The sequence below is a fragment of the Heterodontus francisci genome, chromosome 29 (genome assembly GCF_036365525.1).
Source record: "Heterodontus francisci isolate sHetFra1 chromosome 29, sHetFra1.hap1, whole genome shotgun sequence".
NCBI classification, from domain to species: domain Eukaryota; kingdom Metazoa; phylum Chordata; class Chondrichthyes; order Heterodontiformes; family Heterodontidae; genus Heterodontus; species Heterodontus francisci.
Window position 1 is genome coordinate 52,695,105 of NC_090399.1, and position 144,179 is coordinate 52,839,283.

The window sequence follows — 144,179 nt, forward strand, 5'->3', positions numbered from 1 at the left end:
CAGTCACAGGGAGAACTTGCAAACTCTGCACAGGTAGTACCCAGAACTGAACCCGAGTTGCTGGAGCTATGAGGCCACGGTGCTAACCACTGTGCCACCCAATTTAACTGTGAAAACTAATATTTTTCTTTAGTTTCATTTTTCTTCAGTTTTATTACAGTCATTTGGAAGGAACCTGAAGAAAGAACAAGAAAAAATATGTAATGTATGAGCATGTTAAAATCTGATTTTATTTGTAATTATTAAGGTTAGCTAACATTTTACGTTGTGAAAACTCAAATCTCATTGAGGCTACAGTGAAATTCTGGTTATTGTGATAGAGGATGTGGGAGTCTTTAATTCCAGATAATAAGGCTCACACCTCTAAAGCTTGTCAGTTTTGAATTTGAAATGTTAATGGTGTGAATTGGAATTTGAGATATTCGAGGTGATTCTGATTGTTTAATCTTCTTGGTTGTACCAAAAATCTTGGGTTGGAAATATCTTAACAGAATAAGGTTGAAAGTTTGAAAACAATTGAAATTTAATCTAAAATGCTGCCTCCTCTGACAAGAATGTTTTCCTTGGAGATGATAATATCACTAATGATATTTGTTGATTTCAATTCCTAAGGATTAAAAAAAATGTTAGTTTTAAAAGGGCTCCAAGTCTTGGGAGAACAGTTTAAAATGATATTCACTTTGTCTTCGATCGCGAAGAAAAGAAAGTAAAGTAAAGTACAGCTGCGCGTATCTGAGCATGTTTTGCTGTGATCACTTGAAAATAAGTTGAAAAGTTCACCCTTTCTGCTGACAGTTTTTTCCCATTTAATTCATCACACAACTTTTGTATTGCTGAGTGTAAATTGATAGACTAGGCATTATTAAATTTTAACTTTCTAAATTGACATGTGTTTGGACAAATTAATTCATTGGACTCTTGAGGAGAGCCACAATGGATTATTTGTGGGGCTTTTTTTAACAGTTCACGATAATTTCCAGGGCCACATGAGTGCTAATATCACAGCAAAAGATTTAGCAGCTTTCAGAAGTTAAGAACTTATCTGCAAACATCAAATGTCACAGCATGATGATGATTTGAATTAAAGGCTTTGCCTTTTAAAGACGTTGCCTTTCCCTTTCAGGTCATTTTTTATCTTTCAAGACAAAGTGTTCAAGAAGGGGAAATATGGGAGCTACATCAAAACTGAATACGAGCACTATTGTCTCTGATGTAAAATAGGAGTTGATAAAACAAACTGAAATGAGTTGCTGTTTCAAGCACTCAAAGAGAAATTTACCTGAAGTTTAAGGGATAATCTTATTTTCATTTAAAAGAATTTTTTTTAAAACTAAAAGCAGTCTAAGTGGTTTCTGAGTATCAAGAAATAAAGTTTCTTTTGGGGACAAATAAACTGAGCATTGAAAATGCCTGTCAGCTCAACAACACTGTTATTTGAATTTGGGATAATTGTGAAATCATAAAATATCTGGCGCAATACAAACAAAATGTGTTAATGCCTGGAACCAAGTGGGAATGTTTGAGTTTTGTTTTCAAGATATAATAAGAATATTGCATTAGACAGTGAATTGCCTCCAAGGGTCATGAATGAGATAGAATGGTAATTAATGGGATGTGTAAAGTTGAATCAGAAGAAGTGATTTGGAATAGGAGATAGAGATCAGAAAGAACAAACCACCAAATGAGAACTGGAATAATCATCCTGGGCATATTTTAATGGAATATATCAATCTGGTATCCATGTACATTTTAGTAAGAGTTTGGAAAGTGTCGTTAAGAATTGTACATTGATAGCTTTGTCTTGGAGATATTTATATCCTTGCCTATACACTTTTTTTTAAAGAAAGGAAACCATATTTGATAGTCTGGCCTCTGGCCGAGGCATCAGGACCATGCAGGGGAGAATAGGAAAAGATCTTAAGACGGACATCCCCTGAGCTTTTCATAAGATCACCTGAAAATCCAGAAATGACTTGTTTCGGATGGCACCTGTGACATGATATTGGGATACTGATATAAGTGCGCAGATGCAAATTGTTACATGTGAAGCAACTATATGCAGAAATGAATAGTGAATTTGCACTGAAGAACGGATCTCAGACATGTTCAGTTACTTGACAACAGCATGATATGGAATGGTTAATGTGCACAGTAGAGTGAGGCAACATTTTTAACCATCAAGGCATTGACACATACTCCATACTACAGAATTATAGAAAAGCTACGGCATAGAAAGAGGCCATTCAGCCCATCATGTCTGTGCGGCCAAAAAAACTAGCTGCCCATTCGAATCCCACCTTCCTGTACCTGGTCCATAGCCTTGCAGGTTACAGCACTTCAGGTGCAGGTCCAGGTACCTTTTAAATGAGTTGAGGGTTTCTGCCTCCACCAACGATCTGGGCAGCAAATTCCAGACACCCACCATCCTCTAGGTGAAAAAGTTTTTCCTCATGTCCCCTCTAATCCTTCTACCAATCACTTAAATCTGTGCGCCCTGGTCATTGTATTATCCGGTATGGGATTCAAGTCTTTCCAGTCTATTCCTTTCCATAGAGGAATCGACTTTCAATAATTAAGATAGAACTAAATGCACTGGTAATGGCCAGAGGAAGTAAAATTAAAACAAAAGGAAGTTGGATCAGGACAATGAAAGGTTAGAAAGAAATAATACTTAGTAAGAACTATCCACAAAATGGATACAGGTGAAGGGAGAGCTGGGGAATCTTTTAAATCCATGCATGATCTGTTGCTTGAATTTTATGTATTTATGTGCTAAAATTTAGAATTAGCAGTACACCTCCAAAGGAGCAAGGAATATTAATTGAGGTGATCTGCAGGTGGGGAGTGTCAATTTATACACATGTTAGAAATAGCTAGGTTAGTCAGGAGCTCATTATAAGGATATTTCCTTCTCAGGTATATTCACTAGCTGCTTATTAGGATAGACACTTAATTAGAAAATGTCTCTGATAGAATACTGCTAATTCACATGAGCAAATAGATATCATTGCAGAGGATGAATTAAAAGAGCAGTTACATCAATATGTCACCAAATTTGGGTATGGGATACCACCTTTACCCGAACATTTGACAAAGTTAATGACATGTATTCATCAGCTTCAAAGACATGATCACACTTTGATCCAGAAGAACCAGGAGATAAAGAAGGAAATATCCAAAGTTGGGATTAGTTCATTCTGGTGGAATATCAGTATGAGAATCAAAATCTACCCATGGATAAGGATTATTTCTCATACATTGGTTATTATTTGGTTGGTGATTGTACTATACCAAAAGACAACATAAAAAGTTAATCAAGCTCCTAAAGGTAACACAGGGTGGAGATAACAACACCTCAATATAAATGCTAGTGTCCCAGAGAGTCTAGGTATATGGACACTTTAAGGTGAACAGTAGGATATGGAATCTCTAGAAAGAAGAACCGTAGCGTATGGTTGAGACTTGCTCAGGCTATCCAGCCATAATGATATATATAAAATGCTTGACTAAAAATCTTGCCCATAATGCTTTGAGATATTGGGAGCAAGGCTGCTTTTTTTCCTCAGAACTGTGAGATGTTATGTGAAGTAATTTTCTCACATAGAAGCCAGACAAAAGAGACTAAAGAAATGTTATTACAAAGGCTATTGTTCTTTTCCTCAATTTCTTAACCTGATTTTTTCACATTCAACTTCTTTAAACTGTCGCTAGTATTCCACAAGCCAAACAACCTTTGGCATACAAGCACAGCAGGCTGTACTTTGCATCCATTGTTCTTCTTCACAAACCACCGCCGTTTAGGATCATTCAAAAGAAAATTTGTAAGCCTTTTTGTTTTAACTCACTCAGAATTATAGTTTGTTTTGACCCGTGAATTACAAGAGAAGAAATTGGTGACGCACTCAGAAGGTTGTTATGTTTAATAGGGTTAGTTTATTTGTATCCACAATTACAGATTTAAAGTGGGCACAGATTTTAAATGATTACAGATTTAACAGGTTGAGAAAGAAAAGATGATGATAAAAAAGCTGCTATTTTGTTACTGTACTCACAGCAAATAAATGCTTCACCAATATCTAGCATCAGAATACTCAAACATATTTCCCATAAACTTAGTCATACAATTGCCCAAAGTGGCCAGCTCCTGTTGATTGCAGATAAGTTCTTTAATAAAAACAAGAAATGCTGGAAATACTCAACAGGTCTGGCAGCATCTGTGGAGAGAGAAGCAGAGTTAACGTTTCAGGTCAGTGACCCTTCTTCAGAACTGGCAAATATTAGAAATGTTAAAGGGTTTAGGCAAGTAAAGTGGGGGTGGAACAAGAGATAACAAAGGAGAAGGTGTAGATAGGACAAGGTCACAGAGAATAACTGACCAGAAGGTCTTGGAGCAAAGTTAAGTTCTTTAATGGTTTCTCTTTCCGACACTTGGTCGGGTTTCTCCTTCATGACTGCAAAGTTGGCGCCCGTGACTGCAGCAGGTCTTCGATGTGTTCAAACTCTCATATCTTTTTTCAAGGGATGAACCTGGGTTACAATATTGATAGGCCATACTATTCTATGAAGCTTTTCTTCAAGCATAATACCCAATTATATTTTGTGGCCTTTGTTTAAACCATAGGGGTTGAACCCACCCAGAAAGCTGTCCAACTTTCTTTCATTTTCTTCAGTAATTTTCCCAGAAAAAGATGTTTATATTTTGCTGGAACACTATGCTCTATTTTATCTAAGTTGTACAGTCTCCAAGGCCTATTCCTCATAAATCCAAATACCAATGTCTCTCTCTTGCCTGAACTATCTCTTGATAGCATTATTTTAGTTTCACAATTCAGCAGGTTTATTTTAGAAAGACTGAAATTTGAAGAAGAGACTCTGTTTTCAGTCCAGTTCTGTTTGTCGCAGATGATGGGTGATATGGTCAAGCTTTTTTCAGTGAATTTGTTTAAAAAGAGGTTCTTTTTTACTGTCCTACAATCTCAACAAACGTGAAGTAGATCATAGACCCGTAACTGTATAATAATTCTCCAAGCTCCCTTTAGTCTTGACTTTTTTTTTAAATAGTGCTACCATTTATAAAACTGCTCTTTAATTAAAAATAAACTTGCACATCTGCTCTCCATATTGGTTTATCTGGGTGGAGTTATTTCAATCAGTAATGTAGAATAAGATAGTAATTCTTTACCTGTGGGAAAATCTGTCCTCCAGTTTGGAAGCAGCTGGATCGAATTATTGAAATCAATGACAAAGAATGAAGAATCAATTGATCAAATGAGAGATTATCTGTTTCCTGCATTCAAAACAACTTGATAAAGTGATTTAAAACAATGAGAATTAGGGATTAGTTTATTAACTGAGGGAACATCTGCTCTTGATATTGGAAACAGCTGGATGGAGTAATTAGGATCAACACAAACATCCATTGATATCATAGAATGATAAAATTCAGAAAAGACTATTCGGCCTATCATACTTGTGCCAGCACTTTGATCGACCTTTCCAATTTGTCTCACTCCTCTGTTGTTCCCCCATCACCCTGTAATTTTTTTCCTTCAATTCTCTTTTGAATGTTACTATTGCTTCCACCAGCTTTTCAGACAGTGTATTCAAGATCACAAGAACTCGCTGTGTAAAAAAAGTTTCCTCATGTCACCATTGCCACTGGAAATAGTTTCTCCTCATTTACTCTACTCAAACTTTTCATGATTTTGCACACCTCTATCAAATCACCTCTTAACATTCTCTGCTCTCAGGAAAACAACCCCAGCTTCTCCAATCTCTCTGCCCTCAAGCCTGATACCATTCTGGTAAATCTCCTCTGCACCCTCTCCAAGGCCTTGACGTACTTCCTAAAGTGTGGCACCCAGAATTTAACACATTATTCTAGCTGCAGCTTAAGCAGTGTTTTCACATCACTGTTTCACATTCCTGCTTTCTTTCTGTACTCAATTCCTATATTAATAAAGCCAAAGATACTATATGCATTTTTCACAGCCTCTCAACTTGTCCTGCTACCTTCAAATATCTGTGAATTCAGCCCCAGATCTCTCTGTTCTTGTATCCTCTTAAAATTGTACCATTTAGTTCATATTACCTCTCCTCATACTTCCTTCCAAAATGTATAGCACCCTTAACATAGTAAAACATTCAAAGGCTCTTGACAATGTATCAACAGCAAACTGTGACACCAAGCCACACAAGGAGATATTAGGACAAACAGGCGAAATCTTCGGGATAGAGAACATTTTTAAGGAGCGTTTTAAAGGGAGAGACAGAGTTAGAGAGATAGAGAAGTTTAGGGAGAGAAATCCAGAGTTTAGGCCTAGGCAACTGAAGGCACAGCACCAATGGTGGAGTAATTATAATGGGGGGTATACTAAAGGCTGGAATTAGGAAACCGCAGATATCTCAGAGAGTTGCTGGGCTGTAGACAATTACAAGATAGGGACGGGTCAGGCCATGGTGGGATTTGGAAACAAAGATGAGAATTTTAAAATCGAGGTGTTGTTGAACTAGGAGCCAATGTAGTTCAGCGAGCCCAGGATGATGGGTGAATGGGACTTGGTACGAGTTAAGGTATGGATGAACTCAGGTTTACAGAGGGTGCAAGACAGGAGGCTGGCTAGTAGAGTATTGGAATAGATGAGTTTAGAGGTAACAATGGCATGGATGAGGGTTTCAGCAGCAGATGAGCTGAGGGAGGGGCAGAGAAAGGTATTGTTATCGAAGTGGAATGAGGCAGTCTTGGTGATGGAGTGGATATGGGATCAGAAGCTCATCTCAGGGTCAAATAGAATATCAAAGTTGAGAACGGTCTGATTGAGACTCAGACAGTGGCCAGGGAGAGGAATCGCGTTGATGGCTAGGGAAGACAATTTGTGGAAGGACCAAAACCAATGGTGCCAGTCTTCCCAATACTGTGAAAGGAAACTTTTCTAATCCAGGACTGGATGGTTGGACAAGTAGCATAACAAATCATAGACAGTGGAAGTGTCAAGCAAGGTGGCAATGAGATAGAATGGATGTTGTTAGTGTATGTGTGGAACATGATGTCGTGTATTTGGATGATGTTGCCAAGCAGCAGGTTGTATATGCCAAAAAGGAGGGGCCAAGGATCGATCCTTGGGGAACTCCAAATATAATGGAGATGTGCAGCAGGGGGAAGAGAGGCCATCGGTGGCGATTCCCTGGCTACAATTAGATAGATCAGAATGGAATCAGGCAAAGACAATCCCACCCAGTTGGACAATAGTGGAGAGGCATTGGAGGAGGATGGTGTGGGTAACTTTGTAAAAAGCTGCAAACCGGTTGAGATTATGAGAGGGATAGATCAGTGAATTAGAATGAGGCATTAATTTACCAACTGAGGAAAATATCTGCTGTTGGAAACAGCGAGATGATATTATTTGTCACTTGATTATTGTAAGCTACTGATCATTTAATCATTTTGGAAGGATAGGAAGAAAGGAAAAAGAGTTAGAGTAGCTCTTTTAATGAAGGATGAGATCAGTACATTAGTGAGAAAGGATCTTGCTTCGGAAGAGCAAGATGCAGAATCAGTTTGGATAGAGTTAAGAAATTGTAAAGGAAAGAAGTTACTTGTGGGAGTAGTTTACAGGCTACCTAACTAACTGCACTGTAGGATAGAGTATAAATCAAGAAATAATGGGAGCTTGTCAGAAATATTGTACCGTAATAATTGTGGACTATTTTAATCTTCATATAGATTGGGTGAATCAGTTGGCCAAGGTAACCATGAGGATGAGTGCATAGAGTATATTCAGGACAGTTTCCTAGAGCAATACACTCTGGAACCAACAGGGAGCAGGTTGTTTTAGATTTGGTAATGTGTAATCAGATAGTATTAATTAATGACCTCATAGTTAAGGATCCTGTTGACAAAAGTGATCATAACATGATGAATATCATATTCACTTTGAGGGTGTGACATTTGGGTCTGAAGCTAGTGCCTTAAAATTAAATAAAGGCAATTACAAGGGCATGAAGACAGAGTTGGCTAAAATGGACTGGGAAAATAGGTTAAATGTTAAGACGGTCAAGAAGCGGTGGAAGACATTTAAGGAGATATTTCATAACTCTCAACAAAGATATATTTCATTTCATCCTCTATAACTAACTAACAAAGTTAGTGGTAAACTAAAAGTTTGGAAAGTTTTAGAAACCAGCAAAGCCTGGCTGAAAAAATAGGGAAAAATTAGAGTAAAAGAGTAAACTAGCGAGAAATATAAAAACAAACAATATAAGCTTCTACAAGTATATAAAAAGAAATAGAGTAGCTAAAGTAAACATTGGTATCTTAGGGGATGTGACTGGGGAATTAATAATGGGAAACCAAGAAATGGCATTGAGTTTGAACAAGTATTTTGTTTCTGGCTTCAAAGTAGAAAACACAAAGAGCATCCCATGAATAGTAGAAAATTAAGAGGTAAAAAGGAGGGAGGAACTGAAAACAATCACTATCACTAGAGAAAATATATGAGGAAAACTGATGGAACTAAAGGCTGGCAAGTCCCCTGGACCTGATAGCCTGCAACCTAGAGTTGTAAAAGAAGTTGCTGCAGAGATAGTGGATACATTGATTGCAATCTTCCAAAATTCCCAAGATACTGGAAAGGTCACAGGGGATCAGAAAACCGCAAATGTAACACCTCTATTCAAGAAAGGAGGGAGACAGTAACAGGAAACTATAGGCTAGTTAGCCTAATACCTGACATTGAGAAAATGCTAGAATATGTTATTAAGGAAATAGCAGCAGGATATTTAGAAAATCACAGTACAATCAGGCTGAGTCAACATGGTTTTATGAAAGGGAAATCATGTTTGACAAACTTATTCGAGTTCTTTGAAGATATAGCAAGCAGGGTGGACAAAGGGAAATCAGTAGATGTAGTGTATTTGGATTTCCAAAAGGCATTTGATAAGCTGCCACATAAACGTTTACTACACAAGGTAAGAGGTCATGGTGTTGAGAGTAACATATTAGCACGGATAGAGGATTGAATAACTAACAGGAAACAGAGAGTCAGGATAAATGGGTCATTTTCAGATTGGCAAAGTGTAACTAGTGGAGTGCCACAGGGATCAGTGCTGGAGCCTCGACTATTTACAATACATTTTAATGACTTGGATGAAGGGGTCGAGTGTATTGTAGCCAAATTACTGACGGTACACAGATAGGTAAGAAAGCAAGTTGTGAGGAGGATACAAAGAGTCTGCAAAGAGATATAGGTAGGTTAATTAAGTGGCCAAAATTTGGGAGATGGAGTATAATGTGGGAAAGCGTGAGTCTGGCCACTTTGGCGAGAAGGATAGAAAAGAGGAATATTATTTAAATGGAGAGAGACTACAAAGAGATCTGGGTGTTCTTGTACCTGAATCACAAAAGGTTAGCATGCAGGTACAGCAAGTGATTAGAAAGGCAAACGGAATATTGGCTTTTATTGCAAGGGGGAGTGGAGTATAAAAGTAGGAAAGTCTTTCTACAGCTATCCGGGACATTTGTGAGAACGCACCGAGAGTTCTGTGTGCAGTATTAGTCTCCTTACTTAAGGAGGGATATACTTTCATTGGAAGCAGTTCAGAGAAGGTTCACTCGGCTGATTCCTGCGATGAGGGTGTTGTCTTATGAGGAAAGGCTGAGCAGATTGGAGCCTACACTCATTGGAATTGAGAGGAATGAGAGGTGATCTTATTGAAACATAAAGGATTCTGAGGGGGCTTGGCAGGGTAGAGAGGATGTTTCCCCTCACGGGGGAATCTAGGAATGGGGGCACAGTTTAAAAATATGGGGTCTCCAATTTAAGACTGAGATAAGGAGCAATTTCTTCTCTCAGTGTTGTTAGTCTTTAGAATTCTCTTCCCCAGAGAGCAGTGGAGGCTGGGTAATTGAATATATTCAAAGCTAAGTTAGACAGTTTTTTGATGCCCAAGGAAGTGATGATTTCTGGTGGTCAGGCAGGAAACTGCAGTTCAGGCCACAATCCGATCAGTCATCATCTTATTGAAAGGCAGAGCAGGCTAGCTCCTCTTATGATCTTATGATCCAATTGCACACCTTAGAAACCTTATCTTTAATTATTTTTCCGAAACTTTTCTTTTCCTGTACAGCTTGATATTGCTTCCATTCAAATGAAAGCAGCGGCTTATTCTCAGCAACTTTTGCTATAATCTCAGCCTGTTGTTTGACTACATTCAGTGACTGAATTCGCTCCTGGAACCCAGGCTTAGCTTCCTCTTTCTCAGACTGAATCAGCAGATTGATGTAATCTGGGGTTGATAACGGGTTTGGTCTGAGAGCGATTTCTTCAAGTCTTAAAATGCTCTGAGATGATTTTTCAATCAGCTCCAACACGACATCCTGAACATCAGCCAATTCCTGCTGAAGTTGTTCCATGATTTTCTGCTGTGACATCTTTTCACCAGATGCCTTCTCATACTTTTCTTTCAGCTGATTGTATGTCCTCTTCTCCTTTCTGGTTTTATACTCAAATCTGTACTTCTGGTTGTAATGAACAGACCAGATACATTTATTAGGACAGGCTGTGCAGTTCCCATTGCCATCCATTGATGCACATCCTCGTTTTTCAGCATCATTAGGAATGCCACAGGGATAATGACAGGTGAAGTGACATTTCTGACAGTTGGTTATGTAATGACCGGTCCCGCTGATATCTTCCTTTTCTGCAACTGTGACTTCAATTTCATATTCAAAATCTTTATTTGCATCCAGATCGACCTGGTGTTGGTGCAAAGCCTGTTGTGTTTTCCTGATCTCCTCCAGTTTTGTCAGACCCGCTTTGATCTGAGGCTGCAATCCCTCTACCGCAGCCTCCAGCTGCTGACGCTCCCTAAGCACCTCCTTTGTCAAGCGTAAACTCTTTGTTTCCATTTTGCTCAGAGCTACAAAAAATTTCTTCATACTGTTTGATCCCATCTTCCAGAACATTGCATCAAAGTTCTCACTGTCCTCCTCCTCTTCCTCCTCATTGCTATCATCAGGATTCCTCTTGTCAGCAGGGTTTTCAGCAGCTGAACTTTGAGCAAATATGGCTGAATTGTTGAACTTGAAGTGAACTGGAAAACCTTTTTTATCTTTGGGACACGGTACCTCAGCAACATTGATGGCCTCCAGAACAGGGGGAACCTGCCCATCAGCGAATGTCACCAGTATTCGGATGTTCTCTGCAATATCTTTACCAAAAATGGAAAGAATCGAATCAAAGACATATTTCTGTGAATGAGTCAGACGAGCCGAAGAGGCCTGAGTGACAAAACACACGGCATCGATCTGATTAATACCATCTGGGGAAGTAAATAAATCTCGGATCTGATCAGTGATAAGTTTATCTCGGGTTATCCCCCTGGTATCTCCGAATCCCGGCGTGTCTATAATAGTGAGAGAGTGATCAATCCGGAATCCTTCTCGATGGTGGAGTTCGTAGGCAGTGATTGAGGATGTCTGACTTTCAGCCTGGGATCTTCCTGTCCCTTCATCTATTAATTTGTATCTGAAGTTGTCCTTCCATTCCACACCCAGGATGTAGTTGATCATTCCATTAATGAGGGTTGTTTTTCCTGCTCCTGTTGCTCCAAGAACCATAATTGCCCTGACACTGTGTTTTGTGGTGGGCTTTCCGAAGGAGCATTTTACACGGTATCCGTCCTTGTCAAGTATCTTCTTCTTTAAGGGGATTGTGTAAATGGAAGGGTTCCCACTGGCTGTTAATGTACTTTCTCTGCGAAGTTTCTCTGCTAGTCTGTTTGGTTCATTTTCTGTTTCTATTAAAACCTCATCACTTGCTGCACTAGACCCTCCTTCTCCACAGTCAGCAGACACTCGCACTCTGTAGGATGTCTTGGGTTTCAATCCCTCTAAAGTATAATGACATCCGCTGACTGTTGTCTTTATTTCCTTCCAATGTACATTCTCCGTGCTAGAGGTAACTGCCTTTTCTTCTCTATATTCTATCCTGTACTGAACTATATTGACACCAGCTCCAATCTCAGTCGGCCTGTCCCAGGTGAGTATTGCAGAACACCAGTATAGCTGGAGTGTTAAAAGTTTAGCAGGTGGACTTGTTGGAAGTGTGGTGACACAGTAACTCTCACAGGCCATGCTGACCCCTGCCTTGATCTCTGCTCTGTATTGGAATTGATATTCCTGGTGTGTCTGTAACCCAGGTATTGTGAAGGAGTCGGATTGATGGGATGTATCCACAGTTGTCCATTCCTCCTGTTGGGTAGCTCGGTACTCCACCTTGTACCCAACAATCTCACTAGCACCGTATCTCGGTGGCTGTAATTGGAGTGTCACACTGTCATGTGTTGTTCCACTAACCACAGGTCTCTCCGGCTGTGATGGGGGTTTGAAGCACTGGGTCACCACAAACCCTCTCTCATACAGGTAAATCGATGCTCCTACATTACTGTCATCCTGCACAGAAGCAACAATGAACTTTGTTTTCCCTCGTGCTCTGTTGGCTGTGGCAAAATCCAGGAATAAGCGAGAGCACTCCCTCATCTTCTGGGATACAGACACTGAGTTAAACCACTGCTGGTTGTGATATTCTGCACTAACCCGGTTAGCAGGATTTGGTATCTGCATTTTCTCAGCTGTGTGAGATTGTAGGTAGCTGGCTGCTTCTGACAGATAGAAGTCCTCTTGATGTAGTGATGTAAATGTGAAGCAGACCACATAATCTGTCTCTGGATCCAACACTTCTCTATCCAACTCACTCCTTGATTTCACAGAATGAATATCTTTCAATATCATGAGGTAAGATCTCACCACATTCATTTCCCGCTCCTTGTCATCCAGCCATTTGATCAGTGACTGGTGTTTGAATGGTGACTGTTCCCTGTTCTTCAGAATATCCACCAGTGATCCTTCCTCTTTCCCACCTCCACGGATAGATGGTAACACACTGGCTAAAGTCTTCTGGAAAACCAGTTTATACTCCAGACACATCTCTCGGAATTTCACTATCCTGTCCCTGATCTCTGGAAATTGAATAGTGATACTGTCTCTCATCAGATCATTACATCTCATCACTGTCTCATTGAGCTGCTCCAGTACAGACTGAGAGTGATTGACCAGTCCGATGCTTATGTCTCGTACCAGCTGAGCAGCTTTGGAGTCCAGTTTGTTGAGTGGGTAAAGCCAGACTCTCATGGGCACTGCGTGCTCTCCATCTGCTCCCAGTAAATTTGGGAGGTTTCTGTAGATTTTGATGGCATCATGGAATGTGGTGGGATTGTTTTCCAGTGAGAAATCCCCATAAAAGGTGCAGCTGAATTTCTGGGCATTTGATTTTTCTTCATCTGTCATTTTTAGGGAGGCCTCACCCTCAATTGAAATCCCAGGAATAATTTTAATCATCACCTCCAGCTTACCCTGAATATCCTGTAGACTGTCTGCTGAAGAGACCTCTTGATCAAACACAAAGAAAGCCTGAGCCCCGTACAGCACTGCTGTAACCACGTGTGTTGCTGTCCCCTGATCAAACACATACGGGTAGGTTACATTCTGCCGACCTAAGTGACTCATTGTCAGCTGTTTAAACCTGGTTGTTGTTCGGTACTGAAGGGTCACTCGGGCCTGTTGCTTTGATTTCTTTGTGTCGTTGAGATATTTCGCTGATCCTTTCACCTCTATTAAACCACCCAAGAAACTTGCTTTCAATGATGCATCCACATTCAAAGCAGAGGCTTTCTTCTCAGTGGTGTCGGATGCAATGATGTGAAACTCTGTGTTAGGCTGAGATCGGACATCAAGGTCATTTTGCAGAGTCTCCAAGTCCCAAAGTGTGACCCCTGCAAAAAAATAATCAATAAAAATATTAATGTTGAGATTAATTGTGTTAATATGGCGTGAATGAAAGAACAACGACCAAAGGACAGTGAGCAGCAGCGAGAATGGGACAAGGCACGAGAGGTGAGGATAAGATGAGATGTGACCCATGGCGAGAGTAGGATCAGAGAGGAGAGGCGAGGGTAAAACGAGCTGTGATTCATGGTGAGCGTGGGATCAGAGAGGAGAGGCGGGAGTAAAAGGAGCTGTGATTCATGGTGAGAGTGGGATCATAGAGGAGAGGCGAGGGTAAAAGGAGCTGTGATTCATGGCGAGAGTGGGATCAGAGAGGAGAGGCGAGGGATAAAGGAGCTGTGATTCATGGTGAGAGTGGGAACAGAGAGGAGAGGCGGGAGTAAAAGGAGCTGTGATTCATGGTGAGAGTGGGATCAGAGTGGAGAGGCGGGAGTAAAAGGAGCTGTGATTCATGGTGAGACTGGGATCAGAGGGGAGAGGCGGGAGTAAAAGGAGCTGTGATTCATGGTGAGAGGCGGGAGTAAAAGGAGCTTTGATTCATGGTGAGAGTGGGATCAGAGAGGAGAGACGGGAGTAAAAGGAGCCGTGATTCATGGTGAGAATGGGATCAGAGGGGAGAGGCGGGAGTAAAAGGAGCTGTGATTCATGGTGAGAGGCAGGAGTAAAAGGAGCTGTGATTCATGGCGAGAGTGGGATCAGAGAGGAGAGGCGAGAGTAAAAGGAGCTGTGATACATGGTGAGAGTGGGATCAGTGAGGAGATGGGAGGGTAAAAGGAGCTGTGATTGATGACGAGAGTGGGATCAGAGAGGAGACGGGAGGGTAAAAGGAGCTCTGATTCATGGTGAGAGTGGGATCAGAGAGGAGAGGCGGGAGTAAAAGGAGCTGTGATTCATGGTGAGAGTGGGATCAGAGGGGAGAGGCGGGAGTAAAAGGAGCTGTGATTCATGGTGAGAGTGGGATCAGAGAGGAGAGGCGGGAGTAAAAGGAGCTGTGATTCATGGCGAGAGTGGGATCAGAGAGGAGACGGTGGGGGAAAAGGAGCTGTGATTCATCTCGAGAGTGGGATGAGAGAGGAGAGGCGGGAGTAAAAGGAGCTGTAATTCATGGTGAGAGTGGGATCAGAGAGGAAGGCGAGGGTAAAAGGAGCTGTGATTCATGGTGAGAGTGGGAACAGAGGGGAGAGGCGAGGGTAAAAGGAGCTGTGATTCATGGTGAGAGTGGGATCAGAGAGGAGAGGCGGGAGTAAAAGGAGCTCTGATTCATTGTGAGAGTGGGATCAGAGAGGAAGGCAAGGGTAAAAGGAGCTGTGATTCATGGTGAGAGTGGGATCAGAGAGGAGAGGCGAGGGTAAAAGGAGCTGTGATTCATGGTGAGAATGGGATCATCGAGGAGAGGTGAGGGTAAAAGGAGCTGTGATTCATGGCGAGAGTGGGATCAGAGAGGAGAGGCGGGAGTAAAAGGAGCTGTAATTCATGGCGAGAGTGGGATCAGAGAGGAGAGGCGAGGGGAAAAGGAGCTGTGATTCATGGTGAGAGTGGGATCAGAGAGGAGAGGCGAGGGCAAAAGGAGCTGTGATTCATCTCGAGAGTTGGATCAGAGAGGAAAGGCGAGGGTAAAAACAGCTGTGATTCATGGTGAGAGTGGGATAAGAGAGGAGAGGCGAGGGTAAATGGAGCTGTGATTCATGGCGAGAGTGAGATCAGAGAGGAGAGGCGGGAGTAAAAGGAGCTGTGATTCATGGCGAGAGTGGGAACAGAGGATAGAGTCGGGAGTTAAATTAGCTGTGATTCATGGTGAGAGTGGGATCAGAGAGGAGAGGCGGGAGTAAAAGGAGCTGTGATTCATAGTGAGAGTGGGAACAGAGGAGAGAGGCGAGAGTAAAAGCAGCTGTGATTCATGGCGAGAGTGGGAACAGGAGAGAGGCGAGAGTAAAAGCAGCTGTGATTCATGGCGAGAGTGGGAACAGAGGATAGAGTCGGGAGTTAAATTAGCTGTGATTCATGGTGAGAGTGGGATCAGAGAGGAGAGGCGGGAGTAAAAGGAGCTGTGATTCATCTCGAGAGTTGGATCAGAGAGGAGAGGCGAGGGTAAAAGGAGCTGTGATTCATGGTGAGAGTGGGATCAGAGAGGAGAGGCGAGGGTAAAAGGAGCTGTGATTCATGGTGAGAGTGGGATCAGAGAGGACAGGCGAGGGTAAAAGGAGCTGTGATTCATGGTGAGAGTGGGATCAGAGAGGAGAGACGGGAGTAAAAGGAGCTGTGATTCATGGTGAGAGTGGGATCAGAGAGGAGAGGCGGGAGTAAAAGGAGCTGTGATTCATCTCGAGAGTTGGATCAGAGAGGAGAGGCGGGAGTTAAATTAGCTGTGATTCATGGTGAGAGTGGGATCAGAGAGGAGAGGCGGGAGTAAAAGGAGCTGTTATTCATGGCGAGAGTGGGAACAGAGGATAGAGTCGGGAGTAAAAGGAGCTGTGATTCATGGCGAGAGTGGGATCAGAGAGGAGAGGCGGCAGTAAAAGGAGCTGTGATTCATGGCGAGAGTGCGAACAGAGGAGAGAGTCGGGAGTAAAAGGAGCTGTGATTCATGGCGAGAGTGGGATCAGAGAGGAGAGGCGAGGGTAAAAGGATCTGTGCTTCATGGCGAGAGTGGGAACAGAGGAGAGAGTCAGGAGTAAAAGGAGCTGTGATTTATGGTGAGAGTGGGATCAGCGAGGGGAGAGGCGAGGGGAAATGGAGCTGTGATTCATGGCGAGAGTGGGATCAGAGAGGAGAGGCGGGAGTAAAAGGAGCTGTGATTCATGGCGTGAGTGGGATCAGCGAGGGGAGAGGCGAGGGGAAATGGAGCTGTGATTCATGGCGAGAGTGCGAACAGAGGAGAAGAGACGGGAGTAAAAGGAGCTGTGATTCATGGCGAGAGTGGGATCAGAGAGGAGAGGCGAGGGTAAAAGGATCTGTGCTTCATGGCGAGAGTGGGAACAGAGGAGAGAGTCAGGAGTAAAAGGAGCTGTGATTCATGGTGAGAGTGGGATCAGAGAGGAGAGGCGGGAGTAAAAGGAGCTGTGATTCATGGCGAGAGTGGGATCAGAGAGGAGAGGCGGGAGCAAAAGGAGCTGTGATTCATAGTGAGAGTGGGATCAGCGAGGAGAGGCGGGAGTAAAAGGAGCTGTGATTCATCTCGAGAGTTGGATCAGAGAGGAAAGGCGAGGGTAAAAGGAGCTGTGATTCATGGCGAGAGTGCGAACAGAGGAGAGAGTCGGGAGTAAAAGGAGCTGTGATTCATGGCGAGAGTGAGATCAGAAAGGAGAGGAGAGGGTAAAAGGAGCTGTGATTCATGGTGAGAGTGCGAACAGAGGAGAGCGTCGGGAGTAAAAGGAGCTGTGATTCATGGCGAGAGTGGAATCAGAGAGGAGAGGCGGGAGGAAAAGGAGCTGTGATTCATGGCGAGAGTGGGATCAGACAGGGGGAGAGGCGAGAGTAAAAGGAGCTGTGATTCATGGTGAGAGTGTGATCAGAGAGGGGGAGAGGCGAGAGTAAAAGGAGCTGTGATTCATGGTGAGAGTGGGAACGGGGAGAGGCGAGTGTAAAAGGAGATGTGATTCATGGTGAGAGTGGGATCAGAGAGGAGAGGCGGGAGTAAAAGGAGCTGTGATTCATCTCGAGAGTTGGATCAGAGAGGAAAGGCGAGGGTAAAAGGAGCTGTGATCCATGGTGAGAGTGGGATCAGAGAGGAGAGGGGTGGTTAAAAGGAGCTGTGATTCATGGTGAGAGTGGGATCAGAGAGGAGAGGCGAGTGTAAAAGGATATGTGATTCATGGTGAGAGTGGGATCAGAGAGGAGAGGCGGGAGTAAAAGGAGCTGTGATTCATGGTGAGAGTGGGATGAGAGAGGAGAGGCGGGAGTAAAAGGAGCTGTGATTCATGGCGAGAGTGGGATCAGAGGGGACAGGCGGGAGTAAAAGGAGCTGTGATTCATGGCGAGAGTGGGATCAGAGAGGAGAGGCGGGAGTAAAAGGAGCTGTGATTCATGGTGAGAGTGGGATGAGAGAGGAGAGGCGGGAGTAAAAGGAGCTGTGATTCATGGCGAGAGTGGGATCAGAGAGGAGAGGCGGGAGGAAAAGGAGCTGTGATTCATGGTGAGAGTGGGATCAGAGAGGAGAGGAGGGAGGAAAAGGAGCTGCGATTCATAGTGAGAGTGGGATGAGAGAGGAGAGGCGGGAGTAAAAGGAGCTGTGATTCATCTCGAGAGTTGGATCAGAGAGGAGAGGCGAGGGTAAAAAGAGCTGTGATCCATGGTGAGAGTGGGATCAGAGAGGAGAGGCGGGAGTAAAAGGAGCTGTGATTCATGGTGAGAGTGGGATCAGAGAGGAGAGGCGGGAGTAAAAGGAGCTGAGATTCATGGTGAGAGTGGGATCAGAGAGGAGAGGCGAGTATAAAAGGAGCTGTGATTCACGGTGAGAGTGGGATCAGAGAGGAGAGGCGAGAGTAAAAGCAGCTGTGATTCATGGTGAGAGTGGGATCAGAGAGGAGAGGCGAGTATAAAAGGAGCTGTGATTCACGGTGAGAGTGGGATCAGAGAGGAGAGGCGAGAGTAAAAGCAGCTGTGATTCATGGTGAGAGTGGGATCAGAGAGGAGAGGCGGGAGTAAAAGGAGCTGAGATTCATGGTGAGAGTGGGATCAGAGAGGACAGGCGAGGGTAAAAGGAGCTGTGATTCATCTCGAGAGTTGGATCAGAGAGGAAAGGCGAGGGTAAAAGGAGCTGTGATTCATGGTGAGAGTGGGATCAGAGAGGAGAGGCGAGGGTAAAAGGAGCTGTGATCCATGGTGAGAGTGGGAACGGGGAGAGGCGAGTGTAAAAGGATATGTGATTCATGGTGAGAGTGGGATCAGAGAGGAGAGGCGAGGGTAAAAGGAGCTGTGATTCATGGCGGGAGTGGGATCAGAGGGGACAGGCGGGAGTAAAAGGAGCTGTGATTCATGGCGAGAGTGGGATCAGAGAGGAGAGGCGGGAGGAAAAGGAGCTGTGATTCATGGTGAGAGTGGGATCAGAGAGGAAAGGAGGGAGGAAAAGGAGCTGTGATTCATAGTGAGAGTGGGATGAGAGAGGAGAGGCGGGAGTAAAAGGAGCTGTGATTCATCTCGAGAGTGGGATCAGAGAGGAGAGGCGGTTGTAAAAGGAGCTGTGATTCATGGTGAGAGTGGGATCAGAGAGGAGAGGCGAGGATAAAAGGAGCTGTGATTCATGGTGAGAGTGGGATCAGAGAGGAGAGGCGGTTGTAAAAGGAGCTGTGATTCATGGTGAGAGTGGGATCAGAGAGGAGAGGCGAGGGTAAAAGGAGCTGTGATTCATGGCGAGAGTGGGATCAGAGAGGAGAGGCGAGGGTAAAAGGAGCTGTGATTCATGGCGAGAGTGGGATCAGAGAGGAGAGGCGGGAGTAAAAGGAGCTGTGATTCATAGTGAGAGTGGGATGAGAGAGGAGAGGCGGGAGTAAAAGGAGCTGTGATTCATAGTGAGAGTGGGATGAGAGAGGAGAGGCGGGAGTAAAAGGAGCTGTGATTCATCTCGACAGTTGGATCAGAGAGGAAAGGCGAGGGTAAAAAGAGCTGTCATTCATCCCGAGAGTTGGATCAGAGAGGAAAGGCGAGGGTAAAAAGAGCTGTGATCCATGGTGAGAGTGGGATCAGAGGGGACAGGCGGGAGTAAAAGGAGCTGTGATTCATGGCGAGAGTGGGATCAGAGAGGAGAGGCGGGAGTAAAAGGAGCTGTGATTCATGGCGAGAGTGGGATCAGAGAGGGGAGGCGGGAGGAAAAGGAGCTGTGATTCATGGTGAGAGTGGGATCAGAGAGGAGAGGAGGGAGGAAAAGGAGCTGTGATTCATAGTGAGAGTGGGATGAGAGAGGAGAGGCGGGAGTAAAAGGAGCTGTGATTCATGGTGAGAGTGGGATCAGGGAGGAGATGCGAAGGTAAAAGGAGCTGTGATTCATGGCGAGAGTGGGATCAGAGAGGAAAGGCGAGGGTAAAAAGAGCTGTGATCCATGGTGAGAGTGGGATCAGAGAGGAGAGGCGGGAGTAAAAGGAGCTGTGATTCATAGTGAGAGTGGGTTGAGAGAGGAGAGGCGGGAGTAAAAGGAGCTGTGATTCATCTCGACAGTTGGATCAGAGAGGAAAGGCGAGGGTAAAAAGAGCTGTGATCCATGGTGAGAGTGGGATCAGAGAGGAGTGGCGAGAGTAAAAGTAGCTGTGATTCATGGTGAGAGTGGGATCAGAGAGGAGAGGCGGGAGTAAAAGGATCTGTGATTCATGGTGAGAGTGGGATCAGAGAGGAGAGGCGAGAGTAAAAGTAGCTGTGATTCATGGTGAGAGTGGGATCAGAGAGGAGAGGCGGGAGTAAAAGGAGCTGAGATTCATGGTGAGAGTGGGATCAGAGAGGAGAGGCGAGGGGAAAAGGAGCTGTGATTCATCTCGAGAGTTGGATCAGAGAGGAGAGGCGAGGGGAAAAGGATCTGTGATTCATGGTGAGAGTGGGATCAGAGAGGAGAGGCGAGAGTAAAAGTAGCTGTGATTCATGGTGAGAGTGGGATCAGAGAGGAGAGGCGGGAGTAAAAGGAGCTGAGATTCATGGTGAGAGTGGGATCAGAGAGGACAGACGAGGGTAAAAGGAGCTGTGAGTCATGGTGAGAGTGGGATCAGAGGAGAGAGGCGAGGGTAAAAGGAGCTGTGATTCATCTCGAGAGTTGGATCAGAGAGGAAAGGCGAGGGTAAAAGGAGCTGTGATCCATGGTGAGAGTGGGATCAGAGAGGAGAGGCGAGGGGAAAAGGAGCTGTGATTCATGGTGAGAGTGGGATCAGAGAGGAGAGGCGAGGGTAAAAGGAGCTGTGAGTCATGGTGAGAGTGGGATCAGAGAGGAGAGGCGGGAGTAAAAGGAGCTGTGATTCAAGGCGAGAGTGGGATCAGAGGAGAGAGGCGAGGGTAAAAGGAGCTGTGATTCATCTCGAGAGTTGGATCAGAGAGGAAAGGCGAGGGTAAAAGGAGCTGTGATCCATGGTGAGAGTGGGATCAGAGAGGAGAGGCGAGGGGAAAAGGAGCTGTGATTCATCTCGAGATTTGGATCAGAGAGGAAAGGCGAGGGGAAAAGGAGCTGTGATTCATGGTGAGAGTGGGATCAGAGAGGAGAGGCGAGGGGAAAAGGAGCTGTGATTCATGGTGAGAGTGGGATCAGAGAGCAGAGGCGAGGGTAAAAGGATCTGTGATTCATGGTGAGAGTGGAATCATAGAGGAGAGGCGTGGGTAAAAGGAGCTGTGATTCACAGCGAGAGTGGGATCAGAGGAGAGATGCGAGGGTAAAAGGAGCTGTGATTCATGGTGAGAGTGGGAACAGAGGAGAGAGGCGAGGTTAAAAGGAGCTGTGATTCACAGCGAGAGTGGGATCAGAGGAGAGAGGCGTGAGTGAAAGGAGCTGTGATTCATGGTGAGAGTGGGAACAGAGGAGAGAGTCGGGAGTTAAATTAGCTGTGATTCATGGTGAGAGTGGGATCAGAGAGGAGAGGCGGGAGTAAAAGGAGCTGTGATTCATGGCGAGATTGGGATCAGAGAGGAGAGGGGTGGTTAAAAGGAGCTGTGATTCATGGTGAGAGTGGGAACGGGGAGAGGCGAGTGTAAAAGGAGATGTGATTCATGGTGAGAGTGGGATCAGAGGAGAGAGGCGAGGGTAAAAGGAGCTGTGATTCATGGCGAGAGTGGAATCAGAGGGGACAGGCGGGAATAAAAGGAGCTGTGATTCATGGCGAGAGTGGGATCAGAGAGGAGAGGCGGGAGTAAAAGGAGCTGTGATTCATGGCAAGAGTGGGAACAGAGAGGAGAGGCGGGAGGAAAAGGAGCTGTGATTCATGGTGAGAGTGGGATCAGAGAGGAGAGGAGGGAGGAAAAGGAGCTGTGATTCATAGTGAGAGTGGGATGAGAGAGGAGAGGCGGGAGTAAAAGGAGCTGTGATTCATCTCGAGAGTTGGATCAGAGAGGAGAGGCGAGGGCAAAAGGAGCTGTGATTCATCCCGAGAGTTGGATCAGAGAGGAAAGGCGATGGTAAAAAGAGCTGTGATCCATGGTGAGAGTGGGATCAGAGAGGAGAGGCGGGAGTAAAAGGAGCTGTGATTCATGGTGAGAGTGGGATCAGAGAGGAGAGGCGGGAGTAAAAGGAGCTGTGATCCATGGTGAGAGTGGGATCAGAGAGGAGAGGCGGGAGTAAAAGGAGCTGTGATTCATGGTGAGAGTGGGATCAGAGAGGAGAGGCGGGAGTAAAAGGAGCTGTGATTCATCTCGAGAGATGGATCAGAGAGGAAAGGCGATGGTAAAAAGAGCTGTGATCCATGGTGAGAGTGGGATCAGAGAGGAGAGGCGGGAGTAAAAGGAGCTGTGATTCATGGTGAGAGTGGGATCAGAGAGGAGAGGCGTGAGTGAAAGGAGCTGAGATTCATGGTGAGAGTGGGATCAGAGAGGAGAGGCGTGAGTGAAAGGAGCTGAGATTCATGGTGAGAGTGGGAGCAGAGAGGAGAGGCGTGAGTGAAAGGAGCTGAGATTCATGGTGAGAGTGGGAGCAGAGAGGAGAGGCGAGGGGAAAAGGAGCTGTGATTCATCTCGAGAGTTGGATCAGAGAGGAAAGGCGAGGGTAAAAGGAGCTGTGATTCATGGTGAGAGTGGGATCAGAGAGGACAGAGGAGGGTAAAAGGAGCTGTGATTCATGGTGAGAGTGGAATCAGAGAGGAGAGGCGGGAGTAAAAGGAGCTGTGATTCATCTCGAGATTTGGATCAGAGAGGAAAGGCGAGGGGAAAAGGAGCTGTGATTCATGGTGAGAGTGGGATCAGAGAGGAGAGGCGAGGGGAAAAGGAGCTGTGATTCATGGTGAGAGTGGGATCAGAGAGGAGAGGCGAGGGTAAAAGGATCTGTGATTCATGGTGAGAGTGGAATCATAGAGGAGAGGCGAGGGTAAAAGGAGCTGTGATTCACAGCGAGAGTGGGATCAGAGGAGAGAGGCGAGGGTAAAAGGAGCTGTGATTCATGGTGAGAGTGGGAACAGAGGAGAGAGGCGAGGTTAAAAGGAGCTGTGATTCATGGTGAGAGTGGGAACAGAGGAGAGAGGCGAGAGTAAAAGGAGCTGTGATTCATGGCGAGAGTGGGATCAGAGAGGAGAGGCGGGAGTAAAAGGAGCTGTGATTCATGGCGAGAGTGGGAACAGAGGAGAGAGTCGGGAGTTAAATTAGCTGTGATTCATGGTGAGAGTGGGATCAGAGAGGAGAGGCGGGAGTAAAAGGAGCTGTGATTCATGGCGAGATTGGGATCAGAGAGGAGAGGGGAGGGTAAAAGGAGATGTGATTCATGGTGAGAGTGGGATCAGAGAGCAGAGGCGAGGGTAAAAGGAGCTGTGATTCATGGCGAGAGTGGAATCAGAGGGGACAGGCGGGAGTAAAAGGAGCTGTGATTCATGGCGAGAGTGGGATCAGAGAGGAGAGGCGGAAGTAAAAGGAGCTGTGATTCATGGCGAGAGTGGGATCAGAGAGGAGAGGAGGGAGGAAAAGGAGCTCTGATTCATAGTGAGAGTGGGATGAGAGAGGAGAGGCGGGAGGAAAAGGAGCTCTGATTCATAGTGAGAGTGGGATGAGAGAGGAGAGGCGGGAGGAAAAGGAGCTGTGATCCATGGTGAGAGTGGGATCAGAGAGGAGAGGCGAGGGCAAAAGGAGCTGTGGTTCATCCCGAGAGTTGGATCAGAGAGGAAAGGCGAGGGTAAAAAGAGCTGTGATCCATGGTGAGAGTGGGATCAGAGAGGAGAGGCGAGGGCAAAAGGAGCTGGGATTCATGGTGAGAGTCGGATCAGAGAGGAGAGGCGGGAGTAAAAGGAGCTGAGATTCATGGTGAGAGTGGGATCAGAGAGGACAGACGAGGGTAAAAGGAGCTGTGATTTATGGTGAGAGTGGGATCAGAGAGGAGAGGCGGGAGTAAAAGGAGCTGTGATTCATCTCGAGATTTGGATCAGAGAGGAAAGGCGAGGGGAAAAGGAGCTGTGATTCATGGTGAGAGTGGAATCATAGAGGAGAGGCGAGGGTAAAAGGAGCTGTGATTCACAGCGAGAGTGGGATCAGAGAGGAGAGGCGGGAGTAAAAGGAGCTGTGATTCATGGCGAGATTGGGATCAGAGAGGAGAGGGGTGGTTAAAAGGAGCTGTGATTCATCTCGAGATTTGGATCAGAGAGGAAAGGCGAGGGTAAAAGGAGCTGTGATTCATGGTGAGAGTGGGATCAGAGAGGACAGAGGAGGGTAAAAGGAGCTGTGATTCATGGTGAGAGTGGAATCAGAGAGGAGAGGCGGGAGTAAAAGGAGCTGTGATTCATCTCGAGATTTGGATCAGAGAGGAAAGGCGAGGGGAAAAGGAGCTGTGATTCATGGTGAGAGTGGGATCAGAGAGGAGAGGCGAGGGGAAAAGGAGCTGTGATTCATGGTGAGAGTGGGATCAGAGAGGAGAGGCGAGGGTAAAAGGATCTGTGATTCATGGTGAGAGTGGAATCATAGAGGAGAGGCGAGGGTAAAAGGAGCTGTGATTCACAGCGAGAGTGGGATCAGAGGAGAGAGGCGAGGGTAAAAGGAGCTGTGATTCATGGTGAGAGTGGGAACAGAGGAGAGAGGCGAGGTTAAAAGGAGCTGTGATTCATGGTGAGAGTGGGAACAGAGGAGAGAGGCGAGAGTAAAAGGAGCTGTGATTCATGGCGAGAGTGGGATCAGAGAGGAGAGGCGGGAGTAAAAGGAGCTGTGATTCATGGCGAGAGTGGGAACAGAGGAGAGAGTCGGGAGTTAAATTAGCTGTGATTCATGGTGAGAGTGGGATCAGAGAGGAGAGGCGGGAGTAAAAGGAGCTGTGATTCATGGCGAGATTGGGATCAGAGAGGAGAGGGGAGGGTAAAAGGAGATGTGATTCATGGTGAGAGTGGGATCAGAGAGCAGAGGCGAGGGTAAAAGGAGCTGTGATTCATGGCGAGAGTGGAATCAGAGGGGACAGGCGGGAGTAAAAGGAGCTGTGATTCATGGCGAGAGTGGGATCAGAGAGGAGAGGCGGAAGTAAAAGGAGCTGTGATTCATGGCGAGAGTGGGATCAGAGAGGAGAGGAGGGAGGAAAAGGAGCTCTGATTCATAGTGAGAGTGGGATGAGAGAGGAGAGGCGGGAGGAAAAGGAGCTCTGATTCATAGTGAGAGTGGGATGAGAGAGGAGAGGCGGGAGGAAAAGGAGCTGTGATCCATGGTGAGAGTGGGATCAGAGAGGAGAGGCGAGGGCAAAAGGAGCTGTGGTTCATCCCGAGAGTTGGATCAGAGAGGAAAGGCGAGGGTAAAAAGAGCTGTGATCCATGGTGAGAGTGGGATCAGAGAGGAGAGGCGAGGGCAAAAGGAGCTGGGATTCATGGTGAGAGTCGGATCAGAGAGGAGAGGCGGGAGTAAAAGGAGCTGAGATTCATGGTGAGAGTGGGATCAGAGAGGACAGACGAGGGTAAAAGGAGCTGTGATTTATGGTGAGAGTGGGATCAGAGAGGAGAGGCGGGAGTAAAAGGAGCTGTGATTCATCTCGAGATTTGGATCAGAGAGGAAAGGCGAGGGGAAAAGGAGCTGTGATTCATGGTGAGAGTGGAATCATAGAGGAGAGGCGAGGGTAAAAGGAGCTGTGATTCACAGCGAGAGTGGGATCAGAGAGGAGAGGCGGGAGTAAAAGGAGCTGTGATTCATGGCGAGATTGGGATCAGAGAGGAGAGGGGTGGTTAAAAGGAGCTGTGATTCATCTCGAGATTTGGATCAGAGAGGAAAGGCGAGGGGAAAAGGAGCTGTGATTCATGGTGAGAGTGGAATCATAGAGGAGAGGCGAGGGTAAAAGGAGCTGTGATTCACAGCGAGAGTGGGATCAGAGAGGAGAGGCGGGAGTAAAAGGAGCTGTGATTCATGGCGAGAGTGGAATCAGAGGGGACAGGCGGGAGTAAAAGGAGCTGTGATTCATGGCGAGAGTGGGATCAGAGAGGAGAGGAGGGAGGAAAAGGAGCTGTGATTCATGGTGAGAGTGGAATCAGAGGGGACAGGCGGGAGTAAAAGGAGCTGTGATTCATGGCGAGAGTGGGATCAGAGAGGAGAGGAGGGAGGAAAAGGAGCTGTGATTCATGGCGAGAGTGGGATCAGAGAGGAGAGGCGGGAGTAAAAGGAGCTGTGATTCATGGCGAGAGTGGGATCAGAGAGGAGAGGCGAGGGTAAAAGGAGCTGTGATTCATGGCGAGAGTGGAATCAGAGGGGACAGGCGGGAGTAAAAGGAGCTGTGATTCATGGCGAGAGTGGGATCAGAGAGGAGAGGAGGGAGGAAAAGGAGCTGTGATTCATGGTGAGAGTGGGATCAGAGAGGAGAGGCGGGAGTAAAAGGAGCTGTGATTCATGGTGAGAGTGGGATCAGAGAGGAGAGGAGGGAGGAAAAGGAGCTGTGATTCATAGTGAGAGTGGGATGAGAGAGGAGAGGCGGGAGTAAAAGGAGCTGTGATTCATGGTGAGAGTGGGATCAGAGAGGAGAGGAGGGAGGAAAAGGAGCTGTGATTCATAGTGAGAGTGGGATGAGAGAGGAGAGGCGGGAGTAAAAGGAGCTGTGATTCATCTCGAGAGTTGGATCAGAGAGGAGAGGCGAGGGCAAAAGGAGCTGTGATTCATCCCGAGAGTTGGATCAGAGAGGAAAGGCGAGGGTAAAAAGAGCTGTGATCCATGGTGAGAGTGGGATCAGAGAGGAGAGGTGGGAGTAAAAGGAGCTGTGATTCATGGTGAGAGTGGAATCAGAGAGGAGAGGTGGGAGTAAAAGGAGCTGAGATTCATGGTGAGAGTGGGATCAGAGAGGAGAGGCGAGGGTAAAAGGAGCTGTGATTCATGGTGAGAGTGGGATCAGAGAGGAGATGCGAGAGTAAAAGCAGCTGTGATTCATGGTGAGAGTGGGATCAGAGAGGAGAGACGGGAGTAAAAGGAGCTGAGATTCATGGTGAGAGTGGGATCAGAGAGGAGAGGCGAGGGGAAAAGGAGCTGTGATTCATGGTGAGAGTGGGATCAGAGAGGAGAGGCGAGAGTAAAAGGAGCTGTGATTCATGGTGAGAGTGGGATCAGAGAGGACAGGCGAGGGTAAAAGGAGCTGTGATTCATGGTGAGAGTGGGATCAGAGAGGAGAGGCGGGAGTAAAAGGAGCTGTGATTCATCTCGAGATTTGGATCAGAGAGGAAAGGCGAGGGGAAAAGGAGCTGTGATTCATGGTGAGAGTGGGATCAGAGAGGAGAGGCGAGGGTAAAAGGAGCTGTGATTCATGGTGAGAGTGGGATCATCGAGGAGAGGCGAGGGTAAAAGGAGCTGTGATTCATGGTGAGAGTGGGAACAGAGGAGAGAGGCGGGAGTAAAAGGAGCTGTGATTCTTGGTGAGAGTGGGATCAGAGAGGAGAGGCGGGAGTAAAAGGAGCTGTGATTCATGGCGAGATTGGGAACAGAGATAGAGTCGGGAGTTAAATTAGCTGTGATTCATGGTGAGAGTGGGATCAGAGAGGAGAGGCGGGAGTAAAAGGAGCTGTGATTCATGGCGAGATTGGGATCAGAGAGGAGAGGCGGGAGTAAAAGGAGCTGTGATTCATGGTGAGAGTGGGATCAGAGAGGAGAGTCGAGGGTAAAAGGAGCTGTGATTCATGGTGAGAGTGGGATCAGAGAGGAGAGGCGAGGGGAAAAGGAGCTGTGATTCATGGTGAGAGTGGGATCAGAGAGGAGAGGCGAGGGGAAAAGGAGCTGTGATTCATCTCGAGAGTTGGATCAGAGAGGAGAGGCGAGGGTAAAAGGAGCTGTGATTCATGGTGAGAGTGGGATCAGAGAGGAGAGGCGAGGGTAAAAGGAGCTGTGATTCATGGTGAGAGTAGGATCAGAGAGGAGAGGGGTGGTTAAAAGGAGCTGTGATTCATGTTGAGAGTGGGAACGGGGAGAGGCGCAAGTAAAAGGAGCTGTGATTCATGGCGAGAGTGGGATCAGAGAGGAGAGGCGAGGGTAAAAGGAGCTGTGATTCATGGCGAGAGTGGGATCAGAGGGGACAGGCGCGAGTAAAAGGAGCTGTGATTCATGGCGAGAGTGGGATCAGAGAGGAGAGGCGGGAGTAAAAGGAGCTGTGATTCATGGCGAGAGTTGGATCAGAGAGGAGAGGCGGGAGGAAAAGGAGCTGTGATTCATGGTGAGAGTGGAATCATAGAGGAGAGGAGGGAGGAAAAGGAGCTGTGATTCATAGTGAGAGTGGGATGAGAAGGGAGAGGCGAGAGTAAAAGCAGCTGTGATTCATGGTGAGAGTGGGATCAGAGAGGAGAGGCGAGGGGAAAAGGAGCTGTGATTCATCTCGAGAGTTGGATCGGAGAGGGGAGGCGGGAGGAAAAGGAGCTGTGATTCATGGTGAGAGTGGGATCAGAGAGGAGAGGACGGAGGAAAAGGAGCTGTGATTCATAGTGAGAGTGGGATGAGAGAGGAGAGGCGGGAGTAAAAGGAGCTGTGGTTCATCTCGACAGTTGGATCAGAGAGGAAAGACGAGGGTAAAAAGAGCTGTGATCCATGGTGAGAGTGGGATCAGAGAGGAGAGGCGGGAGTAAAAGGAGCTGTGATTCATGGTGAGAGTGGGATCAGAGAGGAGAGGCGAGAGTAAAAGTAGCTGTGATTCATGGTGAGAGTGGGATCAGAGAGGAGAGGCGGGAGTAAAAGGAGCTGAGATTCATTGTGAGAGTGGGATCAGAGAGGAGAGGCGAGGGGAAAAGGAGCTGTGATTCATCTCGAGAGTTGGATCAGAGAGGAAAGGCGAGGGTAAAAGGAGCTGTGATTCATGGTGAGAGTGGGATCAGAGAGGACAGACGAGGGTAAAAGGAGCTGTGAGTCATGGTGAGAGTGGGATCAGAGAGGAGAGGCGGGAGTAAAAGCAGCTGTGATTCACAGCGAGAGTGGGATCAGAGGAGAGAGGCGAGGGTAAAAGGAGCTGTGATTCATGGTGAGAGTTGGATCAGAGAGGAAAGGCGAGGGTAAAAGGAGCTGTGATCCATGGTGAGAGTGGGATCAGAGAGGAGAGGCGGGAGTAAAAGGAGCTGTGATTCATAGTGAGAGTGGGATGAGAGAGGAGAGGCGGGAGTAAAAGGAGCTGTGATTCATGGTGAGAGTGGGATCAGAGAGGAGAGGAGGGAGGAAAAGGAGCTGTGATTCATAGTGAGAGTGGGATGAGAGAGGAGAGGCGGGAGTAAAAGGAGCTGTGATTCATCTCGAGAGTTGGATCAGAGTGGAGAGGCGAGGGCAAAAGGAGCTGTGATTCATCCCGAGAGTTGGATCAGAGAGGAAAGGCGAGGGTAAAAAGAGCTGTGATCCATGGTGAGAGTGGGATCAGAGAGGAGAGGTGGGAGTAAAAGGAGCTGTGATTCATGGTGAGAGTGGGATCAGAGAGGAGAGGTGGGAGTAAAAGGAGCTGAGATTCATGGTGAGAGTGGGATCAGAGAGGAGAGGCGAGGGTAAAAGGAGCTGTGATTCATGGTGAGAGTGGGATCAGAGAGGAGAGGCGAGAGTAAAAGCAGCTGTGATTCATGGTGAGAGTGGGATCAGAGAGGAGAGACGGGAGTAAAAGGAGCTGAGATTGATGGTGAGAGTGGGATCAGAGAGGAGAGGCGAGGGGAAAAGGAGCTGTGATTCATGGTGAGAGTGGGATCAGAGAGGTGAGGCGAGAGTAAAAGGAGCTGTGATTCATGGTGAGAGTGGGATCAGAGAGGACAGGCGAGGGTAAAAGGAGCTGTGATTCATGGTGAGAGTGGGATCAGAGAGGAGAGGCGGGAGTAAAAGGAGCTGTGATTCATCTCGAGATTTGGATCAGAGAGGAAAGGCGAGGGGAAAAGGAGCTGTGATTCATGGTGAGAGTGGGATCAGAGAGGAGAGGCGAGGGTAAAAGGAGCTGTGATTCATGGTGAGAGTGGGATCATCGAGGAGAGGCGAGGGTAAAAGGAGCTGTGATTCATGGTGAGAGTGGGAACAGAGGAGAGAGGCGGGAGTAAAAGGAGCTGTGATTCTTGGTGAGAGTGGGATCAGAGAGGAGAGGCGGGAGTAAAAGGAGCTGTGATTCATGGCGAGATTGGGAACAGAGATAGAGTCGGGAGTTAAATTAGCTGTGATTCATGGTGAGAGTGGGATCAGAGAGGAGAGGCGGGAGTAAAAGGAGCTGTGATTCATGGCGAGATTGGGATCAGAGAGGAGAGGCGGGAGTAAAAGGAGCTGTGATTCATGGTGAGAGTGGGATCAGAGAGGAGAGGCGAGGGGAAAAGGAGCTGTGATTCATGGTGAGAGTGGGATCATAGAGGAGAGGCGAGGGGAAAAGGAGCTGTGATTCATGGTGAGAGTGGGATCAGAGAGGAGAGGCGAGGGTAAAAGGAGCTGTGATTCATGGTGAGAGTGGGATCAGAGAGGAGAGGCGAGGGGAAAAGGAGCTGTGATTCATGGTGAGAGTGGGATCAGAGAGGAGAGGCGAGGGGAAAAGGAGCTGTGATTCATCTCGAGAGTTGGATCAGAGAGGAGAGGCGAGGGTAAAAGGAGCTGTGATTCATGGTGAGAGTGGGATCAGAGAGGAGAGGCGAGGGTAAAAGGAGCTGTGATTCATGGTGAGAGTGGGATCAGAGAGGAGAGGGGTGGTTAAAAGGAGCTGTGATTCATGGTGAGAGTGGGAACGGGGAGAGGCGCGAGTAAAAGGAGCTGTGATTCATGGCGAGAGTGGGATCAGAGAGGAGAGGCGAGGGTAAAAGGAGCTGTGATTCATGGCGAGAGTGGGATCAGAGGGGACAGGCGCGAGTAAAAGGAGCTGTGATTCATGGCGAGAGTGGGATCAGAGAGGAGAGGCGGGAGTAAAAGGAGCTGTGATTCATGGCGAGAGTTGGATCAGAGAGGAGAGGCGGGAGGAAAAGGAGCTGTGATTCATGGTGAGAGTGGAATCATAGAGGAGAGGAGGGAGGAAAAGGAGCTGTGATTCATAGTGAGAGTGGGATGAGAAGGGAGAGGCGAGAGTAAAAGCAGCTGTGATTCATGGTGAGAGTGGGATCAGAGAGGAGAGGCGAGGGGAAAAGGAGCTGTGATTCATCTCGAGAGTTGGATCGGAGAGGGGAGGCGGGAGGAAAAGGAGCTGTGATTCATGGTGAGAGTGGGATCAGAGAGGAGAGGACGGAGGAAACGGAGCTGTGATTCATAGTGAGAGTGGGATGAGAGAGGAGAGGCGGGAGTAAAAGGAGCTGAGATTCATTGTGAGAGTGGGATCAGAGAGGAGAGGCGAGGGGAAAAGGAGCTGTGATTCATCTCGAGAGTTGGATCAGAGAGGAAAGGCGAGGGTAAAAGGAGCTGTGATTCATGGTGAGAGTGGGATCAGAGAGGACAGACGAGGGTAAAAGGAGCTGTGAGTCATGGTGAGAGTGGGATCAGAGAGGAGAGGCGGGAGTAAAAGGAGCTGTGATTCACAGCGAGAGTGGGATCAGAGGAGAGAGGCGAGGGTAAAAGGAGCTGTGATTCATGGTGAGAGTTGGATCAGAGAGGAAAGGCGAGGGTAAAAGGAGCTGTGATCCATGGTGAGAGTGGGATCAGAGAGGAGAGGCGGGAGTAAAAGGAGCTGTGATTCATAGTGAGAGTGGGATGAGAGAGGAGAGGCGGGAGTAAAAGGAGCTGTGATTCATGGTGAGAGTGGGATCAGAGAGGAGAGGAGGGAGGAAAAGGAGCTGTGATTCATAGTGAGAGTGGGATGAGAGAGGAGAGGCGGGAGTAAAAGGAGCTGTGATTCATCTCGAGAGTTGGATCAGAGTGGAGAGGCGAGGGCAAAAGGAGCTGTGATTCATCCCGAGAGTTGGATCAGAGAGGAAAGGCGAGGGTAAAAAGAGCTGTGATCCATGGTGAGAGTGGGATCAGAGAGGAGAGGTGGGAGTAAAAGGAGCTGTGATTCATGGTGAGAGTGGGATCAGAGAGGAGAGGTGGGAGTAAAAGGAGCTGAGATTCATGGTGAGAGTGGGATCAGAGAGGAGAGGCGAGGGTAAAAGGAGCTGTGATTCATGGTGAGAGTGGGATCAGAGAGGAGAGGCGAGAGTAAAAGCAGCTGTGATTCATGGTGAGAGTGGGATCAGAGAGGAGAGACGGGAGTAAAAGGAGCTGAGATTCATGGTGAGAGTGGGATCAGAGAGGAGAGGCGAGAGTAAAAGGAGCTGTGATTCATGGTGAGAGTGGGATCAGAGAGGACAGGCGAGGGTAAAAGGAGCTGTGATTCATGGTGAGAGTGGGATCAGAGAGGAGAGGCGGGAGTAAAAGGAGCTGTGATTCATCTCGAGATTTGGATCAGAGAGGAAAGGCGAGGGGAAAAGGAGCTGTGATTCATGGTGAGAGTGGGATCAGAGAGGAGAGGCGAGGGTAAAAGGAGCTGTGATTCATGGTGAGAGTGGGATCATCGAGGAGAGGCGAGGGTAAAAGGAGCTGTGATTCATGGTGAGAGTGGGAACAGAGGAGAGAGGCGGGAGTAAAAGGAGCTGTGATTCTTGGTGAGAGTGGGATCAGAGAGGAGAGGCGGGAGTAAAAGGAGCTGTGATTCATGGCGAGATTGGGAACAGAGATAGAGTCGGGAGTTAAATTAGCTGTGATTCATGGTGAGAGTGGGATCAGAGAGGAGAGGCGGGAGTAAAAGGAGCTGTGATTCATGGCGAGATTGGGATCAGAGAGGAGAGGCGGGAGTAAAAGGAGCTGTGATTCATGGTGAGAGTGGGATCAGAGAGGAGAGGTGGGAGTAAAAGGAGCTGAGATTCATGGTGAGAGTGGGATCAGAGAGGAGAGGCGAGGGGAAAAGGAGCTGTGATTCATGGTGAGAGTGGGATCATAGAGGAGAGGCGAGGGGAAAAGGAGCTGTGATTCATGGTGAGAGTGGGATCAGAGAGGAGAGGCGAGGGTAAAAGGAGCTGTGATTCATGGTGAGAGTGGGATCAGAGAGGAGAGGCGAGGGGAAAAGGAGCTGTGATTCATGGTGAGAGTGGGATCAGGGAGGAGAGGCGAGGGGAAAAGGAGCTGTGATTCATCTCGAGAGTTGGATCAGAGAGGAGAGGCGAGGGTAAAAGGAGCTGTGATTCATGGTGAGAGTGGGATCAGAGAGGAGAGGCGAGGGTAAAAGGAGCTGTGATTCATGGTGAGAGTGGGATCAGAGAGGAGAGGGGTGGTTAAAAGGAGCTGTGATTCATGGTGAGAGTGGGAACGGGGAGAGGCGCGAGTAAAAGGAGCTGTGATTCATGGCGAGAGTGGGATCAGAGAGGAGAGGCGAGGGTAAAAGGAGCTGTGATTCATGGCGAGAGTGGGATCAGAGGGGACAGGCGCGAGTAAAAGGAGCTGTGATTCATGGCGAGAGTGGGATCAGAGAGGAGAGGCGGGAGTAAAAGGAGCTGTGATTCATGGCGAGAGTTGGATCAGAGAGGAGAGGCTGGAGGAAAAGGAGCTGTGATTCATGGTGAGAGTGGAATCATAGAGGAGAGGAGGGAGGAAAAGGAGCTGTGATTCATAGTGAGAGTGGGATGAGAAGGGAGAGGCGAGAGTAAAAGCAGCTGTGATTCATGGTGAGAGTGGGATCAGAGAGGAGAGGCGAGGGGAAAAGGAGCTGTGATTCATCTCGAGAGTTGGATCGGAGAGGGGAGGCGGGAGGAAAAGGAGCTGTGATTCATGGTGAGAGTGGGATCAGAGAGGAGAGGACGGAGGAAACGGAGCTGTGATTCATAGTGAGAGTGGGATGAGAGAGGAGAGGCGGGAGTAAAAGGAGCTGTGGTTCATCTCGACAGTTGGATCAGAGAGGAAAGGCGAGGGTAAAAAGAGCTGTGATCCATGGTGAGAGTGGGATCAGAGAGGAGAGGCGGGAGTAAAAGGAGCTGTGATTCATGGTGAGAGTGGGATCAGAGAGGAGAGGCGAGAGTAAAAGTAGCTGTGATTCATGGTGAGAGTGGGATCAGAGAGGAGAGGCGGGAGTAAAAGGAGCTGAGATTCATTGTGAGAGTGGGATCAGAGAGGAGAGGCGAGGGGAAAAGGAGCTGTGATTCATCTCGAGAGTTGGATCAGAGAGGAAAGGCGAGGGTAAAAGGAGCTGTGATTCATGGTGAGAGTGGGATCAGAGAGGACAGACGAGGGTAAAAGGAGCTGTGAGTCATGGTGAGAGTGGGATCAGAGAGGAGAGGCGGGAGTAAAAGGAGCTGTGATTCACAGCGAGAGTGGGATCAGAGGAGAGAGGCGAGGGTAAAAGGAGCTGTGATTCATGGTGAGAGTTGGATCAGAGAGGAAAGGCGAGGGTAAAAGGAGCTGTGATCCATGGTGAGAGTGGGATCAGAGAGGAGAGGCGAGGGGAAAAGGAGCTGTGATTCATCTCGAGATTTGGATCAGAGAGGAAAGGCGAGGGGAAAAGGAGCTGTGATTCATGGTGAGAGTGGGATCAGAGAGGAGAGGCGAGGGGAAAAGGAGCTGTGATTCATGGTGAGAGTGGGATCAGAGAGCAGAGGCGAGGGTAAAAGGATCTGTGATTCATGGTGAGAGTGGAATCATAGAGGAGAGGCGAGGGTAAAAGGAGCTGTGATTCACAGCGAGAGTGGGATCAGAGGAGAGAGGCGAGGGTAAAAGGAGCTGTGATTCATGGTGAGAGTGGGAACAGAGGAGAGAGGCGGGAGTAAAAGGAGCTGTGATTCATGGTGAGAGTGGGATCAGAGAGCAGAGGCGAGGGTAAAAGGATCTGTGATTCATGGTGAGAGTGGGAACAGAGGAGAGAGTCGGGAGTTAAATTAGCTGTGATTCATGGTGAGAGTGGGATCAGAGAGGAGAGGCGGGAGAAAAAGGAGCTGTGATTCATGGCGAGATTGGGATCAGAGAGGACAGACGAGGGTAAAAGGAGCTGTGATTCATGGCGAGATTGGGATCAGAGAGGAGAGGGGTGGTTAAAAGGAGCTGTGATTCATGGTGAGAGTGGGAACGGGGAGAGGCGAGTGTAAAAGGAGATGTGATTCATGGTGAGAGTGGGATCAGAGAGGAGAGGCGAGGGTAAAAGGAGCTGTGATTCATGGCGAGAGTGGAATCAGAGGGGACAGGCGGGAGTAAAAGGAGCTGTGATTCATGGCGAGAGTGGGATCAGAGAGGAGAGGCGGGAGTAAAAGGAGCTGTGATTCATCTCGAGAGTTGGATCAGAGAGGAGAGGCGAGGGCAAAAGGAGCTGTGATTCATCCCGAGAGTTGGATCAGAGAGGAAAGGCGAGGGTAAAAAGAGCTGTGATCCATGGTGAGAGTGGGATCAGAGAGGAGAGGTGGGAGTAAAAGGAGCTGTGATTCATGGTGAGAGTGGGATCAGAGAGGAGAGGTGGGAGTAAAAGGAGCTGAGATTCATGGTGAGAGTGGGATCAGAGAGGAGAGGCGAGGGTAAAAGGAGCTGTGATTCATGGTGAGAGTGGGATCAGAGAGGAGAGGCGAGAGTAAAAGCAGCTGTGATTCATGGTGAGAGTGGGATCAGAGAGGAGAGACGGGAGTAAAAGGAGCTGTGATTCATCTCGAGAGTTGGATCAGAGAGGAGAGGCGAGGGTAAAAGGAGCTGTGATTCATGGTGAGAGTGGGATCAGAGAGGACAGGCGAGGGTAAAAGGAGCTGTGATTCATGGTGAGAGTGGGATCAGAGAGGACAGGCGAGGGTAAAAGGAGCTGTGATTCATGGTGAGAGTGGGATCAGAGAGGACAGGCGAGGGTAAAAGGAGCTGTGATTCATGGCGAGAGTGGAATCAGAGGGGACAGGCGGGAGTAAAAGGAGCTGTGATTCATGGCGAGAGTGGGATCAGAGAGGAGAGGCGGGAGTAAAAGGAGCTGTGATTCATGGCAAGAGTGGGAACAGAGAGGAGAGGCGGGAGGAAAAGGAGCTGTGATTCATGGTGAGAGTGGGATCAGAGAGGAGAGGCGGGAGTAAAAGGAGGTGTGATTCATGGTGAGAGTGGGATCAGAGAGGAGAGGCGGGAGGAAAAGGAGCTGTGATTCATAGTGAGAGTGGGATGAGAGAGGAGAGGCGGGAGTAAAAGGAGCTGTGATTCATGGTGAGAGTGGGATCAGAGAGGAGAGGCGGGAGTAAAAGGAGCTGTGATTCATCTCGAGAGTTGGATCAGAGAGGAGAGGCGAGGGCAAAAGGAGCTGTGGTTCATCCCGAGAGTTGGATCAGAGAGGAAAGGCGATGGTAAAAAGAGCTGTGATCCATGGTGAGAGTGGGATCAGAGACGAGAGGCGGGAGTAAAAGGAGCTGTGATTCATGGTGAGAGTGGGATCAGAGAGGAGAGGCGTGAGTGAAAGCAGCTGAGATTCATGGTGAGAGTGGGAGCAGAGAGGAAAGGCGAGGGGAAAAGGAGCTGTGATTCATGGTGAGAGTGGGATCAGAGAGGACAGAGGAGGGTAAAAGGAGCTGTGATTCATGGTGAGAGTGGAATCAGAGAGGAGAGGCGGGAGTAAAAGGAGCTGTGATTCATCTCGAGATTTGGATCAGAGAGGAAAGGCGAGGGGAAAAGGAGCTGTGATTCATGGTGAGAGTGGGATCAGAGAGGAGAGGCGAGGGGAAAAGGAGCTGTGATTCATGGTGAGAGTGGGATCAGAGAGGAGAGGCGAGGGTAAAAGGATCTGTGATTCATGGTGAGAGTGGAATCATAGAGGAGAGGCGAGGGTAAAAGGAGCTGTGATTCACAGCGAGAGTGGGATCAGAGGAGAGAGGCGAGGGTAAAAGGAGCTGTGATTCATGGTGAGAGTGGGAACAGAGGAGAGAGGCGAGGTTAAAAGGAGCTGTGATTCATGGTGAGAGTGGGAACAGAGGAGAGAGGCGAGAGTAAAAGGAGCTGTGATTCATGGCGAGAGTGGGATCAGAGAGGAGAGGCGGGAGTAAAAGGAGCTGTGATTCATGGCGAGAGTGGGAACAGAGGAGAGAGTCGGGAGTTAAATTAGCTGTGATTCATGGTGAGAGTGGGATCAGAGAGGAGAGGCGGGAGTAAAAGGAGCTGTGATTCATGGCGAGATTGGGATCAGAGAGGAGAGGGGAGGGTAAAAGGAGATGTGATTCATGGTGAGATTGGGATCAGAGAGGAGAGGGGAGGGTAAAAGGAGCTGTGATTCATGGCGAGAGTGGAATCAGAGAGGAGAAGAGGGAGGAAAAGGAGCTCTGATTCATAGTGAGAGTGGGATGAGAGAGGAGAGGCGGAAGTAAAAGGAGCTGTGATTCATGGCGAGAGTGGGATCAGAGAGGAGAAGAGGGAGGAAAAGGAGCTCTGATTCATAGTGAGAGTGGGATGAGAGAGGAGAGGCGGGAGGAAAAGGAGCTCTGATTCATGGCGAGAGTGGGATCAGAGAGGAGAGGCGGAAGTAAAAGGAGCTGTGATTCATGGCGAGAGTGGGATCAGAGAGGAGAAGAGGGAGGAAAAGGAGCTCTGATTCATAGTGAGAGTGGGATGAGAGAGGAGAGGCGGGAGTAAAAGGAGCTGTGGTTCATCCCGAGAGTGGGATCAGAGAGGAAAGGCGAGGGTAAAAAGAGCTGTGATCCATGGTGAGAGTGGGATCAGAGAGGAGAGGCGGGAGTAAAAGGAGCTGGGATTCATGGTGAGAGTGGGATCAGAGAGGAGAGGGGAGGGTAAAAGGAGCTGTGATTCATGGCGAGAGTGGAATCAGAGGGGACAGGCGGGAGTAAAAGGAGCTGTGATTCATGGTGAGAGTGGGATCAGAGAGGAGAGGCGGGAGTAAAAGGAGCTGTGATTCATCTCGAGATTTGGATCAGAGAGGAAAGGCGAGGGGAAAAGGAGCTGTGATTCATGGTGAGAGTGGGATCAGAGAGGAGAGGCGAGGGTAAAAGGATCTGTGATTCATGGTGAGAGTGGAATCATAGAGGAGAGGCGAGGGTAAAAGGAGCTGTGATTCATGGCGAGAGTGGGAACAGAGGAGAGAGTCGGGAGTTAAATTAGCTGTGATTCATGGCGAGAGTGGGATCAGAGAGGAGAGGCGGAAGTAAAAGGAGCTGTGATTCATCTCGAGAGTTGGATCAGAGAGGAGAGGCGAGGGCAAAAGGAGCTGTGATTCATGGTGAGAGTGGGATCAGAGAGGAGAGGCGGGAGTAAAAGGAGCTGGGATTCATGGTGAGAGTCGGATCAGAGAGGAGAGGCGGGAGTAAAAGGAGCTGAGATTCATGGTGAGAGTGGGATCAGAGAGGAGAGGCGAGGGTAAAAGGAGCTGTGATTCATGGTGAGAGTGGGATCAGAGAGGACAGACGAGGGTAAAAGGAGCTGTGATTCATGGTGAGAGTGGGATCAGAGAGGAGAGGCGGGAGGGTAAAAGGAGCTGTGATTCATGGTGAGAGTGGGATCAGAGAGGACAGACGAGGGTAAAAGGAGTTGTGATTCATGGTGAGAGTGGGATCAGAGAGGAGAGGCGAGGGTAAAAGGAGCTGTGATTCATGGTGAGAGTGGGATCAGAGAGGAGAGGTGGGAGTAAAAGGAGCTGTGATTCATCTCGAGATTTGGATCAGAGAGGAAAGGCGAGGGGAAAAGGAGCTGTGATTCATGGTGAGAGTGGGATCAGAGAGGAGAGGCGAGGGTAAAAGGATCTGTGATTCATGGTGAGAGTGGAATCATAGAGGAGAGGCGAGGGTAAAAGGAGCTGTGATTCACAGCGAGAGTGGGATCAGAGGAGAGAGGCGAGGGTAAAAGGAGCTGTGATTCATGGTGAGAGTGGGAACAGAGGAGAGAGGCGAGGTTAAAAGGAGCTGTGATTCATGGTGAGAGTGGGAACAGAGGAGAGAGTCGGGAGTTAAATTAGCTGTGATTCATGGTGAGAGTGGGATCAGAGAGGAGAGGCGAGTGTAAAAGGAGCTGTGATTCATGGCGAGCTTGGGATCAGAGAGGAGAGGGGTGGTTAAAAGGAGCTGTGATTCATAGTGAGAGTGGGAACGGGGAGAGGCGACTGTAAAAGGAGATGTGATTCATGGTGAGAGTGGGATCAGAGGAGAGAGGCGGGAGTAAAAGGAGCTGTGATTCTTGGTGAGAGTGGGATCAGAGAGGAGAGGCGGGAGTAAAAGGAGCTGTGATTCATGGCGAGATTGGGAACAGAGATAGAGTCGGGAGTTAAATTAGCTGTGATTCATGGTGAGAGTGGGATCAGAGAGGAGAGGCGGGAGTAAAAGGAGCTGTGATTCATGGCGAGATTTGGATCAGAGAGGAGAGGCGGGAGTAAAAGGAGCTGTGATTCATGGTGAGAGTGGGATCAGAGAGGAGAGGCGAGGGTAAAAGGAGCTGTGATTCATGGTGAGAGTGGGAACAGAGAGGAGAGGCGAGGGTAAAAGGAGCTGTGATTCATGGTGAGAGTGGGAACAGAGAGGAGAGGCGAGGGTAAAAGGAGCTGTGATTCATGGTGAGAGTGGGATCAGAGAGGAGAGGCGAGGGTAAAAGGAGCTGTGATTCATGGTGAGAGTGGGATCAGAGAGGAGAGGCGAGGGTAAAAGGAGCTGTGATTCATGGTGAGAGTGGGAACAGAGAGGAGAGAGGCGGGAGTAAAAGGAGCTGTGATTCATGGTGAGAGTGGGAACAGAGGAGAGAGGCGGGAGTAAAAGGAGCTGTGATTCATGGTGAGAGTGGGAACAGAGGAGAGAGGCGGGAGTAAAAGGAGCTGTGATTCATGGTGAGAGTGGGAACAGAGGAGAGAGGCGGGAGTAAAAGGAGCTGTGATTCTTGGTGAGAGTGGGATCAGAGAGGAGAGGCGGGAGTAAAAGGAGCTGTGATTCATGGCGAGAGTGGAATCAGAGGGGACAGGCGGGAGTAAAAGGAGCTGTGATTCATGGTGAGAGTGGGATCAGAGAGGAGAGGCGGGAGTAAAAGGAGCTGTGATTCATGGCGAGATTTGGATCAGAGAGGAGAGGGGTGGTTAAAAGGAGCTGTGATTCATAGTGAGAGTGGGAACGGGGAGAGGCGACTGTAAAAGGAGCTGTGATTCATGGTGAGAGTGGGAACGGGGAGAGGCGAGCGTAAAAGGAGCTGTGATTCATGGCGAGAGTGGGATCAGAGGGGACAGGCGGGAGTAAAAGGAGCTGTGATTCATGGTGAGAGTGGGATCAGAAAGGAGAGGCGGGAGTAAAAGGAGCTGTGATTCATGGCGAGAGTGGGATCAGAGAGGAGAGGCGGGAGTAAAAGGAGCTGTGAGTCATGGTGAGAGTGGGATCAGAGAGTAGAGGCGGGAGTAAAAGGAGCTGAGATTCATGGTGAGAGTGGGATCAGAGAGGAGAGGCGAGGGTAAAAGGAGCTGAGATTCATGGTGAGAGTGGGATCATAGAGGAGAGGCGAGGGGAAAAGGAGCTGTGATTCATGGGGAGAGTGGGATCAGAGAGGAGAGGCGAGGGGAAAAGGAGCTGTGATTCATGGTGAGAGTGGGATCAGAGAGGAGAGGCGAGGGTAAAAGGAGCTGTGATTCATGGTGAGAGTGGGATCAGAGAGGACAGGCGAGGGTAAAAGGAGCTGTGATTCATGGTGAGAGTGGGATCAGAGAGGAGAGGCGAGGGTAAAAGGAGCTGTGATTCATGGTGAGAGTGGGATCAGAGAGGAGAGGCGAGAGTAAAAGCAGCTGTGATTCATGGTGAGAGTGGGATCAGAGAGGAGAGGCGGGAGTAAAAGGAGCTGAGATTCATGGTGAGAGTGGGATCATAGAGGAGAGGCGTGGGGAAAAGGAGCTGTGATTCATGGGGAGAGTGGGATCAGTGAGGAGAGGCGCGGGTAAAAGGAGCTGTGATTCATGGCGAGAGTGGAATCAGAGGGGACAGGCGGGAGTAAAAGGAGCTGTGATTCATGGCGAGAGTGGGATCAGAGAGGAGAGGCGGGATTAAAAGGAGCTGTGATTCATGGTGAGAGTGGGATGAGAGAGGAGAGGCGAGAGTAAAAGCAGCTGTGATTCATGGTGAGAGTGGGATCAGAGAGGAGAGGCGGGAGTAAAAGGAGCTGAGATTCATGGTGAGAGTGGGATCATAGAGGAGAGGCGTGGGGAAAAGGAGCTGTGATTCATGGGGAGAGTGGGATCAGAGAGGAGAGGCGAGGGTAAAAGGAGCTGTGATTCATGGCGAGAGTGGAATCAGAGGGGACAGGCGGGAGTAAAAGGAGCTGTGATTCATGGTGAGAGTGGGATCAGAGAGTAGAGGAGGGAGGAAAAGGAGCTGTGATTCATAGTGAGAGTGGGATGAGAGAGGAGAGGCGAGTGTAAAAGGAGCTGTGATTCATGGCGAGATTGGGATCAGAGAGGAGAGGCGGGAGTAAAAGGAGCTGTGATTCATGGCGAGATTGGGATCAGAGAGGAGAGGGGTGGTTAAAAGGAGCTGTGATTCATGGTGAGAGTGGGAACGGGGAGAGGCGAGTGTAAAAGGAGATGTGATTCATGGTGAGAGTGGGAACGGGGAGAGGCGAGTGTAAAAGGAGATGTGATTCATGGTGAGAGTGGGAACGGGGAGAGGCGAGTGTAAAAGGAGATGTGATTCATGGTGAGAGTGGGAACGGGGAGAGGCGAGTGTAAAAGGAGATGTGATTCATGGTGAGATTTGGATCAGAGAGGAAAGGCGAGGGGAAAAGGAGCTGTGATTCATGGTGAGAGTGGGATCAGAGAGGAGAGGCGAGGGGAAAAGGAGCTGTGATTCATGGTGAGAGTGGGATCATCGAGGAGAGGCGAGGGTAAAAGGAGCTGTGATTCATGGTGAGAGTGGGAACAGAGGAGAGAGGCGGGAGTAAAAGGAGCTGTGATTCTTGGTGAGAGTGGGATCAGAGAGGAGAGGCGGGAGTAAAAGGAGCTGTGATTCATAGCGAGATTGGGAACAGAGATAGAGTCGGGAGTTAAATTAGCTGTGATTCATGGTGAGAGTGGGATCAGAGAGGAGAGGCGGGAGTAAAAGGAGCTGTGATTCATGGCGAGATTTGGATCAGAGAGGAGAGGCGGGAGTAAAAGGAGCTGTGATTCATGGCGAGATTGGGATCAGAGAGGAGAGGCGGGAGTAAAAGGAGCTGTGATTCATGGCGAGATTTGGATCAGAGAGGAGAGGGGTGGTTAAAAGGAGCTGTGATTCATAGTGAGAGTGGGATCAGAGAGGAGAGGCGAGCGTAAAAGGAGCTGTGATTCATGGTGATATTGGGATCATCGAGGAGAGGCGAGGGTAAAAGGAGCTGTGATTCATGGTGAGAGTGGGAACAGAGGAGAGAGGCGGGAGTAAAAGGAGCTGTGATTCATGGTGAGAGTGGGATCAGAGAGGAGAGGCGAGCGTAAAAGGAGCTGTGATTCATGGTGAGAGTGGGATCATCGAGGAGAGGCGAGGGTAAAAGGAGCTGTGATTCATGGTGAGAGTGGGAACAGAGGAGAGAGGCGGGAGTAAAAGGAGCTGTGATTCATGGTGAGAGTGGGAACAGAGGAGAGAGGCGGGAGTAAAAGGAGCTGTGATTCTTGGTGAGAGTGGGATCAGAGAGGAGAGGCGGGAGTAAAAGGAGCTGTGATTCATGGCGAGATTGGGAACAGAGATAGAGTCGGGAGTTAAATTAGCTGTGATTCATGGTGAGAGTGGGATCAGAGAGGAGAGGCGGGAGTAAAAGGAGCTGTGATTCATGGCGAGATTTGGATCAGAGAGGAGAGGCGGGAGTAAAAGGAGCTGTGATTCATGGCGAGATTGGGATCAGAGAGGAGAGGGGTGGTTAAAAGGAGCTGTGATTCATAGTGAGAGTGGGAACGGGGAGAGGCGACTGTAAAAGGAGATGTGATTCATGGCGAGAGTGGGATCAGAGGGGAGAGGCGGGAGTAAAAGGAGCTGTGATTCATAGCGAGAGTGGGATCAGAAAGGAGAGGCGAGCGTAAAAGGAGCTGTGATTCATGGCGAGAGTGGGATCAGAGGGGACAGGCGGGAGTAAAAGGAGCTGTGATTCATGGCGAGAGTGGGATCAGAAAGGAGAGGCGGGCGTAAAAGGAGCTGTGATTCATGGCGAGAGTGGGATCAGAGAGGAGAGGCGGGAGTAAAAGGAGCTGTGAGTCATGGTGAGAGTGGGATCAGAGAGTAGAGGCGGGAGTAAAAGGAGCTGAGATTCATGGTGAGAGTGGGATCAGAGAGGAGAGGCGAGGGTAAAAGGAGCTGAGATTCATGGTGAGAGTGGGATCATAGAGGAGAGGCGAGGGGAAAAGGAGCTGTGATTCATGGGGAGAGTGGGATCAGAGAGGAGAGGCGAGGGGAAAAGGAGCTGTGATTCATGGTGAGAGTGGGATCAGAGAGGAGAGGCGAGGGTAAAAGGAGCTGTGATTCATGGTGAGAGTGGGATCAGAGAGGACAGGCGAGGGTAAAAGGAGCTGTGATTCATGGTGAGAGTGGGATCAGAGAGGAGAGGCGAGGGTAAAAGGAGCTGTGATTCATGGTGAGAGTGGGATCAGAGAGGAGAGGCGAGAGTAAAAGCAGCTGTGATTCATGGTGAGAGTGGGATCAGAGAGGAGAGGCGGGAGTAAAAGGAGCTGAGATTCATGGTGAGAGTGGGATCATAGAGGAGAGGCGAGGGGAAAAGGAGCTGTGATTCATGGGGAGAGTGGGATCAGAGAGGAGAGGCGAGGGTAAAAGGAGCTGTGATTCATGGTGAGAGTGGGATCATAAAGGAGAGGCGAGGGTAAAAGGAGCTGTGATTCATGGTAAGAGTGGGATCAGAGGAGAGAGGCGAGGGTAAAAGGAGCTGCGATTCATGGTGAGAGTGGGAACAGAGGAGAGAGGCGAGCGTAAAAGGAGCTGTGATTCATGGTGAGAGTGGGATCAGAGAGGAGAGGCGAGAGTGAAAGGAGCTGTGATTCATGGCGAGAGTGGGATCAGAGAGGAAAGGCGAGGGTAAAAGGAGCTGTGATTCATGGTGAGAGTGGGAACAGAGGAGAGAGGCGGGAGTAAAAGGAGCTGTGATTCATGGTGAGAGTGGGAACAGAGGAGAGAGGCGAGAGTAAAAGGATCTGTGATTCATGGTGAGAGAGGGATCAGAGAGGAAAGGCGGGAGTAAAAGGAGCTGTGATTCATGGGGAGAGTGGGATCAGAGAGGAGAGGCGAGGGTAAAAGGAGCTGTGATTCACGGTAAGAGTGGGATCAGAGGAGAGAGGCGAGGGTAAAAGGAGCTGTGATTCATGGTGAGAGTGGGAACAGAGGAGAGAGGCGAGAGTAAAAGGAGCTGTGATTCATGGTGAGCGTGGGATCAGAGAGGAGAGGCGTGAGTAAAAGGAGCTGTGATTCATGGTGAGAGTGGGATCAGAGAGGAAAGGCGGGAGTAAAAGGAGCTGTGATTCATGGCGAGAGTGGGATCAGAGAGGAGAGGCGGGAGTAAAAGGAGCTGTGATTCATGGTGAGAGTGGGATTAGAGTGGAGAGGCGGGAGTAAAAGGAGCTGTGATGCATGGTGAGAGTGGGATCAGAGAGGAGAGGCGAGGGTAAAAGGAGCTGTGATTCATGGTGAGAGTGGGATCAGAGAGGAGCGGCGTGAGTGAAAGGAGCTGTGATTCATGGCGAGAGTGGGAACAGAGGAGAGAGTCGGGAGTTAAATTAGCTGTGATTCATGGTGAGAGTGGGATCAGAGAGGAGAGGCGGGAGTAAAAGGAGCTGTGATTCATGGTGAGAGTGGGATCAGAGAGGAGAGGCGGGAGTAAAAGGAGCTGTGATTCATGGCGAGATTGGGATCAGAGAGGAGAGGGGTGGTTAAAAGGAGCTGTGATTCATGTTGAGAGTGGGATCAGAGAGGAGAGGCGAGGGTAAAAGGAGCTGTGATTCATGGCGAGAGTGGGATCAGAGGGGACAGGCGCGAGTAAAAGGAGCTGTGATTCATGGCGAGAGTGGGATCAGAGAGGAGAGGCGAGGGTAAAAGGAGCTGTGATTCATGGTGAGAGTGGGATCAGAGAGGAGAGGCGAGAGTAAAAGGAGCTGTGATTCATGGTGAGAGTGGGATCATAGAGGAGAGGCGAGGGTAAAAGGAGCTGATTCATAGCGAGAGTGGGATCAGAGGAGAGAGGCGAGGGTAAAAGGAGCTGTGATTCATGGTGAGAGTGGGAACAGAGGAGAGAGGCGGGAGTAAAAGGAGCTGTGGTTCAAGGTGAGAGTGGGATCAGACGAGAGAGGCAAGGGTAAAAGGAGCTGTGATTCATGGTGAGAGTGGGAACAGAGGAGAGAGGCGGGAGTAAAAGGAGCTGTGATTCATGGTGAGAGTGGGAACAGAGGAGAGAGGCGAGAGTAAAAGGATCTGTGATTCATGGTGAGAGAGGGATCAGAGAGGAAAGGCGAGGGTAAAAGGAGCTGTGATTTACGGTGAGAGTGGGATAATCGAGGAGAGGCGAGAGTAAAAGCAGCTGTGATTCATAGCGAGAGTGGGATCAGAGAGGAGAGGCGAGTGTGAAAGGAGCTGTGCTTCATCTCGAGAGTTGGATCAGAGAGGAGAGGCGGGAGTAAAAGGAGCTGTGATTCATGGTGAGAGTGGGATCAGAGAGGTGAGGCGAGGGTAAAAGGAGCTGTGATTCATCTCGAGATTTGGATCAGAGAGGAAAGGCGAGGGGAAAAGGAGCTGTGATTCATGGTGAGAGTGGGATCAGAGAGGAATAGCGAGATTAAAAGGAGCTGTGATTCATGGTGAGAGTGGGATCAGAGAGGAATAGCGAGATTAAAAGGAGCTGTGATTCATGGTGAGAGTGGGATCATAGAGGAGAGGCGAGGGTAAAAGGAGCTGTGATTCATGGCGAGAGTGGGATCAGAGAGGAATAGCGAGATTAAAAGGAGCTGTGATTCATGGTGAGAGTGGGATCACAGAGGAAAGGCGAGGGTAAAAGGAGCTGTGATTCATGGTAAGAGTGGGATCAGAGGAGAGAGGCGAGGGTAAAAGGAGCTGTGATTCATGGTGAGAGTGGGATCAGACGAGAGAGGCAAGGGTAAAAGGAGCTGTGATTCATGGTGAGAGTGGGAACAGAGGAGAGAGGCGGGAGTAAAAGGATCTGTGATTCATGGTGAGAGTGGGATCAGAGAGGAAAGGCGGGAGTAAAAGGAGCTGTAATTCATGGGGAGAGTTGGATCAGACAGGAGAGGCGAGGGGAAAAGCAGCTGTGATTCATGGTGAGAGTGGGATCAGAGAGGAGAGGCGAGGGTAAAAGGAGCTGTGATTCATGGCGAGAGTGGAATCAGAGGGGACAGGCGGGAGTAAAAGGAGCTGTGATTCATGGTGAGAGTGGGATCAGAGAGGAGAGGCGAGGGTAAAAGGAGCAGTGATTCATGGCGAGAGTGGAATCAGAGGGGACAGGCGGGAGTAAAAGGAGCTGTGATTCATGGCGAGAGTGGGATCAGAGAGGAGAGGCGGGAGTAAAAGCAGCTGTGATTCATGGCGAGAGTGGGATCAGGGAGGAGAGGCGGGAGGAAAAGGAGCTGTGATTCATAGTGAGAGTGGGATGAGAGAGGAGAGGCGGGAGTAAAAGGAGCTGTCATTCATCCCGAGAGTTGGATCAGAGAGGAAAGGCGAGGGTAAAAAGAGCTGTGATCCATGGTGAGAGTGGGATCAGAGAGGAGAGGCGGGAGTAAAAGGAGCTGAGATTCATGGTGAGAGTGGGATCAGAGAGGAGAGGCCAGGGTAAAAGGAGCTGTGATTCATGGTGAGAGTGGGATCAGAGAGGAGAGGCGAGAGTAAAAGCAGCTGTGATTCATGGTGAGAGTGGGATCAGAGAGGAGAGGCGGGAGTAAAAGGAGCTGAGATTCATGGTGAGAGTGGGATCAGAGAGGAGAGGCGGGGGTAAAAGGAGCTGTGATTCATCGTGAGAGTGGGATCAGAGAGGACAGGCGAGGGTAAAAGGAGCTGTGATTCATGGTGAGAGTGGGATCAGAGAGGAGAGGCGGGAGTAAAAGGAGCTGTGATTCATCTCGAGATTTGGATCAGAGAGGAAAGGCGAGGGGAAAAGGAGCTGTGATCCATGGTGAGAGTGGGATCAGAGAGGAGAGGCGGGAGTAAAAGGAGCTGAGATTCATGGTGAGAGTGGGATCAGAGAGGAGAGGCGAGGGTAAAAAGAGCTGTGATCCATGGTGAGAGTGGGATCAGAGAGGAGAGGCGGGAGGAAAAGGAGCTGTGATTCATGGTGAGAGTGGAATCATAGAGGAGAGGAGGGAGGAAAAGGAGCTGTGATTCATAGTGAGAGTGGGATGAGAAAGGAGAGGCGAGAGTAAAAGCAGCTGTGATTCATGGTGAGAGTGGGATGAGAGAGGAGAGGCGAGGGGAAAAGGAGCTGTGATTCATCTCGAGAGTTGGATCAGAGAGGAGAGGCGAGGGTAAAAGGAGCTGTGATTCATGGTGAGAGTGGGATCAGAGAGGAGAGGCGAGGGTAAAAGGAGCTGTGATTCATGGTGAGAGTGGGATCATAGAGGAGAGGCGAGGGTAAAAGGAGCTGATTCATAGCGAGAGTGGGATCAGAGGAGAGAGGCGAGGGTAAAAGGAGCTGTGATTCATGGTGAGAGTGGGAACAGAGGAGAGAGGCGGGAGTAAAAGGAGCTGTGGTTCAAGGTGAGAGTGGGATCAGACGAGAGAGGCAAGGGTAAAAGGAGCTGTGATTCATGGTGAGAGTGGGAACAGAGGAGAGAGGCGGGAGTAAAAGGAGCTGTGATTCATGGTGAGAGTGGGAACAGAGGAGAGAGGCGAGAGTAAAAGGATCTGTGATTCATGGTGAGAGAGGGATCAGAGAGGAAAGGCGAGGGTAAAAGGAGCTGTGATTTACGGTGAGAGTGGGATAATCGAGGAGAGGAGAGAGTAAAAGCAGCTGTGATTCATAGCGAGAGTGGGATCAGAGAGGAGAGGCGAGTGTGAAAGGAGCTGTGCTTCATCTCGAGAGTTGGATCAGAGAGGAGAGGCGGGAGTAAAAGGAGCTGTGATTCATGGTGAGAGTGGGATCAGAGAGGTGAGGCGAGGGTAAAAGGAGCTGTGATTCATCTCGAGATTTTGATCAGAGAGGATAGCGAGGGGAAAAGGAGCTGTGATTCATCTCGAGATTTGGATCAGAGAGGAAAGGCGAGGGGAAAAGGAGCTGTGATTCATGGTGAGAGTGGGATCAGAGAGGAATAGCGAGATTAAAAGGAGCTGTGATTCATGGCGAGAGTGGGATCAGAGAGGAATAGCGAGATTAAAAGGAGCTGTGATTCATGGTGAGAGTGGGATCATAGAGGAAAGGCGAGGGTTAAAGGAGCTGTGATTCATGGTAAGAGTGGGATCAGAGGAGAGAGGCGAGGGTAAAAGGAGCTGTGATTCATGGTGAGAGTGGGATCAGACGAGAGAGGCAAGGGTAAAAGGAGCTGTGATTCATGGTGAGAGTGGGAACAGAGGAGAGAGGCGGGAGTAAAAGGATCTGTGATTCATGGTGAGAGTGGGATCAGAGAGGAAAGGTGGGAGTAAAAGGAGCTGTAATTCATGGGGAGAGTTGGATCAGACAGGAGAGGCGAGGGGAAAAGCAGCTGTGATTCATGGTGAGAGTGGGATCAGAGAGGAGAGGCGAGGGTAAAAGGAGCTGTGATTCATGGCGAGAGTGGAATCAGAGGGGACAGGCGGGAGTAAAAGGAGCTGTGATTCATGGTGAGAGTGGGATCAGAGAGGAGAGGCGAGGGTAAAAGGAGCAGTGATTCATGGCGAGAGTGGAATCAGAGGGGACAGGCGGGAGTAAAAGGAGCTGTGATTCATGGCGAGAGTGGGATCAGAGAGGAGAGGCGGGAGTAAAAGCAGCTGTGATTCATGGCGAGAGTGGGATCAGGGAGGAGAGGCGGGAGGAAAAGGAGCTGTGATTCATAGTGAGAGTGGGATGAGAGAGGAGAGGCGGGAGTAAAAGGAGCTGTCATTCATCCCGAGAGTTGGATCAGAGAGGAAAGGCGAGGGTAAAAAGAGGTGTGATCCATGGTGAGAGTGGGATCAGAGAGGAGAGGCGGGAGTAAAAGGAGCTGAGATTCATGGTGAGAGTGGGATCAGAGAGGAGAGGCCAGGGTAAAAGGAGCTGTGATTCATGGTGAGAGTGGGATCAGAGAGGAGAGGCGAGAGTAAAAGCAGCTGTGATTCATGGTGAGAGTGGGATCAGAGAGGAGAGGCGGGAGTAAAAGGAGCTGAGATTCATGGTGAGAGTGGGATCAGAGAGGAGAGGCGGGGGTAAAAGGAGCTGTGATTCATGGTGAGAGTGGGATCAGAGAGGACAGGCGAGGGTAAAAGGAGCTGTGATTCATGGTGAGAGTGGGATCAGAGAGGAGAGGCGGGAGTAAAAGGAGCTGTGATTCATCTCGAGATTTGGATCAGAGAGGAAAGGCGAGGGGAAAAGGAGCTGTGATTCATGGTGAGAGTGGGATCAGAGAGGAGAGGCGAGGGTAAAAGGAGCTGTGATTCATGGTGAGAGTGGGATCAGAGGAGAGAGGCGGGAGTAAAAGGAGCTGTGATTCTTGGTGAGAGTGGGATCAGAGAGGAGAGGCGGGAGTAAAAGGAGCTGTGATTCATGGCGAGATTGGCAACAGAGGATAGAGTCGGGAGTTAAATTCGCTGTGATTCATGGTGAGAGTGGGATCAGAGAGGAGAGGCGGGAGTAAAAGGAGCTGTGATTCATGGCGAGATTGGGATCAGAGAGGAGAGGCGGGAGTAAAAGGAGCTGTGAGTCATGGTGAGAGTGGGATCAGAGAGGAGAGGCGGGAGTAAAAGGAGCTGTGATTCATGGTGAGATTTGGATCAGAGAGGAAAGGCGAGGGGAAAAGGAGCTGTGATTCATGATGAGAGTGGGATCAGAGAGGAGAGGCGAGGGGAAAAGGAGCTGTGATTCATGGTGAGAGTGGGATCAGAGAGGAGAGGCGAGGGGAAAAGGAGCTGTGATTCATGGTGAGAGTGGGATCATCGAGGAGAGGCGAGGGTAAAAGGAGCTGTGATTCATGGTGAGAGTGGGAACAGAGGAGAGAGGCGGGAGTAAAAGGAGCTGTGATTCTTGGTGAGAGTGGGATCAGACGAGAGAGGCAAGGGTAAAAGGAGCTGTGATTCATGGTGAGAGTGGGAACAGAGGAGAGAGGCGAGAGTAAAAGGAACTGTGATTCATGGTGAGAGTGGGATCAGAGAGGAAAGGCGGGAGGAAAAGGAGCTGTGATTCATGGGGAGAGTGGGATCAGAGAGGAGAGGCGAGGGTAAAAGGAGCTGTGATTCATGGTGAGAGTGGGATCATAAAGGAGAGGCGAGGGTAAAAGGAGCTGTGATTCATGGTGAGAGTGGGATCAGAGGAGAGAGGCGAGAGTAAAAGGAGCTGTGATTCATGGCGAGAGTGGGATCAGAGAGGAAAGGCGAGGGTAAAAGGAGCTGTGATTCATGGTGAGAGTGGGAACAGAGGAGAGAGGCGGGAGTAAAAGGAGCTGTGATTCATGGTGAGAGTGGGAACAGAGGAGAGAGGCGAGAGTAAAAGGATCTGTGATTCATGGTGAGAGAGGGATCAGAGAGGAAAGGCGGGAGTAAAAGGAGCTGTCATTCATGGGGAGAGTGGGATCAGAGAGGAGAGGCGAGGGTAAAAGGAGCTGTGATTCACGGTAAGCGTGGGATCAGAGGAGAGAGGCGAGGGTAAAAGGAGCTGTGATTCATGGTGAGAGTGGGAACAGAGGAGAGAGGCGAGAGTAAAAGGAGCTGGGATTCATGGTGAGCGTGGGATTAGAGAGGAGAGGCGTGAGTAAAAGGAGCTGTGATTCATGGTGAGAGTGGGATCAGAGAGGAGAGGCGTGAGTAAAAGGAGCTGTGATTCATGGCGAGAGTGGGATCAGAGAGGAGAGGCGGGAGTAAAAGGAGCTGTGATTCATGGCGAGAGTGGGATCAGAGAGGAGAGGCGGGAGTAAAAGGAGCTGTGATTCATGGTGAGAGTGGGATCAGAGAGGAGAGGCGGGAGTAAAAGGAGCTGTGATTCATGGTGAGAGTGGGATCAGAGAGGAGAGGCGAGGGTAAAAGGAGCTGTGATTCATGGTGAGAGTGGGATCAGAGAGGAGAGGGGTGGTTAAAAGGAGCTGTGATTCATGGTGAGAGTGGGAACAGAGAGGAGAGAGGCGTGAGTGAAAGGAGCTGTGATTCATGGCGAGAGTGGGAACAGAGGAGAGAGTCGGGAGTTAAATTAGCTGTGATTCATGGTGAGAGTGGGATCAGAGAGGAGAGGCGGGAGTAAAAGGAGCTGTGATTCATGGCGAGATTGGGATCAGAGAGGAGAGGGGTGGTTAAAAGGAGCTGTGATTCATGGCGAGAGTGGGAACGGGGAGAGGCGAGTGTAAAAGGAGATGTGATTCATGGTGAGAGTGGGAACGGGGAGAGGCGAGTGTAAAAGGAGATGTGATTCATGGTGAGAGTGGGATCAGAGAGGAGAGGGGTGGTTAAAAGGAGCTGTGATTCATGGCGAGATTGGGATCAGAGAGGAGAGGGGTGGTTAAAAGGAGCTGTGATTCATGGCGTGAGTGGGAACGGGGAGAGGCGAGTGTAAAAGGAGATGTGATTCATGGTGAGAGTGGGATCAGAGAGGAGAGGGGTGGTTAAAAGGAGCTGTGATTCATGGCGAGATTGGGATCAGAGAGAAGAGGGGTGGTTAAAAGGAGCTGTGATTCATGGCGTGAGTGGGAACGGGGAGAGGCGAGTGTAAAAGGAGCTGTGATTCATGGCGAGAGTGGGAACAGAGGAGAGAGTCGGGAGTTAAATTAGCTGTGATTCATGGTGAGAGTGGGATCAGAGAGGAGAGGCGGGAGTAAAAGGAGCTGTGATTCATGGCGAGATTGGGATCAGAGAGGAGAGGGGTGGTTAAAAGGAGCTGTGATTCATGGTGAGATTGGGAACGGGGAGAGGCGAGTGTAAAAGGAGCTGTGATTCATGGCGAGAGTGGGATCAGAGAGGACAGGCGAGGGTAAAAGGAGCTGTGATTCATGGCGAGATTGGGATCAGAGAGGAGAGGGGTGGTTAAAAGGAGCTGTGATTCATGGTGAGAGTGGGAACGGGGAGAGGCGAGTGTAAAAGGAGATGTGATTCATGGCGAGAGTGGGATCAGAGGGGACAGACGGGAGTAAAAGGAGCTGTGATTCATGGCGAGAGTGGGAACGGGGAGAGGCGAGTGTAAAAGGAGATGTGATTCATGGTGAGAGTGGGATCAGAGGGGACAGACGGGAGTAAAAGGAGCTGTGATTCATGGCGAGAGTGGGAACGGGGAGAGGCGAGTGTAAAAGGAGATGTGATTCATGGTGAGAGTGGGATCAGAGAGGACAGGCGAGGGTAAAAGGAGCTGTGATTCATGGTGAGAGTGGGAACAGAGGAGAGAGGCGGGAGTAAAAGGAGCTGTGATTCATGGTGAGAGTGGGAACAGAGGAGAGAGGCGAGAGTAAAAGGATCTGTGATTCATGGTGAGAGAGGGATCAGAGAGGAAAGGCGGGAGTAAAAGGAGCTGTGATTCACGGTAAGAGTGGGATCAGAGGAGAGAGGCGAGGGTAAAAGGAGCTGTGATTCATGGTGAGAGTGGGAACAGAGGAGAGAGGCGAGAGTAAAAGGAGCTGGGATTCATGGTGAGCGTGGGATTAGAGAGGAGAGGCGTGAGTAAAAGGAGCTGTGATTCATGGTGAGAGTGGGATCAGAGAGGAGAGGCGTGAGTAAAAGGAGCTGTGATTCATGGCGAGAGTGGGATCAGAGAGGAGAGGCGGGAGTAAAAGGAGCTGTGATTCATGGCGAGAGTGGGATCAGAGAGGAGAGGCGGGAGTAAAAGGAGCTGTGATTCATGGTGAGAGTGGGATCAGAGAGGAGAGGCGGGAGTAAAAGGAGCTGTGATTCATGGTGAGAGTGGGATCAGAGAGGAGAGGCGAGGGTAAAAGGAGCTGTGATTCATGGTGAGAGTGGGATCAGAGAGGAGAGGGGTGGTTAAAAGGAGCTGTGATTCATGGTGAGAGTGGGAACAGAGAGGAGAGAGGCGTGAGTGAAAGGAGCTGTGATTCATGGCGAGAGTGGGAACAGAGGAGAGAGTCGGGAGTTAAATTAGCTGTGATTCATGGTGAGAGTGGGATCAGAGAGGAGAGGCGGGAGTAAAAGGAGCTGTGATTCATGGCGAGATTGGGATCAGAGAGGAGAGGGGTGGTTAAAAGGAGCTGTGATTCATGGCGAGAGTGGGAACGGGGAGAGGCGAGTGTAAAAGGAGATGTGATTCATGGTGAGAGTGGGAACGGGGAGAGGCGAGTGTAAAAGGAGATGTGATTCATGGTGAGAGTGGGATCAGAGAGGAGAGGGGTGGTTAAAAGGAGCTGTGATTCATGGCGAGATTGGGATCAGAGAGGAGAGGGGTGGTTAAAAGGAGCTGTGATTCATGGCGTGAGTGGGAACGGGGAGAGGCGAGTGTAAAAGGAGATGTGATTCATGGTGAGAGTGGGATCAGAGAGGAGAGGGGTGGTTAAAAGGAGCTGTGATTCATGGCGAGATTGGGATCAGAGAGGAGAGGGGTGGTTAAAAGGAGCTGTGATTCATGGCGTGAGTGGGAACGGGGAGAGGCGAGTGTAAAAGGAGCTGTGATTCATGGCGAGAGTGGGAACAGAGGAGAGAGTCGGGAGTTAAATTAGCTGTGATTCATGGTGAGAGTGGGATCAGAGAGGAGAGGCGGGAGTAAAAGGAGCTGTGATTCATGGCGAGATTGGGATCAGAGAGGAGAGGGGTGGTTAAAAGGAGCTGTGATTCATGGTGAGAGTGGGAACGGGGAGAGGCGAGTGTAAAAGGAGCTGTGATTCATGGCGAGAGTGGGATCAGAGAGGACAGGCGAGGGTAAAAGGAGCTGTGATTCATGGCGAGATTGGGATCAGAGAGGAGAGGGGTGGTTAAAAGGAGCTGTGATTCATGGTGAGAGTGGGAACGGGGAGAGGCGAGTGTAAAAGGAGATGTGATTCATGGTGAGAGTGGGATCAGAGGGGACAGACGGGAGTAAAAGGAGCTGTGATTCATGGCGAGAGTGGGAACGGGGAGAGGCGAGTGTAAAAGGAGATGTGATTCATGGTGAGAGTGGGATCAGAGAGGACAGGCGAGGGTAAAAGGAGCTGTGATTCATGGTGAGAGTGGGAACAGAGGAGAGAGGCGGGAGTAAAAGGAGCTGTGATTCATGGTGAGAGTGGGAACAGAGGAGAGAGGCGAGAGTAAAAGGATCTGTGATTCATGGTGAGAGAGGGATCAGAGAGGAAAGGCGGGAGTAAAAGGAGCTGTGATTCACGGTAAGAGTGGGATCAGAGGAGAGAGGCGAGGGTAAAAGGAGCAGTGATTCATGGTGAGAGTGGGAACAGAGGAGAGAGGCGAGAGTAAAAGGATCTGTGATTCATGGTGAGAGAGGGATCAGAGAGGAAAGGCGGGAGTAAAAGGAGCTGTCATTCATGGGGAGAGTGGGATCAGAGAGGAGAGGCGAGGGTAAAAGGAGCTGTGATTCATGGTGAGAGTGGGAACAGAGGAGAGAGGCGAGGGTAAAAGGAGCTGTGATTCATGGTGAGAGTGGGAACAGAGGAGAGAGGCGAGAGTAAAAGGAGCTGTGATTCATGGTGAGCGTGGGATTAGAGAGGAGAGGCGAGGGTAAAAGGAGCTGTGATTCATGGCGAGAGTGGGAACAGAGGAGAGAGTCGGGAGTTAAATTAGCTGTGATTCATGGTGAGAGTGCGATCAGAGAGGAGAGGCGGGAGTAAAAGGAGCTGTGATTCATGGCGAGAGTTGGATCAGAGGGGACAGACGGGAGTAAAAGGAGCTGTGATTCATGGCGAGAGTGGGATCAGAGAGGAGAGGCGGGAGTAAAAGGAGCTGTGATTCATGGCGAGAGTTGGATCAGAGAGGAGAGGCGGGAGGAAAAGGAGCTGTGATTCATGGTGACAGTGGAATCAGAGAGGAGAGGAGGGAGGAAAAGGAGCTGTGATTCATAGTGAGAGTGGGATGAGAGAGGAGAGGCGGGAGTAAAAGGAGCTATGATTCATCTCGAGAGTTGGATCAGAGAGGAGAGGCGAGGGTAAAAAGAGCTGTGATCCATGGTGAGAGTGGGATCAGAGAGGAGAGGCGGGAGTAAATGGAGCTGTGATTCATGGTGAGAGTGGGATCAGAGAGGAGAGGCGGGAGTAAAAGGAGCTGAGATTCATGGTGAGAGTGGGATCAGAGAGGAGAGGCGGGAGTAAAAGGAGCTGAGATTTATGGTGAGGGTGGGATCAGAGAGGAGAGGCGGGAGTAAAAGGAGCTGAGATTCATGGTGAGAGTGGGATCAGAGAGGAGAGGTGGGAGTAAAAGGAGCTGAGATTCATGGTGAGAGTGGAATCAGAGAGGAGAGGCGGGAGTAAAAGGAGCTGAGATTCATGGTGAGAGTGGGATCAGAGAGGAGAGGCGGGAGTAAAAGGAGCTGAGATTTATGGTGAGGGTGGGATCAGAGAGGAGAGGCGAGGCGAAAAGGAGCTGTGATTCATCTCGAGAGTTGGATCAGAGAGGAAAGGCGAGGGTAAAAGGAGCTGTGATTCATGGTGAGAGTGGGATCAGAGAGGAGAGGCGAGGGTAAAAGGAGCTGTGATTCATGGTGAGAGTGGGATCAGAGAGGAGAGGCGGGAGTAAAAGGAGCTGTGATTCATGGTGAGAGTGGGATCAGAGAGGAGAGGCGAGGGTAAAAGGAGCTGTGATTCATGGTGAGAGTGGGATCATAGAGGAGAGGCGAGGGTAAAAGGAGCTGTGATTCATAGCGAGAGTGGGATCAGAGGAGAGAGGCGAGGGAAAAAGGAGCTGTGATTCATCTCGAGAGTTGGATCAGAGAGGAGAGGCGAGGGTAAAAGGAGCTGTGATTCATGGTGAGAGTGGGATCAGAGAGGACAGGCGAGGGTAAAAGGAGCTGTGATTCATGGTGAGAGTGGGATCAGAGAGGTGAGGCGAGGGTAAAAGGAGCTGTGATTCATCTCGAGATTTTGATCAGAGAGGAGAGGCGGGAGTAAAAGGAGCTGTGATTCATGGTGAGAGTGGGATCAGAGAGGAGAGGCGAGGGTAAAAGGAGCTGTGATTCATGGTGAGAGTGGGAACAGAGGAGAGAGGCGAGAGTAAAAGGATCTGTGATTCATGGTGAGAGTGGGATCAGAGAGGAAAGGCGGGAGTAAAAGGAGCTGTAATTCATGGGGAGAGTTGGATCAGAGAGGAGAGGCGAGGGTAAAAGGAGCTGTGATTCATGGTAAGAGTGGGATCAGAGGAGAGAGGCGAGGGTAAAAGGTGCTGTGATTCATGGTGAGAGTGGGATCAGACGAGAGAGGCAAGGGTAAAAGGAGCTGTGATTCATGGTGAGAGTGAGAACAGAGGAGAGAGGCGGGAGTAAAAGGATCTGTGATTCATGGTGAGAGTGGGATAAGAGAGGAAAGGCGGGAGTAAAAGGAGCTTTAATTCATGGGGAGAGTTGGATCAGAGAGGAGAGGCGAGGGGAAAAGGAGCTGTGATTCATGGTAAGAGTGGGATCAGAGGAGAGAGGCGAGGGTAAAAGGAGCTGTGATTCATGGTGAGAGTGGGAACAGAGGAGAGAGGCGAGAGCGAAAGGAGCTGTGATTCATGGTGAGAGTGGGATCAGAGAGGAGAGGCGTGAGTGAAAGGAGCTGTGATTCATGGCGAGAGTGGGATCAGAGAGGAAAGGCGGGAGTAAAAGGAGCTGTGATTCATGGTGAGAGTGGGATCAGAGAGGAGAGGCGGGAGTAAAAGGAGCTGTGATTCATGGTGAGAGTGGGATCAGAGAGGAGAGGCGAGGGTAAAAGCAGCTGTGATTCATGGCGAGAGGGGGATCAGAGAGGAGAGACGAGGGGAAAAGGAGCTGTGATTCATGGCGTGAGTGGGATCAGAGAGGAGAGGCGAGGGTAAAAGGAGCTGTGATTCATGGTGAGAGTGGGAACAGAGAGGAGAGGCGAGGGTAAAAGGAGCTGTGATTCATGGCGTGAGTGGGATCAGAGAGGAGAGGCGAGGGTAAAAGGAGCTGTGATTCATGGCGTGAGTGGGTGCAGAGAGGAGAGGCGGGAGTAAAAGGAGCTGTGATTCATGGCGAGAGTTGGATCAGAGAGGCAAGGCGAGGATTAAAGGAGCTGTGATTCATGGTGAGAGTGGGATCAGAGAGGAGAGGCGAGAGTAAAAGCAGCTGAGATTCATGGCGAGAGGGGGATCAGAGAGGAGAGGCGAGGGTAAAAGGAGCTGTGATTCATGGTAAGAGTGGGATCAGAGAAGAGAGGCGAGGGTAAAAGGAGCTGTGATTCATGGTAAGAGTGGGATCAGAGGAGAGAGGCGAGGGTAAAAGGAGCTGTGATTCATGGTGAGAGTCTGAACAGAGGAGAGAGGCGAGAGTAAAAGGAGCTGTGATTCATGGTAAGAGTGGGATCAGAGAAGAGAGGCGAGGGTAAAAGGAGCTGTGATTCATGGTGAGAGTGGGATCAGAGAGGAGAGGCAGGAGTAAAAGGAGCTGTGATTCATGGCGAGCTTGGGATCAGAGAGGAGAGGCGGGAGTAAAAGGAGCTGTGATTCATGGTGAGAGAGGGATCAGAGAGGAGAGGAGGGAGGAAAGGAGCTGTGATTCATGGTGTGAGTGGGATCAGAGAGGAGTGGCGAGGGTAAAAGGAGCTGTGATTCATCTCGAGAGTTGGATCAGAGAGGAAAGGCGAGGGTAAAAGGAGCTGTGATTCATGGTGAGAGTGGGATCAGAGAGGATAGGCGGGAGTAAAAGGAGCTGTGATTCATGGCGAGAGTGGGATCATAGAGGAGAGGCGAGAGTAAAACGAGCTGTGATTCATGGTGAGAGTGGGATCAGAGAGGAAAAGCGAGAGTAAAAGGAGCTGTGATTCATCTCGAGATTAGGATCAGAGAGGAAAGGTGAGGGGAAAAGGAGCTGTGATTCATGGTGAGAGTGCGATTAGAGAGGAGAGGCGATATTAAAAGGAGCTGTGTTTCATGGTGAGAGTGGGATCATAGAGGAGAGGCGAGGGTAAAAGGAGCTGTGATTCAGAGCGAGAGTGGGATCAGAGGAGAGACGCGAGGGTAAAAGGAGCTGTGATTCATGGTGAGAGTGGGAACAGAGGAGAGAGGCGAGAGTAAAAGGATCTGTGATTCATGGTGGGAGTGGGATCAGAGAGGAAAGGCGGGAGTAAAAGGAGCTGTGATTCATGGGGAGAGTGGGATCAGAGAGGAGAGGCGAGGGGAAAAGGAGCTGTGATTCATGGTGAGAGTGGCATCATAAAGGAGAGGCGAGGGTAAAAGGAGCTGTGATTCATGGTAAGAGTGGGATCAGAGGAGAGAGGCGAGGGTAAAAGGAGCTGTGATTCATGGTGAGAGTGGGAACAGAGAGGAGAGGCGAGGGTAAAAGGAGCTGTGATTCATGGTGCGAGTGGGATCAGAGAGGAGAGGCGAGGGTAAAAGGAGCTGTGATTCATGGCGAGAGTGGGATCAGAAAGGAGAGGCGAGGGTAAAAGGAGCTGTGATTCATGGTGAGAGTGGGAACAGAGAGGAGAGGGGGTAGTAAAATGAGCTGTGATTCATGGTGTGGGTGGGATCAGAGAGGCGAGGTGGGAGTAAAAGGAGCTGTGATTCATGGTGAGAGTGGAATCAGAGAGGAGAGGCTGGAGTAAAAGGAGCTGTGATTCATGGTGAGAGTGTTATCAGAGAGGAGAGGAGGGAGGAAAAGGAGCTGTGATTCATGGCGTGAGTGGGATCAGAGAGGGGTGAGGCGAGGGTTCATGGAGCTGTGATTCATGGCGAGAGTGAGATAAGAGAGGGGAGAGGCGAAGGTAAATGGAGCTGTGATTCATGGCGAGATTGCGAACAGAGGAGAGAGTCGGGAGTAAAAGGAGCTGTGATTCATGGTGAGAGTGGGATCAGAGAGGGGAGAGGCGAAGGTAAATGGAGCTGTGATTCATGGCGAGATTGCGAACAGAGGAGAGAGTCAGGAGTAAAAGGAGCTGTGATTCATGGTGAGAGTGGGATCAGAGAGGAGAGGCGGGAGTAAAAGGAGCTGTGATTCATGGTGAGAGTGGGATCAGAGAGGAGAGGCGGGAGTAAAAGGAGCTGTGATTCATGGCGAGAGTGGGATCAGAGGGGAGAGGCCGGAGTAAATGGAGCTGTGATCCATGGCGAGAGTGGGAACAGAGAGGAGAGGCGGGAGTAAAAGGAGCTGTGATTCATAGTGAGAGTGGGATCGGAGAGGAGAGGCGAGGGTAAAAGGAGCTGTGATTCATGGCGTGAGTGGGATCAGAGAGGAGAGGCGAGGGTAAAAGGAGCTGTGATTCATGGCGTGAGTGGGTGCAGAGAGGAGAGGCGGGAGTAAAAGGAGCTGTGATTCATGGCGAGAGTTGGATCAGAGAGGCAAGGCGAGGATTAAAGGAGCTGTGATTCATGGTGAGAGTGGGATCAGAGAGGAGAGGCGAGAGTAAAAGCAGCTGAGATTCATGGCGAGAGGGGGATCAGAGAGGAGAGGCGAGGGTAAAAGGAGCTGTGATTCATGGTAAGAGTGGGATCAGAGAAGAGAGGCGAGGGTAAAAGGAGCTGTGATTCATGGTAAGAGTGGGATCAGAGGAGAGAGGCGAGGGTAAAAGGAGCTGTGATTCATGGTGAGAGTCTGAACAGAGGAGAGAGGCGAGAGTAAAAGGAGCTGTGATTCATGGTAAGAGTGGGATCAGAGAAGAGAGGCGAGGGTAAAAGGAGCTGTGATTCATGGTGAGAGTGGGATCAGAGAGGAGAGGCAGGAGTAAAAGGAGCTGTGATTCATGGCGAGCTTGGGATCAGAGAGGAGAGGCGGGAGTAAAAGGAGCTGTGATTCATGGTGAGAGAGGGATCAGAGAGGAGAGGAGGGAGGAAAGGAGCTGTGATTCATGGTGTGAGTGGGATCAGAGAGGAGTGGCGAGGGTAAAAGGAGCTGTGATTCATCTCGAGAGTTGGATCAGAGAGGAAAGGCGAGGGTAAAAGGAGCTGTGATTCATGGTGAGAGTGGGATCAGAGAGGATAGGCGGGAGTAAAAGGAGCTGTGATTCATGGCGAGAGTGGGATCATAGAGGAGAGGCGAGAGTAAAACGAGCTGTGATTCATGGTGAGAGTGGGATCAGAGAGGAAAAGCGAGAGTAAAAGGAGCTGTGATTCATCTCGAGATTAGGATCAGAGAGGAAAGGTGAGGGGAAAAGGAGCTGTGATTCATGGTGAGAGTGCGATTAGAGAGGAGAGGCGATATTAAAAGGAGCTGTGTTTCATGGTGAGAGTGGGATCATAGAGGAGAGGCGAGGGTAAAAGGAGCTGTGATTCAGAGCGAGAGTGGGATCAGAGGAGAGACGCGAGGGTAAAAGGAGCTGTGATTCATGGTGAGAGTGGGAACAGAGGAGAGAGGCGAGAGTAAAAGGATCTGTGATTCATGGTGGGAGTGGGATCAGAGAGGAAAGGCGGGAGTAAAAGGAGCTGTGATTCATGGGGAGAGTGGGATCAGAGAGGAGAGGCGAGGGGAAAAGGAGCTGTGATTCATGGTGAGAGTGGCATCATAAAGGAGAGGCGAGGGTAAAAGGAGCTGTGATTCATGGTAAGAGTGGGATCAGAGGAGAGAGGCGAGGGTAAAAGGAGCTGTGATTCATGGTGAGAGTGGGAACAGAGAGGAGAGGCGAGGGTAAAAGGAGCTGTGATTCATGGTGCGAGTGGGATCAGAGAGGAGAGGCGAGGGTAAAAGGAGCTGTGATTCATGGCGAGAGTGGGATCAGAAAGGAGAGGCGAGGGTAAAAGGAGCTGTGATTCATGGTGAGAGTGGGAACAGAGAGGAGAGGGGGTAGTAAAATGAGCTGTGATTCATGGTGTGGGTGGGATCAGAGAGGCGAGGTGGGAGTAAAAGGAGCTGTGATTCATGGTGAGAGTGGAATCAGAGAGGAGAGGCTGGAGTAAAAGGAGCTGTGATTCATGGTGAGAGTGTTATCAGAGAGGAGAGGAGGGAGGAAAAGGAGCTGTGATTCATGGCGTGAGTGGGATCAGAGAGGGGTGAGGCGAGGGTTCATGGAGCTGTGATTCATGGCGAGAGTGAGATCAGAGAGGGGAGAGGCGAAGGTAAATGGAGCTGTGATTCATGGCGAGATTGCGAACAGAGGAGAGAGTCGGGAGTAAAAGGAGCTGTGATTCATGGTGAGAGTGGGATCAGAGAGGGGAGAGGCGAAGGTAAATGGAGCTGTGATTCATGGCGAGATTGCGAACAGAGGAGAGAGTCAGGAGTAAAAGGAGCTGTGATTCATGGTGAGAGTGGGATCAGAGAGGAGAGGCGGGAGTAAAAGGAGCTGTGATTCATGGTGAGAGTGGGATCAGAGAGGAGAGGCGGGAGTAAAAGGAGCTGTGATTCATGGCGAGAGTGGGATCAGAGGGGAGAGGCCGGAGTAAATGGAGCTGTGATCCATGGCGAGAGTGGGAACAGAGAGGAGAGGCGGGAGTAAAAGGAGCTGTGATTCATAGTGAGAGTGGGATCGGAGAGGAGAGGCGAGGGTAAAAGGAGCTGTGATTCATAGTGAGAGTGGGATCGGAGAGGAGAGGCGGGAGTAAATGGAGCTGTGATCCATGGCGAGAGTGGGAACAGAGAGGAGAGGCGGGAGTAAAAGGAGCTGAGATTCATGGTGAGAGTGGGATCAGAGAGGAGAGGCGGGAGTAAAAGGAGCTGAGATTCATGGTGAGAGTGGGATCAGAGAGGAGAGGCGGGAGTAAAAGGAGCTGAGATTCATGGTGAGGGTGGGATCAGAGAGGAGAGGCGAGGCGAAAAGGAGCTGTGATTCATCTCGAGAGTTGGATCAGAGAGGAAAGGCGAGGGTAAAAGGAGCTGTGATTCATGGTGAGAGTGGGATCAGAGAGGACAGGCGAGGGTAAAAGGAGCTGTGATTCATGGTGAGAGTGGGATCAGAGAGGAGAGGCGAGGGCAAAAGGAGCTGTGATTCATGGTGAGAGTGGGATCATAGAGGAGAGGCGAGGGTAAAAGGAGCTGTGATTCATAGCGAGAGTGGGATCAGAGGAGAGAGGCGAGGGTAAAAGGAGCTGTGATTCATCTCGAGAGTTGGATCAGAGAGGAGAGGCGAGGGCAAAAGGAGCTGTGATTCATGGTGAGAGTGGGATCAGAGAGGACAGGCGAGGGTAAAAGGAGCTGTGATTCATGGTGAGAGTGGGATCAGAGAGGTGAGGCGAGGGTAAAAGGAGCTGTGATTCATCTCGAGATTTTGATCAGAGAGGAGAGGCGGGAGTAAAAGGAGCTGTGATTCATGGTGAGAGTGGGATCAGAGAGGAGAGGCGAGGGTAAAAGGAGCTGTGATTCATGGCGAGAGTGGGATCAGAGGAGAGAGGCGAGGGTAAAAGGAGCTGTGATTCATGGTGAGAGTGGGATCAGAGAGGAAAGGCGGGAGTAAAAGGAGCTGTAATTCATGGGGAGAGTTGGATCAGAGAGGAGAGGCGAGGGTAAAAGGAGCTGTGATTCATGGTAAGAGTGGGAACAGAGGAGAGAGGCGAGGGTAAAAGGAGCTGTGATTCATGGTGAGAGTGGGAACAGAGGAGAGAGGCGAGAGTAAAAGGATCTGTGATTCATGGTGAGAGTGGGATCAGAGAGGAAAGGCGGGAGTAAAAGGAGCTGTAATTCATGGGGAGAGTTGGATCAGAGAGGAGAGGCGAGGGTAAAAGGAGCTGTGATTCATGGTAAGAGTGGGATCAGAGGAGAGAGGCGGGAGTAAAAGGATCTGTGATTCATGGTGAGAGTGGGATCAGAGAGGAAAGGCGGGAGTAAAAGGAGCTGTAATTCATGGGGAGAGTTGGATCAGAGAGGAGAGGCGAGGGGAAAAGGAGCTGTGATTCATGGTAAGAGTGGGATCAGAGGAGATAGGCGAGGGTAAAAGGAGCTGTGATTCATGGTGAGAGTGGGAACAGAGGAGAGAGGCGAGAGCGAAAGGAGCTGTGATTCATGGTGAGAGTGGGATCAGAGAGGAGAGGCGTGAGTGAAAGGAGCTGTGATTCATGGCGAGAGTGGGATCAGAGAGGAAAGGCGGGAGTAAAAGGAGCTTTGATTCATGGTGAGAGTGGGATCAGAGAGGAGAGGCGAGAGTAAAAGCAGCTGTGATTCATGGCGAGAGGGGGATCAGAGAGGAGAGACGAGGGGAAAAGGAGCTGTGATTCATGGCGTGAGTGGGATCAGAGAGGAGAGGCGAGGGTAAAAGGAGCTGTGATTCATGGTGAGAGTGGGAACAGAGAGGAGAGGCGAGGGTAAAAGGAGCTGTGATTCATGGCGTGAGTGGGATCAGAGAGGAGAGGCGAGGGTAAAAGTAGCTGTGATTCATGGCGTGAGTGGGTGCAGAGAGGAGAGGCGAGGGTAAAAGGAGCTGTGATTCATCTCGAGAGTTGGATCAGAGAGGAGAGGCGAGAGTAAAAGCAGCTGTGATTCATGGCGAGAGGGGGTATCAGAGAGGAGAGGCGAGGGTAAAAGGAGCTGTGATTCATGGTAAGAGTGGGATCAGAGAGGAGAGGCGAGGGTAAAAGGAGCTGTGATTCATGGTAAGAGTGGGATCAGAGGAGAGAGGCGAGGGTAAAAGGAGCTGTGATTCATGGTGAGAGTCTGAACAGAGGAGAGAGGCGAGAGTAAAAGGAGCTGTGATTCATGGTGAGAGTGGGATCAGAGAGGAGAGGCGTGAGTGAAAGGAGCTGTGATTCATGGTGAGAGTGGGATCAGAGAGGAGAGGCAGGAGTAAAAAGAGCTGTGATTCATGGCGAGCTTGGGATCAGAGAGGAGAGGCGGGAGTATGAGGAGCTGTGATTCATGGTGAGAGAGGGATCAGAGAGGAGAGGAGGGAGGAAAGGAGCTGTGATTCATGGTGTGAGTGGGATCAGAGAGGAGTGGCGAGGGTGAAAGGAGCTGTGATTCATCTCGAGAGTTGGATCAGAGAGGAAAGGCGAGGGTAAAAGGAGCTGTGATTCATGGTGAGAGTGGGATCAGAGAGGAGAGGCGTGAGTAAAAGGAGCTGTGATTCATGGCGAGAGTGGGATCATAGAGGAGAGGCGAGAGTAAAAGGAGCTGTGATTCATGGTGAGAGTGGGATCAGAGAGGAAAAGCGAGAGTAAAAGGAGCTGTGATTCATCTCGAGATTAGGATCAGAGAGGAAAGGTGAGGGGAAAAGGAGCTGTGATTCATGGTGAGAGTGCGATTAGAGAGGAGAGGCGATATTAAAAGGAGCTGTGTTTCATGGTGAGAGTGGGATCATAGAGGAGAGGCGAGGGTAAAAGGAGCTGTGATTCAGAGCGAGAGTGGGATCAGAGGAGAGACGCGAGGGTAAAAGGAGCTGTGATTCATGGTGAGAGTGGGAACAGAGGAGAGAGGCGAGAGTAAAAGGATCTGTGATTCATGGTGGGAGTGGGATCAGAGAGGAAAGGCGGGAGTAAAAGGAGCTGTGATTCATGGGGAGAGTGGGATCAGAGAGGAGAGGCGAGGGGAAAAGGAGCTGTGATTCATGGTGAGAGTGGCATCATAAAGGAGAGGCGAGGGTAAAAGGAGCTGTGATTCATGGTAAGAGTGGGATCAGAGGAGAGAGGCGAGGGTAAAAGGAGCTGTGATTCATGGTGAGAGTGGGAACAGAGAGGAGAGGCGAGGGTAAAAGGAGCTGTGATTCATGGTGCGAGTGGGATCAGAGAGGAGAGGCGAGGGTAAAAGGAGCTGTGATTCATGGCGAGAGTGGGATCAGAAAGGAGAGGCGAGGGTAAAAGGAGCTGTGATTCATGGTGAGAGTGGGAACAGAGAGGAGAGGGGGGAGTAAAATGAGCTGTGATTCATGGTGTGGGTGGGATCAGAGAGGCGAGGTGGGAGTAAAAGGAGCTGTGATTCATGGTGAGAGTGGGATCAGAGAGGGGAGGCTGGAGTAAAAGGAGCTGTGATTCATGGTGAGAGTGTTATCAGAGAGGAGAGGAGGGAGGAAAAGGAGCTGTGATTCATGGCGTGAGTGGGATCAGAGAGGGGTGAGGCGAGGGTTCATGGAGCTGTGATTCATGGCGAGAGTGAGATCAGAGAGGGGAGAGGCGAAGGTAAATGGAGCTGTGATTCATGGCGAGATTGCGAACAGAGGAGAGAGTCAGGAGTAAAAGGAGCTGTGATTCATGGTGAGAGTGGGATCAGAGAGGAGAGGCGGGAGTAAAAGGAGCTGTGATTCATGGTGAGAGTGGGATCAGAGAGGAGAGGCGGGAGTAAAAGGAGCTGTGATTCATGGCGAGAGTGGGATCAGAGGGGAGAGGCCGGAGTAAATGGAGCTGTGATCCATGGCGAGAGTGGGAACAGAGAGGAGAGGCGGGAGTAAAAGGAGCTGTGATTCATAGTGAGAGTGGGATCGGAGAGGAGAGGCGGGAGTAAATGGAGCTGTGATCCATGGCGAGAGTGGGAACAGAGAGGAGAGTCGGGAGTAAAAGGAGCTGTGATTCATGGCGAGAGTGGGATCAGAGAGGAGAGGCGGGAGTAAAAGGAGCTGTGATTCATAGTGAGAGTGGGATCAGAGAGGAGAGGTGGGAGTAAAAGGAGCTGTGATTCATGGTGAGAGTGGGATCAGAGAGGAGAGGCGGGAGTAAAAGGAGCTGTGATTCATGGTGAGAGTGGGAACAGAGAGGAGAGTCGGGAGTAAAAGGAGCTGTGATTCATGGCGAGAGTGGGATCAGAGAGGAGAGGCGGGAGTAAAAGAAGCTGTGATTCATAGTGAGAGTGGGATCAGAGAGGAGAGGCGGGAGTAAAAGGAGCTGTGATTCATGGTGAGAGTGGGATCAGAGAGGAGAGGCGGGAGTAAATGGAGCTGTGATCCATGGCGAGAGTGGGAACAGAGAGGAGAGGCGGGAGTAAAAGGAGCTGTGATTCATAGTGAGAGTGGGATCAGAGAGGAGAGGCGGGAGTAAAAGGAGCTGTGATTCATGGTGAGAGTGGGATCAGAGAGGAGAGGCGGGAGTAAATGGAGCTGTGATCCATGGCGAGAGTGGGAACAGAGAGGAGAGGCGGGAGTAAAAGGAGCTGTGATTCATAGTGAGAGTGGGATCAGAGAGGAGAGGCGGGAGTAAAAGGAGCTGTGATTCATGGCGAGAGTGGGATCAGAGGGGAGAGGCGGGAGTAAAAGGAGCTGTGATTCATAGTGAGAGTGGGATCAGAGAGGAGAGGCGGGAGTAAAAGGAGCTATGATTCATGGCGAGAGTGGGATCAGAGGGGAGAGGCGGGAGTAAAAGGAGCTGTGATTCATGGCGAGAGTGGGATCAGAGAGGGGAGAGGCGAAGGTAAATGGAGCTGTGATTCATGGCGAGATTGCGAACAGAGGAGAGAGTTGGGAGTAAAAGGAGCTGTGATTCATGGCGAGAGTGGGATCAGAGGGGAGAGGCGAGGGTAAAAGGAGCTGTGATTCATGGCGAGAGTGGGATCAGAGGGGAGAGGCGGGAGTAAAAGGAGCTGTGATTCATGGTGAGAGTGGGATCAGAGAGGAGAGGCGGGAGTAAAAGGAGCTGTGATTCATGGTGAGAGTGGGATCAGAGAGGAGAGGCGGGAGTAAAAGGAGCTGTGATTCATGGCGAGAGTGGGATCAGAGGGGAGAGGCGGGAGTAAAAGGAGCTGTGATTCATGGTGAGAGTGGGATCAGAGAGGAGAGGCGGGAGTAAAAGGAGCTGTGATTCATGGTGAGAGTGGGATCAGAGAGGAGAGGCGGGAGTAAATGGAGCTGTGATCCATGGCGAGAGTGGGAACAGAGAGGAGAGGCGGGCGTAAAAGGAGCTGTGATTCATGGCGAGAGTGGGATCAGAGGGGAGAGGCGGGAGTAAAAGGAGCTGTGATTCATAGTGAGAGTGGGATCAGAGAGGAGAGGCGGGAGTAAAAGGAGCTGTGATTCATAGTGAGAGTGGGATCAGAGAGGAGAGGCGGGAGTAAAAGGAGCTGTGATTCATGGCGAGAGTGGGATCAGAGGGGAGAGGCGGGAGTAAAAGGAGCTGTGATTCATGGTGAGAGTGGGATCAGAGGGGAGAGGCGAGGGGAAAAGGAGCTGTGATTCATGGTGAGAGTGGGATCGGAGAGGAGAGGCGAGGGTAAAAGGAGCTGTGATTCATGGCGAGAGTGGGATCAGAGGGGAGAGGCGGGAGTAAAAGGAGCTGTGATTCATGGCGAGAGTGGGATCAGAGGGGAGAGGCGAGGGGAAAAGGAGCTGTGATTCATGGTGAGAGTGGGATCGGAGAGGAGAGGCGAGGGTAAAAGGAGCTGTGATTCATGGTGAGAGTGGGATCAGAGGGGAGAGGCGGGAGTAAAAGGAGATGTGATTCATGGTGAGAGTGGGATCGGAGAGGAGAGGTGAGGGTGAAAGGAGCTGTGATTCATGGTGAGAGTGGGATCAGAGGGGAGAGGCGGGAGTAAAAGGGGATGTGATTCATGGTGAGAGTTGGATCGGAGAGGAGAGGTGAGGGTGAAAGGAGCTGTGGGGAGAGTCTGAATAAAATCAAGGCATGACATTACAGGACAGTGGGGAGGTGATTGGCTGGTATTATAGTGGTTCTTTTTCTCTCTTCAGCTAAGGCAGTTGTTTGAACTAAGATCTGTGAAATTATATCTATTACTTTTTAACATAATAACTGGATAAACTAATTAATTTATTAATATCTCGAAATAACCATTTAAATAACTAATTAATTTTATTCAGGCTTAATGTTACAACCGAGGTGGCAGGTGTGCACTGTTAATTCAGTCCCACTTTTCCACAGGTCTCTCTATATTATTGAAAGTTTCCCACTCATGGAAACAATCAATCAGATGCATTATTTTTCCTCAGAATAGAACACACCAACCAGATTTCTTTACTGAACAACAAAATTAACAGCTTATAAAACTAGTCATAACTATTAATGAAGTAAAACAATATCACGTAGATCATATTTTAAAAAATCCTACATTAAATTTTGAAGAGCCCCCTTTACCTTAGTCCCTTCACTCACACAGACAAACACACAAAGGATTTTTAGATCAGAGCTCGATTACAGACAAAAAAACCCACATCCAAGCAGATCACTTGCCCACCCCTGGAAAATAGCAGATGAGACACACTGCACCAAACTAGCACACAGTCCAACCTCTGAGCAACTGTTAAAGAATATTCCAGAATTAGCTCTCTTCAGGCGATGTTGAAAAGCAATTTAGCAGGCCTTGAAATGCAGGAACAAGATGAAATGACACACTGAACATCACAGAGTATTTCAGTGTATCGCAAGAAAATGAGCTGGATTGTGGTCTTCTGTTCTTCTTTGGAATTCTCTCCTTTTTCTGTCCTTTTTTGATACCAGCACTTGATTTTGTGTCCTTCCAGAAGGTATCACACACATGCACTGACTAACAACCAAACAGCTTGACAGTTTTCTGCCCACCAGATGTTCTCTGTTGCTACTGGGCGAGAGTGTTCGAAGAGTGTTTGACAGTTTTCTGCATCTGATGCCATGGCTTCTGCTCTCAGCCTAGCCTGAGCCAAGTGATAAACAGCAATACTTTTAGCAATCGGCCCCCTCACTGATTAAAAAAATATTTATTTACCTTAACTATACAATCCTTTTTTAAAAATTATTTTTAACAAAACTGACTCACTTTCATAAAACCTCCACCCTCAGAGGAATGAAACGCCATTTTTAAATGCATTTCATTACAAAGTGTGGGAAAAAAAGAAAACAGGTTTTCACACTTATACACATTCACTCTCTTCATTTGAATAACTTGAACAAAGTTAAATTCCCAATAAACATCTGCAATAGCATTTTTTACCCACAATGTGGATAATCTTTAAATGATAAGGTTGTAACAGTAAACTCCATTGGAATAGTCTGACATTCTGATTTTTATTTTTTTCAACAAAGGTTATGGGGTTGTGATCAGTAAATACCAGTGTCTCTCTGTAGTCGTGGCAGACATAGATTTCAAAATGTTCAAGGGCCGATAATAGACCAAAGGCTTCTTTTTCCACTGTGGAATATCTTTTCTGATGTAGATTTAGCCTTTTGGAAAAATATCCCACTGGCCTTTCTATGCCCGTTTCATCATCTTGTAACAGGACTGTCATTAGCATCAATTGCTACCTTGAGGGGCTTGGTGAAATTTGGAGCAGCCAACACGGGTTCTTCAATCAAAATGGCTTTTAGCCTTTCAAAGCATGCTTGGTACTCCCCTGAGCACACTACTTTGGTTTTCTTTTTCTGTAGTAAATCTGGAGCAGCAATGGTACTGAAATTTGGTACAAATTTTGAGTGGAAACCACACATCCCCAAAAAGTCATGATTTCTCGCTTAGTCGTAGGGATAGGGAAACTCCACCAATGCTTGCACTTTTGTGGTTCTTGGTAACACTTGTCCATGCCCTTTTACCATGCCTGAGATAGGTCACTCTCACTTTTGCAAATTCACTTTTGAACACAACACAAGAACACAAGAAATAGGAGCAGAAGTAGACCATATGGCCCATTGAGCCTGCTCCGCTATTCAATACGATCATGGCCGATCTTGGGCTTCTGTTCCACTTTCCTGCCCGCTCCCCATATTCCTTGATTCTCTGTGAGACCAAAATCTATTTATCTCAGCCTTAAATGTATTCAATGATGGAGCATCCACAAGCCTGTGGGGTAGAGAATTCCAAAGATTCACAACTCTGTGAAGTAATTTCTCCTCATCTCAGTCCTCAACGATTGACCTCTTATCCTGAGACTGTGTCCCAATGTTTTAGATTCCCTGACCAGCGCGAACAATCTTTCAGCTTCTACCCTATCAAGCCCTTTCAGAATCTTGTATGTCTCAATTCAATCTCCTCTCATTCTTCTAAACTCCAGAGAATATAAGCCCAATTTACTCAGCCTCTCATCATAAGAGAAACCCTCATCCCAGGGACCAATCTAGTAAATCTTAGCTGGACTGCTTCCAGTGCAAGTATATCCTTTCTTAAATATGGAGACCAAAACTGCACACAGTATTCCAGGTGTGGTCTCAACAAAGCCCTGTACAATTTTAGTAAGACTTATTTATTCCTGTAATCCAATCTAAAGGCCTGGTCAAGTCACCAAAAAAAACCCAAGCTGAACCCAATGGAACCAGATGGGACCCCAGCCCAACCTGGCCTGAGTCGCTCCATTTTCCCCCCGAACCTGACCTGACCCGAGCCCAACCCGCCCTGACCCGACCATCACAATGTTCCCTTCACTTACCTTCCTACTCCCAATCTGCCAGAAGCTGTGCTCACAGTGCAGACTCAGTTTCCCTGCTGGACGTGCTGGACTCGCAGCTCAGGTAAGTTTATAACTTTTAACACTTACCTTGCTGTGTGTGTCCGACCCTGACTCAGCCCAACAAAGACCCGGCCTGACTCGGACCAAAGCCCGAAGGCCGCTCCCGGAAGAGCGGCCCAACCCGACCTGAACCCGACACGTCCTATCGGGTTCGGGTCGGGTAGCAGGCCTTTACTCCAATCTCCTTGCAATAATGGCCAACATGCCATTTGCCTTCCTAATAGCCTGCTGCACCTGCATGTTATCTTTGTGTGTTCCTTGTACGAGTACCCCCAAGTCTCTCTGAACATTAATATTTACCAGTTTCACACCTTTTAAAAAATCTTCGGCTTTTCTATTTTTACGACCAAAGTGAACAACTTCAAACTTCTCTACATTATACTCCATTTGCCATCTTGTTGCCCACTCACTTAGCCTGTCTATATCTCTTTGCAGCCTCTCTACATCCTCCCTGCAGCTTACCTTTCCACTGAGCTTCGTATCATCAGCAAACTTAGACACATTACTTTCTGCCTCTTCATCCAAGTCATTAATATGGTGTAAATGGCTGAGTCCCCAGCACCCCACTATTTCACTGCCCACCAACTTGAAAATGCCCCATTTATACCCACTCTTTGATTCCTGTCTGTTAACCAATCCTCTATCCACGCTACTATATTACCCCAACACCATGAGCCATTATCTTGCCTATTAATCTTTTGTGTGGCACCTTATCGAATGCCTTTTGAAAATCCACGTATACTACATCGACTGGTTCCCCTTCATCTACCCTACTAGTTATATACTCAAAAAACTCTAATGAATTTGCCAAACAGGATCTCCCTTTTGTAAAACCATGCTGACTTGCTTTAATCATACTATGATTTTCCAAGTGCGATGGTAAGACTTCTTTAATAATAGTTTCCAGCATCTTCCCAATACTGATGTTGGGTTAACTGACCTGTAGTTCCCTGTTTTCTCTCTCCCTCCTTTCTTTAAAAGCGGCATGACATTTGCCAACTTTCCATCTGATGGGACCATTCCCGAATTTAAGAAATTCTGGAAAATCATAGTCAGTGCATCCACTATCCCTGCAGCTATCTGTTTTAGAACCCTAGGATGTAGGCCATCTGGTCCTGGGGATTTGTCCGATTTTAGTCCCTCAAGTTTCTCCAATACCTTTTCTCGACTAACATTAATATCCCTAATTTCCTCACTCTTTTTAGCCCCTAGGTTACTGCCTATTTCTGGTATGGAACTTGTGTCTTCTACTGTGAAGACAGACACAAAATATTTGTTCAATGCCTCTGCCATTTCTTCATTCCCCATGATGATTTCTCCTGTCTCTGCCTTTAAGGGACCAACGTCTACTTTAGCTACTCTCTTCCTTTTAATGTTTTATAAAAGCTCTTACAATCTGCTTTTATATTGCTTGATAGTTTACTCTCATTCTATTTTTTCCCTCTTTATTAACTTTTTGGTTGCCCTTTGCTGATTTCTAAAACATTCCCAATCCTCAGTCTTGCTACTGTTTTCTGCAACATTGTAAGCCACTTCTTTTAGTCTAATACTCTCCTTAACTTCCTGAGTGAGCCACGGATGGGTCTTTCTGGATGAGTTTTTGTTTTTGAATGGAATGTACTTTTGTTGACCTCTTTGAGTTGCTTCTTTTATTGCTTCCCACTGTTCATTTACTGCCATACCTTCCAGTCTATTTACTCAATTAACCTTAGCCGGTTCTCCCCTCATACCATCAGAAATAGCTTTGTTTAAGTTTAAGATTCTTATTTGTGATTGAAATGTGACACTTTCAAACTTAATATGATCACTATTTCCCAGTGGATCTTTTACAATGCCATTGCTTATTAACCCTGCTTCTTTACACAATATGAGATCTAAGATAGCTTGATCCCTAGTTGGTTGTACAAAATATTGCTCTAAGAAATTGTCACAAAAGCATTCTACAAATTCATCTCTAGATCATTGTTGCCAATCTGATTGTCCCAGTCTACATGCAGATTAAAGTCCCCCATAATTAATACAGTACATTTTTTACATGCTCCAATAATTTCCCATTTAATGTTCTGCCCAATAATATAACTACTGTTAGGGGGCCTGTAAACTACTCCCACAATGTTTTCTGACTTCTGCTTTTCCTAATTTCCACCTAAACTGATTCTACTTCATGATCTGCTGATGCCACATCCTTTCTTATTAATGTCTTTCTGCCATGCTTTACTATCAGGGCTACCCCTCCTCCTTTGCTATTCTATCTGTCCGAAATATTGTGTACCCTGGAATATTTACTTCCCAACCTTGATCTCCTTGTAACCATGTCTCGGTAATGGCAATTAGATCTAGATCATTTACCTCTATTCATGCCAGTAGTTCATCTATCTTATTATAGATGCATTCAGATAAAGGAACTTCAATTTCATTTTTTTGACGTCTATTCCCTGCAATCACCTTATATGCCAATGTACAGTTTTTGTTAAACTCTCTATCCCTTCCTGTCCCATTCCGTTGGGAGTTACCCACATCACTATCCTGCTCCGATGCCCTGAACTCTCTCTTTGGATTTCTAAATTTCCCTTCACCCAAACCCACCCACCCCCCCACCCTCTGTTAGTTTAAAGCCCTGTCCACAGCCCTAGTTATGTGATTGGCCAGGACATTGGTTCCAGCCCGGTTCAAGTGAAGCCTATCGCAACGGAATAGCTCCCGCTTCCATGAGTACTGATGCCAGTGCCCCATGAATTGAAATCCCTTCTTTCCACACCATTCTTTGAGCAACGTATTTAGTTCTCTAATCTGATTGACCCTGTGCCAATTTGCGTGTGACTCAGGTAACAATCTGGAGATGATTACTTTTGATCTTCTGCATTTTAGTTTAGACCCTAACTCCTCAAATTCTCTAAGCAGAACATCATTTCTGGTTCTACCTATGTCATTAGTTACCACATGGACCACCACAATTGGATCCTTCCCCTCCCACTCCAGGTTCCTCTCCAACACAGGGAGATGTCCTTAATCCTGGCACTGGGCAGGTAACACAGCTGTCAGAGCTCCCGGTCACAGCTGCAGAGAACAGTATCTATCCCCCTGACTATACTGTCTCCTATCACTACCACATTCCTTTCACTCCCCCGACTGGAATGGCATCTTTCACCATGATGCCAGGGTCAGTCCGATCATCCACCTTGCAGTCCTGCTCTTCATCCACACAGTAGCAGAGACCTCGGACCTGTTGGACAAGGTCAGGGGCTGAGGCTCCTCCATCACTGCATGCTGATTCCCCTTACCTGCCTTACTTGCAGTCACATGCTCCTGTCCCTGACCATTGGCCATCTCTAATGTTCTCCTTACTTTAAGGGGTGTGACTGCCTCCTGCTTCCAGGTGACTCTTCCCCTCCCTGATGCTCCGCAATGTCTGCAATTCAGTCTCCAGCTCAGCAATTCTGAGCTGAAGTCGTGTAAGCTGAAGACATTTGCTGCAGACATGATTGTCTGGGACTGCAGTGCATTCCACAGATTTCAGCATGTGGCAGTTGCAGCAGACCACCAGCCCTGCCATCCCTGTACAATTTTTTAAAATCAATTTGTTAATAATTAAAGCTGAAGTAATGGAAAGTTTCAATCACCTACCTTGGAGTCAGAGGGAAAACACTCATCAACTGCTGGAGGCTGAAAAACATAGGAAAAGGAGACCCTCCTTCCCCTTTGCACCGAATTCCCACATGCACCAAATTTCCAAATTCACTCGGGAAAATGTCGCTCACTCAGGCAAGGCTTATTATTAAATTAGCTTATTGTAAATTTTTGAACAGCATTTCCAGTTGTGCAAGTAGTCCTTCCAAGTGTCACTATAGACCAACACATCAAAGTAAACTACACAGTTAGGAATACTGGTTACCACTTGGTTTGTTAGTCTTTGAAAAGTTGCTGTGGCATTTTTTTTTAGCTCAAATGACATCACTTGGCATTGGAAAAGGCCAGCCATTGTGACAAAAGCCAATGTTTCTTTTGTTCAGGATATTAAAGAAACTTGCCTGCATCCCTTTTACAACTCTATTTTTGTAAGAAACTTGGCATTGCCCTCTCTGTCAATGCAGTCTTCCAAGTGAGGGATTGGGTAGATGTGTGCCTTTGTTACTGCATTAACTTTTCTGTAGTCCATGCAAAGTCTGGTTGAACTGTCAGGTTTAGGCGCTTATACTACTGGTGAACTTCAGCTGCTTTGACTGGGTTTTATTAGGTGGTTGTCCAGCATGTATTGGATCATCATGTGTTGCTAAGGTTGTACAACCTGACTTATCCCTACAGACTCTTTTAAATGCTGTGAGTGGTCTTGTTAGGGCTTCTCATTGGTTTGCATCTAAATGAGAAAGCATAGAGTCCAATTTTTTTTTAGATTTAGATTTTTTTTTTAGATTTAGATATACAGCACTGAAACAGGTCCTTCGGCCCACCGAGTCTGTGCCGACCATTAACCACCCATTTATACTAATCCTACACTAATCCCATATTTTTACCACATCCTCACCTGTCCTTATATTCCCCTACCACCTACCTATACTAGTGGCAATTTATAATGGCCAATTCACCTATCAACCTGCAAGTCTTTTGGCATGTGGGAGGAAACTGGTGCACCCGGAGGAAACCCACACAGACACAGGGAGAACTTGCAAACTCCACACAGGCAGGACCCAGTATTGAACCCGGGTCGCTGGAGCTGTGAGGCTGCGGTGCTAACCACTGCGCCACTGTGCCGCCCCAATCTCCATAGCAATTCGATATTAGCTAATCGGATAGTAGGAGGTTCAATTTGAGAATTGTCTAGGCCTCCTTCTGCCTTATTCTCACGATCCCTTTCATCCTTCACTGTCCTACTACCTGACAAACTTGTGCTTTCTTAACCTCCTCCCAGTGATAATATTGTTCTAAACATATAGATATGACAAATCTTTTACCAGCGATCTGGGCTGTCAATGAAAATAATTTAATTCACCAATTCCCTTGACCACTTTATATGGACCACTGAATAGTGCCTTCACCAGTTCACCCTGTAAAAGCATCAATACCAACACTTCATCCTCTGGCCAAAACACTTGGGTTTTAACATGCTTGTCTACTCATTTTTTCAAAGTGGTTTGGGAAGCTTTAACGTGTTACTGAGCCACTTTGTCGGCTCTCGTAAGACATTCCTGGAACACAGCTACATAATCTAGTACAGAGAATTCATCCCTGTCCCAAAAATCTATATTTAATTAATTTTAGAAGACCTCTTATCCCATGTCCATAAACTAATTCAAAAGGACTAAAACCTGTAGATTCATTAGTTGAATTCCTCGTGGCAATGAAAGAAATTCTAGCCCTTTATCCCAATCATGGGAATATTCATGAGAGTATGCCCTAATCATTGTTTTGTGCTATAATCAACAACACATTCTCAATGAGTGTGGAATGACAATACAGTTGTGTAGTATGGGATCAGATGTGATTGTAATGGTGAGCTCATTTCGAACATTGTTAAGACCTTGAAGTGTGTGAGCGATTTTGTTGGTAGACACTTTCTTGATCATGTCTTTCTGGTTTTGTGATTCTATAGCTTTCTTACTGTTGTTGGAATCAATTAATGACTCTCCATACGAGGGAGGGGAGATTTTGCACACTCCACATTCCAGAGGCTGCAGCTCTGTCAATCTCACAGGCACCACTGCTGATAAAGGTTGAAACCACAACGTGCTGACAGTCATGTACACAGTACGCACAATGCTGCTTTGTCTGCCAAATGTACTGAATGTATTTCCACTCTTCCAATATAAAATTGCAAAGCCTCATCTTGTTTTGTTGCTTCTTGAATGTTGGCTAGTTTTAGTGACTTTGACACTGCGTTTAGGCTTATGTAGTTAAGATGTTATTCAGCAACCTTTTCCTCACAACTAGTAGGACCGTCTGTCGGCAACAGATGTTGCAAAAGATGGTCCACCTGGTTGGTGCTCATTGGGGAGGTGGTGGCGTATTGGTAATGTCACTGGGCTAGTAATCCAAAGGCCAGGCTAAAGCACTGAGTATATGGGTTTGAGTCCCACTGCAGCAAATGGTGAAATTTGAATTCAGTTAATAAAAATTAAAAATCTGGAATTGAAAAACTGGTCTAATGATGGCCATGAAATGATTGTTGTAAAAACCCATCTGGTTTCCTTTAGGGAAGGAAAGCTGCTGCTCTTACCTGGTCTGCCCTACATGTGACTCCAGACCCACAGTAATATGATTGACTCTGAAATGGTCAAACAAGTCAGCTTCTCGAGGGCAATAAATGCTGGCCTTGCCAGTGATGCCCTTATCCCTTGATTTAATTAAAAAAACATGGAACCCTCTCTTGTAGTTTGAATATCCAGCATTCTATTTGAGTGGGTGGATTGTTGAACAAGCTCACTAGTAGTCTATAATTGGTTATTACTTTAAATTCACTTTCATAAGTAGAGTTGAAAATGCAAGAAACAGAATGTGATTGAGAGAACCTCAGTTTGCAAATAACATTGCTCTACAGGCGTTAATGATCTACTTGCCATCGCAACGATTGATGGGTTACCCGTCTTGTCTTTCTGTATGAGAACTGTGCCTAAGCCAACCGGGCTTGCATCCTCAACTAGCTGGGTGATTTTCTCAGGTTGAAATAGGCATTTGTGCAACTTGCTGATATGTTGTCTGATATAGTGTTCTGCCCATTTGTGAGATTTAGTCCATTCCCACCTGGTGGTTGTTTGTCAGATTTCAAGGAGTGCAGATAGTGTAGTGAGGTCAAGAATGAAGCGACTGCAGTATGAGACGAGTCCTAGCAGATTCTGGACTTCCTGCACCTTTGTAGGATCCACAGCATTTGCAATGGCTTCAACTTTCTGTGGATCTGGTGATACTCCTTCACCACTGAACACATGACCAAAGAATTCAATTCTGCTTTCATTAAACAAGCACTTGTCTTTGTTCAAGGTGAGATTACATTCTGTGATGTTGTCGGCATGTCTTGAGTTCCTTTTTGTTGTGACCATAGATGAGAATGTCACTGATCTACAGCACACCTTCAAGTCCTTGAATTGCAGAGCTGACTCCAAAGTCTGACGGGAGTAGAGAACACAGTAAGATATTTTGATTCTTCTGAAAGCTTCATTTGATGGTAGCCTGCATAGAGGTCTAGTTTAGCGAAGTGTTTAGAACCATTCACTTTCTGCAGGATGTCATTGATTGTCAGTGTCAAGTGTCTCTCGTTGTATGGTTTGGTATTCACATAACGTAGATTCTAATCTGGATCTCTTGGGTTTCTTGATGACTTGTGTGGATGAGACCCAAGGAGTAGGCTCATCCCCAACTTTCTCAATAAGTTCAAGGTCAAGTAGGTGTTGAAGTCCCTTCTCGGTCTGTTTCCTGACATGAAATGGTATTCATCACCATTGATATGCAACTGGATCCACATTAGCACCTACGTGCAGCTTGCATGTAACAGCTTTCAGATTTCTGATACCAATGAAGTAACCAGCATACAGTTTGAGAATGATTTTTATGTGAAGGAATCACATACATGACTGAAACCATGTGCAGATTTGTTGCTTTACGGAAACTGCTAAGTGTTGTCACATTCTCCAGATATGACACTACAACTTGCCTTCTAGTATCTTTGAATGAGACTGGCATTTCACAAGTTGAGAATTTACAACAGTTTGTCACTGCTGTAAGGGCAATTTTTCATATTCTCTGGTTTGCAGAGAAATGCGCAATCCTAAAGGTGGTAGCAGGTTCTCTCCCATGACATTGACTGACGCTCCTGTGTCTACGAGAGCATTTATGTCAGAGCAGCCAATGGTCACTGTCACAAGTAGTGGTTTGCTGTGTCTGGGAGAGCTCAAAGTATGTTTAGGATCATCCACCTCTACATAGGAGAGAGAATGTAGCCATTTTGCTGTGGTACGCATACATGACACCCTTCGACTGGTATTGGTTTTAGTAGTTGATTCTGCTGATGAGAAACAAATGTGAGCAAAGTGATTGGGTTTTTCACAGGCTTTACACTGTTTACCACTAGCAGAACACTCAGTCCATTGTGGGAAAGCACCACCATAGTGGAAACATTCTTTGGATTGGAGAGATGGCTGTTGTTGCTTTGCAGGTGGTTTCCAGCCACAAGTGATGAATCGTGTTCAATGGAGTTGAAATTGGAGTGTGGTAGTTACTGTTAGCAGCCTCAACTTCAGTACTCTAGACTCAGAGCAATAGTGATCTTGCTAACCCCAGAAACTGACAGCTTTGTCTTTCGAGGGATTGAAGATGGTTGACTAGAGAGACAGCCTTCAATTATTTGTGTTTTGATTTCCCATTCGACATCACCGAAGTCACATTTGGTTTCTAGTTGCCTCAATTGCATGCAATATTTCAGAATCGCAGAACTGTTACAGCTCAGAAGGAGGCTATTTGGCCCATCGTATCTGCACTTGCTCTCTGAAAGAGCAATTCCCTCAGTTTCATTCCCCTGCCTTCTCCCCATAACCCTGCACATTCTTCCTTTTCATCTAATTCCCTATTGAGTGCTTCAATTGAACCTGCCTCCACCACATTCTCAGGCATTGTATTCCAGACCTTAACCACTCGCTGCATGAACATGTTTTTCCTCATGTCACTTTTGCTTCTCTTTACAAATACTTTAAATCTGTGCCCTCTCATTCTTGATCCTTTCATGAGTGGGAACAGTTTCTCTATCTACTCTGTCCAAACCCATGATTTTGAATACCCCTATCAAATCACCTCTCAGTCTTCTCTTCTCCAAGGAAGACAGTCCTAACTTCTCCAATCTATCTTCATAACTGAAGTCCCTCATCCCTGGAACTATTCTTCTGTACTCTCTCCAATGCCCTCATGTCTTTCCTAAAGTGCGGTGCCCAGAATTGGACGCAATACTCCAGCTGAGGCCGAACTAGTGTCTTATACAATTTCAACATAACTCCCTTGCCCTTGTACTCTATGCCCCTATTCATAAAGCCCAGGATACTGTATGCTTTATTAATTGCTCTCAACCTGTCTTTCCACCTTTGATGACTTGTACCCTTAATTCTATATTGTCTCTCCATGTTCTTCCTACCAAAATGAATCACTTCGCACTTCTCTGCATTGAACTTCATCTGCCACCTGTCTGCCCATTCCACCAACCTGTCTATGTCCTTTTGAAGTTCTACACTATCCTGCTCACAGTTCATAATGCTTCCAAGTTCTGTATCATCTGCAAACTTTGAAATTGTGCCCTGTACAACAAGGTCTAGGTCATTAATATATATCAGGAAAAGCAAGGTTCCCAACACGGATCCCTGGGGAACTCTACGACAAACCTTCCTCTAGCCCAAAAAGCATCCATTAACCACAACTTTGTTTCCTATCACTCAGCCAATTTCATATTTATGTTGCTACCATCCCTTTCATTCCATGAGGTACAAGTTTGCTCACAAGTCTGTTGTGTGGCACTGTATCAAATGCCTTTTGAAAGTCAGTCATCTGATTTGCTTGTCTTCGGTGTGAAGTAGGTTGTCAGTGCATTTTTTGCTGAGTAGTAGCCATTTTACACAGGCCTAACTGTCTCAAAGATATCTTCTAATTCTTCACTACTATAGTGTAGAAGTAAGGCCTTTTTCCTTGTTTCATCTGTGATTGCGAAACTTGCTATTGTGCCAATGTGGGGATACAGATGGTGGCTTTGAATGTACATCAAAAGGTGGTAGTTTTGGCATAGACAACGCCATATTGATCAGCAAACCAGTGATAGTGAGTGATCAGGGATCCTGGATTGCCAGTGCAGACAATCACCTCAGTTGGGCCATAGATTAGTGTAGAAATGGGAAGGTGAGGCAGAGTCAGCTGTGCGCAGCGCCCCTTGGAGGATGAAGGACAGACACAGCAATGATTCACTGGGAAAAGTTACTCGACTTTGGTGGCACAGACAAGGAGGGCCTTCCTTGAGAATTAGAGGCAGATTAGTTCCTGATTTTCAGAGTCCAGAAACCTTGAGGAGCCATGAGCAGGCAATGGAGGAGTCCATACAGCATATCTGCTCTGTCATGACGCAGGGATCCATTATCATGAGCTGCTCCATTGAGAGATAAGGCAACATTTTGGAAAGCCATATGCAGCACCACTGAATGGATGCCGGAGCAGCAAACTGATATGCACAGCAAGAGTGAAACTGTTTGTAGCATTGACTGGTCAGAGTTGCTGATGACACAGCTACGTCACTATCATCAGCCACACCCAGCAGCAAAGATCTCCAGGAAAGGACTGAGACGGTCGAAGTGGCAGATAAAGGAACCATCCCTAAAGGGGCACTGGTGCCACCCTACAGCCCATTGCCCCCTCCAACTCAGGCACTGTCTATATGCCAGGTGGAGAAGATTAGAGTATCTGATGGAGAGGATCACATGTTTCTTACAGAAATTGATGTTGTGTTATCACTTTAACAGTGTTAGTATTTCATATATCACAGGAAGTGATGTCATCCAACATAGGATCCAGCAGTTGGAGCTGCATGAGTCACCTAATCAGGTGTATGATAGAGCTGTCGTGAAAACCTGTTATTTCACAATAGAAGAACCTACTCTTTAACAACCACTCAACTCAAGATTGTTTGGTACCTTATTGCTGAAGAAAGTAATAACACAATATGGGAGCAATGTTTGGTTTCTGAAGACTTCAACATTCAAGGACACAATCCTCAACAAGGTGACAGCCACGTGCAGTTGCAGTCCACATCGAGGTAGTATCGTAGTATCACTGCAGCTATGGTATGCATGGGGACCAGCAATCTCGAGTGAGGCATTGAGACCAATCTCTCCTGTCATAGTCTATTGCAGACAGAGCAATGCAACTCAGGGCTGCGGTGGTGGTTCAACTCTGGCAGGTTTGACAACCATCCATTAAATCTGGGGCTCAGGAAAGAGAGAGTACATGAAGGGGTTTGTTCAATTTGACCTGGAGCTGATGACATACAGACAGGAGTCAAAGGAAACCATGGACCAATTCATCAGCAAATGCTGCGAGATGGAAAACTGACTTGTGGGAGGTGGAGTTATCCAAACGGATAATGGAATTAGTGATTGCTTCTACCCTGATAGAAGCTTTGAGAGACAAGGGAAAAGGGTATGATATTGAAAGGATGTGGCCAAAGCTGCAAGCAGGCAGTGTACACAAGCATTGGAACATGACCATGGGTGAGGTAACCAGGACACCTCAGCAAGGCAAGATATGTAGCAAGTGGGGTCTGATAAACCAACCAAGAACATAGGAATATAGGATCAGAAGTAGGCCATTCAGCCCATTCAGCCAGCCCCACCATTCTATATCACGGCTGATCATCCACTTCAGTGCCTTTTTCCCCCCCACACTATCCTCAATTGTCCAGCATACATGGATAACAGTAAGGTGTGTGGCAAGAAAGGGCACTGGGCAAGACTGTGCAGGAGGTCTGGTAGTGGAAAACTGGCCAGAAGTTACTGCAGGCCATGACTGGACAAGAAACAGACACCACCTTGTGGAAGGAAGAAGGATATATTTGTCGATCTAAACACAGACATGTCCATGAGTTAGAGAGTGACGTGAGTAACAAAGAGGGCACTGAAGGTGAACAAGCCTTTCACAGACTAACAGTTACGCACTCGGTAGATGCGCTTACACAGAAGGAAGAATGTACCACAATTGACATCATTTGCCCAGAGAAGAGTGGCCAGCACAAGTTGTGACTCAAGGTCAATTCAGGGGCAAGTGCAAATGTTTTGCTACTGAGAATACTGAGAAACATACACCTGGCAAGATGGGAAGCCATGGCACAACCTACAACATTATAGCAATCAACTGTGTAAGAACACTAATATTGGAGTGCAGATATGGAAACTCTGCATGGTCACAACAAGTCTTCTACATTGCAGAGACAAATGTTACAGCAATTGTCGGCTTACTGGCATGTGACAAGCTTCAAATAATGAAAATCCATGAGATCAGCAGTGTATCAAGGACACACAACCATAACTGATGTGACCCTATCCAGTCCACCCAGGATTTACAATGAATGTGCCCAGACTGATTTGATAGAGTGGAAAGTTTCAAAGGAGATGCTGTTCTAAATGAGAGAGACAACGCAGTTCCTTTGATAGATCCACAAAGGAAATGAAGGGCCGGATTTAGTCATCCCACTTCCGGGAGCGGCAATGGGTGTGGAACATAGTGGCCATCCTCTTCGGGACCCACACAGCTGCACATTAACATATTGGCAGTGGACAGCAGGGGTGGCATTGGCGATGTCATTCACAGCATCACCTAATGCAGGAGTTGGTGTAATTTTTAAAAGGCTGTCTGCCCTGCAAAAGTGCAACGTAATGCAGAGTTGCCCCCTTCCCCTCCATACACTAAATATTGCAGAGTTGCCCCCCCCACCCCTTCCCTGCCTCTGTGGCACCAGCTTCTCCTGGACGGGAAAGTGAAGGCGTGCGAGTGCCACAGAATGTGCTGAGCAATGGGGACTGGGAACTGAAGGTAAGGTCACTGCAGATTACACCTAAATGAATGCAAAGAGGTACGTGCCATTTGGAAAGCAGGATCCCATCAGAGGGGCGGAGATGTCGCCATGGAGCCTCGCCGCCACCGGGATGATCGGAACCGGCAATCCTGGTATTGCGTTCCGTGGCGGCTGCTGCCGCTCCAGTTCTCCGCCAACCACCCTCAGCCCCCTCCCCTCCCCCACAACCACAAAACCTGATGTCCGACTGAGAACACAATCCAGGCCCTAGTGTCAACGTCAAAGACAAACGGGAAGCCAAGCTGGATACTATGGTGAGGCAAGGAATCATTAAGCATGTTCAGCAGCACACAGACTGGCGCAGCTCTATAACAGCTGTAATCAAAAAGACAGCACCATCAGAGTATGTTTAGACCCTAGAAGGCTGAACAGGGCGTTAAAATGATGTCCTCACAAAACCCCCATTGGAGGAGCTGAATCTGATGTTTGCAAATGCTGAATTCTTTTCAAAATTGGATGCAAAGCACATGCGACACTTAAGTAAAGTGCAGCAATTGAAACAAGAACTTAGCTTGGCATTATAAAAATGGACTTTTCTTTTAAAAAAGTGGACAAAGTGCTTACAAAATGGCCACCAAAGGTAAAAAGACTTGGTCTTTGTACATTCAAACTGTCCGGCAAGGACAGAATCCTTTCAAAGTTAAGGGGTGTCAATTACACCCATCAAGACACATTTTTGAATGGCATGGGTTCTTCAGAAACAAAGAAGGTGTGAAGTAGCCACATCCTGGGCCACTGTTGGTCACTACAGGGAGGAAAATCCTTGTCTGCCAACAGAGGCAAGATGTGAGAGACCTTTAACTTTACAGTTAAAACATCTACGCTTGTCCAGCTGGGAGAAGATCCAACAAGCCAAAAGGAAGGTGCCCTGCTGTGAATTCTACATGTCAACTTGTGCAACAGGGAACTGGAAGTGATCCCTGTCTTCAAACAGAACTTTCAACCAACAGAGAAATTTACAAACAGCTGAAGCCTGCAACTAAAGAGAAATTGACCTCCAAAAAAATTCAACAGGTTTACTGTGAACCCCGAAACCATACTTCACTTCAAACCTCTTTGCCTGTGAGCTCAAATGAATGCTTGAGTGGATGTGGTTGTGACAATTTCAGGATATTGCTCAATAAATAATTAATCTTCTATTTTAAACTTATCAAAAAACATGTCACTATTTATTTGACAAATAAAAGACAAAGGGGTTAAAGCCCTAGTAACAGAAACACATGCTGCCGTTAGGGTGGGGGTTGAACAGTGGGAACCATCCACACGCCTCACCATGTGGATGTAACACAGGTACTAGTCAGTCCATCTCTGAAAGTTGAAGGAATTAATGACTTTCAGGACTCTGTTTGGGCGATATTGTTTGTGCTTACTGTTTGGTTTATCAGTAAGTAAGGAGTTATTTCAGCAGTGTATGGATCATATTACAGAGAATTTGCCAGAGTGTGTCTGTAATGTTGACAATATAGCAGTTCTGCACGCAGCACAAAAGAAGAGTGTGATAGGAATTTACACATCCTGATGGAAACAGCCAGAAAAAAAAGAGAGCCTTGCATTCAACAGCAGGAAGTGTGCCATTAATGCAAGACAACCTTTTCGGCTCCATTTACTCGGACACCCATTGATTTGGACACAGGCATAAGATCAAATCTCATCAAGGTAGAGGATATTCAGTTCATGCCAAGACAAGGAAGACTTAGAGATAGAAACATAGAAAATAGGAGTAGACTATTCGGCCCTTTGAGCCTGCTCCACCATTCATCATAATCATGGCTGATCATCCAACTCAGTAACCTGTTCCCGCTTTCACCCCATACCCTTTGATCCCTTTAGACCCAAGAGCTATATCGAACTCCTTCTTGAAAACATACAATGTTTTGGCCTCAACTGCTTTCTGTGGTAGCAAATTCCACAGGTTCACCACTCTCTGGGTGAAGAAATTTCTCCTCATCTCAGTCCTGAAAGGTTTACCCCGTATCCTTAGACTATGACCCCTGGTTCTGGACTCCCCCACCATCGGGAACATCTTTCCTGCATCTACCCTGTCAAGTCCTGTTAGAATTTTATGGGTTTCTATGAGTTCCCCCTCACTCTTCTGAACTCCAGCGAATATAATCCTAACTGACTCAATCTCTCCTCATATGTCAGTCCCGCTATCCCAGGAATCAGTCTGGAAAACCTTCGCTGCACTCCCTCTACAGCAAGAACGTCCTTCCTCAGATAAGGAGACCAAAACTGCACACAATATTCCAGGTGTGGCCTCACCAAGGCCCTGTACAACTGCAGCAAGACATCCGTGCTCCTGTACTCGAATCCTCTCGCTATGAAGGCCAACATACCATGTGCCTTTTTTACCGCCTGTCGGACCTGCATGCTTACCTCCAGTGACTGGTGTACGAGAACACCCAGATCTCGTTGCATATTCCCCTCTCTCAGTTTACAGCCGTTCAGATAATAATCTGCCTTCCTGTTTTTGCTACCAAAGTGGATAACCTCACATTTATCCACATTATACTGCATCTGCCATGCATTAGTCCACTCACTCAACTTGTCCAAATCACCCTGAAGCCTCTCTGCATCCTCCTCACAACTCACCCTCCCACCCAGTTTTGTGTCATCTGCAAATTTGGAGATATTACGTTTAGTTCCCTCATCTATATCATTAATATATATTGTGAATAGCTGAGGTCCCAGCACCGATCCCTGCGGTACCCCACTAGTCACTGTCTGCCATTCGGAAAAAGACCCATTTATTCCTACTCGTTGTTTTATATCTGCCACCCAATTTTCTATCCATCACAATTCACTACCTCCAATCCCATGCGCTTTAATTTTACACGCTAACCTCTTATGTGGGACTTTGTCGAAAGCCTTCTGAAAATCCAAATAAACCACATCCACTGGCTCCCCCTCATCAACTCTACTAGTTACATCCTCGAAGAATTCTATTAAATTTGTCAAGCATGATTTCCCTATCGTAAATCCAAGCTGACTCTGCCTGATTCTACCACTGTTCTCGAAGTGCTCTGCTATAAAATCTTTGATAATGGACTCTAGAATTGTCCCCACTACCGACATCAGGCTGACTGGTCTATAATTCCGTGCTTTCTCTCTACCTCCCTTTTTGAAATGTGGGGTTACATTAGCTACCCTCCAATCTGTAGGAACTGTTCCAGAGTCTATAGAATCTTGGAAGATGACCACGAATGCATCCACTATATCTCTGGCCACTTCCTTAAGTACTCTATGATGCAGACCATCAGGCCCTGGGGATTTATCAGCCTTCAATCCCATCAATTTCCCTAATACCATTTCTCTACTAATACTGATTTCCTTCAGTTCCACTCTCTCACTAAGCACTGTGTTCGCTAACATTTCTGGTATGATATTTGTGTCCTTTCGAGCAGAGAAATCCACCATTGACATGCTGTTCTCCCTCGGCCAGCTACAGGAGAAATGCCACAGACTACAGATGCCCCTCTACGTTGCTTTCATAGATCTCACCAAAGCCTTTGACCTCGTCAGCAGACGTGATCTCTTCAGACCAGTAGCAAAGATTGGATGTCCACCAAAGCTACTAAGTATCATCACCTCATTCCATGACAATATGAAAGACACAATTCAGCATAGCGGCGCCTCATCAGACCCCTTTCCTATCCTGAGTGGCGTGAAACAGAGCTGTGTTCTCACACCTACACTGTTTGGGATCTTCTTCTCACTGCTGCTCTCACATGCGTTCAAGTCTTCAGAAGAAGGAATTTTCCTCCACACAAGCTCAGATGGCAGGTTGTTCAACCTTGCCCGTCTTAGAGCGAAGACCAAAGTACGGAAAGTCCTCATCAGGGAACTCCTCTTTGTTGATGATGCTGCATTAACATCCCACATGGAAGAGTGTCTGCAGAGAATCATCGACAGGATTGCAGCTGCCTGCAATTAATTTGGCCTAACCATCAGCCTCAAGAAAACGAACATCATGGGACAGGATGTCAGAACTGCTCCATCCATCAATATCGGCGACCACGCTCTGGAAGTGGTTCAAGAGTTCACCTACCTAGGCTCAACTATCACCAGTAACCTGTTCAAGCAGAAATCAACAAGTGCATGGGAAAGGCGTCCGCTGCTATGTCCAGACTGGCCAAGAGAGTGTGGGAAAATGGTGCACTGACACGGAACACAAAAGTCCGAGTGTTTCAAGCCTGTGTCCTCAGTACCTTGATCTATGGCAGCGAGGCTTAGACAACGTATGTCAGCCAAGAGCGACATCTCAACTCATTCCATCTTTGCTGCCTCCGGAGAATCCTTGGCATCAGGCGGCAGGACTGTGTCTCCAACACAGAAGTCCTCGAGGCAGCCAACATTCCCAGCATATACACCCTACTGAGCCAGCGGCGCTTGAGATGGCTTGGCTTTGTGAGCCGCATGGAAGATGGCAGGATCCCAAGGACGCTCGTCACTGGTATCAGACCTACCAGCCATCCATGTGTCCGCTTTAAAGACTGTCTGCAAATGCGACATGAGGTCCTGTGACATTGACCACAAGTCGTGGGAGTCAGTTGCCAGTGATCGCCAGAGCTGGCGGACAGCCATAAAGGCGGGGGTAAAGAGTGGCGAATCAAAGAGACTCAGCAGTTGGCAGGAAAAAAGACAGCAGTGTAAGGAGAGAGCCAACTGTGTAACAGCCCCGACAACCAATTTCTCTGCAGCGCCTGTGGAAGAGTCTGTCACTCTAGAATTGACCTTTATAGCCACTCCAGGCGCTGCTTCACAAACCACTGACCACCTCCAGGCACTTACCCATTGTCTCTTGAGACAAGGAGGCCAAAGAATCCTTGGTATCTTGGTCTTTTTAATTTCTTAGCTCCCTAAGTCTCAAACGTCTGAAAAGTCATTAATTCTTTGAGAACTCCTGACAAAAAGTTATGCCATTCCTGTGGTACAAAGACCATCAGCATGCATTCCATTTGCTGAAGCAGTCATAATCGATGCAAGCATATTTGTAGTATTCTAACCCGAGTAAAGATACCATTCTTGACGTTGATGCTTCACAAAATGGTCTGAACATGCTTGTTGCAAGAAGGCTGTCAAATTGCTTTTGGGTTGAAAGGTTTATCGCCCACACAGGCCAACTATTCCAACATAGAAAGGGAAACACTAGCACTAGGATTTGGGATCACAAGGTTTCACTTATCTTTTTGGAAACAAAGTAATTCATGACAACGCTACTTCATCGGAGAACGTCATCAGGATGCGCCGCGGTGCGCACATGCGCAGACGGTTTCATGCCCCTTGCGCATGCGCTGCGGTCCGACTCTCCAGGACCGCTTTGCACAGACGACGCGGTACGCGCATGTGCACACAGTCTATTCATCTCTGCGCATGCGCTGCGGTCCGACCTGCCGGTAAGGTTGTGCGCATGCGCAGATGACGTCATCGCGTTATTTCATCTTCCTCCCGATGCGCCAGTTTGGCCTCTGCGCACGCGTCAAAGCTTCGGCGCGACTTTTTGAAAGTGGAAGGAGCGGAGGTTTCGTTGGGCATCTTATCTGAATTATTTATTCGTTTTGGAGACTTGCTTCATTTTTATTTGACACAGGAGATTGTTCCAAGGTAAGTTGCTCTGAAAACATTTCCATTGTCTGGGCCACCGCATGTTCTCCAGTCCCTGTTGTGAGTTGCTCTGAAAACATTCCCATTGTCTGGGCCACCGCATGTTCTCCAGTCCCTGTTGTGAGTTGCTCTGAAAACATTTCCATTGTCTGGGCCACCGCATGTTCTCCAGTCCCTGTTGTGAGTTGCTCTGAAAACATTTCCATTGTCTGGGCCACCGCATGTCCTCCAGCCCCTGTTGTGAGTTGCTCTGAAAACATTTCCATTGGCTGGGCCACCGCATGTTCTCCAGTCCCTGTTGTGAGTTGCTCTGAAAACATTTCCATTGTCTGGGCCACCGCATGTAGCAGGATGAAGGCACAGTGACTGTGATTTCTGGCGCCAAACAGTACACACTGCAGATACATGATGGCCAGGCTACCTGCAGCTGCATCTTCTCCATTCAGACTTTGTTGCCCTGCAAACATGCTGTTGTTGTGCAGAGGCATCTGGGTCTGCCTTTGGACAGGCTCGCCCCCAATTGTCGCTGGCGTGCATCTCAGACACCAACGACGACAGGCATGGCTGCTGCCATTGTGATTACAGAGGAACAGCCAAGGCCCCTCAGCCACAATGAAAAATACCGCTTGCTTTCAGATCAATTGTACCAGCTGCAACAGGCCGTTCTGCAGAGTGGAACGGCAGCATTCATGAGGAGACTGGACTGGCTGCGGCAACAGACTCTCCGCTGGCAGCAAGGACTGGCTGATGAGATGGAGCCATTTACTATGCCCAACAATTGCCCGGAAGCACCTTCGGATGGAGGTGGCCGCGCGCTGGACATCAGTCACGTGTCACAAACCCTGGATCCTGAGCGTCTCACCCCCTGGCCTAATGATCTGATGGACCATACATATGCCTACCTGTTCAAATCTCCACTTCCCCTACCTGCGGTACCCTCTCCTTGCTGCTCAGTTACACAGTCACCTGCTCCTACACCCATCAGGGCAGTGCACATGGACACACAGTCACCTGCTCCTACACCCATCAGGGCAGTGCACATGGACACACAGTTACCTGCTCCTACACCCATCAGGGCAGTGCACATGGACACACAGTCACCTGCTCCTACACCCATCAGGGCAGTGCACATGGACACACAGTTACCTGCTCCTACACCCATCAGGGCAGTGCACATGGACACACAGTTACCTGCTCCTACACCCATCAGGGCAGTGCTCATGGGCACACAGTTACCTGCTCCTACACCCATCAGGGCAGTGCTCATGGACACACAGCCACCTGTTACCCCATCCGACGTTGAAACAACCATGCAGAGCCTTGTGAGACTCCGCAATTGCCAGTTGCTGCCTGTCAAGCAGAGAGGGTGTCCAAAGGGGTCAATCACTTGGGGAACATTCAGCAAGAAGAGACTGAGCACTAAAAGAAACAAGCATGCCGTGTCCAGTGGTAGCAGAAATGTGAATGCTCTTGCTGTGAACACAACTGGTGATAGTCGTAGGCAGGATTAAATGGGAATGGATGGAAAGACGCACGAGTAACATAACCACTGGCAGGGAACTGCTGGGCTAAATGGCCAGCTTTATGTTCATAGCCCAAAAGAAATGTGCTTCTTTTCCAGCACCCTCACATCATTCATGTTTTCCCTGAGAGCAGCATTGAACCATCACGAGATAGGGGCAGTTACATCATCCTGACTCCTACAGCTGAGGTGGGTACTAAGTGATTCATTGGCGGTGTTATCAGTACATGCCTTTACCGCAGAACACAAAGCATGCTCAACAGTAATTTCATTGGAGGGAGGGAAGCTCTGACACTGATGTTCTTTCCTTATTTTCTTTCATGTAAAACATACCCTTGAGAAAACAATCCTTGACACTTAAGGACGGCATTCAAGCAAAGGAGGCAGTGCGGGAGAGGACGCAAGGATGTGCTGATTCCTGCATCTGAGGTGGGTAATAAGTGCTTCATTGGCGACGTTATCAATTGGTGCCTTCACTGCAGAACTTAAAAAGGTGTGCACGACAGTAATTTCAGTGGATGGAGGGAGGCAAGCTCTGACTCTGATTTGCTTTATTTCTTTTCATGTAAAACATGCCGTCGAGAAAACAATCCTTGAGACTTAAGGTCAGCATTCAAGCAACGAAGGCAACTAGATCATGCTGCGGAGCTCATCATGATGTGGAAAGGAACATTGCATTTATGGATGAATTGGGAATGCACATTGGGATGCGCTTGGGGAACATTCACCAAGAATAGACTGAGCTCAGACTCTTGTGACTTTGCCTTCTTCACATGGACAATACAGTAGTGGAATAGAGAGCCAAGCGTTCATTCACCACAAGGCTCTCCAGGAACAATCTCTTTAGCTGTGCATAGCAGAGACTCGGCCTGTCTGTCTAATGGGAATGCTGGACACACAACACTCATGTATCCATGCACAGCAGTTCCTCGGATACTTAATGAACTTAATAAAACTTTTCAATAATTAAACCCAGAATTGTTGAGGTTTTGTTTTGCATGCTATTTCCCCGACTTTGCAACTGCACTTCAGATATTCAACTATGGTGGGGGGGGGGGGGGGGGGGGTAGAGGGAGGGTTGGGTGAAGAGAGGGAGGGGTGGGGAGTGCGGGGAGGGGTGGGGAGAGGGAGCATGCAAAATGCAGGGACCAAACAGTTGCAATGCCTGAAGTACTGTGGAGAAGTAGAGAAAGGAACAGGATTGGGCATCCGCAGTTGGAGGGAACGGCTGAATGGAGAGGGCCGGATGCGAGAGGCCGTAGAGAGCTGCGGAAAGCGAGCGTGCGAAGACCTTGGTGTCACCGGGTAAGTCTTTTGCTGTTGTGTTTATGGCGCATGCACAGAAAAAGGCACTCCTCTTCCGTTCCGCTGCTCCCCCCCCCCACTCTCTCCCCTTCCTCCCTCTCCCCCCAGCTCTCCCCCTCCCCCCTTCCTTACCCCTCCCTCTCCCTCTTTCACCCCCCCTCCCTCTTTCACCCCCCCTCCCTCTTTCTCCCCCCCCTCCCTCTTTCTCCCCCCCCTCCCTCTCCCTCTTTCTCCCCCCCTCCCTCTCCCTCTTTCTCCCCCCCTCCCTCTCCCTCTTTCTCCCCCCCTCCCTCTCCCTCTTTCTCCCCCCCTCCCTCTCCCTCTTTCTCCCCTTCTCCCTCTCCCTCTTTCTCCCCTTCTCCCTCTCCCTCTTTCTCCCCCTCTTTCTCCCCTCCCTCTTTCTCCCCCCCTCCCTCTTTCTCCCCCCCTCCCTCTTTCTCCCCCCCTCCCTCTCCCTCTTTCTCCCCCTCTCCCCTCCCTCTTTCTCCCCCTCTCCCCTCCCTCTTTCTCCCCCTCTCCCCTCCCTCTTTCTCCCCCTTTCTCCCCCTTTCTCCCTCTCCCTCTTTCTCCCCCCCTCCCTCTCCCTCTTTCTCCCCCCCTCCCCAGCACCGCTACCGCTGGTCTCCCTGCGCTGATCTCCCCGGCCCCCGCGCTGCCTTTCCCGGCCCCCGCGCTGCTCTCCCCGGCCCCCGCGCTGCTCTCCCCGGCCCCCGCGCTGCCTGTAGGTCAATGTAGGAATTCTGATAATAGGACAAGCCTTCCTTCAGGGAGATAATCTTTTCTGGCCTACCAGGACAAACTGGTTCCAGCTAGTTTTACACAGTCAAACTGGTACAATCCAGCATGTGATCTCATCTTGCTGTTGCCTGGAACAGGCTGCAGCTCGCATTCACTGTTCCCAGAGGAAAAAACTCTTCAGTCTTAAAGGCACACAGAAACCCACGCCCGCCCTTTGTTTTTAACAGGGAAAAATCTCCTATGACAAGGGACACATCAGTGCATCAGTTGCCAGCATTATCAGCACAATTTTCAGCTTATTCGATCCACTGCAGGAGATAGCATCAGATGATGGCCCGCAGTACACCGCCAAGTTATTCCAGGACATGTGTAAGAAATGTGATGTGAACCGTGTCACATTTTCACCTCATTATCCTAGGCTGAATGGCCTCGCAGAAAGAATGGCACACCCAGTCAAATCACTGGTTGTGAAGTGTCAAGAAACACAAGGTCTGCATGTAGCCATGTTGCACTTAAGGGCAACATCAATCGACAAAGGATTACTATTACCTGTGGAAATTATATTTGGAAGGCAAGTCAAGCCAACTCTTCCAGGTCACCATTGCATGAAATCCTCAATAATACATGACAGACACTTCGCAAAGCAAGAAATGAAAACTGCACATAAGTACGCAGGTGTGGAACTACCACTGTTACAGATTGGACAGCTGGTCAGGGTGATCCAGAAAAGACATGGTTCTGTGCAGAAGTGTCCAAAATCTGCAACAAGCCAAGGTCATATGAAGTAACCACTCCTAATGGAGCAGTGCTAAGAAACTGATGTCACCTGAGAGAACTAACTAACATTGTGCCTGACAACCCTATTGCATCAAGAATACGTTCACATTCAAATCTACAGAAGGTAACAAAGGAAAGTGAGAAGTGTAATGCTCAAGGGCAAGATGACTGTCAGAACATACACATAGGTCAAGAGATAAATGTTGACAGATCGAGTTCTCAACCAAACTACACAGTGATAAGATCAGGTCGAGTCAGTAGACCACCTGTACATTTAAATAACTCACTCTAACAACTCCTTAACTCAAGATTTTGCGGTACTTTATTGCTAAAAAAAAGCAGTAACACAACATATAAGATCCTGAGGGGTCTTGACAGGGTGGATATGGAAAGGATGTTTCTCCTTGTGGGAGAATCTCAAACTAGGGGTCACTGTTTAAAAATAAGGAGTTGCCCATTTAAGACAGATAAGGAGAAATTTTTTCTCTGAGGGTCGTGAGTCTTTGGAATTCTCTTCCTCAAAAGGCAGTGGAAGCAGAGTCTTTGAATATTTTTAAGGCAGAGGATAGATAGATTCTTGATAAGCAAGGGGTTGGAAGGTTATCGGGGTAGGTAAAAACATGGAATAATCAGTTCAGCCATGAACTTATTGAACGGCAGAGCAGGCTCGAGTGGCCTACTCCTGCTCCTAATTTGTATGTAATTAATAGCGAATCTGATAGAGAGAATCACATGGCTTACAGGTAATTACTCGATGTTATCGCATGGTTTGTATTGCTGTATTACCTGGGATAAGAGAGTCTGATCGGCAGTCGTACAGCATTCCCAGCTTGAAAGGGCGGCCCAGAGCTGCCAGTTCTATTGTCAGTCTTTCACCTAGAGTCATTGTTCCACACTCTTAAAATCCAGAGAGAGTTACCTGTAATTGAAGGTTTGAGGCTTAATTAAAAGCAAAATACTGCAGATGCTGGAAATCTGAAATAAAAACAAGAAATGCTGGAAATACTCAACAGGTCTGGCAGCATCTGTGGAGACAGAAGCAGAGTTAACATTTCAGGTCAGTGACCCTTCTTCAGAACTGGCAGAGGCTAGAAATAGAAACATAGAAAATAGGAGCAGAAGTAGGCCATTCGGCCCTTTGAGCCTGCTCCGCCATTCATTATGATCGTGGCTGATCATCCAACTCAGTAACCTGTTCCCGCCTTCATAGAAACATAGAAAATATAATTAGAATTAGAACATTACAGCGCAGTACAGGCCCTTCGGCCCTCGATGTTGCGCCGATCATCTGACCTACACTATTCCATTTACATCCATATGTCTATCCAATGACCACTTAAATGCCCTTAAAGTTGGCGAGTCTACTACTGTTGCAGGCAGGGCGTTCCACGCCCCTACTACTCTCTGCGTAAAGAAACTACCTCTGACATCTGTCCTATATCTTTCACCCCTCAACTTAAAGCTATGTCCCCTCGTGTTTGCCATCCTCATCCGAGGAAAAAGACTCTCACTATCCACCCTATCTAACCCTCTGATTATCTTGTATGTCTCTATTAAGTCACCTCTCCTCCTCCTTCTCTCTAACGAAAACAACCCCAAGTCCCTCAGCCTTTCCTCGTAAGACCTTCCTTCCATACCAGGCAACATCCTAGTAAATCTCCTCTGCACCCTTTCCAAAGCTTCGACATCCTTCCTATAATGCGGTGACCAGAACTGCACGCAATACTCCAGGTGCGGCCTCACCAGAGTTTTGTACAGCTGCATCATGACCCCGTGGCTCTGAAACTCGATCCCCCTACTAATAAAGGCTAACACACCATATGCCTTCTTAACAGCCCTATTAACCTGGGTAGCAACTTTCAGGGATTTATGTACCTGGATACCAAGATCTCTCTGCTCATCTACACTACCAAGAATCTTCCCATTAGCCCAGTACTCTGCATTGCTGTTACTCCTTCCAAAATGAATCACCTCACACTTCTCCGCATTAAACTCCATTTGCCATCTCTCAGCCCAGCTCTGCAGCCTATCTATGTCCCTCTGTACCCTACAACACCCTTCGACACTATCCACAACTCCACCGACCTTCGTGTCATCCGCAAATTTACTAACCCACCCTTCTACACCCTCATCCAGGTCGTTTATAAAAATGACAAACAGCAGTGGCCCCAAAACAGAACCTTGCGGTACACCACTAGTAACTAAACTCCAGGATGAACATTTGCCATCAACCACCACCCTCTGTCTTCTTTCAGCTAGCCAATTTCTGATCCAAAGCTCTAAATCACCTTCAACCCCATACTTGCGTATTTTCTGCAATAGCCTACCGTGGGGAACCTTATCAAACGCCTTACTGAAATCCATATACACCACATCCACGGCTTTACCCTCATCCACCTGTTTGGTCACCTTCTCGAAAAACTCAATAAGATTTGTGAGGCACGACCTACCTTTCACAAAACCGTGCTGACTATCGCAAATGAACTTATTCTTTTCAAGATGATTCTAAATCCTGTCTCTTATAACCTTTTCCAACATTTTACCCACAACCGAAGGAAGGCTCACAGGTCTATAATTACCAGGGCTGTCTCTACTCCCCTTCTTGAACAAGGGGACAACATTTGCTATCCTCCAGTCCTCCGGCACTACTCCTGTCGACAATGACGACTTAAAGATCAACAACAACGGCTCTGCAATCTCCTCCCTGGCTTCCCAGAGAATCCTAGGATAAATCCCATCTGGCCCAGGGGACTTATCTATTTTCACTCTTTCCAAAATTGCTAACACCTCCTCCTTGTGAATCTCAATCCCATCTAGCCTAGTAGGCTGTATCTCAGTAATCTCCTCGGCAACATTTTCTTTCTCTACTGTAAATACTGACGAAAAATATTCATTTAACGCTTCCCCTATCTCCTCTGATTCCGCACACAACTTCCCACTACTATCCTTGATTGGCCCTGTTCTAACTCTTATCATTCGTTTATTCCTGATATACCTATAGAAAGCCTTAGGGTTTTCTTTGATCCTATCCGCCAATGACTTCTCGTGTCCTCTCCTTGCTCTTCTTAGCCCTCCCTTTAGATCCTTCCTGGCTAGCTTGTAACTCTCAAGCGCCCTAACTGAGCCTTCACGTCTCATCCTAACATAAGCCGCCCTCTTCCTCTTGACAAGCGCTTCAACTTCTTGAGTAAACCACGGCTCCCTTGCTCGACAACTTCCTCCCTGCCTGACAGGTACATACTTATCAAGGACACGCATTAGCTGCTCCTTGAATAAGCTCCACATTTCGTTTGTGCCCATCCCCTGCAGTTTCCTTCCCCATCCTACACATCCTAAATCTTGCCTAATCGCGTCATAATTTCCTTTCCCCCAGCTATAATTCTTGCCCTGCGGTATATACCTGTCCCTGCCCATCGCTAAGGTAAACCTAACCGAATTGTGATCACTATCGCCAAAGTGCTCACCTACATCTAAATCGAACACCTGGCCGGGTTCATTACCCAGTACCAAATCCAATGTGGCATCGCCCCTGGTTGGCCTGTCCACATACTGTGTCAGAAAACCCTCCTGCACACACTGGACAAAAACAGACCCATCTAAAGTACTCGAACTATAGTATTTCCAGTCAATATTTGGAAAGTTAAAGTCCCCCATAACCACTACCCTGTTACTCTCGCTCCTGTCGAGAATCATCTTCGCTATCCTTTCCTCTACATCTCTGGAACTATTCGGAGGTCTATAGAAAACTCCCAACAGGGTGACCTCTCCTCTCCTGTTTCTAACCTCGGCCCATACTACCTCAGTAGACGAGTCCTCAAACGTCCTTTCTGCCGCTGTAATACTTTCCTTGATTAACAATGCCACATCCCCCCCTCTTTTACCCTCTTCTCTGTTCTTTCTGAAACATCTAAATCCCGGAACCTGCAACATCCATTCCTGCCCCTGCTCTACCCATGTCTCCGAAATGGCCACAACATCAGGATCCCAGGTACCAACCCATGCTGCAAGCTCACCCACCTTATTCCGGATGCTCCTGGCGTTGAAGTAGACACACTTTAAACCAAGTTCTTGCTTGCCAGTGCCCTCTTGCGTCCCTGTAACCTTATCCCCTACCTCACTACTCTCAACAGCCTGTACACTGGCACTGCAATTTAGGTTCCCATTCCCCTGCTGATTTAGTTTAAACCCCCCCGAAGAGCACTAACAAATCTCCCCCCCCAGGATATTGGTACCCCTCTGGTTCAGGTGAAGACCATCCTGTTTGTAGAGGTCCCACCTACCCCAGAAAGAGCCCCAATTATCCAGGAAACCAAAACCCTCCCTCCTACACCATCCCTGCAGCCACGTGTTCAACTCCTCTCTCTCCCTATTCCTCTCTTCGCTAGCACGTGGCACAGGCAACAACCCAGAGATAACAACTCTGGTTGTTCTCGCTCTAAGCTTCCACCCTAGCTCCCTGAATTTCTGCCTTAAATCCCCATCTCTCTTCCTACCTATGTCGTTGGTGCCTATGTGGACCACGACTTGGTGGTGCTCCCCCTCCCCCTTTAGGATCCCAAAAACACGATCAGAGACATCACGTACCCTGGCACCTGGGAGGCAACACACCAACCGTGAGTCTCTCTCGTTCCCACAGAACCTCCTATCTGTTCCCCTAACTATGGAGTCCCCAATGACTAATGCTCTGCTCCTCTTCCCTTTTCCCTTCTGAGCAACAGGGACAGACTCTGTGCCAGAGACCTGCACCCCATTGCTTACCCCTGGTAAGTCGTCCCCCCCAACAGTATCCAAAACGGTATACCTGTTGTTGAGGGAAACGGCCACAGGGGATCCCTGCACTGCCTGCTGGTTCCCTTTCCTTCCCCTGACGGTAACCCATCTACCTACTTCTTTTACCTGAGGTGTGACTGCCTCCCTATAACTCCTGTCAATAATCCCCTCCGCCTCCCGAATGATCCGAAGTTCATCCAGCTCCAGCTCCTTAACGCGGTCTGCGAGGAGCTGGAGTTGGGTGCACTTCCCGCAGATGCAGTCAGCAGGGACACTCTTGGCGACCCCTACCTCCCACATTCTGCAGGAGGAACATACAACTGCCTTTACCTCCATTCCCACTATTCTAGATTCCCAATAAATCTACTGAAAAACCAAACGAAAAAAAAAAGTCAAAACTTGTTCGCTTAGCAATCCGACGGACTGAAGTTTTAAATAAAAAGCTTACCTTATCAACACCCTAGAGTCCTTTTTTTTTTGGTTCGAGGAGGAGCGTGGGTGGGAGACACTACACGTGTAGTGTCTCGGGTACTGCCACTGCCCAAATAAATAGTTTTCCCCTACCCAGCAGTCCCCGGTCCTCCGAAACAAAAAAGGGATTAACTTGTAACTTACTGAAATTGACCGCTCAGCTGAAAGTCCGCTCCGCACCCCGTTCTATCAAGGCTGCTCCTCGCAAAAGACAAAGATTTTAAAACTGCCCAAATAAATAGTTTTCCCCTACCCAGCAGTCCCCGGTCCTCCGAAACAAAAAAGGGATTAACTTGTAACTTACTGAAATTGACCGCTCAGCTGAAAGTCCGCTCCGCGCCCCGTTCTATCAAGGCTGCTCCTCGCAAAAGACAAAGATTTTAAAACTGCCCAAATAAATAGTTTTCCCCTACCCAGCAGTCCCCGGTCCTCCGAAACAAAAAAGGGATTAACTTGTAACTTACTGAAATTGACCGCTCAGCTGAAAGTCCGCTCCGCACCCCGTTCTATCAAGGCTGCTCCTCGCAAAAGACAAAGATTTTAAAACTGCCCAAATAAATAGTTTTCCCCTACCCAGCAGTCCCCGGTCCTCCGAAACAAAAAAGGGATTAACTTGTAACTTACTGAAATTGACCGCTCAGCTGAAAGTCCGCTCCGCACCCCGTTCTATCAAGGCTGCTCCTCGCAAAAAATAGGTTTTAAGTGAGTAAAGCGGGGGTGGGGCAAGAGATAACAAAAGAGGTGTTGATAGAACAAGGAGTGCACCAGCTGCTGTACCATTTGTCACACACTCCTCAACTGCCAGTCATTCCCTCATTTACTCAATCATACTGCAGAAGAAACTAGCACACAATGCCCATCGTAGGCAGGGGTAACCCCCAATCTGACACCTCAGTCTGCAAGGATCAGGCCATGGAGTTGATGGGGAGAAATGCTCAGATTGACATGGGAGGCAGTGAGGTCCAGGGATATTCCTGATACCAGGTCAGTGACGGACACCAACACAGTTGCTGTGATATCCCTGTGAAGAGCCTCAGACATATGTTTCCACGCCTTCTCACCTCATACCCTGCTTTGCTGTAGATCAACCAGACTAACAGGAGATACAGGAGGAGGGCAGAGATAGACATGTGGCAGTATGATATCATAGCTTTTAGAGAAACAGGGCTTAAGGAGGGACAGGAATGACAGCTCAATGTTCCTGGTTGCAGGGTTTTCAGATGCAATAGGGAGGAGGATAAGAAAGGAGGGGGAGTGGCAATTTTGGTCATGGAAACTATTACAGGTGTGAGGAAGGATGATATATTGGAAGGTTCATCAAATGAGGCCATATGGATTGAGCTAAGGAAAAAAAAAAGAGTAATCACACTGCTGTGAGTGTACTCTCGACCCCCAAACAAACAGTCAGAGGGAGATATAAGAGCAGATATATAGGCATTCTCTGAGAAGTGGTGGCGCAGTGGTTAGCACCGCAGCCTCACAGCTCCAGCGACCCGGGTTCAATTCTGGGTACTGCCTGTGTGGAGTTTGCAAGTTCTCCCTGTGTCTGCATGGGTTTTCTCCGGGTGCTCCGATTTCCTCCCACAAGCCGAAAGACTTACAGGTTGGTAGGTAAATTGGCCATTATAAATTGCCCCTAGTATAGGTAGGTGGTAGGGAAATATAAGGACAGGTGGGGATGTGGTAGGAATATGGGATTAGTGTACAATTAGTATAAATGGGTGGTTGATGGTCGGCACAGACCTGGTGGGCCGAAGGGCCTGTTTCAGTGCTGTATCTCTAAACTAAAGTGCAAGAATAGGGCAGGAATAGTAGGGGATTTTAACTACCCCAATATTAACTAGGATAGTTTTGGTGTGAAAGGAATTGAGGAAGCAGAATTCTTGAGGTGCATTCAGGAGAACATTTTTGCCCAGTATGTAGCAAGTCCAACAAGAGAGGGTGCAGTTTTAGACTTAGTTTTAGAAAATGAAGATGGGCAAGTGGAAGGAGTGGCAGTGGGAGAGCATTTTGGTAATAGTGATTATAATTCAGTCAGTTTTAACATAATTATGGAAAAGGGCAGAGATAGAATAGGAGTTAGAGTTCTTAATTGGGGCAAGGCCATTTTTACTAAACTGAGGAGTGATTTAACGAAAGTGGACTGGAAACAGTTACTTGAAGGTAAACCATTGTCAGAACAGTGGGAGGCATTCAAAGGGAAGATTCAAGGGGTTCAGAGTAAACATGTTCCCATAAAGAAAAAGACTGAGATGGACAAATCTAGAGCCCCATGGATATGAAGGAGCCTGCAATGATAAGATAAGGCAGAAAAGGAAAGCTTATGTCCAACACCGAGAACTCAATACTACAGAAAGTAGAGAGGGGTATAGAAAGTGGAGGGGTGAAATCAAAAGAAATTTGGAAAGCAAAAAGAGAGGACAAGAAAGAATATTAGCAAGCAAAATCAAGGTGAACCCAAAGATGTTTTATCAATACATTAAGAGTAAGAGAATAACTAAGCAGAGAGTAGGGCCAATAAAAGAACAAAAAGGTAGCCTATGTGTAGGGGCGGAAGATGTTGGTTATGGTTCTTAATGAATACTTTGCTTCTGTCTTCACAAAAGAGAGGGATAATGCAGATATTATAGTTAAGGAGGAGTGTGAAGTATTGGATGTGATAAATAGAGAGAAGGGATGTATTGATGGGATTAGCATCCTTGAAAGTTGATAAACCACCAGGACCAGATGAAATGTACCTGAGGCTGTTAAAAGGAGGGAGAGGGGAAATATCAGAGGGTCTGACCATCATTTTCCAGTCCTCACTGGATACAAGTATGGCACCAGAGGATTAGAGAATTGCTAACGTTGCACTTCTGTTCAAAAAGGGAGTGAAGGATAGACCGAATAATTACAGGACCGAATAATTACAGGCCAATGGGTCTAATCTCAGTAGTGGGCAAATTATTGGAATCTATTCGGAGAGAGAGGATAAACTGTCACTTAGAAAGGCACAGGTTAATCAAGGATAGTCAGTATGGTGTTACGACCAGGTGAGAAAGGTGTCTGGGGTCTGTTACTGTCTTCACCTGGTCTTATTGTAACAGGGTTTAATTTTAAACACACTGTGTTTTGAGTTCCCCCTTTGTGAATCCTTGTTCACAACTTTCCAATTATAAGGCAAAGAAATGAGCACAAACAGGCTTTCTTTGGTTTAAAGAAGAAAGATGAAATTTATTAAACCTTAAACTCTAATATTGTTAACGCCTACAGATATACAACGCACCCATGCTAACATGCACACGTGATACACACATGCAAAGAAGGACAGAAAAGAGCTGAAGAAAAGATAAGTAGAACAATTTGATGCAATCTCTTGTTACTGTGCTTCGAGCTCACAGTAGTCCTTGATTGAAGATATGGGGCTGGATTTTACGCTGGGCAGACAGGAGCTGGCCACCGATGTAAAAGTCGGTGGTGAACCTGCATCTGCCAAGCCCGGGGATCCAGCCCACATTTTACGGGTCCCCAGGCTTCAATTGTTCAGAGGCGGGACTTCCACCCGCTTGAGGCCAATCAGTGGGCCGGCAGCGCCACTGGGAGCGGTGGCCACTGTTGGGACTTCAGCCTGGCTGAGGACAGGGAGCCAGGACCGAGGTGAGTAAGGGTTGCCTCGCCGTGGGAATCGGTCACGACTCAACGAAGCAAGCGTGGTCGTTTGCGGTGGTGGGGGGGGGAAGGAAGGTGCGGAATGTCTCCGGGTCCTGGGGGTGGTTGAGGAAGCGGGGGCAGCTGTTAATGGGGCACCGTGTGCCTGATTGTCAGTGCCCCCGCCGCCCCCACCGGTGTGCTGACAGGCCGGCAGGTATCACTGGGCGGCCTTACACGTCTACCGGACGCGCGCTTGCCATGGGTACAATACACATGGAGAAGGGCAAAGGCCCGTAAATGGCCACTTCGGGGCCTCGATTTGCCTGAGACTGGCGGTCAGTTTCTTGCTCCCCCCCCCCACCCCCCACAATCCACGTAAAGAGGGGTGGAGGCGGGAGTGGGCAGGGAAGGCCTCCTGGAGCCTCCCGCTCATTTATACACCAGCCCCCTCCCCCATATGGCTCACTGGGGTGGCCTAAAATTCCGGCAATGGTCTTGCATTTCATTAGGGCCCAGTGTTCCTTTTAAGCCTTGTTCACGTAGGAGACTTTTTCTTTTTGAGTTTACATGTCTTCAATGGTTTCCGAAGCTGGTGAAAGCGAGATGAGGGCAGACAGGAGAGAGAGGTCTGATCAAACCAGGAGCTTTCTCAGTTCGAAGCCTTTTTGGAAGCTCAAATCTCAACAGCCAGCTAATCATGTGACTAAAACTGATCTGACTACTTCTGTGTATTGGGAAAGCAATGACTGGGTCTCTTTTGTTCCCACACTGCTAGTACTATCCAAATGTCCTTCCAGTCAGCTTCTTGCAATTTTAAGTTTGAATGTTCATGTGGTGTACACCTTGTGTGCCTCAGTCTTGCGGGTTTATCTGACAATGGATTTGTTCAGAGCAGATCTTGCTTGACCAACTTGATCGTATTCTTTGAAGTTGTAGATAGGAAGATAGATGAGGTAATGCAGTTGATGTGGTCTACATGGATTTTAGCATGGCTTTTGACAAGGTCCCACAAAGGAGACTGGTTAAAAAAATAAAATCCCATGGGATCCAGGGAAATGCAGCAAGGTGGATACAAAATTGGCTCAGTAGCAGGAACCAAAGGGTAATTGTTGACGGGTGTTTTAGCAACTGGAGGACTGTTTCCAGTGCTGTTCCACAGGGCTCAGTACTGGGTCCCCTGCTTTCTGTGGTATATATTAATGATTTGGATGTAAATGTAGCAGGCGTGATCAAGAAGTTTGCAGATGACAAAGATTGGCCGTGTGGTAGATAGCGAGGAGGATAGCTGTAGGCTGCAGGAAGATATTGATGGTCTGATCAAACAGGCAGAAAAGTGACAAATGGAATTCAACTTGGAGAAGTGTGAGGTGATGCATTTGGGGAAGTCAAACAAGGCAAAGAAGTACATGATTAATGGGAAAATACTGAGAAATGTAGAGGAAGTGAGGGACCTTGGAGTGATTGTCCACAGATCCCTGAAGGTAGCAGGACAGTTCAATAAGGTGGTTAAGAAGGCATATGGAATCCATTCCTTTGTTAGCCGAGGTATAAAATATAAGAGCAGGGAGGTTATGCTGGAACTGTATAACTCATTGGTTTGGCCACAACTTGAGTACTGTGTGCAGTTCTGGTCACCTTGTTACAGAATGGATGTAATTGCACTAGAGAGGATACAGAGGAGATTTACGAGGATGTTGCCAGGACTGGACAAATGCAGCTGTGAGGAAAGATTAGATAGGCTGGGGTTGTTCTCCTTGGAACAGAGAAGGCTGAGGGGAGATCTGATTGAAATGTACAAAGTTTTGAGGGGCCTGGATAGAGTGGAACTGAAGGGTCTATTCACATTAGCAGAGAGATCAGTGACAAGGGGGCATAGATTTAAAATTAGAGGGGAGATGAGGAAAAACCATTGCACCCAGAGTGTGGTGGGGGTCTGGAACTCACGGCCTGAAAGGGTAGTAGAGGCTGAAACCCTCAACTCATTCAAAAAGAGTCTGGATATGCACCTCGAGTGCCATAAACTGCAGGGCTACGGAACAAATGCTGGAAGGTGGGATTAGAATAGGTGGATCATTTTTCAGCCAGCATAAACACGGTGGGCCAAGTGGCCTCTTTCTGTACCTTAAACTTTCTATGATTCTAGGAGGAAGATGGTGATAACGAGGAGGAGAAGGAACTAAGTAAGATAAAACTCCATCCTTGTGATTCTTTCTGAATTATGAGAATGACAAAGGCAAGGAGGATGACTGATGAAGAGGATGAGGAAGTCAGAATCAAGCCAACTCGCGAGTTCCTGTAAGAACTCCTCAACCTCATCTCCTGTATCACTTGCTTTGTCCCCATCATGTACCAACACAGATACTTTCACTTGTGGGGACAATAGATGGTGTTAGTGAGGTTGTGACAGTGGGTGATAAATAGAGAATGGGGAGTTAGATGTGTGGAAACTGGATGGAGTTATTTCACCCTCCTCAGAGGGCAAGGAGAAGACTGCCCTGACTTTAGAGCAGAGGATGCAGAATTCATGGGCACACCCGTCAAAGGAGATATCAGGACAGGTGACCAAAAGCTTGGTTAAAGAGGTAGGTTTTGAAGAGCATATTAAAGAAGGAAAGAGGGATAGAGAGGCGGAGAGATTGAGGGAGGGACTTCCAGACTTTGGGACCTAGGCGGCTGAAGCCATGGCCACTAGTGGTGTGGCGGAAGAAATGGACGAGTGTACAAGAGGGCAGAACGGGGCTAGTGCACAGATCTCAGGAGGAGGAAGAGTCAAGTCCATGGAAGGCTTTGCGCACGAGGATGAGAATTTTAAGGTGTTGCCAGAGTGGGAATCAGTGAGATCAGTGAGCACAAGGACTTGATGCGAGTTAGGAAATAGGAAGAAGAGTTTTGGATGAGCTGAAGTTTATATAGATAGTGGAAGGTGGAGCACCAGCGAGGAGAGCATTATAGAGGCTAATAAATAATCAAAGTCCCAGTGTACATGACAAGTACACACCTCACAAAAAAAATGAACACTAGTGAAAAAACATTCCCCATTCAGTTCCACATAATTAGGAATATAGGAATAGGAGGAGGCCATTCAGCCCCTCGAACATGTTCCATCATTCAGTTAGATCATGGCTTTTCTGTACTTTACCTCCATCTAGTTGCCTTGGCTCTGCAATCCTTAAGAGTATTGCCTAACAAAAATCGATCAATCTCAGTTTTAACATTTTTAACTGACCTCCAGTCTCAGCAGCTTTTTGTTGGAGCGTGTGCCAGATTTTCACTACCCTTTGTGTGAAGAAATGCTTCATGACATCACCCCTGAACGGCCCAGTACTCATTTTAATCCGATGCCCCCTTATTCTCAACTCCCCCAGAGGGAATAGTTTCTCTCTATCTACCCGATCAACTATTTGATAATTTATCACTTCAGTTAAGCACTCATTCGTCTTCTTAATTCAACTGAATACAAGCCATGTCTATGCAAACTGTCTTCATAACTTAAATCTTTAGCTCTGGTATCATTTCTGGTGAATCTGCACTGTATTTCCTCCAGATATCCTTCCTGAATTGTGGTGCCAGAACTAAATACAGTTCTGCAGATGGTGCCTAACCACAGCTTTGTACAGTTACATTAGTTACTCCTCTTTCTATCCACTCTGCGAGATAAAGGACACCATTCCATTTGTCTTTATAACTATTTTTCCATTATCCACTAGCTTTCAATGATTTCCGTACTCGGACCCTAAATCTTTATTCTTCCCTGCTCCCGTCTACTTTTAAAAGATTTTTTGACAAACTAAGTAGCACACAGAAACAAATCAACAACAAATTCAAACATCAAAAGAAACAAATTATCCTCTAAATCATTTCACAGCAGCTGGTTATATCTACCCACCTCTTTAAAGAAAAGATCCGTGAAAACTTCACAAACTGAGAGAAGCAGAAGCCACTCAGTTTTATATAGTGGTACGGTACTCTGTGATTGGTTCTTTAGAGAGATACAGTTTATTCAATAGGAATTAAGCACTTGACACATCATTATTTACCAGGCAATGGTCCCTGATTTACTGAATATAAACCATTCCCTTGTGGTGCCCAAAACTAAATACAGTTCTGCAGATGGTGCCTAGCCACAGCTTTGTACAGTTACAACATTACTTGCTTCTCTTTGTATTCACTTTTCAAGATGAAGGACAACATTCCATTAGTCAATAATGTGGTGTAATCCCTTCTTGTTTAAACTAGTTATTCCATGGCTAAATGTAATTAGGATTTCCTATCATTTGAACGAAAAACTGTGATTTGCTAAATAAATCTATAAAGGTTCAGAAGCCGGTGTTATGGTCAGCTGAAGAGGGTCAAAGGGCTCCTCTCTTGTCCCTCTCCTTGTTTGATCGCAACAGACTTTATGTCTTTTTTTTTAAAGTGGATGTGTTTGCCAATTCTGTGAGTGTTGGATTGCTTATGTGCTCTGACCACAAATAGAACCAATCAGTCAGGTTTTCTTGAGTTAACAAAGGAAGAAGTTAGCTTTCTTTTATTTAAACTAATCCAAGAAAAATAATAAACCAAGCTCCAACTTTCAGATATACATGCACACACACTTGAAGTTCACACACATAAATAGATTACAGAGTGGGGCAGGGTAGATTGTTCAAGGTAGAGTCCATATAAAAAAGGAGCATACAGTCTGCGGAGTTTGGTGATTTGGCTGGCTTCTAGCTGAATTCATGGTCCTCAGGCTTCCAGTTTGAAGAGATCGATGGCTGATTTGGCAGGGCTCTTGGAGATAAAGGTATGGATGATATCCTTCAAGGGGTCTCTGGTAGTAGCTGGGGTATGCAGAGATGATCATTGTTGGCAGGCAGGGTTCGAAGCTTGAAAGTGCTGGAATGGAGAGAAAGAGTGAGAGAGAGGAAGGGCCCCCACTTGGGTCTGTTTTAGTCAAAGTCCAGAAGCTTCTCGGCTTGCTACAGAAAAAACACCAACTTAAAACACACAGATGGAGGAGTGCAGGGGTGGGGCTTCACACATATCAGTCATCCAGTGATTCAAGCATAATAGCTAGCAGTGTATTTCTTCTTGGCAAATAGAACAGGAAGTTTCCTTTAACTTCCTGGGTCTTGCAGGGACAGGCTGACACTTCTGTTCCCTTTTAAATTTCATTAAAAATATATAAATTCAGGTCTCCAGCCGGTGGATAAAAAAATTATCATTCAACATAACATGTTGGCTGACAATGGTTTATTGAGTTACTGCAACATGGAGGGGTTATACAGAACAGCAGTAGAAACCAGCAAATGGCAATTTATACCAGTTTGGCTCAATGTCTACTGGATGGGCAGTAGGAGCTCCATAATATTTGTTTTTTATGGGATGTGGGTGTTACTGGCTAGGCCAGCATTTGTTCCCCATCCCTAATTGCCCTTGAGAAGTGGCGGTGAGCTGCCTTCTTGAACTATTGCTGTCCATGTGAGGTAAGTACACCCACAGTGCTTTTAGGAAATGAGTTGCAGGATTTTGACCCAATGACAGTGAAGGAACAGCAATATAGTTTCAAGTCAGGATGATGTGTGGCTTGGAGGGGAACTTGCAGGTGGTGGTGTTCCCATGCATCTGCTGCCCTTGTCTTTCTAGTCGGTGGAGGTCGCGGGTTTGGAAGGTGCTGTCTAAGAAGTCTTGGTGTGTTGCATCTTGTAGATGGCACCCACTGCTGTCACGGTGCATCGATGGTGGAGGGAGTGAATGTTTGTGGCCGGGGTGACAATCAAGTGGGCTGCTTTGTCCGGGATGGTGTCGAGCTGCTTGATTGTTGTTGGAGCTGCACCCATCCAGGCAAGTGGAGAGTATTCCATCACACTCCTGACTTGTGCCTTGTAGATGGTGGACAGGCTTTGGTGAGTCAGGAGGTGAGTTACTCACCGCAGAATTCCTAGCCTCTGACCTGCTCTTGTAGCCATGGTATTTATATGGCTACTCCAGTTCAGTTTTCGGTCAATGGTAGCCCCCAGGATGTAATGCCATTGAATGTCAAGGGAGATAGATTCTGTCTTGGCACTTGTGTGGCATAAATGTTACTTGCCACTTATCAGCCCAAGACTGAATATTGTCCAGGTCTTGCTGCGTTTCTACACGGACTGTTTCAGTATCTGAGGAGTCACGAATGGTGCTGAACATTGTGCAATCATCAGTGAACATCCCCACTTCTGACCTTATGATTGAAGGAAGGTCATTGATGAAGCAGCTGAAGATGGTTGGGCCTAGGACATTACCCTGAGGAACTCCTGCAGTGATGTCCTGGAGCTCAGATGATTGACCTCCAACAACCACAACCGTCTTCCCCTAGATACAATTACAACCAGTGGAGAGTTTCCCCCCTGATTCCCATTGACTCCAGTTTTGGAGGGCTCCTTGATGCCATACTCAGTCAAGTGCTGCCTTAATGTTAAAAGCAGTCACTCTCACCTCACAAGTTCAGTTCTTTTGCCCATGTTTGAACCAAGGTTGTAATGAGGTCAGGAGATGAGTGGCCCTGGCAGAACCCAAACTGAGCTTTACTGAGCAGGTTATTACGAACCAAGTGCTGCTTGATAGCACTGTCAATGACACCTTCCATCACTTTACTGATGATCTAGAGTAGACCGATGGGGCGGTAATTGTCAGGGTGGATTTGTCCTGCTTTTTGTGTACAGGATACACCTGGGCAATTTTCCACATTGCTGAGTAGATGCCAATGTTGTAGTTGTAGTGGAACAGCTTGGCTAGGGGCACGGCAAGTTCTGGAGCACAAGCCTTCAGTACTATTGCCGAAATATTGTCAGGGCCCGTAGTCTTTTCAGTATCCAGTGCCTTCAGTCATTTCTTGACATCAGTGGAGTGAATCGAATTGGCTGAAGACTGTCATTTGTGATGCTGGGGACTTTGGGAGGTGGCCTGAGCACTTCTGGCTGAAGATTATTGCAAATGCTTCACCCTGATCTTTTACACTGATGTGCTGAGTTCCCCCATCGATAAGGATGGGGTTATTTGTGGAGCTACCTCCTCCTGTTAGTTATTTAATTGTCCACCATCATTCACGACTGAATGTGGCAGCACTGCAGAGCTTCGATCTGATCCATTGGTTGTGGGATCGCTTGCTCTGTCTATCACATGCTGCTTATGTTGTTTGGCATGCAAGTAGTCCTGGGTTGTAGCTTCACAACTCATTTTGAGGTATGCCTGGTGCTGCTCCTGGCATGCCCTCCTGCACTCTTCATTGAACAGAGGTTAATGGTAATGGTAGAGTGGGGGATATGCCGGGCCATGAGGTTACAGATTGTGGATGAGTACAATTCTGCTGCTGCTGATGGTCCACAGCGCCTCATGGTTACCCAGTTTTGAATTGCTAGATCTGTTCAAAATCTATCCCATTTATCACTGTGATAGTGCCACACAATACGATGGAGGATATCCTCAATATGAGGGCAGGACTTTGTCTCCGCAAGGACTGTGTGGTGATCACTCCTACCAATACTGTCATGGACAGATGCATCTGTGGCAGGCAGATTGGTGAGAAAGAGGTCAAGTATGTTTTTCTCTCTTGTTGGTTCCCTCACCACCTGGCGCAGACCCATTCTAGCAGCTATGTCCTTTAGGACTCGGTCTGCTCGGTCAGTAGTGTTGCTACTGTGCCACTCTTGGTGATGGACATTGAAGTCCGCACCCAGAGTACATTCTGTGCCCTTGCCATCCTCAGTGCTGTTCAACATGGAGGAGTATGATTCATCAGCTTAGTGGAGGGGGAGGAGATGGTAATCAGCAGGAGGTTTCCTGCCCATGTTTGACCTGATGCCATGAGACTTCATGGGGTCCAGAGTCAATTTTGAGGACTCTCAGGGCAATTCCCACCCAACTGTGTACCACTGTGCCGCCACCTCTGCCTTGCTGGTGGGTATAGACGTACCTAGGGATGGTGATGTCCGGGACATTGTAAGGTATGACTCGGTGAATATGGCTATGTCAGGCTGTTGCTTGACTAGTCCATGGGACAGCTCTCTCAAACTTTGCACAAGCCCCAAGGTGTTAGCAAGGAAGACTTTGCAAGCTCGACAGGGCTGCGTTTGCTGTTGTCGTTTCCGGTGCCAAGGTTGATGCCGAGTGGTCCATCCGGTTTCATTCCTTATTGATGTTTCAACGGTTAGGGACAACCGAGTGACTTGCTAGGCCATTTCAGAGGGCATCTTAAGAGTCACCCACATTGCTGTGGGTCTGGAGTCACATACAGCCAGATCAGGTAAGGATAGCAGATTTCCTTCCCCTAAAGGGAACCAGATGGGTTTTTGTGACAATTGTTTCATGGTCATTATGAGACGAACTTGTTAATTACAGATTTTTTTTATTAATTGAATTCAAATTCCACCTGCTGCTATGGTGGGATTTGAACCCACGTCCCCAGAGAAATACCCTGAGTGATTAATCCAGTGACAATACCACTACACCACCGTCTCCAATTTAGTTGCGTCCAATCTCAGGGATTCCAAACATTGACCTGGAAATCTGTGTATACTTGTTTGTATGTGTGTGTTTGTTTCTGTGCATATGTGTGTATGTTTGTATGAGCTTTGTGTTTATGTGCGTTTTTTCCTGAGTGACAGGAAACAGAGAGTAGTGTTGAAAGATTGTTTTGCAGATTGGAGAAATGTATATAGTGTAGTTCTCCAGGGGTCAGTGTGAGGACCTAAACTTGGCTGTACAGGGCAGAATTTCAAAATTTGCAGTGACACAAAACTTGAAGCATTGTTAACTAAGGAGGATACTGATAAACTTCAAGAGGACCTAGACAGACTAATGGAATGGACGGACACATAACAGATGTAATTTAATGCAGAGAAATGTAAAGTAACACATTTTGAGAGGAAGCATGAGGAAAGGCAATATAAAATAGTGCAGGAGTAGGTAGCAGGGCAGGTTGAGATAATGGTTAATAAAGCATACAGGATCCTGGGCTTTATAAATAGGGGCATAGAGTACAAAAACAAAGAAGTTATGGTAAACATGTTTGAAATGCTAGTTCTGCCTCAATTGGAGTATTAGGTCCAATTCTGGGCACCACACTTTAGGAAAGATGTGAAGACATTAGAGAGGGTGCAGAAAAGATTGACAAAAATGTTGCAGGGATGAGGAATTTCAGTTACATGGATAGGTTGGCGAAGTTGGGGCTATTCTCATTGGAGAAAAGATTAAGAGGAGATTTCATAGAGGTGTTCAAAATTTTAAAGGGTCTGGACAAAGTAGATAAAGAAAAACTGTTCCCATTGGCAGAAGGATTTATGGTGATTGACAAAACAAGCAACAGTGACATGAGGAATAACCTTTTACACAGCAAGTGATTAGAATCTGGAGTGCACTGCCTGAGAGTTTGGTGGAGGCATATTTAATCAAGCCCTTCAAAAGAGAATTGCATAATTATCTGAATGAGCTGCTCATTGCATAAAGGCAGCATGGACACGATGGGCTGAATGATCTCGTACATTGCGTAACCATTCTATGATTCTATGTATCTGTCTGTAAGATTTTGTGAGTGTGTTTTTGTGTGAGTGTGTTTGTGTGATTGTATTGATTCTGTATGTTTGTGTGGGTGTGTTTGTGTGATTGTTGTTGATTCTGTATGTTTGTGTGGGTGTGTTTGTGTGATTGTTATTGATTCTGTATGTTTGTGTGTGTGTGTTTGTGTGATTGTTATTGATTCTGTATGTTTGTGCAGGTGTGTTTGTGTGAGCGTGTTTGTGTGATTGTTGTTGATTCTGTATGTTTGTGTGGGTGTGTTTGTGTGAGCGTGTTTGTGTGATTGTTATTGATTCTGTATGTTTGTGTGGGTGTGTTTGTGTGATTGTTATTGATTCTGTATGTTTGTGTGGGTGTGTTTGTGTGTGTGTGTTTGTGTGATTGTATTGATTCTGTATGTTTGTGTGGGTGTGTTTGTGTGAGTGTGTTTGAGTGATTGTTATTGATTCTGTATGTTTGTGTGGGTGTGTTTGTGTGATTGTATTGATTCTGTATGTTTGTGTGGGTGTGTTTGTGTGAGTGTGTTTGAGTGATTGTTATTGATTCTGTATGTTTGTGTGGGTGTGTTTGTGTGTATGTGTTTGTGTGATTGTATTGATTCTGTATGTTTGTGTGGGTGTGTTTGTGTGGGTGTGTTTGTGTGATTGTATTGATTCTGTATGTTTGTGTGGGTGTGTTTGTGTGGGTGTGTTTGTGTGATTGTTCTTGATTCTGTATGTTTGTGTGTGTGTGTTTGTGTGATTGTATTGATTCTGTATGTTTGTGTGGGTGTGTTTGTGTGAGTGTGTTTGTGTGATTGTTATTGATTCTGTATGTTTGTGTGGGTGTGTTTGTGTGTGTGTGTTTGTGTGTGTGATTGTTGTTGATTCTGTATGTTTGTGTGGGTGTGTTTGTGTGTGTGTGTTTGTGTGATTGTATTGATTCTGTATGTTTGTGTGAGCGTGTTTGTGTGAGTGTGTTTGAGTGATTGTTATTGATTCTGTATGTTTGTGTGGGTGTGTTTGTGTGAGTGTGTTTGAGTGATTGTTATTGATTCTGTATGTTTGTGTGGGTGTGTTTGTGTGATTGTATTGATTCTGTATGTTTGTGTGGGTGTGTTTGTGTGAGTGTGTTTGAGTGATTGTTATTGATTCTGTATGTTTGTGTGGGTGTGTTTGTGTGTATGTGTTTGTGTGATTGTATTGATTCTGTATGTTTGTGTGGGTGTGTTTGTGTGGGTGTGTTTGTGTGATTGTATTGATTCTGTATGTTTGTGTGGGTGTGTTTGTGTGGGTGTGTTTGTGTGATTGTTCTTGATTCTGTATGTTTGTGTGTGTGTGTTTGTGTGATTGTATTGATTCTGTATGTTTGTGTGGGTGTGTTTGTGTGTGTGTGTTTGTGTGTGTGATTGTTGTTGATTCTGTATGTTTGTGTGGGTGTGTTTGTGTGTGTGTGTTTGTGTGATTGTATTGATTCTGTATGTTTGTGTGAGCGTGTTTGTGTGAGTGTGTTTGAGTGATTGTTATTGATTCTGTATGTTTGTGTGGGTGTGTTTGTGTGAGTGTGTTTGAGTGATTGTTATTGATTCTGTATGTTTGTGTGGGTGTGTTTGTGTGATTGTATTGATTCTGTATGTTTGTGTGGGTGTGTTTGTGTGAGTGTGTTTGAGTGATTGTTATTGATTCTGTATGTTTGTGTGGGTGTGTTTGTGTGTATGTGTTTGTGTGATTGTATTGATTCTGTATGTTTGTGTGGGTGTGTTTGTGTGGGTGTGTTTGTGTGATTGTATTGATTCTGTATGTTTGTGTGGGTGTGTTTGTGTGGGTGTGTTTGTGTGATTGTTCTTGATTCTGTATGTTTGTGTGTGTGTGTTTGTGTGATTGTATTGATTATGTATGTTTGTGTGGGTGTGTTTGTGTGAGTGTGTTTGTGTGATTGTTATTGATTCTGTATGTTTGTGTGGGTGTGTTTGTGCTTGTGTGTTTGTGTGTGTGATTGTATTGATTCTGTATGTTTGTGTGAGCGTGTTTGTGTGAGTGTGTTTGAGTGATTGTTATTGATTCTGTATGTTTGTGTGGGTGTGTTTGTGTGAGTGTGTTTGAGTGATTGTTATTGATTCTGTATGTTTGTGTGGGTGTGTTTGTGTGAGTGTGTTTGTGTGATTGTTATTGATTCTGTATGTTTGTGTGAGCGTGTTTGTGTGAGTGTGTTTGAGTGATTGTTATTGATTCTGTATGTTTGTGTGGGTGTGTTTGTGTGATTGTATTGATTCTGTATGTTTGTGTGGGTGTGTTTGAGTGATTGTTATTGATTCTGTATGTTTGTGTGGGTGTGTTTGTGTGAGTGTGTTTGAGTGATTGTTATTGATTCTGTATGTTTGTGTGGGTGTGTTTGTGTGAGTGTGTTTGTGTGATTGTTATTGATTCTGTATGTTGGTGTGAGCGTGTTTGTGTGTGTGTTTGTGTGATTGTATTGATTCTGTATGTTTGTGTGGGTGTGTTTGTGTGGGTGTGTTTGTGTGATTGTTATTGATTCTGTATGTTTGTGTGGGTGTGTTTGTGTGTGTGTGTTTGTGTGATTGTATTGATTCTGTATGTTTGTGTGGGTGTGTTTGTGTGTGTGTGTTTGTGTGATTGTTATTGATTCTGTATGTTTGTGTGGGTGTGTTTGTGTGATTGTTATTGATTCTGTATGTTTGTGTGGGTGTGTTTGTGTGTGTGTGTTTGTGTGATTGTTATTGATTCTGTATGTTTGTGTGGGTGTGTTTGTGTGTGTGTGTTTGTGTGATTGTTATTGATTCTGTATGTTTGTGTGAGCGTGTTTGAGTGATTGTTATTGATTCTGTATGTTTGTGTGAGCGTGTTTGTGTGTGTGTTTGTGTGATTGTATTGATTCTGTCTGTTTGTGTGGGTGTGTTTGTGTGAGTGTGTTTGTGTGATTGTTATTGATTCTGTATGTTTGTGTGGGTGTGTTTGTGTGTGTGTGTTTGTGTGATTGTTATTGATTCTGTACGTTTGTGTGGGTGTGTTTGTGTGTGTGTGTTTGTGTGATTGTTATTGATTCTGTATGTTTGTGTGAGCGTGTTTGAGTGATTGTTATTGATTCTGTATGTTTGTGTGAGCGTGTTTGTGTGTGTGTTTGTGTGATTGTATTGATTCTGTCTGTTTGTGTGGGTGTGTTTGTGTGAGTGTGTTTGTGTGATTGTTATTGATTCTGTATGTTTGTGTGGGTGTGTTTGTGTGTGTGTGTTTGTGTGATTGTATTGATTCTGTATGTTTGTGTGGGTGTGTTTCTGTGTCTGTGTTTGTGTGATTGTTGTTGATTCTGTATGTTTGTGTGGGTGTGTTTGTGTGTGTGTGTTTGTGTGATTGTATTGATTCTGTATGTTTGTGTGGGTGTGTTTGTGTGGGTGTGTTTGTGTGATTGTTATTGATTCTGTATGTTTGTGTGGGTGTGTTTGTGTGAGTGTGTTTGAGTGAGTGTGTTTGAGTGAGTGTGTTTGAGTGATTGTTATTGATTCTGTATGTTTGTGTGAGCGTGTTTGTGTGAGTGTGTTTGTGTGAGTGTGTTTGAGTGATTGTTATTGAATCTGTATGTTTGTGTGGGTGTGTTTGTGTGTGTGTGTTTGTGTGATTGTTATTGATTCTGTATGTTTGTGTGGGTGTGTTTATGTGAGCGTGTTTGTGTGATTGTTATTGATTCTGTATGTTTGTGTGGGTGTGTTTGTGTGAGCGTGTTTGTGTGATTGTTGTTGATTCTGTATGTTTGTGTGAGCGTGTTTGTGTGAGTGTGTTTGTGTGAGTGTGTTTGAGTGATTGTTATTGATTCTGTATGTTTGTGTGGGTGTGTTTGTGTGATTGTTGTTGATTCTGTATGTTTGTGTGGGTGTGTTTGTGTGTGTGTGTTTGTGTGATTGTTATTGATTCTGTATGTTTGTGTGGGTGTGTTTGTGTGAGCGTGTTTGTGTGATTGTTATTGATTCTGTATGTTTGTGTGGGTGTGTTTGTGTGAGCGTGTTTGTGTGATTGTTATTGATTATGTATGTTTGTGTGGGTGTGTTTGTGTGAGTGTGTTTGTGTGATTGTTATTGATTCTGTATGTTTGTGTGGGTGTGTTTGTGCTTGTGTGTTTGTGTGTGTGATTGTATTGATTCTGTATGTTTGTGTGAGCGTGTTTGTGTGAGTGTGTTTGAGTGATTGTTATTGATTCTGTATGTTTGTGTGGGTGTGTTTGTGTGAGTGTGTTTGAGTGATTGTTATTGATTCTGTATGTTTGTGTGGGTGTGTTTGTGTGAGTGTGTTTGTGTGATTGTTATTGATTCTGTATGTTTGTGTGAGCGTGTTTGTGTGAGTGTGTTTGAGTGATTGTTATTGATTCTGTATGTTTGTGTGGGTGTGTTTGTGTGATTGTATTGATTCTGTATGTTTGTGTGGGTGTGTTTGAGTGATTGTTATTGATTCTGTATGTTTGTGTGGGTGTGTTTGTGTGAGTGTGTTTGAGTGATTGTTATTGATTCTGTATGTTTGTGTGGGTGTGTTTGTGTGAGTGTGTTTGTGTGATTGTTATTGATTCTGTATGTTGGTGTGAGCGTGTTTGTGTGTGTGTTTGTGTGATTGTATTGATTCTGTATGTTTGTGTGGGTGTGTTTGTGTGGGTGTGTTTGTGTGATTGTTATTGATTCTGTATGTTTGTGTGGGTGTGTTTGTGTGTGTGTGTTTGTGTGATTGTATTGATTCTGTATGTTTGTGTGGGTGTGTTTGTGTGTGTGTGTTTGTGTGATTGTTATTGATTCTGTATGTTTGTGTGGGTGTGTTTGTGTGATTGTTATTGATTCTGTATGTTTGTGTGGGTGTGTTTGTGTGTGTGTGTTTGTGTGATTGTTATTGATTCTGTATGTTTGTGTGGGTGTGTTTGTGTGTGTGTGTTTGTGTGATTGTTATTGATTCTGTATGTTTGTGTGAGCGTGTTTGAGTGATTGTTATTGATTCTGTATGTTTGTGTGAGCGTGTTTGTGTGTGTGTTTGTGTGATTGTATTGATTCTGTCTGTTTGTGTGGGTGTGTTTGTGTGAGTGTGTTTGTGTGATTGTTATTGATTCTGTATGTTTGTGTGGGTGTGTTTGCGTGTGTGTGTTTGTGTGATTGTTATTGATTCTGTACGTTTGTGTGGGTGTGTTTGTGTGTGTGTGTTTGTGTGATTGTTATTGATTCTGTATGTTTGTGTGAGCGTGTTTGAGTGATTGTTATTGATTCTGTATGTTTGTGTGAGCGTGTTTGTGTGTGTGTTTGTGTGATTGTATTGATTCTGTCTGTTTGTGTGGGTGTGTTTGTGTGAGTGTGTTTGTGTGATTGTTATTGATTCTGTATGTTTGTGTGGGTGTGTTTGTGTGTGTGTGTTTGTGTGATTGTATTGATTCTGTATGTTTGTGTGGGTGTGTTTCTGTGTCTGTGTTTGTGTGATTGTTGTTGATTCTGTATGTTTGTGTGGGTGTGTTTGTGTGTGTGTGTTTGTGTGATTGTATTGATTCTGTATGTTTGTGTGGGTGTGTTTGTGTGGGTGTGTTTGTGTGATTGTTATTGATTCTGTATGTTTGTGTGGGTGTGTTTGTGTGAGTGTGTTTGAGTGAGTGTGTTTGAGTGAGTGTGTTTGAGTGATTGTTATTGATTCTGTATGTTTGTGTGAGCGTGTTTGTGTGAGTGTGTTTGTGTGAGTGTGTTTGAGTGATTGTTATTGAATCTGTATGTTTGTGTGGGTGTGTTTGTGTGTGTGTGTTTGTGTGATTGTTATTGATTCTGTATGTTTGTGTGGGTGTGTTTATGTGAGCGTGTTTGTGTGATTGTTATTGATTCTGTATGTTTGTGTGGGTGTGTTTGTGTGAGCGTGTTTGTGTGATTGTTGTTGATTCTGTATGTTTGTGTGAGCGTGTTTGTGTGAGTGTGTTTGTGTGAGTGTGTTTGAGTGATTGTTATTGATTCTGTATGTTTGTGTGGGTGTGTTTGTGTGATTGTTGTTGATTCTGTATGTTTGTGTGGGTGTGTTTGTGTGTGTGTGTTTGTGTGATTGTTATTGATTCTGTATGTTTGTGTGGGTGTGTTTGTGTGAGCGTGTTTGTGTGATTGTTATTGATTCTGTATGTTTGTGTGGGTGTGTTTGTGTGAGCGTGTTTGTGTGATTGTTATTGATTCTGTATGTTTGTGTGGGTGTGTTTGTGTGAGCGTGTTTGTGTGATTGTTATTGATTCTGTATGTTTGTGTGGGTGTGTTTGTGTGATTGTTGTTGATTCTGTATGTTTGTGTGGGTGTGTTTGTGTGTGTGTGTTTGTGTAAGCGTGTTTGTGTGATTGTTATTGATTCTGTATGTTTGTGTGAGCGTGTTTGTGTGAGTGTGTTTGTGTAAGCGTGTTTGTGTGATTGTTATTGATTCTGTATGTTTGTGTGAGCGTGTTTGTGTGAGTGTGTTTGTGTAAGCGTGTTTGTGTGATTGTTATTGATTCTGTATGTTTGTGTGAGCGTGTTTGTGTGATTGTTGTTGATTCTGTATGTTTGTGTGGGTGTGTTTGTGTGTGTGTGTGTTTGTGTGATTGTTATTGATTCTGTATGTTTGTGTGAGCGTGTTTGTGTGAGTGTGTTTGTGTAAGCGTGTTTGTGTGATTGTTATTGATTCTGTATGTTTGTGTGGGTGTGTTTGTGTGATTGTTATTGATTCTGTATGTTTGTGTGGGTGTGTTTGTGTGTGTGTGTTTGTGTAAGCGTGTTTGTGTGATTGTTATTGATTCTGTATGTTTGTGTGAGCGTGTTTGTGTGAGTGTGTTTGTGTAAGCGTGTTTGTGTGATTGTTATTGATTCTGTATGTTTGTGTGAGCGTGTTTGTGTGAGTGTGTTTGTGTAAGCGTGTTTGTGTGATTGTTATTGATTCTGTATGTTTGTGTGAGCGTGTTTGTGTGATTGTTGTTGATTCTGTATGTTTGTGTGGGTGTGTTTGTGTGTGTGTGTGTTTGTGTGATTGTTATTGATTCTGTATGTTTGTGTGAGCGTGTTTGTGTGAGTGTGTTTGTGTAAGCGTGTTTGTGTGATTGTTATTGATTCTGTATGTTTGTGTGTGTGTGTTTGTGTGATTGTTATTGATTCTGTATGTTTGTGTGTTTGTATGATTGTTATTGATTCTGTATGTTTGTGTGAGTGTGTTTTTGTGATTGTTATTGATTCTGTATGTTTGTGTGGATGTGTGTTTGTGTGAGCGTGTTTGGTGAGTGTTACTGTTTCTGCATATTTGTGTGACTGTGTGGGTTTGTGTGAGAGTGCTTATGTGAGTGTTTTTGATTATGTCTGTGGGAGTGTGCTTGTGCGGGTGTGCGTTTGTGTGCATATGTTTGTATGAGTGTTATTGTTTCTGTGTGTTTGTATGACTGTGGGTGGGTGTTTTTGTAGGTGTGTGTTTGTGCGCGTATGTTTGTGTGAGTGTTATTGTTTGTGTGTGTTTGTGTGGATGTGTGTTGAAATGGCCTGCTGAGAGCAGGACCCTGTTGTTACACAGCAGGCTAAAAGGAAAAGCCCATGAGGTTTATTCATTGTTGCCAGATGAAAGTTCATCAGATTCTGAATTGACTAAAAATGCTATCCTTGGGGCACATGAGCTAGTACCAGAAGCCTACCACCAGAAATTCCGAACCTTCTGGAAACAGCCTGCTCAAACTTACCTCGAGTTTGAAAAAGTAAGCTGCTAGTTTACCAGTGGTTAAGGGCCCTTAAAGTACAGCCCATGTATGAAAACCTTGGAGAAGTGATTCTTCTCAAGGAATTTAAAAACTCTCTCCTGCTTACTATAAAAACCCATGTAGAGGAATAAAAGGTTCAAAGAGCCAGGCAGGCCGGAATCCTGGCTGATGAATTAAGTCTATACCCAAGGGAAACCCTTCCCTAGTCACCCCCACAAAAGATAAAAGGTGGGAGGGTGACGGGAGCCCAAACAGCCCTGGGCAAGAGAGGAAAGCTGGACAGGGGGCCCTCCTCAAGCCAAAAAAAATGGTGCTGAGAGCAGGAGTGAAACCCGGAGACCTGTGTGTTTCCACTATAACAAGGCATGGTCACCTCCAAGCTGACTGATGGAACTTATGGCGAAAACCTGTCGGATTAATCAGGGCACACCAGACCTGCAGGAGAAGGGGCCCTGATGGCAAGCACAGCAGAGAAGGCTGTGGCTTTAACTGCAACAGCAGTAAGACCCAGGAAACATACTGCTGTAGGTGCAGGAAAATTTAACAAGATCTCTGAAGTTTATCAGGATTTTGTATCCAAAGGGAAAGTAACCTCATACCCCCTGAGTGGGGCAAGCAAGCCCATCGTCATACTCAGGGATACAGGGGCCACCAGATCTCTTCTGCTGGGAAAAGGCATAACCTTTCTCCCAGAGAGTGCAGTGAATGCAAGTGTGTTAGTAAATGGTATCGGAGGGCGGTGGATGCCCATACCTCGAGTACACTTGGAGTACGACCCAGTTTCAGGACCGATGACCATGGGAATTGTCCCTATTTTGCCTGTGGATGGGGTTGACCTGCTCCTAGGTAATGATCTGGCGGGGGCGAAGGTGGTAGCTTCCCCAGTAGTGGTAGAGAGACCAGAGGAGGTCAGAAAGACAGGGCAGTGGCAGGAGACAGTCACCTGCAGTACCCCTGAATGTGTAGCTTCTCAGGCCATGACCAAACCAGCTGCCTCAGAGGAAACTGAACTGGCAGTGCAAACAGATGTCCCTGCTGTCTGGTTGTCTGAAACCTTCTTTGGGAAGTTAGAGGACCCAAGGAATGGGTTAAACAGATCTTCTTTTGTTGAGGCTCAACAAGCCAGCCCAAATATTAAGGAAGTTAGCACAGGCTGCTCAAATTGAAACTGAAACAGACAGAGACCCTGAGTGCAACTATTTAAAGAATGAGGCGCTGATGAGGAAGTGGAGCTCTCCTCACAGACCTGCGGACAAAGAGTGGACAGTGGTTCACTAGTTAGTGGTGCCACTGAGGTACCGTAAAGAAACATTAAGAATGGCCCACGAGCTTACAATGTTTGGACATGTCAGTGTACGAAAAACCAAAGCCCTCATAAGACAGCAGTTTGACTGGCCAAAACTTCACAAAGATGTGGTGCAGTTCTGTAAAACTTGCCACACATGCCAGGTTGGGGGGAACTTCACAGTAGAGTGCTAGTAGAATGTGTGGGACCTCCACTGAAAACAAAAGGGGACATACAAGCACAGGTCTGTCAGACTGTTAGGGAGGAAGGGGACAAAAAAGGCAGTGAGAACAAGTTAAAGGAGGGCGGGGGGATTCCCAAATGGAACCTCCTACTGTTTGGTCAGCCAACTCTGAAATGTCGGAAAAATCAGACCCCACCCCACCCCACATCGTCCAACATAAATTCTGAGCAAAGAAGCACCTTACCAAGGCTGCTGACAATGAAAGTTCCCAAAAAGGCAAACCAACAGTGAAGGCGATGCATCACCTAGTCGAAGTGCTACAGGGAGTGCAGTGAAAGCTGGAAAGACACCTGTGGCCAGGAATGTCCCAGAGGACATGGGGGAGATTAGCAAAGAGCCCCTCCCCACAGTAAAGAGAAAAAGGAAACAAAAGTGCCCAAAAGTGAGCAGCACTTGTGTGACTCATAAAGGACACTCAAAGTGAGGCCAGAAGGCATCTATCCACTGCAGAACCCACTCATCAGGAGACAAGCCAAGCCCAAAACTAATCAAATCCCACAATTTCACTAACGAATTTAGCAAGAACAAGGGCCCAGAAGAAATTTCAAATACCTCACAGGGGGCTTAAAACCCATTTATTACCCAATACACCCATAGGGAGAGAAATTATCAAGGTACTGAAACCTGAATGGTTAAAGCCACATGTTACAGAAGCAGCAATTGAGGGTTAAAGCTTGTGCGTACAGAAAAGCTTTCCTCAAACAATAATGAAGAGCTGCAGACTGCAGGTTTCACCAGCAACCACATGTTTATTGATGTGCCCATCCCCAGGTTATTACAAATTGATACCAAAGAAACTTTAGGCCCATTTGACAACACACAACCATCCCAGACAGACTCCAAAAAAAAAGGGAGTTAAATCAGCATTGTTATTGCAGAGGAAAACCAGCTGCAATAATTCTAAGATTCATGAGTGAATGAAACAGAAATGTGTGTTTTCCCTCTTTTTCTTTTCCACTCCTTTAATGAAATGCTTCCATCATTGGATTTCATTCTTGATCATGCCCCCTACTTTTACAAGTTATGCCCTGCATGGGCACATGGGATATGTCGAACATTCCTTGTTCTAGTCCTGCTCAGGCGATGCATTGATGGTATGGAAGTGAGTGGAGTTGAAGGAGAAGTTGTTCAATTTACGTCCAAATCGTTAATATATACTACAAAAAGCAGGGGACCCAGTACTGAGTCCTGCGGAATGCCACTGGAAACAGCCCTCTAGTCGCTAAAACACCAGTCAACAATTACCCTTTGTTTCCTGCCACTGAGCCACCTTGCTGCGTTTCCCTGGATCCCATGGGATTTTATTTTTTTGACCAGTCTGCCATGTGGGACCTTGTGAAAAGCCTTGCTAAAATTCATGTAGACCTCATCAACTGCTCTATCCGCATCTACCTTCCTTGTTACTTCAAAAAATTTGATCAATTTTGTCAGACAAGATCTTCCATTCACAAATCCATGCTGACTATCCTTGATTAACCTTTGCCTTTCTAAGTGACAGTTTATCCTGTCTCTCAGAATAGATTCCAATAATCTGCCCACTGCTGAGGTTGAACCGACTGGCCTGTAATTATTTGGTCTATCCTTTGCTCCCTTTGTGAACAGAGGTACAACGTTAGCAGTTTTCCAATCCTCCGATATCACACCTGTATCCAGTGAGGACTGGAAAATGATAGTCAAACCTTCCGTTATTCCGTCTCTTTTTTTTTTTAATAACCTGGGGTACATTTCAAGTCTAAGATATTTCGAGGGGTCATGGGTAATTTAAGTATCAAGCAGTTAAAATCTTCAGCATATCACCCACTGACACAGGGAGCTTTAGAAACGCACCAGCAAACTCTGAAAACAATGATTAGAGCATACTGTCATTAATATCCCCATGATTGGGATAAACGGCTAGACTTTCTTTTATTTGCCACTAGAGATTCACTGAATGAGTCTACTGGTTTTAGTCCTTTCGAATTGGTTTACAGACCTGAAATAAGAGGTCCTCTACAACTCAAAGACAGGTTTTTAGAACAAAGGAATGAATCTTCAGTACGAGACTATGTATCCTTGTTCTGGCTCATGAAAGCTTGCAATGTGGCTCAGGAACACCTTAAAACTTCCCAAACCACCACGAAAATATTGGCAGACAAAAACACAAAGACATGAACTTTTCAACCGAGGATGAAGTTTTAGTATGATTTCCATTACAGGGTGAACCATTAAAAGCACGGTTCAGTGGTCCAGATAAAATGGTCAAAAAGTGGGTAAGGTAAATTACTTGATTGACACCCCAGAACGCCAGATAAAGAATCAACTGTGTCGTATCAATATGTTAAAGCAATATTATCACAGGGAAGAGGATAAGCCAGTACAGGTACATCAGGTAATGCAGACAGATAAGAATGAAAGAGACAGTGAGAATGAGGCAGAAGGAGGCCCAGATAATTCACAAATGAACCTCCCTACTATGCCGTTAGCGAATACAGAATGGCCAGGGAAATAAGACAACATGCTTTCATACTTAGATGCAGAATAACCAGAAGACTCAACAAGGATACTCTCAGCACTTAAAAGAGTCGTAGGGATAAGCCAGGATGTACAACCTTTGCCACACATGACGTGGATGTAGGGCAATCTGTTCCTTTAAAACAACATCCTTACTGCTTACGTCCAGACAAACACACCCAAATAAAAGCAGAAATCCAATACGTGCTGGAAAACAACTTAATTGAACCTAGTCAAAGCAGCTGAAGTTCACCAATAGTATTAGCGCCTAAACCTGATGGGTCAACCCGACTTTGCATAGACTACAGAAAAGTCAATGCAGTCATGAAGGTGAGCTGAGAGTGACTGCCCTTGGCATCAAGGCAGCATTTGACCGAGTATGGCATCAAGGAGCCCTAGAAAAACTGAAGTCAATGGGAATCAGGGGGAAAACTCTCCACTGGTTGGAATCATATCTAGCACAAAGGAAGATGGTTGTGAATGTTGGAGGTCAATCATCTGAGCTCCAGGATATCACTGCAGGAGTTCCTCAGGGTAGTGTCCTAGGCCCAATCATCTTCATCTGCTTCATCAATGACCTTCCTTCAATCATAAGGACAGAAGTGGGGATGTTCGCTAATGATTGCACAATGTTCAGCACCATTTGTGACTCCTCAGATACTGACGTGGTCCGTGTATAAATGCAGCAAGACCTGGACAATATCCAGGCTTGGGCTGATAAGTGACAAGTAACATTCATGCCACACAAGTGCCAGGCAATTACCATCTCCAACAAGAGAGAATCTAACCATCTCCCCTTGACATTCAATGGCATTACGATCACTGAATCCCCCACTATCAACATCCTGGAGGTTACCATTGACCAGAAACTGAACTGGACTAGCCATATAAATACTGTGGCTATAAGATCAGGTCAGAGGCTGGGGATCCTGTGGCGAGTATTTCACCTCCTGACTCCCCAAACCATCTACAAGGCACAAGTCAGAGGTGTGATGGAATACTCGCCACTTGCCTGGATGGGTGCACTTTCCAAACCCGCAACCACTACCAACTAGAAAGACAAGGGCAGCAAATGCTGGGAACACCACCACCACCTCCAAGCTCCCCTCCAAGTCACACACCATCCTGACTTGGAACTATATCACCATTCCTTCACTGTTGCTGGGTCAAAATCCTGAAAATTCCTTCCTAACTACACTGTGGGTGTACCTACCCCACATGGACTGTAGCGGTTCAAGAAGGCAGCTCACCATCACCTTCTCAAGGGTAATTAGGGATGGGCAGCGTCACCCACATCCTATGAATGAATTTAAAAAAAAGATTCCTACCCAATTCCTTGCTCGGAAGACTGTATTGACAGAGTGGGCAGTGCCATGTTTCTTACAGAGATAGATTTGTTAAAGGGATACTGGCAAATTCCTTTAACACTGCAAGCTAAGGAAGAATCAGCTTTTGTCACACTGGACAGAGTGTTCCAGTGTCAAGTGGTACCACGCAGGTTAATGGATACTCGAAAAACTTCTTGGAGACTAGTGAACCCAGTAGCAGTCAGTGTTTCTAATTGCGCAGTTCACCTTGCTAAGGTCCTGGTCTGCAGGGACACATGAAACTACTGGGAGACCATGTTTGGAAGGTTGCAATTGGCTGATTGGGAGAACCTTTGTGAAAAAAATAAAAACTCAAAATGCCAGAATATTCAGATGGAGTTAATTGTTACAGCCTTATTGCTTGAAGATTGTACACATTTCAGGAAAAAACAATGTTATCGCAGATTCTGTGTCATGAATGTAACTTTGTTGAGTTACACGAGTAGCAATGGTACAAAGCAAAAAATTGTGTTCACTGCCAGTAGTGTGAATGAGGGGCATCAGTCCGAAAAAATGTTTAAAATGTTTTCAATTCTGTTTTACATTGTAATAAAACACATTCAAGAATGGTGTTTCATTTCACCAAGGTCAAAGGTGGAACAAAGGCTTTTTTTGCACCCAGAACTTAGAATTTTGTGTGTTTTAAAAACTGAGAAAAGGATTTTTTGCTCAGTGGAAGACATCTTCAAATAGTTGGAATTCCACCAATGTTTTGAAAAGAAGTTCATAACAAAAGTTGAACTTTATGGGTGCTTTGAAAGGAAGTAGCACATGTACATGGATGGGAAAGCAGGCAATTTCAAGGAAGCCACAGAGGTTTGGCTTTCCTCAGAGCAGTCCTTTTTGAAAGACAAGAGAAACCATGTCTGAACATGTGGCCATGTTCAGAAAGGTTTGTTGTCACTTTGGAACTTTTAAAAAGTTGGGCAAAGGGCAGGCATTTGAAATCTTGGTTTTGACCTGCCTGGAGCATGAAAGGAAGACCCAGAAAAGTATTACCTCTCTCTGTAAAGGAATCCTACATCTCTTCAGAAGAAACCCTGTATCCAGTGTGGTTCCTGCTGCTTCCTATGTTATAGAAGATCCTGAAATCTGAAGAATACTTCTGCTGTTTGACTGCTGCTGACCTAAGCAGACCTGTTGCTACACCCCTGATGGAAGACCCATGTGACAACTGCTGCAGTTAAATTGCTGTGAATGCCAACCCATTACAGACTATTCAGCAACCTCACCTGGAGAGATTGCGAGTGGCATCCAACTATTCGACTCTGGGATATCTCACTATATTGATAACATCCTATCAGAACATGATAAACTCAATTATTTTTATATTTCCTCCGATTCTGAAGAAACAGCTGTAAATCAAAATCCTTTTTCCCTGGTTAACCATTTTTTTGAATGTTAGAGTGTGTGCAGGAGGGTTAAGGAAATTAAGAGTTTTCATATATATAGATTTATCTCATTGGTAGTTATGATTTATTATTCATTTTCTAATAAATGGTTAATGTTGTTGTTGTTTAAAGAAAACTGATTTGGTGTGCTTTATTCTGGGGAACAAATGCAGTGTTTAATTCGGTTATTCTTCGGTAGGTGGGACCTGTGAAGTAGTGGGACTGAATTAACTGTTCATTTCTCCAGCCTTAGTCATAACACTGTCCCACGCACACACCCTGACTGCAGCTCTCACCCTCACTGTACACTCTCACACTGAGTGTCTGTCCATTATTAAAGTACACACACACTGACTGCAGCTCTCACCCTCACTGTCTACTCTCACACTGAGTGTCTGTCTCATTATTAAACTACACACACCCTGACTGCAGCTCTCACCCTCACTGTACTCTCTTACACTGAGTGTCTGTCCCATTATTAAAGTACACACAACCTGACTGCAGCTCTCACCCTCACTGTGCACTCTCACACTGAGTCTCTGTCACATTATTAAAGTACACACACACTGACTGCAGCTCTCACCCTCACTGCACACTCACACTGAGTGACTGTCCCATTATTAAAGTACACACACCCTGACTGCAGCTCTCACCCAAACTGTACACTCTCACACTCAGTGTCTGTCCATTATTAAAGTACACACACCCTGACTGCAGCTCTCACCCTCACTGTACACTATCACACTGAGTGTCTGTCTCATTATTACAGTACACACACCCTGACTGCAGCTCTCACCCTCACTGTACACTCTCACACTGAGTGTCTGTCTCATTATTACAGTACACACACCCTGACTGCAGCACTCACCCTCACTGTACACTCTCACACTGAGTGTCTGTCTCAATATTAAAGTACACACACCCTGACTGCAGCTCTCACCCTCACTGTACACTCTCACACTGAGTGTCTGTCTCATTATTACAGTACACACACCCAGACTGCAGCTCTCACCCTCACTGTACACTCTCACACTGAGTGTCTGTCTCAATATTAAAGTACACACACCCTGACTGCAGCCATCACCCTCACTGTACACTCTCACACTGAGTGTCTGTCTCATTATTAGAGTACACACACTCTGACTGCAGCTCTCACCCTCAATGTACACTCCCACACTGAGTGTCTGTCTCATTAATAAAGTACACACACCCTGACAGCAGCTCTCACCCTCACTGTACACTATCACCTCGAGTGTCTGTCTCATTATTACAGTACACACACCCTGACTGCAGCTCTCACCATCACTGTGCACTCTGACACTGAGTGTCCGTCTCATTATTACAGTACACACACCCTGACTGCAGCTCTCACCCTCACTGAACACTCTCACACTGAGTGTCTGTCTCATTATTACAGTACACACCCTGACTGCAGCTCTCACCCTCACTGTACACTCTCACACTGAGTGTCTGTCTCATTATTAAAGTACACACACCCTGACTGCAGCCATCATCCTCACTGTACACTCTCACACTGAGTGTCTGTCTCATTAATAAAGAACACACACCCTGACAGCAGCTCTCACCCTCACTGTACACTCTCACACTGAGTGTCTGTCTCATTATTAAAGTACACACACCCTGACTGCAGCTCTCACCCTCACTGTACACTCTCACACTGAGTGTCTGTCTCATTATTACAGTACACACACCCAGACTGCAGCTCTCACCCTCACTGTACACTCTCACACTGAGTGTCTGTCTCAATATTAAAGTACACACACCCTGACTGCAGCCATCACCCTCACTGTACACTCTCACACTGAGTGTCTGTCTCATTATTAGAGTACACACACTCTGACTGCAGCTCTCACCCTCACTGTACACTCCCACACTGAGTGTCTGTCTCATTAATAAAGTACACACACCCTGACAGCAGCTCTCACCCTCACTGTACACTATCACCTCGAGTGTCTGTCTCATTATTACAGTACACACACCCTGACTGCAGCTCTCACCATCACTGTGCACTCTGACACTGAGTGTCCGTCTCATTATTACAGTACACACACCCTGACTGCAGCTCTCACCCTCACTGAACACTCTCACACTGAGTGTCTGTCTCATTATTACAGTACACACCCTGACTGCAGCTCTCACCCTCACTGTACACTCTCACACTGAGTGTCTGTCTCATTATTAAAGTACACACACCCTGACTGCAGCCATCATCCTCACTGTACACTCTCACACTGAGTGTCTGTCTCATTATGACAGTACACACACCCTGACTGCAGCTCTCACCCTCACTGTACGCTCTCACACTGAGTGTCGGTCTCATTAATAAAGAACACACACCCTGACAGCAGCTCTCACCCTCACTGTACACTCTCACACTGAGTGTCTGCCTCATTATTAAAGTACACACACCCTGACTGCAGCTCTCACCCTCACTGTACACTCTCACACTGAGTGTCTGTCCCATTATTAAAGTACACACACCCTGACTGCAGCTCTCTCACTCACTGTACACTCTCACTCAGTGTCTGTCCAATAATTAAAGTACACACACCCTGAATGCAGATCTCACCCTCACTGTACACTCTCATACTGAGTGTCTGTCCCATTATTAAAGTACACACACACTGACTGCAGCTCTCACCCTCACTGTGCACTCTCACACTGAGTGTCTGTCTCATTATTACAGTACACACACACTGACTGCAACTCACACCCGCACTGAACACTCTCACTCTGTGTCTGTCCCATTATTGAAGTACACACACCCTGACTGCAGCTCTCACCCTCACTGTGCACTCTCACACTGAGTGTCTCTCCCATTATTAAAGTACACACACCCTGACTGCAGCTCTCACCCTCACTGTACACTCTCACTCTGTGTCTGTCCCATTATTAATGTACACATACCCTGAATGCAGATCTCACCCTCACTGTGCACTCTCACACTGAGTGTCTGTGCCATTATTAAAGTACACACACACTGACTGCAGCTCTCACCCTCACTGTGCACTCTCACACTGAGTGTCTGTCCCATTTTAAAGTACACACACACTGACTGCAACTCACACCCGCACTGAACACTCTCACTCTGTGTCTGTCCCATTATTGAAGTACACACACCCTGACTGCAGCTCTCACCCTCACTGTACACTCTCACACTGAGTGTCTGTCTCATTATTAAAGTACACACACACTGACTGCAGCTCTCACCCTCACTGTACACTCTCACACTCAGTGTCTGCCCATTATTAAAGTACACACACCCTGACTGCAGCTCTCACCCTCACTGTACACTCTCACACTGAGAGTCTGTCTCATTATTAAAGTACACACACACTGACTGCAGCTCTCATCCTCACTGTACACTCTCACACTGAGTATCTGTCCCATTATTAAAGTGCACACACCCTGACTGCAGCTCTCACCCTCACTGTACTCTCTCACACTGAGTCTCTGTCCCATTATTAAAGTACACAAACCCTGACTGCAGCTCTCACCCTCACTGTACACACTCACCAAGTGTGTCTGTCCCATTATTAAAGTACACACACCCTGACTGCAGCTCTCACCCTCACTGTACACACTCACCAAGTGTGTCTGTCCCATTATTAAAGTACACACACCCTGACTGCAGCTCTCACCCTCACTGTACAATCTCACACTGAGAGTCTGTCCCATTATTACGGTACACAACCCCTAACTGCAACTCACACCCTCACTGTACACCCTCACCAAGTGTGTTTGTCCCATTATTAAAGTACAAACACCCTGACTGCAGCTCTCACCCTCACTGTACACTCTCACACTGAGTGTCTGTCTCATTATTAAAGTACACACACCCTGACTGCAGCTCTCACCCTCACTGTACACTCTCACTCTGAGTGTCTGTCTCATAATTACAGTACACACACCCTGACTGCAGCTCTCACCCTCACTGTACACTCTCACACTGAGTGTCTGTCCCATTATTAAAGTACAAACACCTTGACTGCAGCTCTCAACCTCATTGTACACTCTCACACTGAGTGTCTGTCCCATTATTAAAGTACACACACCCTGACTGGAGCTCTCACCCTCACTGTACACTCGCACACTGAGTGTCTGTGCCATTATTAAAGTACACACACCCTGACTGCAGCTCTCACCCTCACTGTACCCTCTCACACTGAGTGTCTGTCCCATTATTAAAGTACAAACACCTTGACTGCAGCTCTCACCCTCATTGTACACTCTCACACTGAGTGTCTGTCCCATTATTAAAGTACAAACACCTTGACTGCAGCTCTCACCCTCATTGTACACTCTCACACTGAGTGTCTGTCCCATTATTAAAGTACACACACCCTGACTGGAGCTCTCACCCTCACTGTACACTCGCACACTGAGTGTCTGTCTCATTATTAAAGTACACACATCCTTACTGCAGCTCTCACCCTCACTATACACTCTCACACTGTGTGTCTGTGCCATTATTAAAGGACACACACACTGACTGCAGCTCTCACCCTCACTGCGCACTCTCACACTGAGTGTCTGTCTCATTGTTAAAGTACACACACCCTGACTGCAGCTCTCACCCTCACTGTACACTCTCACACTGTGTGTCTGTGCCATTATTAAAGTACACACACCCTGACTGCAGCTCTCACCCTCACTGTACACTCACACTGTGTGTCTGTGCCATCATTAAAGTACACACACCCTGACTGCAGCTCTCACCCTCACTGTACACTCTCACAATGTGTGTCTGTCCTATTATTAAAGTACACACACACTGACAGCAGCTCTCATCCTCACTGTACACTCTCACACTGAGTGTCTGTCCCATTATTGAAGTACACACACCCTGACTGCAGCTCTCACCCAAACTGTACACTCTCACACTGAGTGTCTGTCCCATTATTAAAAAGTGCACACCCTGACTGCAGCTCTCACCCTCACTGTACACTCTCACACTGAGTGTCTGTCCCATTATTAAAAAGCGCACACCCTGACTGCAGCTCTCACCCTCACTGTACACTTTCACACTGAGTGTCTGTTCCATTATTAAAAAGCGCACACCCTGACTGCAACTCTCACCATCACTGTACACTCTCACACTGAGTGTCTGTTTCATTATTAAAGTGCACACACACTGACTGCAGCTCTCACCCTCAATGTGCACTCTCACACTGAGTGTCTGTCCCATTATTCCAGTACACACCCTGACTGCAGCTCTCAACCTCACTGTACACTCTCACACTGTGTGTCTGTCCCATTATTAAAATACACACACCCTGACTGCAGCTCTCACCCTCACAGTACACTCTCACACTGAGTGTCTGTCCCATTATTAAAGTACACACACACAGACTGCAGCTCTCACCCTCACAGTACACTCTCGCACTGAGTGTCTGTCCCATTATTAAAGTACACACACCCCGACTGCAGCTCTCACCGTCACTGTACACTCTCACACTGTCTGTCTGTGCCTTTATTAAAGTACACACACCCCGACTGCAGCTCTCACCGTCACTGTACACTCTCACACTGAGTGTCTGTCCCATTATTAAAGTACACACACCCAGACTGCAGCTCTCACCCTCACTGGACACTCTCACACTGAGTGTCTGTCCCATTATTAAAGGACACACACACTGACTGCAGCTCTCACCCTCACTGTACACTCTCACACTGAGTGTCTGTGCCATTATTAAAGGACACACACACTGACTGCAGCTCTCACCCTCACTGCGTCCTCTCACACTGAGTGTCTGTCTCATTATTAAAGTACACACATCCTTACTGCAGCTCTCACCCTCACTGTACACTCTCACACTAAGTGTCTGTGCCATTATTAAAGGACACACACCCTGACTGCAGCTCTCACCCTCACTGCGCACTCTCACACTGAGTGTCTGTCCCATTATTAAAGTACACACACCCTGACTGCAGCTCTCACCCTCACTGTACACTCTCACACTGTGTGTCTGTGCCATTATTAAAGGACACACACACTGACTGCAGCTCTCACCCTCACTGCGCACTCTCACACTGAGTGTCTGTCTCATTGTTAAAGTACATACACCCTGACTGCAGCTCTCACCCTCACTGTACACTCTCACACTGTGTGTCTGTGCCATTATTAAAGTACACACACCCTGACTGCAGCTCTCACCCTCACTGTACACTCACACTGTGTGTCTGTGCCATTATTAAAGTACACACACCCTGACTGCAGCTCTCACCCTCACTGTACACTCTCACACTGTGTGTCTGTCCTATTATTAAAGTACACACACACTGACAGCAGCTCTCATCCTCACTGTACACTCTCACACTGAGTTTCTGTCCCATTATTGAAGTACACACACCCTGACTGCAGCTCTCACCCAAACTGTACACTCTCACACGGAGTGTCTGTCCCATTATTGAAGTACACACACCCTGACTGCAGCTCTCACCCAAACTGTCCACTCTCACACTGAGTGTCTGTCCCATTATTAAAAAGCGCACACCCTGACTGCAGCTCTCACCCTCACTGTACACTCTCACAGTGAGTGTCTGTCCCATTATTAAAAAGCGCACACCCTGACTGCAGCTCTCACCCTCACTGTACACTCTCACACTGAGTGTCTGTCCCATTATTAAAAAGCGCACACCCTGACTGCAGCTCTCACCCTCACTGTACACTCTCACACTGAGTGTCTGTTTCATTATTAAAGTGCACACACACTGAATGCAGCTCTCACCCTCACTGTGCACTCTCACTCTGAGTGTCTGTCCCATTATTCCAGTACACACCATGACTGCAGCTCTCAACCTCACTGTACACTCTCCCACTGTGTGTCTGTCCCATTATTAAAATACACACACCCTGACTGCAGCTCTCACCCTCACAGTACACTCTCACACTGTGTGTCTGTGCCATTATTAAAGGACACACACACTGACTGCAGCTCTCACCCTCACTGCGCACTCTCACACTGAGTGTCTGTCTCATTGTTAAAGTACACACACCCTGACTGCAGCTCTCACCCTCACTGTACACTCTCACACTGTGTGTCTTTGCCATTATTAAAGTACACACACCCTGACTGCAGCTCTCACCCTCACTGTACACTCACACTGTGAGTCTGTGCCATTATTAAAGTACACACACCCTGACTGCAGCTCTCAACCTCACTGTACACTCTCACAATGAGAGTCTGTCTCATTGTTAAAGTACACACACCCTGACTGCAGCTCTCACCCTCACTGTACACTCTCACACTGTGTGTCTGTGCCATTATTAAAGTGCACACACCCTGACTGCAGCTCTCACCCTCACTGTACACTCACACTGTGTGTCTGTGCCATTATTAAAGTACACACACCCTGACTGCAGCTCTCACCCTCACTGTACACTCTCACACGGTGTGTCTGTCCTATTATTAAAGTACACACACACTGACAGCAGCTCTCATCCTCACTGTACACTCTCACACTGAGTGTCTGTCCCATTATTGAAGTACACACAGCCTGACTGCAGCTCTCACCCAAACTGTACACTCTCACACTGAGTGTCTGTCCCATTATTAAAAAGTGCACACCCTGACTGCAGCTCTCACCCTCACTGTACACTCTCACACTGAGTGTCTGTCCCATTATTAAAAAGCGCACACCCTGACAGCAGCTCTCACCCTCACTGTACACTTTCACACTGAGTGTCTGTCCCATTATTAAAAAGCGCACACCCTGACTGCTGCTCTCACCATCACTGTACACTCTCACACTGAGTGTCTGTTTCATTATTAAAGTGCACACACACTGACTGCAGCTCTCACCCTCAATGTGCAATCTCACACTGAGTGTCAGTCCCATTATTCCAGTACACACCCTGACTGCAGCTCTCAACCTCACTGTACACTCTCACACTGTGTGTCTGTCCCATTATTAAAATACACACACCCTGACTGCAGCTCTCACCCTCACAGTACACTCTCACACTGAGTGTCTGTCCCATTATTAAAGTACACACACACTGACTGCAGCTCTCACCCTCACAGTACACTCTCACACTGAGTGTCTGTCCCATTATTAAAGTACACACACCCCGACTGCAGCTCTCACAGTCACTGTACACTCTCACACTGTCTGTCTGTGCCATTATTAAAATACACACACCCTGACTGCAGCTCTCACCCTCACTGGACACTGTCACACTGAGTGTCTGTCCCATTATTAAAGTACACACACCCTGACTGCAGCTCTCAACCTCACAGTACACTCTCACACTGTGTGTCTGTCCCATTATTAAAATACACAAACCCTGACTGCAGCTCTCACCCTCACAGTACACTCTCACACTGTGTGTCTGTCCCATTATTAAAATACACATACCCTGACTGCAGCTCTCACCCTCACAGTACACTCTCACACTGTGTGTCAGTCCCATTATTAAAGTACACACGCACTGACTGCAGCTCTCACCCTCACTGTGCACTCTCACACTGAGTGTCTGTCCCATTATTAAAGTACACACACCACGACTGCAGCTCTCACCGTCACTGTACACTCTCACACTGAGTGTCTTTCCCATTATTAAAGTACACGAACCCTGACTGCAGCTCTCACCCTCACTGTGCACTCTCACACTGAGTGTCTGTCCCATTATTAAAGTACACACACACTGAATGCAGCTCCCACCCTCACTGTACACTCTCACACTGTGTGTCTGTGCCATTATTAAAGGACACACACACTGACTGCAGCTCTCACCCTCACTGCGCACTCTCACACTGAGTGTCTGTCTCATTATTAAAGTACACACTCCCTGACTGCAGCTCTCACCCTCACTGTACACTCTCACACTGTGTGTCTGTCCCATTATTAAAGTACACACACACTGAATGCAGCTCTCACCCTCACTGTACACTCTCACACTGAGTGTCTGTCCCATTATTAAAGTACACACACACTGACTGCAGCTCTCATCCTCACTGTACACTCTCACACTGAGTGTCTGTGCCATTATGAAAGTACACACACCCTGACTGCAGCTCTCACCCTCACTCTACACTTTCACAATGAGTGTCTGTCCCATTATTCAAGTAGATACACCCTGACTATATCTTTCACTATGACTGTACACTCTCACACTGAGATTCTGTCCCATTATTCAAGTACACACACCCTGACTGCAGCTCTCACCCACTCTTTGCACTCTCACAATGTCTGTCCCATTATTACAGTACACAACCCCTAAATGCAACGCACACCCAGACTGTCCACCCTCACCAAGTTTGTTTGTCCAATAATCAAAGTACACACACCCTGACTGCAGCTCTCACTCTCACGGTGCACTCTTACTCAGAATGTCTGTCCCATTATTGAAGTACACACACACTGACTGCAGCTTTCCCCCTCATTGTACACTCTCACACTGAGTGTCTGTCCCATTATTAAAAAGCGCACACCCTGACAGCAGCTCTCACCCTCACTGTACACTTTCACACTGAGTGTCTGTCCCATTATTAAAAAGCGCACACCCTGACTGCTGCTCTCACCATCACTGTACACTCTCACACTGAGTGTCTGTTTCATTATTAAAGTGCACACACACTGACTGCAGCTCTCACCCTCAATGTGCAATCTCACACTGAGTGTCAGTCCCATTATTCCAGTACACACCCTGACTGCAGCTCTCAACCTCACTGTACACTCTCACACTGTGTGTCTGTCCCATTATTAAAATACACACACCCTGACTGCAGCTCTCACCCTCACAGTACACTCTCACACTGAGTGTCTGTCCCATTATTAAAGTACACACACACTGACTGCAGCTCTCACCCTCACAGTACACTCTCACACTGAGTGTCTGTCCCATTATTAAAGTACACACACCCCGACTGCAGCTCTCACAGTCACTGTACACTCTCACACTGTCTGTCTGTGCCATTATTAAAATACACACACCCTGACTGCAGCTCTCACCCTCACTGGACACTGTCACACTGAGTGTCTGTCCCATTATTAAAGTACACACACCCTGACTGCAGCTCTCAACCTCACAGTACACTCTCACACTGTGTGTCTGTCCCATTATTAAAATACACAAACCCTGACTGCAGCTCTCACCCTCACAGTACACTCTCACACTGTGTGTCTGTCCCATTATTAAAATACACATACCCTGACTGCAGCTCTCACCCTCACAGTACACTCTCACACTGTGTGTCAGTCCCATTATTAAAGTACACACGCACTGACTGCAGCTCTCACCCTCACTGTGCACTCTCACACTGAGTGTCTGTCCCATTATTAAAGTACACACACCACGACTGCAGCTCTCACCGTCACTGTACACTCTCACACTGAGTGTCTTTCCCATTATTAAAGTACACGAACCCTGACTGCAGCTCTCACCCTCACTGTGCACTCTCACACTGAGTGTCTGTCCCATTATTAAAGTACACACACACTGAATGCAGCTCCCACCCTCACTGTACACTCTCACACTGTGTGTCTGTGCCATTATTAAAGGACACACACACTGACTGCAGCTCTCACCCTCACTGCGCACTCTCACACTGAGTGTCTGTCTCATTATTAAAGTACACACTCCCTGACTGCAGCTCTCACCCTCACTGTACACTCTCACACAGTGTGTCTGTCCCATTATTAAAGTACACACACACTGAATGCAGCTCTCACCCTCACTGTACACTCTCACACTGAGTGTCTGTCCCATTATTAAAGTACACACACACTGACTGCAGCTCTCATCCTCACTGTACACTCTCACACTGAGTGTCTGTGCCATTATGAAAGTACACACACCCTGACTGCAGCTCTCACCCTCACTCTACACTTTCACAATGAGTGTCTGTCCCATTATTCAAGTAGATACACCCTGACTATATCTTTCACTATGACTGTACACTCTCACACTGAGATTCTGTCCCATTATTCAAGTACACACACCCTGACTGCAGCTCTCACCCACTCTTTGCACTCTCACAATGTCTGTCCCATTATTACAGTACACAACCCCTAAATGCAACGCACACCCAGACTGTCCACCCTCACCAAGTTTGTTTGTCCAATAATCAAAGTACACACACCCTGACTGCAGCTCTCACTCTCACGGTGCACTCTTACTCAGAATGTCTGTCCCATTATTGAAGTACACACACACTGACTGCAGCTTTCCCCCTCATTGTACACTCTCACACTGAGTGTCTGTTCCATTATTAAAGTACACACACCCCGACTGCAGCTCTCACCGTCACTGTACACTCTCACACTGTCTGTCTGTGCCATTATTAAAGTACACACACCCCGACTGCAGCTCTCACCGTCACTGTACACTCTCACACTGAGTGTCTGTCCCATTATTAAAGTACACACACCCAGACTGCAGCTCTCACCCTCACTGGACACTCTCACACTGAGTGTCTGTCCCATTATTAAAGGACACACACACTGACTGCAGCTCTCACCCTCACTGTACACTCTCACACTGAGTGTCTGTGCCATTATTAAAGGACACACACACTGACTGCAGCTCTCACCCTCACTGCGTCCTCTCACACTGAGTGTCTGTCTCATTATTAAAGTACACACATCCTTACTGCAGCTCTCACCCTCACTGTACACTCTCACACTGAGTGTCTGGGCCATTATTAAAGGACACACACCCTGACTGCAGCTCTCACCCTCACTGCGCACTCTCACACTGAGTGTCTGTCCCATTATTAAAGTACACACACCCTGACTGCAGCTCTCACCCTCACTGTACACTCTCACACTGTGTGTCTGTGCCATTATTAAAGGACACACACACTGACTGCAGCTCTCACCCTCACTGCGCACTCTCACACTGAGTGTCTGTCTCATTGTTAAAGTACACACACCCTGACTGCAGCTCTCACCCTCACTGTACACTCTCACACTGTGTGTCTGTGCCATTATTAAAGTGCACACACCCTGACTGCAGGTTTCACCCTCACTGTACACTCACACTGTGTGTCTGTGCCATTATTAAAGTACACACACCCTGACTGCAGCTCTCACCCTCACTGTACACTCTTACACTGTGTGTCTGTCCCATTATTAAAGTACACACACACTGACAGCAGCTCTCATCCTCACTGTACACTCTCACACTGAGTTTCCGTCCCATTATTGAAGTACACACACCCTGACTGCAGCTCTCACCCAAACTGTACACTCTCACACGGAGTGTCTGTCCCATTATTGAAGTACACACAACCTGACTGCAGCTCTCACCCAAACTGTCCACTCTCACACTGAGTGTCTGTCCCATTATTAAAAAGCGCACACCCTGACTGCAGCTCTCACCCTCACTGTACACTCTCACAGTGAGTGTCTGTCCCATTATTAAAAAGCGCACACCCTGACTGCAGCTCTCACCCTCACTGTACACTCTCACACTGAGTGTCTGTCCCATTATTAAATAGCGCACACCCTGACTGCAGCTCTCACCCTCACTGTACACTCTCACACTGAGTGTCTGTTTCATTATTAAAGTGCACACACACTGAATGCAGCTCTCACCCTCACTGTGCACTCTCACACTGAGTGTCTGTCCCATTATTCCAGTACACACCATGACTGCAGCTCTCACCCTCACTGTACACTCTCCCACTGTGTGTCTGTCCCATTATTAAAATACACACACCCTGACTGCAGCTCTCACCCTCACAGTACACTCTCACACTGTGTGTCTGTGCCATTATTAAAGGACACACACACTGACTGCAGCTCTCACCCTCACTGCGCACTCTCACACTGAGTGTCTGTCTCATTGTTAAAGTACACACACCCTGACTGCAGCTCTCACCCTCACTGTACACTCTCACACTGTGTGTCTTTGCCATTATTAAAGTACACACACCCTGACTGCAGCTCTCACCCTCACTGTACACTCACACTGTGAGTCTGTGCCATTATTAAAGTACACACACCCTGACTGCAGCTCTCAACCTCACTGTACACTCTCACACTGAGTGTCTGTCTCATTGTTAAAGTACACACACCCTGACTGCAGCTCTCACCCTCACTGTACACTCTCACACTGTGTGTCTGTGCCATTATTAAAGTGCACACACCCTGACTGCAGCTCTCATCCTCACTGTACACTCTCACACTGAGTGTCTGTCCCATTGTTAAAGTACACACACCCTGACTGCAGCTCTCACCCTCACTGTACACTCTCACACTGTGTGTCTGTCCTATTATTAAAGTACACACACACTGACAGCAGCTCTCATCCTCACTGTACACTCTCACACTGAATGTCTGTCCCATTATTGAAGTACACACACCCTGACTGCAGCTCTCACCCAAACTGTACACTCTCACACTGAGTGTCTGTCCCATTATTAAAAAGTGCACACCCTGACTGCAGCTCTCACCCTCACTGTACACTCTCACACTGAGTGTCTGTCCCATTATTAAAAAGCGCACACCCTGACAGCAGCTCTCACCCTCACTGTACACTTTCACACTGAGTGTCTGTCCCATTATTAAAAAGCGCACACCCTGACTGCTGCTCTCACCATCACTGTACACTCTCACACTGAGTGTCTGTTTCATTATTAAAGTGCACACACACTGACTGCAGCTCTCACCCTCAATGTGCACTCTCACACTGAGTGTCAGTCCCATTATTCCAGTACACACCCTGACTGCAGCTCTCAACCTCACTGTACACTCTCACACTGTGTGTCTGTCCCATTATTAAAATACACACACCCTGACTGCAGCTCTCACCCTCACAGTACACTCTCACAATGAGTGTCTGTCCCATTATTAAAGTACACACACACTGACTGCAGCTCTCACCCTCACAGTACACTCTCACACTGAGTGTCTGTCCCATTATTAAAGTACACACACCCCGACTGCAGCTCTCACAGTCACTGTACACTCTCACACTGTCTGTCTGTGCCATTATTAAAATACAAACACCCTGACTGCAGCTCTCACCCTCACTGTACACTTTCACACTGAGTGTCTGTCCCATTATTAAAAAGCGCACACCCTGACTGCTGCTCTCACCATCACTGTACACTCTCACACTGAGTGTCTGTCCCATTATTAAAGTACACACACCCCGACAGCAGCTCTCACAGTCACTGTACACTCTCACACTGTCTGTCTGTGCCATTATTAAAATACACACACCCTGACTGCAGCTCTCACCCTCACTGGACACTGTCACACTGAGTGTCTGTCCCATTATTAAAGTACACACACCCTGACTGCAGCTCTCAACCTCACAGTACACTCTCACACTGTGTGTCTGTCCCATTATTAAAATACACAAACCCTGACTGCAGCTCTCACCCTCACAGTACACTCTCACACTGTGTGTCTGTCCCATTATTAAAATACACATACCCTGACTGCAGCTCTCACCCTCACAGTACACTCTCACACTGTGTGTCTGTCCCATTATTAAAGTACACACGCACTGACTGCAGCTCTCACCCTCACTGTACACTCTCACACTGAGTGTCTTTCCCATTATTAAAGTACACGAACCCTGACTGCAGCTCTCACCCTCACTGTGCACTCTCACACTGATTGTCTGTCCCATTATTAAAGTACACACACACTGAATGCAGCTCCCACCCTCACTGTACACTCTCACACTGTGTGTCTGTGCCATTATTAAAGGACACACACACTGACTGCAGCTCTCACCCTAACTGCGCACTCTCACACTGAGTGTCTGTCTCATTATTAAAGTACACACTCCCTGACTGCAGCTCTCACCCTCACTGTACACTCTCACACTGTGTGTCTGTCCCATTATTAAAGTACACACACACTGAATGCAGCTCTCACCCTCACTGTACACTCTCACACTGAGTGTCTGTCCCATTATTAAAGTGCACACACACTGACTGCAGCTCTCATCCTCACTGTACACTCTCACACTGAGTGTCTGTGCCATTATGAAAGTACACACACCCTGACTGCAGCTCTCACCCTCACTCTACACTTTCACAATGAGTGTCTGTCCCATTATTCAAGTAGATACACCCTGACTATATCTTTCACTATGACTGTACACTCTCACACTGAGATTCTGTCCCATTATTCAAGTACACACACCCTGACTGCAGCTCTCACCCACTCTTTGCACTCTCACAATGTCTGTCCCATTATTACAGTACACAACCCCGAAATGCAACGCACACCCAGACTGTACACCCTCACCAAGTTTGTTTGTCCAATAATCAAAGTACACACACCCTGACTGCAGCTCTCACTCTCACGGTGCACTCTTACTCAGAATGTCTGTCCCATTATTGAAGTACACACACACTGACTGCAGCTTTCCCCCTCATTGTACACTCTCACACTGAGTGTCTGTTCCATTATTAAAAAGCGCACACCCTGACTGCAGCTCTCACCCTCACTGTACACTCTCACACTGAGTGTCTGTCTCATTATTAAAAAGCGCACACCCTGACTGCAGCTCTCACCCTCACTGTACACTTTCACACTGAGTGTCTGTCCCATTATTAAAAAGCGCACACCCTGACTGCAACTCTCACCATCACTGTACACTCTCACACTGAGTGTCTGTTTCATTATTAAAGTACACACACACTGACTGCAGCTCTCACCCTCAATGTGCACTCTCACACTGAGTGTCTGTCCCATTATTCCAGTACACACCCTGACTGCAGCTCTCAACCTCACTGTACACTCTCACACTGTGTGTCTGTCCCATTATTAAAATACACACACCCTGACTGCAGCTCTCACCCTCACAGTACACTCTCACACTGAGTGTCTGTCCCATTATTAAAATACACACACCCTGACTGCAGCTCTCACCCTCACAGTACACTCTCACACTGAGTGTCTGTCCCATTATTAATGTACACACACACTGACTGCAGCTCTCACCCTCACTGTACACTCTCGCACTGAGTGTCTGTCCCATTATTAAAGTACACACACCCCGACTGCAGCTCTCACCGTCACTGTACACTCTCACACTGTCAGTCTGTGCCATTATTAAAATACACACACCCTGACTGCAGCTCTCACCCTCACTGGACACTCTCACACTGAGTGTCTGTCCCATTATTAAAGTACACACACCCTGACTGCAGCTCTCAACCTCACAGTACACTCTCACACTGAGTGTGTGTCCCATTATTAAAGGACACACACACTGACTGCAGCTCTCACCCTCACTGTACACTCTCACACTGAGTGTCTGTGCCATTATTAAAGGACACACACACTGACTGCAGCTCTCACCCTCACTGCGTCCTCTCACACTGAGTGTCTGTCTCATTATTAAAGTACACACATCCTTACTGCAGCTCTCACCCTCACTGTACACTCTCACACTGAGTGTCTGTGCCATTATTAAAGGACACACACACTGACTGCAGCTCTCACCCTCACTGCACACTCTCACACTGAGTGTCTGTCCCATTATTAAAGTACACACACCCTGACTGCAGCTCTCACCCTCACTGCACACTCTCACACTGTGTGTCTGTGCCATTATTAAAGTGCACACACCCTGAATACAGCTCTCACCCTCACTGTACACTCACACTGTGTGTCTGTGCCATTATTAAAGTACACACACCCTGACTGCAGCTCTCACCCTCACTGTACACTCTCACACTGTGTGTCTGTCCCATTATTAAAGTACACACACACTGACAGCAGCTCTCATCCTCACTGTACACTCTCACACTGAGTGTCTGTCCCATTATTGAAGTACACACACCCTGACTGCAGCTCTCACCCAAACTGTACACTCTCACACGGAGTGTCTGTCCCATTATTGAAGTACACACACCCTGACTGCAGCTCTCACCCAAACTGTACACTCTCACACTGAGTGTCTGTCCCATTATTAAAAAGCGCACACCCTGACTGCAGCTCTCAGCCTCACTGTACACTCCAACAGTGAGTGTCTGTCCCATTATTAAAAAGCGCACACCCTGACTGCAGCTCTCACCCTCACTGTACACTCTCACACTGAGTGTCTGTCCCATTATTAAAAAGCGCACACCCTGACTGCAGCTCTCACCCTCACTGTACACTCTCACACTGAGTGTCTGTTTCATTATTAAAGTGCACACACACTGAATGCAGCTCTCACCCTCACTGTGCACTCTCACACTGAGTGTCTGTCCCATTATTCCAGTACACACCCTGACTGCAGCTCTCAACCTCACTGTACACTCTCACACTGTGTGTCTGTCCCATTATTAAAGGACACACACACTGACTGCAGCTCTCACCCTCACTGCGCACTCTCACACTGAGTGTCTGTCTCATTGTTAAAGTACACACACCCTGACTGCAGCTCTCACCCTCACTGTACACTCTCACACTGTGTGTCTTTGCCATTATTAAAGTACACACACCCTGACTGCAGCTCTCACCCTCACTGTACACTCACACTGTGAGTCTGTGCCATTATTAAAGTACACACACCCTGACTGCAGCTCTCAACCTCACTGTACACTCTCACACTGAGTGTCTGTCTCATTGTTAAAGTACACACACCCTGACTGCAGCTCTCACCCTCACTGTACACTCTCACACTGTGTGTCTGTGCCATTATTAAAGTACACACACCCTGACTGCAGCTCTCACCCTCACTGTACACTCACACTGTGTGTCTGTGCCATTATTAAAGTACACACACCCTGACTGCAGCTCTCACCCTCACTGTACACTCTCACACTGTGTGTCTGTCCTATTATTAAAGTACACACACACTGACAGCAGCTCTCATCCTCACTGTACACTCTCACACTGAGTGTCTGTCCCATTATTGAAGTACACACACCCTGACTGCAGCTCTCACCCAAACTGTACACTCTCACACTGAGTGTCTGTCCCATTATTAAAAAGTGCACACCCTGACTGCAGCTCTCACCCTCACTGTACACTCTCACACTGAGTGTCTGTCCCATTATTAAAAAGCGCACACCCTGACTGCAGTTCTCACCCTCACTGTACACTTTCACACTGAGTGTCTGTCCCATTATTAAAAAGCGCACACCCTGACTGCAGCTCTCACCATCACTGTACACTCTCACACTGAGTGTCTGTTTCATTATTAAAGTGCACACACACTGACTGCAGCTCTCACCCTCAATGTGCACTCTCACACTGTGTGTCTGTCCCATTATTAAAAAGCGCACACCCTGACTGCTGCTCTCACCATCACTGTACACTCTCACACTGAGTGTCTGTTTCATTATTAAAGTGCACACACACTGACTGCAGCTCTCACCCTCAATGTGCACTCTCACACTGAGTGTCAGTCCCATTATTCCAGTACACACCCTGACTGCAGCTCTCAACCTCACTGTACATTCTCACACTGTGTGTCTGTCCCATTATTAAAATACACACACCCTGACTGCAGCTCTCACCCTCACAGTACACTCTCACACTGAGTGTCTGTCCCATTATTAAAGTACACACACACTGACTGCAGCTCTCACCCTCACAGTACATTCTCACACTGAGTTTCTGTCCCATTATTAAAGTACACACACCCCGACTGCTGCTCTCACAGTCACTGTAC

General features: G+C 47.2%; 1 protein-coding gene across 1 annotated transcript; it reads right to left on the reverse strand.

Moving 5' to 3' along the window:
- Positions 1-5,041: 5,041 nt before the first annotated feature.
- LOC137346294 (uncharacterized) lies at positions 5,042-105,502 on the reverse strand. The gene is made up of 3 exons (XM_068009776.1): positions 105,462-105,502; positions 93,491-93,623; positions 5,042-13,830 (listed from the first exon to the last, which is right to left on the reverse strand). The coding sequence occupies exons 2-3, from the start codon at positions 93,588-93,590 to the stop codon at positions 10,046-10,048; spliced, it is 3,885 nt and encodes a 1,294-aa protein (XP_067865877.1). The 5' UTR covers positions 93,591-93,623; positions 105,462-105,502; the 3' UTR covers positions 5,042-10,045.
- Between the last annotated feature and the right edge of the window lie 38,677 nt (positions 105,503-144,179).

Coding starts and splice junctions, on each gene's coding strand:
- LOC137346294 (XM_068009776.1), bottom strand. CDS start 93,590: ATGACTCTAGGTGAAAGACTGACAATAGAACTGGCAGCTCTGGGCCGC. Junction 13,831..93,490: donor ATCAGACTCTCTTATCCCAG/GTAATACAGCAA, acceptor ATTTTTTTGCAG/GGGTCACACTTTGGGACTTG.